This window comes from Grampus griseus (genome assembly GCF_964374135.1).
Source record: "Grampus griseus genome assembly, chromosome: 2".
NCBI lineage: Eukaryota > Metazoa > Chordata > Mammalia > Artiodactyla > Delphinidae > Grampus > Grampus griseus.
This window is the reverse complement of record NC_139018.1, coordinates 32,393,997-32,537,051: the sequence shown is the minus strand read 5'-3', so window position 1 is coordinate 32,537,051 and position 143,055 is coordinate 32,393,997. Positions and strand designations below refer to the sequence as shown.

Genomic DNA, 143,055 nt, shown 5'->3' with positions numbered 1-143,055 from the left:
ATGTCATCTTTGTCATTAAATAGAGACAGTATTAGGTACCTTTCAGGGTTGTTGTCAGAGCTGGAAAGACTATATGCGAAGTACCTAGACCAACACATTTCAGTAAACAGTGATAAAATTGTTACTATTTATTTTGATAAAACTCATCTAATAGGGGTGATCAGAATAAGGACACGTGTAGTGTCTGCAAGATTTTAAGGGAAAACCCCACAAATGTTCCATCCTTGATTAAGAAACGATTCTTCATCTGGGAGGGCCGTGGAAGCAGCGGCCATAGGAAGGGGGCCCTAAAATAGGACAGTGACCTAGCCAGCCAATTCAGCAAAACTGACTTGGCAGTCCATGGGGTGCCACTGGACAGTCAGATACCTCTCACCTCTCATCTCTGCGTGCCTTGGACATTTCAGGAGATGGGCTTCACACAGGTTAAGCATTGATTTCCTCCAGATCGGGAATCCCAGCCTGCCAAAGATCAAGGGTGTTAAATGCGACTTTATTAAAGCAGCCCAGTTTGGGAACACCCACCTGTCCCTTATGAGTGGGGTAGTGGACATGGTGCGTTTAAGAGTCAGACAGATTAATCATTCAAAATCTGGCTCAGCCAGGCTCTATGATTTGAGGCAAGTGTCTTAACCTCTCTGAGTCTCAGCTTCCTGAAAAGAAAGCACAATATGGACTGTTATTTTGTCTTGCAAAGACCCTTAGAGATAATAATTTATTAAGGACCCCGTTAGATCCTTTAATGTGATAGCTCACTGTCTTAGTCAGTTTGGGCTGCTATCACAAATTACCATAGACTGAGTGGTTTAAAAAACAAACATTTATTTCTCACAATTCTGGAGACTGGGAAGTTTAAGATACTGGCAGATCCGGTGTCTGGTAAGGACCCACTTCCTGGTTTCCAGATGACCATCTTGGTGTATCTTCACACGGTGGAGGGCAAGCTCTCTCCTGTCTTTTCCTATAAGGGCACTAATCCCATCATGAGGGCTCTGTCCTCATGACCTAATTACCTCCCACAGACCCCATCTCCAAACATCATCACATTGGGGGTTAGGGTTTCAACATATGAATTTGGCGGGGGGTGGGGGGGACACACTCTACATGGCACTCATCTAATTTGGACCAAAAAAATACAACATAGACATTATCTCCACTTAAATTCCTTTTTCTTAGTCTCCACCACCCACCTCAGCTCTGTGCGTTCATCCTCCTTCCCTTCAATGTAATCCCATTCACAGAGCAGAGATGATTCAATCTAAAGTTCTAAATCAGGAGTTGGTAAATGATGATCTGTGGGTCAAAACCACTGGGTATTTTTGTAAATCAAGCTTTATTGGAAGAAGCCAGGCTTATTTGTTGACTTGTTGTCTATGCTGTGTTTCATGCAACAATGACAGAATTGAACAGTTTTGACAGATCATATGACTCAGAAAGCTTAAAATATTTACTATCAGGCTCTTTATAGAAAAAGCTTGGCAACCCTTATTCTAATTACTGATAGCAGCTTGTGCCAGCTATGAATTTATTGCCTTATACCTCCAGATTCACCCATCAGTACTTGCTCTGGGATAACGGTCTATAAGCATTTTCTACTTGACAGCACAGTGCTAAGGTTTGCCAGCAGAGGGAGCTGCAGGGTCTTCGCCGGAGGAAGGAGGCTTCTCTTTTTGGTTCCTGTGTGCTGTGCTTTTTGCTTTTTCTTCCTCCTGCTCCAGAGTGAGTGGTGCAGGTATGTGGGACTACCCTGTGGCCCCCCCCTACTGCAGCTGCATACTCAGAGCAGTCCCTTGGCAACCTCGCAGCCCTAGCCCAGGCCTGCTAACCACTTTCCCATGCCTCCCTGAGGCGGACACCATGGGCTCTGAGCCTTGAGCCTGTACTGTCCCTCTACTCCCTGTCACCAGCCTCTGGACACCTGTGCCCATGACGATTGTTTCGTGTTCGCCCAACAACTGCAAAGCAGCTTTGCCCCAGACTTCTCTGCAACCCAGTGGGCTGTAACCACACCCTCTCCAATGAGGCAGGGGCTCCCCTTCCAAGTTGTCCTTCCTTGAGGACTCTCCCTCAGCCTTAGGGAACCTTTGAGCCTTCTCTTTATATCTTTTTATTTACTCCCTTTTCAGAGCTTAGTAACTTTTTATATTAAGCTTCCTCTGTTTACATTACTGCGTGGTTTCTGTCTCCTGATTAGACACAGGGTAATACACAGTGTAAAGTGTAACCGTTCCCAATGCTTGAGACTAAGGCCTTAAGAAGAAATTTATGAAACAAGCTAGCAGGTACAGGTAATATTTGTTAAACATAAAGTGCTCTCTTTCATACTTTATTGAAATAATATATGTTCATCAGAGTGGGAAATTAAAAAGTAAGAAGGAAAAAAATTACCTGTAGATAAATAATCACCCAAAGCCCACCAGCTCAGTTACACAGCTTGGTGTGTAGGTGGCAGGGACTTATAACTTATGGGAGGACAGGTCCATGTCTGTTGCTGCTCACAACTGCTTAGGGCCTGGTACATTGTGGGCCCTCCTGCTGAACGCATCAATGAGAGGGAACAGGGTCTAATTGGTGCTACTTTGCCCAGTGTATGTCCCGTGAAACTGGCCTTGTCAAGATATTTTGAGCTATTAGGCCACTTGGATGAATCTTTAGAGTTAAGTATCTTAAGCAGGTGATGTTCATGTTTGAGGACTGTCCTGTGGGACGGGAGACCCCAACCTGCACTAAACCATGGAGGTGCGTCAGCAAGGAAATCTAGAGGGAGTCTTACAATTAATCTAGTGGGGTTTTCTCTCACTTCTGGAAGGGCCATACTCATTCCATTTTGTGTGATACTGGAGAAGGGTCCTCATTCCTGAGTATGGCCAGGCCCTGGGGGCCCCCTGGGCATTTTGACTATGAAATGTTTATAGGTCTACTCAAAAGAGGGGCTACTGCTCAGGAGCCAGACTTGTCTTCAGTCTCTGCCTCTTTTGCTGGGTCATCTGTGTCTGGCATGAAGCCACCTGCCCGCACAGTGCTTTAGGCCCCCTTCTGTTTTCAGAGGCGCTACTCTGAAGGTATAACTCCTGTTTCCACAGGCCTTTCCCCCCACTATCTGGCAACACACACACACACACACACACACACACACACACACACTTCTTTTTTAAAAGACGGAAATTTTAACACCAAACATTGTGCATCACTGCCTTCCACAATGTCTTAGACAGTCATCCTGATGTTTGTATTTGGAGATTCAGAGACGAGTCATATTCCATTACTGGAAATGGTGGCCCCTTTTTTGCATGTTTCTCTTGAGGACCGGGAATCTTCCACCAGGCTCCTTGTTGCCCATCCAAATGTGGCAATCAATCACACAGAACAAAGAATGCATTGAAAAGTTATTGGTAAAAAGCACCAAGCTGAGCTAGGAAGTCTGGGAATACTGAGAAGGGTAAGACCGTCCTGGTCCTGGGTGCCAGTTGAAGTAACAGTACCCAAATATTCAAGAAGTTAAATAATACATGAGATCAGTCAGTTATAAGAGTTGGTAAACAACATAAAAGAGTGATCACAAGACAGAATGTGATTAACGGATTACTATTGAGTGTATTACTAATTAGTTATTACTACTTACCATCCAGTGTTGGCTAAGTCCTTCTACCTCTCTGAGAATGATTTCCTTTCTTGACTATATTAGTTTGCTTGGGCTGCTATACAAAATCCCACAGACTGGATGGCTTAAACAATAGAACTTTACTGTCTCACACTCTGGAGGCTAGAAGACCAAGATCAGGGTGTCAGCAGATTTGGTTTCTTCTGAGGTCTCTCTCCTTAGCTTGTAGACGACCGCCTTTTTGCCATGTCCTCACATGGTCATCCCTCTGTGTGTGTTTTCTGTGGACTAATATCTTCTTATGAGGACTCCAGTCATACTGGATTAGGGCCCACCCTAATGACCCCACTTTAACTTAATTACCTCTTTAAAGGTCCAATTTCCAGTCACATTCTGAAGTCCTGGGGGTTAGGACTGCAGTATATGAGTTTTAGGGGACACAATTCAGCCCGTAACATTGGTGAAATGGAAATAATGATTCCAGGCTATCTTCAGTCATTCAAATATTGGCTGAGTTCCCTACTGTGTGCCATGCACTGGGATTATAGTGGTGGAGCCCCATCGTCATGGAGTCTATAATGGGAGAGATGACTATAGATTGCTGGGAAGGAGAGAGACTGCTGGGAGAACATCAAATCAGGCAAGAGATGGCCCTGGCCTGGACTGAGGCAGCAGCAGTGAAGACAAAATAGAAAAATGTTAAAGATATTTATGAGCATCATAAATTGGAGAGTGATTAGGTGTGGGGTCGAAACTCTCAGGATGCTGGCTTAGGCAACTGGATGGGCAGAGGGTAGTGTCATTTGCTGGGATGGGGAATGCAGGAGGAAGAGGAAGAAGCTTGGGGCCAATATGATGAGTTCTTCTTTGGACCTGTTTAATGGCCATATCCCTCAGGCGTCTAACCCAGTGGTTGAGAGCGTGAGCTTCTGAGTCCACAAACCTGGGTTCAACTCCCAGCTTGTCTGTGTCCTGGCTGTGTGATCCTGGGAGAGTTAGTCAACCTCTCTGAACTGCCCTTTGTTCACTATAAAATAGGTATAGTAGTATCTCCCTTATAAGGTTGTTGCTGAGAATTAAATGAGAGGAAATACGTTCAGCGCATAGCACAGTGTACCCATGTCGCTGGCACATGGTAAACACTCCACAAATAGGGACTTCCCTGGTGGTCCAGTGGTTGGGACTCTGCTCTTCTAACGCAGGGGATGCGGGTTCAGTCCCTGGCTGGGAACTAAGATCCCACATGATGAGCGGTGCAGCCAAAAAAAATTTTTTTAATTAAAAAAATAAGTTTAAAGGCCAGAAAATCAGAAAATATTAAAGAAAACACTCCACAAATATAATATCACTATATGGCTACTAAATTTGGATGAAATGACAAGCAAATCCAAGCTTTCTTATGGCTAATTTCCTTTATGCCTCTAACTTGGATTTCAGGTCCTCGGCTCCATTTGGAAACATTGCCCTCTACTTATTTTGCCTTTTGTTCCTGGAGATCAGAGGATTTCCCTGATGCTTAGCTCTTTAATAGAGCTGATGGCAGGCAGGATTGTTTTTGTTTACTGAAGGCAAGTTTTGAGGAGGGAAGGCTCCACACTCTGGCCACCAGGTGGTGCCCCTCCTCTGTTCATCTGCTGGTGATTTTTTTTTTTGGGGGCTGTGTTGGGTCTTCGTTGCTGCGGGCGGGCTGTCTCTAGTTGTGGCGAGCGGGGGCTACTCTTGGTTGTGGTGCGCGGGCTTCTCAGTGCGGTACGGGCTCTAGGCGCGCGGGCTTCAGTAGTTGTGGCATACAGGCTCAGTAGTTGTGGCGCACGGGCTTAGTTGCTCCGTGGCATGTGGCATCTTCCCAGACCAGGAATCCAACCCGTGTCCCCTGCATTGGCAGGAGGATTCTTAACCACTGCGCCGCCAGGGAAGTCCCTGCTGGTGGTTCTGGTGCTGTTCTCTAAAGTGAGAAACCAGGACCAAAAACACCACACCAAACCCCTAAAACCCGAGGGGGTGTCAAATGCACTTGAGGGACAGTTCTACAAGGGAACTTGAAGAAAATGGCTTCCTCATTTTGGCCCTAGGAATCGACTGGTACCTACAATTCTCTCAGCAGGCCATGCCGTTTCATGCTTCGGCGTCTCTCTGCATGTGCCCTTTGCCAGCAATACTTGTTTCTTGCCCCTCCGCCTCACGAATTCCTTCTTGTCTAGCAAAACTCAGCTCAGATGTCTTCTCCTCGATGACACCTTCCCTGACTTGCCCTTCAGTCTGGGTTGGACAACCCTCTACCGGGCTTTCTCCACACCCTGAGCACTGCATTTGAATAGAGCTACAATATGTATTTTTAAACATTTTATTGTAGAGAACTTCAAGTATTTTAAAAATTAGAATGAGTGATCTAATGACATCAATTTTGCTAAAGTGTAATGTCTGATTTTTTATTCAGTTTACCCGCTAGATAATGACCTCTGTGAGGAGGAGGTCTGTATTTTATGATTTTGTCCCCAAACCCCTGTGCCTGACAGCGATCCTCAAAAGGTTTGAGGAATAAATGGACACGATGCATACTTGGTCTCATTTCTCTGTTCATACTCTGCCCCCTCTTTCCTCCTTTTTGGGGAGGCTCTCCCCATCATCGCCTTGGTCTTTGAGAGGCAAGCAGGGAGAGGCAGCCACGGGCAGTCCCAGCAGCACTTGGGGCTAAGGCTCACCATGACACCATACTCCACCGAGGCTTGCTATGGGCTTCAGGGCCACGCACACAACTGTCCAAATTTCAGATCTTTTTTTATGAACGTGACAAATTTTTGAACATCTCTGAGCCTCGGTTAAAACAGAAATTGTTTGCTTTGCAGAGCTGTTTTGAGAGTCAAGTAAGATACCCAATGGCTTGGGACATAGTAGGTGTGCAATGAATGCTAGTTTCCTTCCTGTGGGTTTTATGTTGATCGCAGGGAAATGACTTCATCCGTGGGAAGAGTGGCTGTTATTCATTATGCAGGTGGAGCAGTGACAACACGAATCTTTGGGAAACACTGGCTTCCCCTGCCCGGGCATAGGAAACAGAACGTCAACCTGCCTGCGTTCCCAAGCCCTCTGTATCTGACCAGGGAGGCCAGGCAGGCTGAAGCAAATGACCAGGGCAGCGGGGCCTCTGCAAGTGCCCTCCTGTTCTCTTTGTCCCTTCTTCCACTCGTTTACTCCTTCATCTGATACTCCATGCTCTTGAGTGCCTTCCGTGTGCAGGCACGGGGTGGGGTGCTGGGACTGGCAGTGAACAGGCAGAGGTGGCCACTGCCCTCACAGAGCTTACGGTATTCGTGGCTGGGGTGGAGGGAGAGACAGGTGCATACTGCAACAAGGGATAAGGGCTGTGAATAAAGAGTGTGGGCTATGAGAGGGAAGAGCAGGGGGATCTACCCTAGTCTGGAGGAAGGGAAGGCTTCCCTGAGAAAGTGACGTTGAAACAGAGACATAAAAGATGAATGGAATACTACTCAGCCATAAAACAGAACAAGATAATGCCATTTGCGGCAACATGGATGCAACTAGAGATTATCATACTAAGTGAAGTAAGTCAGAAAGAGACAAATACCATATGATATCACTTATATGTGGAATCTAAAATATGACACAAGTGAACCTATCTATGAAACAGAAACAAAATCAGGGACATGGAGAATAAACTGGTGGTTGCCAAGGGAGAGGAGGGTGGGAGAGGGCAGGAGTGGGAGTTTGGGATTAGCAGATGCAATCTGGTGTGTACAGAATGGATAAACAACATGGACCTACTGTATAGCACAGGGAACTAAATTCAATATCCTGTGATAAACTATAATGGAAAAGAATATAAAAAATATATATGTATAACTGAGTCACTTTGCTGTATAGCAGTAATTAACACAACATTGTAATTCAACTATACTTCAATAAAAAATAAATTTAAAAAAATTAAAAAAAAAAAGATGAATGGGAGTGAGCCAGGCCCAAGTGTGTAGGGAGAAGAGAACTTTTCCATCCTTCCACCCCTAGCTCATCCACTCTCCCCATCCGCTTGTGGGGCACTCCAGGTGGATCCCCCCCACCCTGAGCTCCCTGTCACACAGCCCTACTTGAGCCTCACCTCCCAAACCTCCTGGCTCAGCCCCTGTAGCCCTCTTCTCAAGTGGCTGCAGGAACTAGTCTCCTTCTCCCCAAGGAAGACTCCTAAGATGACAGCTGAGAACATGATGACAGCTGATGCCTCCCTAAGATGACAGCTGAGAACATGTCCACTCAAGGAGCACTTGCCGTCTACTCAAGGAGGCATACAGAGGAACTGTTTTTAAAGAACAGCTTCCAAATACTGAACATCTCAGGCACTTTCTGCCCAGTGTTTTGGGAAATCATAAGTGGCTTCCCTCCTCTCTCTCCTTCTCTCCATCACTGCACCCCTTAGCTTCCCCCCCACCCCCCACGCCCCAGAGCAACCCAGCAACCCCCGGAGCCTGTCTTCCTTGCTTTGGTACAGCCAGAGGCCAGAGCCCTGAGCAGCCCAGGGGATCAGACTAGGACACGCAGGTGTTCTGTTGCCAGGCAACACGACCTGGCCCAGCCCAGGGCAAAAAGTGAACTTGACATCAGCCCTGGGTGAGGTCAGCCAACAAATGGGCTGTGAGCCTCAAAAGGAAAAGAAGGATCACCAAGAACAGAACCAGGGTGCTTTCATTTCCTTTTCTTGACTAAGTTGGCAGATCAGGGCAACACTGGCAATCAAAGGCAAGGTCCTGGACACCCTTTGTGGATGGGATGGGGAAGCGTGTTCCCGGTCAGACTCCAGCCTTCTGCTGTCACCTCTAGTGGCAGTGCCCTCCCGAATGCTGTTCAAGGGTTTTATCCACAACTTGGTTGTAGACGGGGTGATCAAAGATGACACTAATCTGGGCAGAGAAATAATAAAAGTAACTGTAACTAGATTTATATGCCAGGAACTTTTCACCCTGTCACATAATTTTTACTTTTTAGTTAATGGTCGTAGTCCTGGAGAAGTAGGGATTATTACAGTCCCCAGTAGACAGATGAGGAAGCAGTTTTAGAGGGGCTAAGCAAAATGCCCAAGGTCCCACAGCTAGCAAGTGGTGAGATGGGCTTGGAAAACCCTTTAAAGCTCACATCAGCACTGACAAACTGCAGTCATTCATTTGTTCATTCATCCATCCATCTATCCATGCAACATATATTTATCGAGGTCCTTCCACGTGCAGTACGTGAGGTAAAGCAGACAAGATCCTGCTCTCTTGGAGCTTACATCCTAGTGGAGAGAAGGGGCATAAAGAAGTAAACAAATTAAAAAGATGATTTCACGGAAGTGCTATAAAAAATAAAGTGGGATAAAAGGAGAGGGCCACTTCAGGTTGAATGGTCAGGGCAGGTGTCTCTGAGGAAGTGACATCTGTGCAAAAAGGAACCATGGTGGGGAGGACCTGGGGAAAGACCCCAAGGCAGAGTGGGTTTGGCACCTTTGAGAAACAGAGCACCAGACTTTACTGGGTACCAAGGGAGCTGTGATTCTGGACTGAGTTTCAAGAAATTGATTAGGATACACGTAGAGTCTTGTACCTGAACTCAGCACAGCAGTTGCCTAAGTCCAGGAGACTGCCTAAACTGGGCTGGCATGAGAGAGGCTGGAGTCTCAGCTGATCTGGTAGAGTCAATATAATCTGAAGTGGCTCTGAGGAAAGAGGGGTAGAGTCGGGGAATGGGCCCTCTGCTCTTGGCACTGGTCAGACCCTGCCTGGACCCTAACAGACAGACTAGATTGTCTTACCTCGATGATGGCCACACTGGGGCAGTGAGCGGGATGGGCCAGAAAAACCATTTATCCCAGGTGGAGATGTCTGGGGCAGCATAAGAGCTGTTTCCAGAAAAACCTGGGGTCTGTGGGAAGGACTTTTAAGGGAATCCGATTTCTTTTTCTCTTTTCTTTTCTGCTGATAAAATGAATCTGTGCAGACATTCCTTAAAGTAGAAGAAAAGTATAAAGAAGGAAAAAAACCACTTTTAATTCCATTATCCAGAGGTAATCATCGATAACATTTGTCATAACTCCTTGTAACACTTTTTCTAGGCTTTACAAGATGTAGTGAGAGCATACTGTGCAGACACACAATTTTGTTGATGTGCGCGTGTGTGTGTCTGTGTGTGCGTGTTTGTGTGTGTATACACGTCTAGAGAGCAGTGAAGGTCAGAGGGTCGACTCTGGGGCCCTCGGCCCGGGCTTGAATCCTGGCTCTGCCCCTCATCTGATGTCTGACCGTGAGCAAAGCACTCCACCTCTTATCCCTGTTACCTCATTTGTAAGATGAGGATAATATTAGTATTTACCACATAGGGTTGTTTGAGGTGTAAACTAGCTAATTACTTGTAAACACTAAAAAGAGTGCCAGCACATACCAAAGTTACATAATGTTTGATAAATAAACACCACCCTTCTTTTGTTTAACCTTATGTCATAAACACTATACACTGGCATCAGATGTTTTATGTGAACATCTACTGTCTGAATAAAATTCCATCACTTATTTTTGCCATCTTTTTTTTTTTTACATCTTTATTGGAGTATAATTGCTTTACAATGGTGTGTTAGTTTCTGCTTTATAACAAAGTGAATCAGTTATACATATACATATGTTCCCATATCTCTTCCCTCTTACGTCTCCCTCCCTCCCACCCTCCCTATCCCACCCCTCTAGGCGGTCACAAAGCACGGAGCTGATCTCCCTGTGCTATGCGGCTGCTTCCCACTAGCTATCTATTTTGTTTGGTAGTGTACATATGTCCATGCCACTCTCTCGCTTTGTCACAGTTTACCCTTCCCCCTCCCCATATCCTCAAGTCCATTCTCTAGTAGGTCTGTGTCTTTTTTCCTGTCTTACCCCTAGGTTCTTCATGACATTTTTTTTTCTTAAATTCCATATATATGTGTTAGCATATGGTATTTGTCTTTCTCTTTCTGACTTACTTCACTCTGTATGACAGACTCTAGGTCTATCCACCTCATTACAAATAGCTCAATTTCATTTCTTTTTATGGCTGAGTAATATTCCATTGTATATATGTGCCACATCTTCTTTATCCATTCATCCGATGATGGACACTTAGGTTGTTTCCATCTCCGGGCTATTGTAAATAGAGCTGCAATGAACATTTTGGTGCATGACTCTTTCTGAATTATGATTTTCTCAGGGTATATGCCCAGTAGTGGGATTGCTGGGTCATATGGTAGTTCTATTTGTAGTTTTTTAAGGAACCTCCATACTGTTCTCCATAGTGGCTGTATCAGTTTACATTCCCACCAACAGTGCAAGAGTGTTCCCTTTTCTCCACACCCTCTCCAGCATTTATTGTTTCTAGATTTTTTGATGATGGCCATTCTGACTGGTGTGAGGTGATATCTCATTGTAGTTTTGATTTGCATTTCTCTAATGATTAATGATGTTGAGCATTCTTTCATGTCTTTGTTGGCAGTCTGTATATCTTCTTTGGAGAAATGTCTATTTAGGTCTTCTGCCCATTTTTGGATTGGGTTGTTTGTTTTTTTGATATTGAGCTGCATGAGCTGCTTATAAATTTTGGAGATTAATCCTTTGTCAGTTGCTTCATTTGCAAATATTTTCTCCCATTCTGAGGGTTGTCTTTTGGTCTTGTTTATGGTTTCCTTTGCTGTGCAAAAGCTTTGAAGTTTCATTAGGTCCCATTTGTTTATTTTTGTTTTTATTTCCATTTCTCTAGGAGGTGGGTCAAAAAGGATCTTGCTGTGATTTATGTCATAGAGTGTTCTGCCTATGTTTTCCTCTAAGAGTTTGATAGTTTCTGGCCTTACATTTAGGTCTTTAATCTATTTTGAGTTTATTTTTGTGTATGGTGTTAGGGAGTGATCTAATCTCATACTTTTACATGTACCTGTTATCATCGTTTATTTAAATGCTCCCCTGTTAGACATCGTTTATCTCTAATGTTTCACTATTTATAAATGTGCCAGTGATTGTGCCAATCATTCGGTCTATATTTTCAATTAGTTCATTTGGATCGAGTTACAGAAGTGGAATTACTGGGATAAAGGATGTGGACTTTTTGGGTTTTTTTATTGTATTAAATATTTTATTTTTAGACAAGAAGATGTACAAGTGGTAGAAAAGAATTCAGACGGTATAAGAATATACAGTGAGAAGGAGGTCTACCTGAGACTCCTGTCTCCCAGTTTCCCACTCAGTGGCACCAAAATTGCTTTCTTGTGCCTGTTTCCAGAGATGATGAGTGTAACATCAGATATATGTCTATATAACCCACATTTTTTTAGAAAACTAAAATTGGTATACTACAAACACATCTTGCCCTTTTTACATAGTATAAATTAGAGATGTCTCCTATCATTACATAAAGAGCTTCCTCATTCATATTAATAGTTGCATAGTATTTCTTGTTAAGGATAGACAATAATTTAGCTAGGGATATGGGTGTTTTAAAGATGTTTGATGCATATCAATTAATCAGCAGAAGTGAGCTCTGGTTTACAAGAGAGAAGTCCCTAACCCCGGCTAATTAGTGGAACCAGGATTAAAATCCAGATCAGCTCAAAGCCATGCTATCTCTGCAAAGATGTTCAAAGACTAACAGTCCTGGAGAGGGAACCAGTTGTGGGAGAATACCTTCCTCATGCCTCCCAGAGAAGATCTGACTGAAAATGACTCATGAGGTGTAAGGCTTTCCGTTTTTAAAAGAAAAAAGATCGGATACCATCCAGATAATTGAATCCTTAGAGGAGGAGCTTGCAGTGCAGAGCGGAGGGCCCCTGGCTGTGTGAGAACAGGCTTGCTCTACCTAAAGGCACTCACGTTCAAACACATGTATAGACTATGTTGAGCAACGTCAGCTTGAGACCTTCAAGATGGCAAAGAGATCAAACTGTGCAAAGCAGCAAAAACAGCAAGCTCTGTGTGGGCATGTGGCTGGCTGTCTAGGTAGGTGGACACGACCTCCATCAGAACCCTGAGTATCTTTTCTGAGGTCTGAGTCTTCTTGCAAATCCTCTCAGGTGTAGAATGGAGAGGAAGCAATGCTGGTGAATGCCTTCCCCAAGTGGCAGGGAGAGTGGCCTACAGAGGACATTCCTGGGGGGCACAGAGCCTATCTCGGTCCCATCCAGGGCCAGCTTCCTGGGCATGAGGCCTGTGCAGTCTCCCAGGGTCCCACATTTAGTATAACTCTGCCCTTAGTTTAATGGTTTACTGTTTTCAACTTGAAATTCTTAATTTTTTTTTTTTTTTTTTTTGTGGTACGTGGGCCTCTCACTGTTGTGGCCTCTCCCGTTGCAGAGCACAGGCTCCAGACACGCAGGCTCAGCGGCCATGGCCCACGTGCCCAGCCGCTCCGTGGCATGTGGAATCTTCCCGGACTGGAGCACGAATCTGTGTCCCCTGCATCGGCAGGCGGACTCTCAACCACTGTGCCACCAGGGAAGCCCCTGAAATTCTTAATTTTTGACCAAGGGCCCCAGATTTTTATCTTTGCTCTGGGCCCTGCAAATTATGTAGCCAATCCTGTTCCTCTCATTTATAGGAGAGTGGTGACACAGTTTTTGGCTGCCTTAACCCTACAAAGGCAAGACCCTGGATCTGCCTGGAAGGCTCCTAGGCCTCCTGTCTTAGAGCAGAGTTGTGAGCGCAAGAGTGCTTTGCCTGGAGATAAAGGGGGAAGAGGGCGGGAGGAGGTGGACAAGAGCCCTGGAAAGGTTTTGTGCCCTGCCTGCCCTGAAATCTCACCCACTTTCTTCACCTCACCACAAAGGTGAGGTACCCAGGGGAAAAATGTGGCCAGCAGCCAGCACACACCGATGCACTTAGGGTCTGAGCCTGGCTGTGTTCTGGTCTGATCCAAAACCTGAAGGGAAAGAGCTTGGGTGCCTGCTCTGGGCTGGACTCTGGGGTAAGCGCGTTATATTGAAACAGGTACTGTCCAGATAGTATTACATCTCTTTTACCAAGGATGAAACTGAGGCTCCATGGGGTTAAATAATTGGCACAAAATCTCAACAGTATAAAAGTATAACAAACAAGGAACGGGAATCACTTCTAATCCCATGATTCAGAGGCAACCACTGATAATATTTGGTAATTTCTAAATTAGGAGCTATCTCTGGAAAGATACACAAAAGTCACTGCAATTGTCTGCGAAGAAGTGGTGGGAGACCGGTTTTACTTCTCAACTTGGTACCTTTTGAATTTTGTACCATGTGCATAAAAAATGTATTATTTTATATAAATAATAGTAAAGAGTAGGCTCTTTGAACTTTATAAGAAATAAATTAGAAGTCTTGTCATTTGGACTGTTTGGAGTATATAACATGTGGTTTCTTTTTAAATTGAGCTCATCCACGGTGCGCTTAAAATGTGTTTATAAATCTTCACTTTAAATATAACCTCCCCGAAGCAGACCTCAATCTAAGCAGGCACTCCTGTGTCGTTTCATCATGGCTCCGGGCATCATCATAAAAAGTCAGCTTCCCATAGGCCTCTTTTCCCTATGTGCTCACCTTAGAGTTAGAAAACCCATATTCCAGTTTTGGCTATCGCACTTACAGCTGTGTGACCTTGAGTGAGTTACTTAACTTCTCTAAGAAAGAAGAGCCTTGCTCTTTCCCTAAGTAAAATAAGGATACAGAGCCACCATTCCTCATTCATAGCTGCAAAATCCCAGAAATTCTAAAAATTGAATTTTCCCCTAAGTTTGGCTGTAAAAACTGGTTAGGTGATGAAACCTGACCTGGGCTGATGTGAGGCCATTTATAGTTTTATTTATCACCCTTAATGTGACTCAAACATTTCACTATGGAAAAGTTACTGTGTGGGCTACCTAGTGCTGTGCCAGACCCCCAGTGGGGGTATTATATGACACGCAGTATGAGCTCCATATCACCTTTATAAAACCCAAGGAATTCTGACTTCCGAAACACATCTAGCCCAACAGTGACGAGAAAGATAAGGTATAAAAATAGCAGGGCAGGTATTGCTAATTGCTTACCCGATATCCATTCTTATCATCTTGCTTAATATAGAACCCGGATTGATTTTATTAAGAATAGAAATGTGCCCAGCTAAAGTACTGCTGTCCAGTCTTCCTTGCAAATAAAAGTGGGCAATGAGATGTAATTGGAAGTGGTTGGGTGGGGCTTCCAGGAAAACAGCTCTTTTCTTCTGGCCCGCCTTATTTATTTATTTATTGAAGAATAGTTGATTTACAATGTTGTGTTAGTTTCTCGTGTACAGCAAAGTGATTCAATTATGCATATATGTATCTATTCTTTTTCATATTCTTTTCCATTATGGTTTATTACAGGGTTCATTGTTCCCAGTGTTATACAGTAGGACCTTGTTTATTTTATATATAGTAGTTTGTATCTGCTAATCCCAAACTCCTAATTTATCCCTCCCCTACCTCTTTCCCCTTTGGTAACCATAAGTGTGTTTTTCATGTCTGTGGGTCTGTTTCTGTTTCATAAATAAGTTCATTTGTGTCATTTTTTTAGATTCCACATATATAAGTGATACCATATGGTATTTGTCTTTCTCTTTCTGACTTACTTAATATGATAATCTCTGTGTCCAACCATGTTGCTGCAAATGGCATTATTTCATTCTTTTTTATTGCTGAGTAATATTCCACTGTGTATATGTACCACATCTTCTTTATCCATTCATCTGTTGATGGACACTTAGGTTGCTTCCATGTCTTGGGTATTGTAAAAAGTGCTGCTATGAACACTGAGGTGCATTTATCTTTTCAAATTATAGTTTTCTCTAGGTATGTGTCCTAGCCCATCTTCTTACTGCCTGAATATGGATGGGATGGCTGGAGCTACAGCAGCCATCTTGAGTGTGTTTAAGCCACAGTTTGATATCTTTTAAAGGTAATACTAACTGAAGCAATGGCCTAATAAAAAGTCTGAAGGCTTATAAGTGTCAAGAAAGTCCATAAGAGCACAAAAGAAGAGATGTGGTACCCATGGAGATGTTCTGATGATGTTAAGGACAGCCCAAAAGGAAGGAGTGAGCTGGTATCCTCTCAGCTTCCATTTGAGCCTGAGTTCCTGCCATGGGAAAGAAGCACTCAGGAATCTTATTGGTGTTCAGTTTTCCAACCAATGATGCTAGCTTCAGGGAGAGAGGGATGAGGCCTCTAGGGTGGGAGTATAAGAGCCCAGGAGGGGCCCTTGGTCCCCTGGAGGACTTGCAGAAAATGATCAGTCAGTGGTGGTGGGCTTTCATCTAATCCTGTTCCTGAACCCAGCAAGTCCTGAGAGGGTCAGTCTTATGAGGGTTAGGGTGGGGTGAGGGTTGGGGGTTGCGAGAGCCTTGGCTCTGAGTGGTTCTGGGGAGGACTGCACGTCTGGAAGGCTAGAGTCAGAGGGTGGAGCCTGAGGCACGCTGCAGGACTGCCATGGTCGGGGGAAGCCTAAGACATGGTTCACGAAGTGAACACTCATTGCTTCCACAAGGGCTACCGAGGGGCCGACTGGGAAAGGACAGGAGGGCTCTTGGTGCTGGGACCGGGTAGAGGGGTCTAGAGGACCTTCTGCAGGACTCTGAGACCAGAGAGACCATGGGGATGTTGGGACCCTGCGTTAGTTAATTGTTTGAGGTCATTGGATTGTTCATGATGTGGTTTTCTCTGCAAAATTCCTGTGACTTCTGTCCAATTACTTCTTGTTTTTGAGTATCTATGTCGTCGCTTGTCACAAAAGCCTTGTCCTCTTCCAAGCCATATTACAGAGGAATACTTTAGAATAATCTGTGAAGCTGGGGAACCCAGAGAGCAGTACTGTAGACAGAGTGTCTTTGTTAATATGATTACAAGATATTGAAATGTCCCATAACTGGATGAAAAAATGCATTCATAGATGCTTAACTCTGAAAGATAAAACCGTGCATCCTTCTTAACTCCAAGTTCCACGATATACTGCTAGAACTGACAACGTTTATGCCTGAAGGTAAGTATCAAAGTTGAATTGTGAAAGTGTAAGTCACATCTGTTGACTCCTCGGGGTTGTACAGAGCCTGCAGGTGCTGGGTGGAAGGTCCTGAGCAAGTGTGTGCAGGCCTTCCTGCCTTCTTGTCTCTGGCCTCCTTCCTCCATCCCCAGCCCTTCCCAGCTCCATGGAGATCAGAGCTGCTCCCTCCACCATACAAAGCCATTGCTGGAAAAGCCACAGCAATGCAGCAGCCCTTTGATGACTGGGGCTGGGAGTGGTGCCAGGCCAGAGATTTCGGAAGGGCAACCTTCCAAAGGCTGGATTAAGCCCCTGGAGCAGATGTTGCCTGTGGATCGCCAGCATTCAGAGAGCTGAGCGGGAGGTAGGCGTGGATGGGAATTTGGCTGGCTCACAAAACTGTTGAGCAAAGCCCTGGAGACACTGTTCCGATGGACAGGCCGAGGGAGGGTCAGCTGTCAGGGTCCCCAGGAGAGCCCCTCTCATTGCCTCAAGAGACTGGAGTTGCAGTGACTCATTTCAGACAGAAAGAAAGGGCACAGAACAGGCGTTCCTATGAGCACCTCCCCGATACCATGACCACACGGTACTCCATGCATATTCCTCCTTCTTTCAGCTTTACACTCAGCCTCCTCGTTTGGAAAATGGGAACAACTTAATGCCTGAATTTTGCTTTCAGCAAAGGAGTCAGGCTTTAAGAAACAGTAGGAATAACATAGGCATCATATCCATAAACCATGTGTTTTGTACACGGAGCCCAGAGCCTCAGACAAAGCTGATCTTGCCCTTTGGCATAAGTGCATGAGGGACCAGAGAGGTATGCCGACCGGAGGACATCCCTCTCCATGGGCATGTTATCATGCTTGAAATTCTACCACTGCCAGTCGGAAGAAGTGGGTGGCTGAGTCAGGTCAACGACGACCCAAAAGGTGAGGCCAGGAGGCCTAAAAAGATGTGGTGAAAGATACACTTTGCTGACTGTGCTAATCTGCTTAAGGACAGCTTTGGGACAAAGACGTATTATTCAACAGTGTGCCTTGGACTTGGAGTCAGGTAGACCATAGTTTGAATCCTGCTTCTGACAATTACTGGCTGGGTGACTTTGAACTTGTTACTTGACTTCTCTGATTCCCCATTTCCCATTGCTAAGGCAGGGTATTGATTTCTGCCTCACAGGCTTGTGATTGTGAACACGCTCTCTTACTGAGACCTTGAGCACATGTGTAATTTATTAGCAGTGGCAGCCCCGAAGTGTCACTGGCATTGCCGGCACCGGGACGTTCTGTTAGCCGAGGAGATTCTCTCTGCTGTGATTGTTCTTCTCAGCCCAAGGCCCCTACTTGTTCTGGGGTGGTTACTACAGAAGCTGTGGTGACATTCCCCGCAAGCTGTTGAGAGGCTGGCAGCTTGGATTTCACCGAAGCCTTAAAAGGTATTTACATTTTGAGGCTGGTTTCCCTTTGTCATATTTTTTCCATTTATTTTCAGCCTTAGGGAAAAGGTTTTCATCTTTCTGAAATTAATCTTTCTCTGGAAGTATTTCTTACCGCCAAGGAAGATCTAGGCCTGCCCCCAGGCACATTTGCAAAGGAGAGCAGGACAGAGAAGGAAGCGCTGGAGAAAAGTTGGAGTGAAGTCGGGAAAAGGAATGGTGTGAGAGCAGCAAATAGAGAAAGTACAGGAAGTCAGAGGGCAGAGGAAGGGGGCCTTGAACCTGGAGGGTCTCTCCCTGAGTAACTGTGGGAACCAGCAGTCCCCATGGACATACTTTCTCCCAGGGACTCCTGTCCGCACCAGAGCAGCCTGCTTCCATGGAGCTGTGCAGGGGATGCTTATGTGTAGATTCTAAAATCAACATCTCAGGACTTCCCTGGTGGCACAGTGGTTAAGAATCCGCCTGCCAGTGCACAGGACACGGGTTCGAGTCCTGGTCCGGGAAGATCCCACACGCTGAGGAGCAACTAAGCCCATGTGCCACAACTACTGAGCCTGCGCTCTAGAGCCTGCCAGCCACAACTACCGAGCCCATGTGCCACAACTTCTGAAGCCCGCGCGCCTAGAGCCCGTGCTCCACAAGAGAAGCCACCACAATGAGAAGCCCGCGCACCACAACGAAGAGTAGCCCCTGCTCACGGCAACTAGAGAAAGCCTGCATACAGCAATGAAGACCCAACTAAGCCAAAAATAAAATAAATTAAAAAGACACAAAACAAAACATCTCATTTGCCCTCAGAGTCTTCTAGCTCTCCTTTCCATATGTCCTCCTGCTGCCTCGGAGAGGCCCATGGATTCTGCTGGTGACTGCTCTCACTAAGCCCCCTTTCATTCACTACCTATCGCTACCCTTTGTGGGGTAGGCTTCCTGGGTGTGCTACCTGTGTGGTTATACCAGGTCCTATGCTCCAAAAGAGCATTAAATCTGCCTTGGTTTTTTGTTTTTTGGCCATGCCATGCAGCTTGCAGGATCTCAGTTCCCCAGCCAGGGACTGAACGTAGGCCCCAGTAGTGAAAGCCTGGAATCCTAACCACTAGGCCACCAGGGAACTCCCCAAATCTGCCTTGGTTAATGCTCTTCTTCTGTCTCCATCTTGAAATTCTTAATAATTTATCCTTTGAAATAGATAAGTGTTTTGTAAGTGAAATCCAGTGGATCAATGGAGCACACATGAGGCAAGACAACAGATTGGGTAGGCAACAGGAACACAGAACAATGGGCTTAGTGGCCCCACGTGCACATGCATGCCTGGCACAGTCTGGGGCACCACCGGGCTCCAACGTCGCTGGGCCAGACCTGGGCCCAGATTGGTGGCAGTGACAGTGGTGGCAGCAGCAACCACAGGAGCGGGGAGGGGCTCTACAGGAAGGCAGCACTAGATACCCCACTGGGAGGCCTACTTGTGTCCCTGGAGCCCATCCTTGCAGTGTCCGTACAAAAATGAACTCTTGGATCTGAGCTCCCAGACAGGAATTCCTGGCCTTCAGGCAGTAGACTTTGTCAGTAAATTATTACAAAATAAAAACATATATCTAGACGTTGTAATAGAGCATATCAGGGAATTATTAGAATTCTTCAAGGAGTTTAGAATCTTTAAAGACTACTGAAAAATTGCAAAGCAAGTATTCACAGGCTTAGAAAGAAGGATTAGATTGAAATCGAATTGTCTCATTCAATGAAAACGAACACTGTATTCATATGAAGCTTGGATTAAACCAATCATTAACAAGCAAGACAATTTCAAAATTAATGTTTCTTGTAATTGAAGATACAATGAAAGAATGAAGAAATAGGTGTTTTAAATTATATACGAAAGATGAAACCACTTTCAGTTTCTTATATGACCTCAACATACAGGAAACGTCAGAAGAAACATTAAAAGGCCATTGTGTAGTTTACATTTAAAATCAAATTCAGACTTGCATGAAACTGATTTGTATGAAGAATTAAATCTGCCTGGAAAAATTTTTCCATGAGAATCTTTAGCTCTAAATGTACTAAAATTTATATTTTGAAATAATTTATCAGAAATGTATTCACAGCCCATAAAATACTCTTAACAGCTTCAGTAACAGTTGCATCGGCAGAAAGCTCCTTCTCAAAATAAAAAACTTATTGAAAATATTGCAATCTGGGCTTCCCTGGTGGCGCAGTGGTTGAGGGTCCGCCTGCAGATGCAGGGGACGCAGGTTCATGCCCTGGTCCGGGAAGATCCCACGTGCCACGGAGCGGCTGGGCCCGTGAGCCATGGCCGCTGAGCCTGCGCGTCCGGAGCCTGTGCTCCGCAACGGGAGAGGCCGCAACAGTGAGAGGCCCGCGTACCGCAAAAAAAAAAAAAAAAAAATTGCAATCTTACATTTGCCAAGAGCAACTAACATCACTCTCCATTATACTGATTGAAAATAAAGTTGCTAAAATTATACATTTTTATGACCTAATAAATGAATTTGCAGAAAATCAAGCCAGAAAATTTTTATAATCAATCAAGATCTAACACTAATGAAGTATTATTATATACTGAATTATGTAAAACAAGTTACCAAAAATACATTTTTACAATTTGTGAGTTTATGTTGTTACTCATGTACCTCTATTACCCCTCGTAGATTCTACAAGTAATAAAAATATTTCAAAGGCAAAACCTTTATATTCTAGTACCTTTAGTGGCACATTTTTCCTGCTCTTTGAACAGGGGCTCCCACATTTTAATTTTGTACCGGACCCACAGATTATGCAGTCTGCCCTGCTCGGTACCTTGAAGGCTCTCTAAATTCCAGCAAAGCCCATACACATATAAACTCTTACAATTTTTTTTTTTTTTTTTTTTTGCGGTACGCGGGCCCCTCACTGTTGTGGCCTCTCCCGTTGCGGAGCACAGGCTCCGGACGCGCAGGCTCCGCGGCCATGGCTCACGGGCCCCGCCGCTCCGCGGCATGTGGGATCTTCCCAGACCGGGGCACGAACCCGTGTCCCCTGCATCGGCAGGCGGACTCTCAACCACTGCGCCACCAGGGAAGCCCAACTCTTACGTTTTAAGAGTTTCTCCAGACTCCAGAGCAGTGGTTCTCAACCAAGGGCGATTTTGTCCCTCACGCAGGGGACATGTGGCAGTATCTGCAGACATTGTTTTTCGTCACAACTAGGGGGCTGGTACTGGCATCTAGTGGGTGGAGGCCAGCGGTGCTGCTCAACGTACAGGACAGGCCCACAACAAGGAGTTACCGGCCCACAATATCAATAGTGGGGCTGTTGAGAAACCCCGATCCAGTCTCCAAGTGTGATTCTGGACCAGCAGAACAGCATCCCTGGTGGGTTGTTTGAAAGGCAAACTCTCAGGCTCCACCTCAGACCTGCTGAATCAGAATCTGCATTTTCACAAGCTCCCCCAGGTGATTGGTGTGCACAGAAAAGTTTGAGAAGCGCCGAGCTAGGGGATGTGAATCTCTAACGGTGTATTTTAGACATGTGGGAGGAGCTGTCTCTGACCCTTCAGTCATGCCAGGTCAGGCCAGCCCTGCAGAGACCCTAAGGACCACACTGTTCCTGCCACTTTCTTCATGCTTCTTGTTCGTCTCCCATGCCCCGACCCCAGACGTGTGATGGGTAGGCCCAGGTGCAAGGACACCGTGAGCAGTGTCTGGCAGCACCTCAGCCCAGGCACTCACTCGGATTTTGACCTCGTACCTCTGTCAAACAAGTACGCAGAGAAAGACAGCAGGCTAGTCTCAGACCTCGGAACTTCCAAGTGCTGGCCTGACTCCAGCTGGTCCCAGGCTTCCCTCTGCAGCAGTGGGCCCGAGGGCTCTGCCACATGCCTCCATGTCTTAGCGACTGGTCTGCAGGCATGCCCCTGCTTTCAGAGCACCGTTTCCTCCTCCAGTGACAGGTCCTTTCCCTCTTTATTTGCCTCCCGCTGAGGGTTCAAGGCTCACTCACTTGCTCATCCTGGAGGCTTTCTGTTTTCCTCAGGGTCCCCATAGCTACCAGCAGACAGATCTGTGACAGTGGCCCCAAGCTCCAGGGTCTTCAAGACAGGGAAGGTAAATGAGGGCCAGCTGGAGACGGTGGTATACGCAGAGCCCACGACCAGACAAACAAATGCAGGCCCAGCATGTACAAAGCTTTGGATTTTGAAAGAGAAGCAGGAAGTCTTGCTTTTTGTGTGAAATCTTCTCCTTTTCAAATACTGGTAACTAAATAAAAAATTAAAACAAACTGAAGGCTGACCACGCCCCTCTACAGGAGGCTAGAATCTCCGATAGACAATTTGCTGGTCTATGTAAACACTTACTATCTTGCGTTGTCATTATTTGTGGACATCTTGGTCTTCCCACTCAACCTGGTGGCAGCCTGAGGGTGGGACCTGGAAGAAAGTAGTCCTTAACACATATTTGGTGAGTGAATGAATGAATGAATGGATCAGTGGGTGCTGCTGCTACTTCTTGTGCTACTTCTTGTGAGCCCTGGTCATCCAGTGGGTTTAAAGCCATGGTTCATTATGGGCAGTGTCACCTCCTAGGGGTTGTTTAGACACCTGTGAGGGTATTTTTGGTTGTTATGATGATTAACAGCACCACTGGCATTTAATGGGTGGGAGTGGTCAGAAGGACAAAAATAATATTTAAACACTTACTTTGTGCTCATTGTGTGCCAGGCTCTCTTCCAAGCACTTTATTGAAAAGAACTTATTTAGTCTTTACAACAGTCTTACAAGCTAGATACTGCCATCATACCCATTTCACAGACGGCAGGGTGGGTGAGGGGTGCCAGTAGGTCTGCAATGGACAGGACAGCCCTGCACGTCAAAGAACCACCCTGTGTTCCACAGCTTCTTGTATGCCCTGCTGGATGTTTATGCAGGAAAAAAAAGCTCCTTTGTATAACAATCAGAAATACAACAATCACAACAATTGCAGGAAGAGTGTGCTTTATTTTTCAGCACTTTACCAAGAGCTCACCATTTCAGAAAAATCATGCGACAGGCAGCAACAACGCTGAAGGCATTTGAGTCACTAAAACTACATACGTACATCCATCTGTGTTTATAGTTACCAAAGTCATGGTAATTCTAGGTGCAAGCATTGGATTGATTGATGTTTTAGGGTTTTTTAAGTAAATTTTTTATTAACTAACTACATACTTCAAAGAAGTGAACAAATCATAAGAATATACCTTATGAACTTTTGCAAAACGAGCACTTGTGTAACCAGGACTCAGGTCAAGAAACAGAACGTTCTCAGCACCCCGGAAGTCCCCTCATACTCCCTTCTACTCACAATGCCCCCCTAAAGGTAACATCCTGACTTCTAACACCTTACATTCATTTTGCCTATTTATCTTTGAACTTTATGTAAATGGAATCATGTAGTGTATACTTCTTTTGTGTCTGGCTTCTTTCAGTCAAGATCATGTTCGTGAGATTCAACCACATGTTCTGTGACTTGGAAGTTTGTTCATTCTTGTCACTGCATAGTATTTCATTGTATGAATATACCACACGTGTTTATGCCTTCTGCTGTAGTTGGACTTTTGGGTTGTTCCAGTTTTCGGCTATTGCAAATAACGGTTCTGTTAATATTCTTTTTTTTTTTAACATCTTTATTGGCGTATAATTGCTTTACAATGGTGTGTTAGTTTCTGCTTTATAACAAAGTGAATCAGCTATACATATATCCCCATATCTCTTCCCTCTTGCATCTGCCTCCCTCCCACCCTCCCTATCCCGCCCCTCTAGCTGGTCACAAAGCACCGAGCTGATCTCCCTGTGCTATGCGGCAGCTTCCCACTAGCTATCTATTTTACATTTGGTAGTGTATATATGCACATGCCACTCTCTCACTTCGTCCCAGCTTACCCTTCCCTCCCGTGTCCTCAAGTCCATTCTCTACTAGGTCTGCATCTTTATTCCCATCCTGCTCCAGGTTCTTCATGACCATTGTTTCTTTGTTTTTAGATTCCATATACATGTGTTAGCATACGGTATTTGTTTTTCTCTTTCTGACTTACTTCACTCTGTATGACAGACTCTAGGTCCATCCACCTCACTACAAATAACTCAATTTCGTTTCTTTTTATGGCTGAGTAATATTCCATTGTATATATGTGCCACATCTTCTTTATCCATTCATCTGTCGATGGGCATTTAGGTTCCTTCCATGTCCTGGCTATTGTAAATAGAGCTGCAATGAACATTGTGGTACATAACTCTCTTTGAATTGTGGTTTTCTCAGGGTATATGCCCAGTAGTGGGACTGCTGGGTTGTATGGTAGTTCTATTATTAGTTTTTTAAGGAACCTCCATACTGTTCTCCATAGTGGCTGTATCAATTTACATTCCCACCAACAGTGGAAGAGGGTTCCCTTCTCTCCACACCCTCTCCAGCATTTATTGTTTGTAGATTTTTTGATGATGGCCATTCTGACTGGTGTGAGGTGATACCTCATTGTAGTTTTGATTTGCATTTCTCTAATGATTAGTGATGTTGAGCATTCTTTCATGTATTTGTTGGCAATCTGTATATCTTCATTGGAGAAATGTCTATTTAGGTCTTTTGCCCATTTTTGGATTGGGTTATTTATTCTTTTGACACTGAGCTGCCTGAGCTGCTTGTATATTTTGGAGATTAATCCGTTGTCAGTTGCTTCGTTGCAAATATTTTCTCCCATTCTGAGGGTTGTCTTTTTGTCTTGTTTATGGTTTCCTTTGCTGTATAAAAGCTTTTAAGTTTCATTAGGTCCCATTTTTAAATTTTTTTTTAATTTTTTAATTTTTTTTTCTGCGGTACACGGGCCTCTCACTGTTGTGGCCTCTCCCGCTGCTGAGCACAGGCTCCAGACGCGCAGGCTCAGCGGCCATGGCTCACGGGCCCAGCCTCTCCGTGGCATGTGGGATCTTCCCAGACCGGGACATGAACCCGTGTCCCCTGCATCGGCAGGCGGACTCTCAACCACTGCGCCACCAGGGAAGCCCCCCATTTGTTTATTTTTGTTTTTATTTCCATTTCTCTAGGAGGTGGGTCAAAAAGGATCTTGCTGTGATTTATGTCATAGAGTGTTCTTCCTATGTTTTCTTCTGAGAGTTTTATAGTGTCCAGTCTTACATTTAGGTCTTTAATCTATTTTGAGTTTATTTTTGTGCATGGTGTTAGGGAGTGTTCTTATTTCATTCTTTTACATGTAGCTGTCCAGTTTTCCCAGCACCACTTATTGAAGAGGCAATCTTTTCTCCATTGTATATTATTGCTTCCTTTTTCAAAGATACGGTGACCATATGTGTGTCGGTTTATCTCTGGGCTTTCTATCCTGTTCCATTGATCTATATTTCTGTTTTTGTGCCAGTACCATACTGTCTTGATTACTATAGCTTTGTAGTATAGTCTGAAGTCAGGCAGCCTGATTCCTCCAGCTCTGTTTTTCTTTCTCAGGATTGCTTTGACTATTCAGTGTCTTTTTTGTTTCCATACAAATTGTGAAATTTTTTGTTCTAGTTCTGTGAAAAATGCCGTTGATAGTTTGATAGGGATTGCATTGAATCTGTAGATTGCTTTGGGTAGTATAGTCATTTTCACAGTGTTGATTCTTCCAATCCGCGAACATGGTATATCTCTCCATCTGTTTGTATCATCTTTAATTTCTTTCATCAGTGTCTTATAATTTTGTGCATACATGTCTTTTGTCTCCTTAGGTAGGTTTATTCCTAGGTATTTTATTCTTTTTGTTGCAATGGTAAATGGGAGTGTTTCCTTAATTTCTCTTTCAGATTTTTCATCATTAGTGTATAAGAATGCAAGAGATTTCTGTGCATTAATTTTGTATCCTGCAACTTTACCAAATTCACGGATTAGCTCTAGTAGTTTTCTAGTAGCATCTTTAGGATTCTCTGTGTATAGCATCATGTCATCTGCAAACAGTGACAGTTTTACTTCTTCTTTTCCAATTTGAATTCCTTTTATTTCTTTTTCTTCTCTGACTGCTGTGGCTAAAACTTCCGAAACTATGTTGAATAATAGTGGTGAGAGTGGGCAACCTTGTCTTGTTCCTGATCTTAGTGGAAATGGTTTCAGTTTTTCACCATTGAGAATGATGTTGGCTGTGGGTTTGTCATATATGGCCTTTATTATGTTGAGGTAAGTTCCCTCTATGCCTACTTTCTGGAGGGTTTTTATCATAAATGGGTGTTGAATTTTGTCGAAAGCTTTCTCTACATCTATTGAGATGATCATATGGTTTTTCTCCTTCAGTTTGTTAATATGGTTTATTACATTGATTGATTTGTGTATATTGAAGAATCCTTGCATTCCTGGGATAAACCCCACTTGATCATGGTGTATGATCCTTTTAATGTACTATTGGATTCTGTTTGCTAGTATTTTGTTAAGGATTTTTGCATCTATGTTCATCAGTGATATTGGCCTGTAGTTTTCTTTTTTTGTGACATTTTTGTCTGCTTTTTGGTATCAGGGTGATGGTGGCCTTGTAGAATGAGTTTGGGAGTGTTTCTCCCTCTATATTTTGGAAGAGTTTAAGAAGGTTAGGTGTTAGCTCTTCTCTAAATGTTTGATAGAATTCGCCTGTGAAGCCATCTGGTCTTGGGCTTTTGTTTGTTGGAAGATTTTTCTTTAAAATTAATTAATTAATTAATTAATTTTTGGCTGCATTGGGTTTTTGTTGCTGCGTGCGGGCTTTCTTTATTTGCAGCAAGTGGGGGCTACTCTTCATTGCGGTGGCTTCTTTTGTTGTAGAGCATGGGCTCTAGACATGCGGGCTTCAGTAGTTGTGGCACGTGGGCTCAGTAGTTGTGGTTTGCGGGCTCTAGAGCACAGGCTCAGTAGTTGTGGCACACGGGCTTAGTTGCTGCGTGGCATGTGGGATATTCCCGGACCAGGGCTCGAACCTGTGTCTCCTTCATTGGCAGGTGGTTTCTTAACCACTGCGCCACCAGGGAAGTCCCTGTTGGAAGATTTTTAATCACAGTTTCAATTTCAGTGCTTGTGATTGGTCTGTTTATATTTTCTGTTTTTTCCTCATTCAGTTTCAGAAGGTTGTGCTTTTCTAAGAATTTGTCCATTTCTTCCAGGTTGTCCATTTTACTGGCATAGTTTTGCTTGTAGTAGTCTCTCATGATTCTTTGTGTTTCTTCAGTATCAGTTGTTACTTCTCCTTTTCCTTTTCTAATTCTACTGATTTGGGTCTTCTCCCTTTTTTTCCTGATGAGTCTGGCTAATTGTTTATCAATTTCATTTATCTTCTCAAAGAACCATCTATTAGTTTTATTGATCTTTGCTATCATTTATTTCATTTCTTTTTCATTTCTTTTTGATCTGATCTTTATGATTTCTTTCCTTCTGCTAAGTTTGGGATTTTTTTGTTCTTCTTTCTCTTACTGCTTTAGGTGTAGGGCTGGGTTGTTTATTTGAGATGTTTCTTGTTTCTTGAGGTAGGATTGTATTGCTATTAACTTCCTTCTTAGAACTGCTTTTGCTGCATCCCATGGGTTTTGGGTCATTGTGTTTTCATTGTTATTTGTTTCTAGGTACTTTTTGATTTCCTCTTTGATTTCTTCAGTGATCTCTTCGTTATTTAGTAGTGTATTGTTTAGCCTCCGTGTGTTTGTATTTTTTACAGATTTTTTCCTGTAATTGATATCTTGTCTCATAGCATTGTGGTAGGAAAACATACTTGATACGATTTCAATTTTCTTAAATTTACCAAGACTTGATTTGTGACCCAAGATATGATCTATCCTGGAGAATGTTCCATGAGCACTTGAGAAGAAAGTGTATTCTGTTTTTTTGGATGGAATGTGGTATAAATATCAATTAAGCCCATCTTGTTTAATGTATCATTTAAAGCTTGTGTTTCCTTATTTATTTTCATTTTGGATGATCTGTCCATTGGTGAAAGTGGGGTATTAAAGTCCCCTACTATTATTGTGTTAGTTTCTATTACCAGAGGAAATTAAAAGAAATATTCATAGTACACCTCAGGGGAGGTGATGGAACTGACATACTTTGGGGGCATCAAATCTTTCTCACACACATTCCCTGGTAAATGGAGAATCTCTAGGGTCTGGCTGTCTCTTAGGGGTACCCCACATATTCTCTGCCCTCATTCACCTACTGGCTTTACTGTTGAGTGTATCTAACCCTAGGCCACCTATGCTGGGTTCACTGTTCCTACATGGCAGCTTCTGCAGGCACACGTGCTGGTAAATGTTTAACAACTTGTTCTGGGAGTGAGGGTTGATTTGTAGGGTTTGCTAATTTCTGTGGTGTAAGTACTTCTACCATGTCTAATTTCAAGGTTTTAATGAGATGTTGTTGAACCTGGAATTGGGAAGAGATTCTAAGTAATATAATATTATACAGTATTTCCACCATACGTACATAATGGATGTAAATAGACTTGAAAGCATAGATAAAAGCACAATGTAGTACAACTAGGAACTGATAAGTTGGGGTATTTATTACTTTAATGGTTCTTGAGAGACAGCATGAGCAGGCTCCAGCACAACACTGCAGGTAACTGGCTCTGGTTTCCCTTTAAAAAAATCACATTTGGGGGACTTCCCTGGCAGTCCAGTGGTTCAGACTCTGTGCTCCCAATGCAGGGAGCACGGGTTAGATCCCTGGTCAGGGAACTAAGATCCCGCACGACCAGGCCAAAAAAACTACCCCCACCAAAAAAAAAAAAAAAAAAAAATCACATTTGTTTTTTGCAGTGCAAGTTGCAGTTGCATTCCGTAAGAGGTAAGCAGGCCTGGCCCTGCTACTTAAGTGTAGCCTTGGCCTTATCTTTAACCTCTCAGTACCTCAGTTTCCTTCCACAAAATGCGGATAACAGTATTAATACTAACTTCACAGGTTACTGCAGGGATTAAATGAGATCATGTAGGTAAAACCATTAGCACGGTGCCTGGCAGACAGTATGGGGTACTTAGTAAATCGGCAGTGGCCCCAGAGCTTCACAGCCCTGCCTCTGCCTCCCAGGCCCATCTGAAGGGAGGGGGCCACTCCATCCTCATCCACTTGCTGTCAGAGGTAGCAGAGCCAATCACACCATCTGCCTTCCCACCATTAAATCACTTGAAAATGAATGGTCAGGACAGACTTGAGAAAGAAAGGGAATGGGTGTCAAGTGACCAGGAGCAGCAAGGGCGGAGGGCCACTTGTGTCTGGAAGGAGCTCAGGACACCGCTGCCCCCAGGGCCTTCCTCCTTCCCTGCTGGCAGCCCCCCAGAGCCACTGCCCAGCCCTCGGGCCAAGGCCAGGGAGAAGAAGCAGGAAATGAGGCTGGCTGGCACCTGTGCAGGCGGCATCTGGGCAGTTCCCGTCTGAAGACACAGCAGGTAGATGCTCTCTTTGCTGCCTTGGCTTATCTTGAGTGTAAAACGGGGCTGATACTTTTACCCTGCTTACCTGGTCTGTGTCAGAGATACAGATGTCATCAAAGACTTGTCAGTGCTTCAGAACAACAGGAGGGGTTGGCTCATCCCCTTACACACACCTGCTGACCGAGCAGCCTCAGGTATACTTTTTCCAGGGCTGGGCTCAGGGTTGGGGTGAGCAGGGAATCACAGTTGCTGCTCTGGGAAGCCCCGCTCTGACCTCTGACCTCTGCAAAGCCCCTGGAGATCGGTGGCCAACAGGGACTGGGCCACCAAGCCTGACTCTCGCAGTTTCCTGACACACTTGGGGAGAGGCGCCACGGTTGACGCACAACCACCTGAGCTCAGGGTCTTCCTCCCCCGCAGTGGGAACTGCTCTTCAACTCTGCGTGCCCAGCCTTGCCTAGCCCACCCACCTTGGATTCTGACTTGCTGTGGGGAAGGTGGCTTGAATACCTCCACCTCCCCTGGGGTCAGATGGGTTTACTTGTTTACTTTGAAGGCTGCCCAAGGAATCTTTAATCAAAACAAGAAACCCCATGCTAATTCCTGCCTCAGGTTAGGCAAGCCAGAAGTCTGCTGGATGCCTCAACTTCCTTACAGGTAAAACTGGAGGATAATAATGTCTCACTTTATGGGGAGGATGTGTAGATAAAATGAGCTGGTGTGCAAGAAAGTCCTTTCAAAAAGATCAAGAAATATGTAAAGACCATTTGGGTCATTATTTGCTCTTTTTAAAAATTGGGGACAGGAGAAGGCATATGATTTATTTGAAAAAGTGTGACTTTTTCTTTTAAACCCTGGACATAGTAGTATCTGCCCAACAGGTTAACAAATTAGGGCTTCACATTTCTTTTTTCTTATGAGTTCTTGCTATTTTTTTTTTCTTTTACTATTTATTTATTTAGGCTGCGCCGGGTCTTAGTTGTGGCACGCAGGATCTTCGCTGCAGCATGCAGGATCTTTAGTTGCGGCATGCGGACTCCTTAGTTGCAGCATGCAAACTCTTAGTTGCGACATGCGGGATCTAGTTCCCTGACCAGGTATCAAACCTGGGCCCCCTGCATTGGGAGCGCAAAGTCTTACCCACTGGACCACCAGGGAAGTCCCGAAAAAGTGTAACTTTTGGAACAGACAAGAGTGGATTCTGGTTTTGCAATGCTAGGTAGTTTCTGATGTCACAGAAATCTCTCAGAGACTGTTTCCTCACGTGTAAAGTGGTGTTGACAATATTTAACTTGGGGGTGTTGTCAAAATTAGTGGTTACATGTATAAAGTCCCTACCAAGTATCTGGTACACAGTAAGTGCACAATAAATAGTAGCTGTCATTCCTGCTGTTATACGTCATAGTGATAACAACAGAGATACCGAGTACAGTTGACCCTCGAACAACACGGGTTTGCACTGCTTGGGCCCACTTACATGCGGATTTTTTCCAGTAAATATTACAGTACTATATGATCCCCATTGGTTGAACACTGGGATGTCAAACCGTGGATACAGAGGAACTGCATAAAGGTGGATTGACTGTAAATTACAAGCGGATTTCTGACTGCAGAGAGGTTGGTTCCCCTAACCCCACCCTGTTCAAGGGTCAAGGTACAAATTCTGAACCTTTTCTCGCTTTCGCTCTCAGGGAGCCACGCTCCTCTTTCCTGCCCTCTAAGTGGTAGAGGCACAAGCTTCTAGATTCCTGGGAGAGGGAGAAGGCATACCATGCCCTCTGACTCATTCCATGGGAGTGACCGATTCTTCCTGGTTTGCCCAGGACTGTACTAGTTTTAGCACTGGAAGTCCATGTCCCTGGAACGCCCTTTGCCCCAGGCAAACTGCATGATTGATCACTCTACTCACCATCAACCTGGGTCTAGCCACCAAGCCATTTTCCAGTACCTAGATTTAGAGTATAAAGATTTGTACTGGAAATCTGGATGGACCTAGGAATATTAGCTTGAAGAGCCATCTTAAGCCCTTTTAGTACAAGGCAGGGGCTATATAAATAAGTGAAAATTAAAAAATTAGCTCTGGCCTTAAAATTTATTATGCTAGGTGTAAGATACAAAAAAATCAATTATGAAGACCACATCTTGTAGGATTCCATATACAAAATGTCCAGTATAAGCCAATCTATGGAAACAGGAAGTAGATTATTGGTTGCCTAGGGCAGGGGTTGGAGTGGGAGGAAATGGGGAGTGATTGCTAATGAGTATACAGTTCCTTTTGGGGATCATGAAAATGTGCTGAAATTGATTGTGGTAATGGTTGTACAGCTCTGTAAATATACTGAAAACCATTGAGTCGTACATTTCAAATATACAATTATATATTTAAACTGTGAGTAGTATGGTATGTGAATTGTATCTCAGTAAAACTGTTAAATTTTCAAAAATATTTACAAATTTTAAAACAATTTTTTAAATTAAAAAAAAATCAACTGTTCCTCCCACTTGAGAATCTCTAAATTTAAATTATTCTTAACTCTCATCTTGGGAATTATCTCTTTAATGGCCTAAAATTATTTAACCTCTGCCAGGGCGTACCATCTCCATTTTGCAGATGAGACGAGTAAGGCCCACAGGCAGAATGTAACAGGGGCTTTTGCTCAGCTCTATAGAGGAGGCCACTGGAACCTGGCAGGAGGGGAAGTGGTGGGAGAGGAGAGGCTGGGGAGCCAGCATTTACAAAGGGAGAAAAGAGATTCACCCCTGATCCTGGCAATATAAAGCAGAAGGAAATATGTGCTAAACTGAGGATCATCCAAAATGCCACAGAAGAGCAGAAGGGAAGCTCTAGAAAGGTTGCGAAGGGTGACTGGGGAGGGCATTCCAGGCAGAGGAAACAGTGTGGGCATGGGCTCTGAAGTGTGAAAGTAGGTGGCTTGTTAGAGGCGTGCAGGTGGTGTGGGGAGGCTGGAGCGTGGGATGTGTGGAGGGATGGAGAGGATCTGGGCCAGACTGTAGGGTGCACAAGACACAGTCCAAGACATGCTCCAAGTTTGATTTTGTTCTGTGGACACTGGGATGTCCAGGATAAGATTTTTAGATAGTAACAGATTTGCATAGGGTCTCAGAAGCCATTTTACAATGTGAGGTAGAGGGTCTTGCATGAAGTCACCCATCAGTTAGTGGCCAAACTGACTGCAGTGCAAAACTAGGGGCTCCAATGCCTGGCTTAACCCATCTTCCATCACGCCAAGCTGCCTTCTAGGATGATTTGCCCGCTTTTCTTTTCTTCTTCTCTCTTCTGTCTTCTCTGACTCCTCCCTAGCCCTTCCTTTGCTTCCAACCCCCTTGTTGCTTTCCTGGCCCTTGGGTCCGCCTGGGGTGTTCCTGCAGCCGACAGCAGGTTGCTGAACTCTGTTGCAGATCCAGGCAGATCTAATGTTTGCTTTCAACCCCCTTAGTGGTCTGGGCAGTGAGGCCCCAGTAGAGGAGGAAATGAGTAGGAAGGGAAGGTGTCCATCAACTGCAGTGAGTCTGGACCTAGGAGATGTTAGAAAACAAAATTCAACCAAGTAAATTTGAAGATCTAATTGTCTTTATTCAATGATTCAGGAATCAGGGAGCATCCCATCTAGCAACTAGAAGGGTGCTCAGAGGAGTTGTACAAAATGGAAGGATTTTATAGGAAGAAGGCTGGGGCAAGGGAGCTATTATTAAAAGAAAAGAAACGATAATTTTTAGGCCTGAAGGTCTTCTTTTTTTTTTGGTGGGAGGGAAGAGAACTGCCAAGGGTTCTATTATGCAGATTGCCTCTTCTTCCTCTGGGGAATGGAGAGGGTCCATGTGACAGATTACTATGTGACAGCACCTCATTGGTGCTGACCAGAAGATTCCAAACTGGTTGATTACATTTATGGTGAAGGTCAAAACTGCAATTAGGTTAGGTATTAAATCTAGGTTTGGTATCACGGGCTTTAGCACAAGTGATGCCATTTTGGGCCTGTGGGTTTTCTCTTTAACAGAACTCAAGGAGGAAAGAAGGCAGAACAAAGACAGGCTTATGGAAGAGGAAGCAGCAGCCATACGTTCTGTGGGGCCCAGAATGGGATGGGTGTGTGTGCATGGTGGTGGGGTCGGGCGGGACTGGGGTCGGCATGACACCCTGCTTGCTTTGTTTGAGCTACCTCAAAAATTCAACCAAAAATTCAATTCAATTCACAGCACTCTTCCAGAGAACCTGTTAGAACTAGGCTAGGTGAGAGGCCCTGAGAGGGTGTCCAAAGGGCATCAGAAAGGAGAGCCTGCCTTACCCAATCTGCAGCAGAGGCTTAAGTCTCTGGGTCCGAGCGCAGACTCTGGCACTGTTTCTCAAGTAGGAACGCCTCAACATTAATTGAGCTCCTCTGAGACAGGCACTGTTCAAGGCCCTGGGCCACAAAGTCAAAACTGTTGTCATTAAGGGGTCACAAGCCCTGTAAATACAGAGGACGTATCTCCTAGGGCCGCAGTGGGATCACTTATAGATGCTGTAGCTATAAAGTCCACAAACTAGCATATGTTGGAAAATAGCCCCAGGAGGCAAGGCTCAGGATGGGAAATAAAGTTAGGTGGTGGCGGGGTTCTAGCCCGGACTCTGCCAGTCCGCACTCTGAACTTCAGTTTTCTGAACCTTGAGATCCGTCGCGTGCTTTTAGTGTGCTGAGGAATCCCTTAGGAATGCTTTTTAAGATAGATTCCAGAGTCCAATCGTAGCTTTTTCGAATCAGAATGATGGGACGTTGGACCCTAAATCTGCATTTTTACACCTGCACCCCTGGGACAATTTTGAGGTTGGTAGGCTTTGCAACATAGTTTGAGGAGTACCGCTTAATAGGGAGAAGTACCGCTTAGCGACAGGCCTGGCGAGGGATTCCTGAGCTAAGAAGGCAACAGGAATGAAAGCGCCTTGTCGACCGGAGAGTAAACCAATTCTTTGCAAATAATAGTAATCCAAATAATATCCGAATAATCCAAAAAGTAATACAATAATAATAGTAAAAGAACTGGAGAGTGCAGCGCAAAGGCATCTCAGTCTGAATCTGTACCACCGCCCGGTCCACTCTAGCAGCGCTGGCGTGACGGTGCCTTTAAGAACACCCCCCGCCCACCCAGTCTCGCCTACCGCGGGGCTTGCGGGCCGACCGGCGGCGCTTGCGTGCTGCCAACCGTCGACCGGCGGGGCTTCCCAGCGGGGCGGTCGCGGCAGCGCGACGCCGGCGCTGGTTGCGTGCGCGCCTGGCCCCGCCCCTCGCCCGCCCCTTCCCCTCCCCCTCCGCGGGCCTCCCCCGCCCGCGCGGTACAGCTGGGCCGGTGACGTGCGTACTGCTGCCGTTGCCTCTGCTACGGCCGCCGCGTTCCATTCTCCTAAGCCGGCGACATCCTCGTCCCCTGCCTCCCGCCTCCTCCTCCCGCAGCGCCGGCCAGCGCCAGCCAGACAAGGGCCCACGGGGTCTCGCCTAGACCCAAGAGGGCTGCGGGCGCGCGCAGGCGGCGGAGCGGATCCCGGCGCCGCGGAAGCTGCGAGCGTCCGCCTCCCGGAGGTCGCCGCGCCGTTCCCCGGGTGAGTTGTCACCGCGGCCGGGGGGCGACGGGGCCGGGCATTGTGTCACTGGCGCCCTCGGCCGGCTGTCAGGGGCGCAGGACCGGCGCACCGCCCGGGAGGGACGTTGGGGAGCCCGGACGGCCGCCCCGCGTCGGCTGCTCTCCGCGCTTCCTGCGCCGGCCCGGCTGTCACCACGACGCCCGGCGGCGAGCCCGGTGCCGGCTTGGGCGGAAGGGCGGCGGGGGGGAGCTGTGCCGAGGCCGGGAGGAAGACCGGCCGGCCGGCTTGCGGCCGGGAGCTTGGTGGCCGGGATCGGGGCGCTCCGCCGGGGCCTCGTCGGGCGTGCGGGGTCGCGCTCCGGCTCGGAATTCACGGTGGAGATCACATTTTGCAGGTCGCTGGGAGGTAGTCACAGGCTGGCTGTCTTTATTACTGTTAATGTTTTTTCGTCAAGCCAGCTAAAGTTGCGGGTCCTGCGCTGGGGCAGGGTTGGCTTAGCGATGGTGGACTTCCGAGGGTACCTTGGAGCCCGGGTGTGCGAGCACCGGAGCTTTCTGGAGCCCCCGCACCTCCTCTGGTCTTTAATCTCAAAAACTTTTTTTAGCATCCGGGCTGAGACGCACCGAAACCACTTCCTGTTTATGTATGTAGACTTTCTTTTTTCACTTCTGGTTTTTAGAGACAAATACTGGTGTCGGTCTGACCCTCCCACAGGGTTGTGACTGTGGGGCTGCTGAAGTGGGAAAAGTTACCTGTAAGGAGGTCAGGAGGGGGAGGTGGTTTTGGGGACCGAAAGACCCAGGAGAAAAGAGGCGTCGAGAACAAATCTCCAGCTGGTTCGAGGGAAGTTCAACAGTGAGGCCTGATGCTGCTGTTCCCATAGAATGTCCCCTGGTGGCAGGCAGCTCGCTGGGCTTTACTGCTCTTGCTAACTGGGCTTGTGTGTGCTCTGTACAGAGGTGCAGTGAAACTACCCAGTTCAATTAAACCGTAGGTATTTTACACCCTTTCTAGGTCTGCAGAGGTGACAAGAGTGTCTTTCCATCCTTTACACTGGTTAATTCACTTCTGTTATTTTCATTGCTCTGATTTTAAAAATATGTATGAATGGGGTGAATGCATACATACACCTTTTCTGTTTTGGGAATTCCACACCCAAATTGTCACCATGTAGTGAGGCTAGTAGAGACATGTACTTGGCATTGAGTTTTGAATTTTCTGGGCTTTCCATTTTTAGCTAGATGCATATTCAACCAGAAATGAAAATTTTCAGAGTTTGGGGCATGGGGAGTACATCTACCTTCCCCTCAGTAGAGGAGATATTTAATAATGAAAAAATAATAGCAATAACAGAGGAAAGTTCTTGAGGACTTAATGTGAACTGAGTTTTGTGCCAAGAACTTTACTTTTTTGATCTCATTTAATAAATAGCAAACTTTTGTGGTAGATTTTGTCATTATCCTCATTCTTTCAGATGAGAGCAAAGCCAAACAAATAACTTGCCCAAGGTCACAAAGGTATCTCATAGTAGAGCCCTCACCCTGAACTACTAGATTATACTGTTAATTTCTAGTTTGCTTACCATTTGGTAAAATTGAAACTGGAGTCTTTCTAGACTCTGTCCAAAGCACTACTTCCTCAGGCTTTCTCAGATCATGCGCATCCTTATTTCTTTCTCCAAGGTGCACATTTATGGTATGTTTGCACAACATTCGTGGGTTCATTCATTCTTGTTTTTAATTTAGTACTCACAAGTATTTGTGATACAGAATATATGCCGGGCACTGTGCTAGGTATTGGGGTTACTGCAGTGAATGGCAGTGCAGAACCCTGCCATTTCTTACAGAGTTCATGGTTTTTAAGTCAATTTATTTTGGCTTATGTTGTTAATTTTCATTGGTGGCCATTTGCTGCTTAAGGAAGTCCTGAGCAGTGCATTAAATAGAGAACAATACTGATACCAGTCCTGATAAATAGAACTTCCTGTCCACAGGGTGGTCTTTTGGGTACTGTAGTAGAAATGGCATATGAAACCAAACCTTACGTACAGCTAGACGGGGACAGGTCCCTGACTGCTCAGAGTAGGACCTGCCTCTCTGCCCTGCAGTGCTTAAACCCGGAGAGCAAACCCATTGTCAAATGGCAGTTCAACTTATTTACTGAGGCTTGCCTTCTCAAAGCCCAGAATGTGGGCAGATAGAAAGAAGAGGAAGAAAGTTAGAATGAGGTGTTAACAGATGCAGGCTGGCAGATGAAGAGACCTCAGCACTTTGTCTGGTTTCCTGGCAGGTCTCCATTATGTGGTGACTGAACTTGTGCTCTTACATAATGGTGCATCTCCTGGCAGGGGGTTTCCTCCTTGCCGTTCCCAGGGCAGCAATTCCTCTAGCTACCCTCCCCCTCGATACACACACATATGCACCGTCCAAAGGGAATAATTTATCTGGCTTCTTAAAAGTAAGAACTTATTTCAACTTTATTGCTACTCAGCGTTGTTTTACTTCCTCTATGCTTTTACATTCTCCAGAAAAAAACTTGCCTTATGTTTTAAATCTTTCCTAGTACTCTCTTTCCGCATTCTTAGCTCTTCTGATAGCCAGGTAACTACTGGTATCTGTCTGTGGGCTCAGAGAATTACAGTATTTTTTTAAAAGTTAGTGAGCCACGTAATCTTCCTCGTTTCCGTACCAAAACAAGTGAACTGGGGAGAATGTCTTTAGCAGAGCCTCTTGCAGGCAGAGAAGGAAGGCCAGAGAGCACATGTGCTTGTCTTCCCCTCTAGTTTCCCATTTACTCAGGGACGATTCACCGAGAGGCAGCAGCAGGGATGTGATTTCTGTTTACAGGCCTGAAATGCCTACTTGGAGGCCTGAATGTCTGCAGACCCACTAGACCCGGTTGTGTAATTGCCATGCATGAAGTGTTTTACTGAGCTCCTAAATTTGACATGCGATCTCCTAGTGAAAGCTGCCGAGCAGGATTCATTTTCCCTCTTTCATCCACCTAGACAGTAGGGAAGTCTTGTGTAGAGTGCATTCCCTCAAGCAGTAGGAGAAAGATGGGAAGGAACAAGGAGAGGAAGAAGCCCAGTGCCTTTTTTTTTTTTTTTTTTAACTTTGAAAGCAAATATTGCTGTGGTGCAGACTTGAGTGTTGAGGATTAGGACACCTGCTTGTATGATAATAGAGACTCTTTCCCCTGGTTTCTCCTCAAGATGGCTTCAGTCTAGGGGCCACCCACATATCCCACCGTGGTGAGGCTTCACTTAATGGGAATGGTTGTTAAAAAATTAGTATTTTTAAGTTATGTTGCCGCATTGCAGGAAACTAGAGCAATGAGAAATGATACCTGTAATGTGGTAGGGCTGTTTCCCCATTGGCGGGAATGAAGGATGCAGCTCAGGGTTGGGGCTGGGGTGTGTGTGTGTGATGAGTATTTGAAGGTGCTAACAGCTGTGGATCTGAGACTAATGACAGTTTCAGGACAGCATGGGGGTGACCGTCCTTGAGTATCAAGATGTGTTCACTCCTGCCCCGGCTAGGATTCAAGGCAGCAGCTGTTGTTCCCTTAGATGGCTGTAAGTTCCAGTGTATCCGTGTGAAACCTTTATCTGAAATAGTAGAGGTACTGCGGAAAGAGGCACCTCTTACAAGGGTTAGGTTTTAGTGGCAGAGCCTGTCAGGCACCTGTGGATGTTTCCTTTTTCTTGTGCTCACCTGTGTCTGTGATGCTGTCCTTTTTCTTTCCCTTTTAGTTCTTTGGCCTAGAAACCAGCAGGATTCCTCTATTTGCTCTCTCATCCTCTGGTTCTTACCTGAGTGTGGAAGTCTCCACTCTGTTGGTAGGCCTCTCGGTGGTCCCAAGTTGGGTCACTTCAGCTGTGAAAGGCCACCTGTGCTGCTGTCAGGACTAGGGGACAGTTGAGTCTCCGTGAGAGACTCATGGAGCAGAAAATGCAGCGACTGTGGTGAGAACTGAACGGGTTTCACAGACTCTCGTGTTGCCTGTGATGTATTCTCCCTCCCTGGCTCTTATATCTCAAAAAAGGAAAATAGCCACGCTTGAAGCATCTGAAGCCGCGTGCCAAGAATTCATGCAGTACTCCAGAGACAGGATATTATTGAAGCATTTTTCTCAAGCAGAAACAGATGTAGCTCCCTGTTACTGTCGCCAGTGTTGGTGGATCCTTAAAATTACCTGATAGCAGTGTGCCCTTAAATGTATTCTCCCCTCCCACACACACGTACCATTATTATTATTATTTTTTGGCAGAGCCCCATTGCTTGATTTGGGGACAGGTAGCCTGGGATTCCTGATGATAGTAAGAGGTTCTCAGTGGGTTTGCAGACGGCAGAGGTGGTGACTGACAATTATTTACTACTCAGAAGAGGATCTTCTGTGGTGAAAGATTAAATGACTCAGGATTCTTTCCTCCTGTAGTTGGAGATTGGACACAAAACCTCAGAGGACAGACACAAATAGGGGCTTTTCCCCAGCTTCCCCTTTCTTTCTATCATTTTTTAAGGAGGGAGAAAGTCTGATCTTTCCAAATCCAGCCTCCTGCCAGCAGTGACTTGCCTTCGCCCACAGAAGTTTAAGAACAGAACATGAGTTGCCCTGTGTGTAGACTCTCCTTGCTGAAATTTTGGCTAGACTTGGCTTTGGTTTCTGACAAAGCCAGGAAAATGAAACTAGCTTCTGGGAATAGGAGAGGAGGAGTGTTTATCCCATTCTTCCTTCTTTGGGTTCTCAGTTGATCTCAATAAACTAAGTGGATGGAAGTTTAAAAAAGGGAACTTGAAAAAGAGAACAAAGTGGTTTTGCTTATTTTGCATTTGAAGTTGTAGTCAAGGCAAACTGAGGGAAGACTGAGGGGTTTTTTTTGTTTTGTTTTTAATCATCAATACGCTGGGACAAGATTACCGAAAGCTTGGAAAATAGAGGGGGGGAACCACTATGATTCTACCAACCTAACACAAACATCATTTCCATGTATTCTACTTTTTCTTTTAGTTGGTAGTCCTTGTAACATTCAATTTTGTATTTCGTTTTTTTTTTTTCATTTAATGTTATAGCATAAACATTTTCCTATAATAACACATAGCCTCTATAATTATTTTTAGTGGCTTTATAAAATTCCATCAAATAGATCAGCTGTGATTTAAATACCCTCTCTCATACATCTAGATTATTTCTGTTTTCTCAAGGAGATATTTTTTTTTGGAGGGGTGATTTTATTTTGTCATATGACATTTTTTAAAAACAGCTTTAAGACGTAATTTATATATCATAAAGGTCATCCATTTAAAGTGTACAAGCAGTGAATTTTAGTATATTTACAGAGTTGTCCAACAATCACCATAATCTTACCTAATCTAATCTTAGAACATTTTCATCACCCCCAAAAGAAACTCCATTAGTAGTCAGTCGCTATTCCTCTATAATCCTCCTAGCCCAGGGGCACCACTCATCCGCTCTATAGTTTACCTGTTTGGACATTTCGTTTGAATAGAATCATACAATATGCGGTCTTTAATGATTGGCTTCTTTAACTTAGCATGATGTTGCTGAGGTTTATCCATGTTGCAGCATATATCGCTACTTCATTCTGCTTTATTGCTGGATAATCTGTTGTTTAGATATACTACTGTATTTTGTTTATCCATTCATCAGCTGATGGTCATTTGGGTTTTTTGTGTTTTTTGGTTATTATGGATAATGCTGCCATGAACCCATGGGTTTCATGTAGACATATGTTCTCATTTCTCAGGGAGATATTTTAAAAGCTGCATCCATATTTCTACTTTGGAGTTAACGTTCTACTTGGTTATGTAGTTTGTTTGGGCAAGAACAGTATAGCGAAATCTCTTGGTCCTGTGGTGTTGAGGGTGTTGCCCTGAATTAAGAAAAGGTGCTACATACACATATACATATATATACCTATATTATATATATGTGTGTATACATATGTATATATATATACACGTGTGTGTGTATGTATATATGTGTGTGTGTATATATATGTGTGTGTGTGTGTGTGTATATATATATATATATATATATGTATAGTGTTTAAGAGGGTTGAACTCTCCAGTAGCATTGTTTCCAAATCTTTGGTGCGGAACTTTAAACATTAGTGAGTTGACAGATGCGTTAGTGCCTCGATTCAGTGCACATGTACTGCTGCTTTAAAAAAGGGGGGGGCGTGGTTTCAGCATGAAGCCTCAGTTGTAAATTGCATCATTGTGTCTTTTGGAGAGAGTGTTGCCATGAACCCCACAGAGCCTTCCTTATCAATGTAATTTATAGTTCTCAGAAGTTTTCCCTTTCCTTATGAAAAATTCCACGCGAGGGTTCTGTGCACCTGCTTGGAGGCTGCTGCTAGACTGGGGAGTGGCATGCTTGCTGAATAGAGAGCCAGCCCGTGAGCGGGGGAGGGAGAGGGGCTGTGAGTGTGGTTTAAACGCAGGCCTGAGAGAGAATGTTCTTTAGAACGGCTCTTATGGGTTCTTACTGGTGGACCTTAGTTGCACCCGAGGTTTAAAATATAGATCAGGCCAGACACAAAGAGGAACAGATGGTGCTGCTGGGAGTGTCATTTCCTCTACAGATTAATCTACCCCTGGGTGGTTTTACATCATAGCAGCCTCAGTACTGAAATAGTGCAGTGCCTCCTTTCACTCTTGTTCTAATTGGAATTCCTAGCATTCGCGACCAATAGCTGGTCTTGCTTTTCCTGCTCCTAGATCCCTCCCAGAAGCTCTTGAAATTGTGCATGTGTAGGCCACCTAAGGGTCAGAGAGTCAAGATGGTTCTACCTCAGAAACACATGGGACACAGGGCACATGCCCTTTGTGCAACAAGCCAGACAAAAACTAGGAAGTTGAATCATCTTCCCCTGTACCTGTTTCAGGTTCCTTCACCTGGAGCCAAGTCCAAGGACCAGTTTTTCCAGAAAGTTCCCTCGTGTGTGTGTGTAAATGTGTATGAATACAGCCATAACTTCCCTGCCACTGTTCACTGCCAAAAGTTTTAGATTTGGAGTGGCTCTACCTGGTAATACAAATTCTGTTCCCAAGTACTAGGAGTCTCAAAAGGCTGAGTAAGGAGACAGGACTCTTATCTGAAGATTTGAATGCTTGACTGTAGTATCCAGATGTTACCAAAACTTCTTGCACAACAAGCCGAGCATGTGACCAGAGAGAGCTCATGAAATGCTCGAGTTGGGAGGATGGGACTCCGAGGATGGTCTCATTTTACAGCCTCACTTTATAGAATAGAAAAATGGGAAATGGTTGCTCAGAGCTCATTTTCCTTAGTGATGACAGGGCCAGGGGAGAAGCCAGGGCTGCAGATTCCTAGTCTGGTACTTTTTCTATCCCAGTGTGATCAACTTCTCTTCTCTGGGTCTGTTCCAGGAAAGGGGATTGGAGCCCAGAAGGGTATGTGGTTGATATCGTTAGGAACAAACTCCTATCCCTTCTGTGATTGTGGTTTTGAGTCTAATAGTGAAATTACAAAAGGGAATGAGTCTTTAAATTCAGTTCTTAAGAAGAACTGTTCTTAAAATGGGAGTTGTGCTTAGGCTGGGCCTGCTTAACTCTTTTATCTCTGTACTGTGCTTCCTTACAATTTAGAAAACACCACCTGACTCCAGGCCAATGGGATGTGGTTCCTGAGTCATTTTCCCCTTTGGGTCTTGGTCACCCAGGTGGGACAGTGGCAGGTAGGTGCTGGTGGCAGCCTAGATGTAGTAGGACTGCCCAGTATTTGAAAACATGCTGTCTAGGACGGCTGATGGCCCCTCCCTCCTAGCAGACTGAAACCCTTCACAACTGTGGTTCTGATATCCTCAGGTTTATTTCATGTGGGTCAGCCACCCGTCCAAATGCAGTGTGAACACACGTCTCTAACTGTGTCTCTAACCAGCCAGGAAGGAAATAGACTTCTTGGGTTGAGGTGTCATATATGCTAGCTTTCTCCATCCCAGAAAACCAGTGAGCAGTTTGGTGTTCAGTGGGTGTTGTTCTTTCAGTTGTCATGCTCAGAACATTTTTAGAGAATTAACAAATGGTATGTTGGCTGGTGCGCACTTTTATCAATCCTTGATTCTCATCCACTCCCAGGTAGACACTCTGCCATGGGAAGGCCATCTACCGCCTCGTTTCAGTCCTGTGGGAATTTTGCTTGTTACACAGCGGATGGCAAGAAAAACAGGCTCTGGGTTGCATAAGATTTCATTGGTCCATCTTATTTTCCCCTTTACATGCACCTTCAAGTTCTCATAATTTGTGAGCTGAAAATCTGGTTGGGCTGTGATGTCAGGCTGGTGGGAGGTGGCTAGAGGGTTGCTGCAGAAACCAAGAGGAAGGAAGGAAGTCAAGTCATTTGTGTGGCCGGTATTCAGTGAGTGCCCGTGGTGGTTAAGTGCTAGGTATGCAGTTGTGAACAAGAACAAAATGCACACAGCACTTGCCCTCATGAAGTTAACAGTCTGGGGGAATACCCACGCTTTATTTAGTCTGACAGTAGCGTTGGAGGAATCTGTTGTGTAAAGCAGACTTTCAGCTTGGCTGCTCTGAAGGAGTGGCTCTGGCTTTTTCAGGGACATTTGTGCTCCAAACCAGCAACCACCCTGGAAGGGAGGAGGACTTGAAAAATACCCTTGAAGAATTCCTCCTGGCCTCTCTAGCAAGAGAGCAATTGCCTTTCTCTGTAGAGCAAGCTCGGTCTAGGAGTTTGGTGTGAGGATTCCGTTTTTCCAGCTTTACTTAACTAACCAGTTTTTAATGTGGGAATGTTTTCTGACCCTGACGTGGTTTTTTTTTTGTTTTTTTTTTTAGTTTAGAGAGAAAAACGGGTGTGAATTCAACAGTGCGAAACTGGGAGAAGGGAAATAGGTAGGATCAGTGGTGTGAATTCCTTAGGGAATCTTTTTTTTTCTCCATTTCCTTCAAGCCTCAATTTTAGATATGTTAATTTGTGTCTCTTCCTGATATATCTGGTTTATAACTTGCTGGAGGCAGTAAAGGACCTAGAACACTACTGGCACAAATAAGGGTCCCAATAAAAGCACATCCCCGTATGTTTTACCTCTGTGGGTAAGCCATCTCCGTGTAGGCTCAGGTTCTAGGCTGAGACTGGAAGTTCCCTGAGGTCAGTGACTGTCTTGTCCACTTCTTTATACTCAGCTGGTTGAGAAGGATTGACCAGGTATAGAGGATTAAAGTAAAAAGGGTGAGAGGGCAAGGTGACCTTGAGTCCATAAGCCTTGATGACAAGGAATGTAAGAGTGGTATTATTGATGAAATTCCGAAAAAGAAACATTTGGAGGGAGGCTTGGTTTGAGTGAAAACCAAATAGAAACAAGGTGATAAAAAGCTGTTAACATTTACCAAGTTTACTCTGACTGGTGGCAGGAAAAGAAGACAGCTCGGGAACCATGGAGGTGGGAGGAGGAGAAGCAAAGAGAGGGTATTGGCTGTTGTCCAAAATGTTTTAGCAAGGCCAGTCAAAAACAATCTATAGGAACCCTTAGGAATTTTGATCCGAGACCAGAGAGTCACCCCTTCTAATTTTCAAATGCAGGTCTTTGTTTCTGGAAAACTCTGTCATTCTTTTAAAAGCCTCAGGAGGCATCAGTCATACCCTAAAGCAAATTTACATGTGTGCGTCTACTGGTTTGGCCTTTTTTACATATATATATGTTATCCACTGTGAATCTGGTTGCAGGCAAGGAAGTAGTTAACACAGGATGGCTTGTTTCTGTTTGTTCTCCAGAACTGAGCTCTTCTGGGGGCGGTTCTTTTGCTCCTGGAATTACAGAATATAATTGTGTGGGTCATCTCATTTGAAGGTCTGTGAATGCTTTTGAAAAATCACATCTTTGAAAGAAGGGCTGCTCTCTGCAAACGCTGATGGTTTTTCTTGGGATGTGTGTGTGAGTGACAGTGAATGAACAGATTCCAGAGCCTTTGGTGTTGGTACAACTTTCTGTGGATGGTGACAAGTAGATGTTTGTTAAGCAGTGCATCTGAACTCATTTATTAATTGAACAAGTATTGGATGCTCTTTCCCATATAATCATCTCCCCACAGGGATTCTTTGCAGCACAGTATAAGCAAGGTTTTGAATTGTTCTCCAGTGTTTTGGTTAATCTTTTCCCCTCATAGATGTCAAACCCCTTGAGGAGGGAAGGGGTGGTTTAAGTTTCCTCTTCATTTACTTATGTAGGTGGGGCATTCATATTAATAGCAATAAAGATATATTTATTTTACAAAGTGCTTTCACATAAGAAATCAGATAATTACTGTGAGGAAGGTTTCAGTCCCGTTTTACAAATGGGAAAGCCAAGGCCTTTGGTAACCAGTGGACATTTAGCATCCACTGTGCTTGTAAATAGGGATGCTGAGTCAGCCAGGGCTGAGGCTGAATCAAACACTGGTATGCTGCTGGGGAATAGGAAAGCTCTTGGAATTGCAGACTTGATAAATTTTAACTTCTGTGTGGAAAGCAATGTAACAACCCCTTTCCTCGTCCCTACCCCCATCTCAGCATAGGTACTCTAAAGGTCGGTATGTTTTTGTGTACTGATGGGACAGAGATGTGAAAGTGTGTGTAATTAGAAAGGGCAAATTTCATCTCCTAACTAAGGAAAAAGCATTGCCATATAGTCTGAGAAGGTTTTTACTTTTATTTTTTGGAGGAGCAGGGAGGCCACAGGGGCAAAGCCCTGGTATCTAGAATCCTGTGCAGTTTTCAGGTTATTAGAGGTCCATTTGGGGGTGAGCCAGAGCGGAAATTCTAAGTTCCTTGGGTCTCAGGGCCCTGTGATGGGGGTTTTGAGGGCTCTGCAGTCTGTATCAGCATTGCTGCAGTCTTGTTCTGTTTTTCTGCAGGTGTGTTCTGACTCTAGGCACCAACTGTGGGTCCGGGCCTTCCTGAGATGCCCCCCGCAGCTGTTTCCAAAGGTGGACTGTCTTCGCTTCAGTACTCCTAAGAGCTCCCTGAAGAGTGTCCTTTTTTGCTGACAGGGGGATCCAAGGTCTCCTGTAGGCCTGGCTTGACCTCCTCTTCCCCATTGTCCTGGCTTTACTTTCAGAGGCAGAAGATGAGCCTGCCTGGGCAGTGAGGAGGTTGGAGGTGAAGGTCCTGCCTCATCCAGGACAGCTTAGATTTGAAAAACATAAAGCAGTGCCAATGTTCCTGGGGCAGGGTGTGCTCGGACAGCCTGTCTGCTTTTTCCATTTGGTTGGGAAAGTGGAGAAGTGAGACTGGCTGTGGGCCAGGCAGAGCTTCCCCCTTTCCTATGGTGAATGAAAATGGACGATTGTTTCGAGGAGTGGGTACTGAGTGGGAGGCAGTGGAGGAGAGCGGCCTTGGGATCAGTCTCGCCCTGCTTCCCGTCTCAGCTCAGCCACTTCCCAGCTGTATGGCCTTGAGCAAATTTAACCTCTCAGATGCTCAGTTTTATCACTTGTAAAATGGAGGTGATAATGTTAACCACTACCTGTCTGTAGAGGGGTAGCTACCAGAATATTAACGATTACCTGGGGTGGGAATTCTGGGGTGATAAAGGGTAACAGGAAACTATAGCTTCTTAAACTTTCTTTTTGTTTCATTTGAATTTTCACTATTGGCATGTATAACTTAAATAATTAAAATTATGTTGAAAAGTAACCCCTCATGGGATTGTTATGAAAACCAAATAAAATGGGATAGTTAAAACACTAGGTTCAGTGTCTGTCAAGTAAAAGATACTCACGGCAGTTTATTTGGGGAAGAAGTGGTATTAATTAGTATTTGACCCTTGCTTTTTGTAGTGTTAGATTTTCTGCCTGGCTTGTGTACTTCGGATAAGTTTCTTTGTTAAGCCCCAGTTCTTAAACTGAAAATGGGGGTTAATATCAGTATCTACTACATAGGGGTGTTTGGAGGAGACATGGAAAGCAGCTAGCCTGGTACCTGGCCCATAGTAAGTGCTCAGTAAATATTATCTGTTACTGGCTATTACTGTCTCAGTTACCCTGGAAGTGAGGTGGGAGTGACGCCCACTTTAAAGTTACAGAATGTGAGGCACAGAGTAGTTTAGGACAAGTGTCCTGTCTTAAGGCCAAGGGCTGAGTTAGCAGCAGAAATGGTGATGCTGGTGTGGCCTGTTGGCCCAAGTAGCAAACCAGGGAGGTCTCACCGATGGGCAGACACGAAGCACTGGCCAGGTGCCGGATGTGAAACATGCTGCTGGTCTGGACAGCGGAGATTATTGAGGGTCAGTTTGTCCGAGAAGGGGAGAGGCCAGTTTAGGGCCACATCCTTCCTCTACTTTCTAAGGCAGATGGACCGCATCCAGATTGACAAAAGGGAGGAGATTGTTTCCTCTTGCTTTTCTTTCACATCCTCCTGGCTTGTCAGGTGGTGGACTCCTGACCACTGCCTTTGTTGTGGGTTCAGTTTTCTCAGCTCCTCCAGTCTGGCCTTCTCTGTTAACTGCCCTGCTGCTGGAGTCCACGCCGACAGCCTCCCAGCCCTCCTCCTTCTGTCCTGGAAGGCCAGCACGAGGACGCTCAGCTTCTCTGGGGTAGGCCTGTTTCCACACCACTTTGGTACTGCTGGTGGCTTCCTACCTACTCCTCAGCTAGCTGCCTGTCTGTGCGGCTGAATGGGTGAGTTGAAGCCACACTTGGTGGGAAATCAGTTTTGAGCTTCTTTGTGGGCTCCTGTTCTGTGTATACACATTTTGAGAGGAAAAAAACGCTGAGTGATTTCTGCCCAGCATTGTTTTCAGAGAGTGAGAGATTCTCATCCCCAAACCCAGTTGTGAGGCCAGAGCTGATTATGCCCCAGTTTCTCACCTTCGGTTTGTACTGCATGCTTCTCACCCTTGCCTTCTCAGTTCTCTCTTTACCACATTTGCCTTGCTCCATCTTCACAAGGGTCATGAAACACCAAAAATTGGTGAACAATACAGGCAATACAGTGTTTAAAGCTTTACCACCCCAGGTTTGCTTAGTGGACTAGAAGAAGGAGTGTGCCTATTTGAATATTTATTTATTTGGCTGCATCGGGTCTTAGTTGTGGCACGCAGGATCTTTGTTGTGGCATGTGAGATCTTTTGTTGCAGCGTGTGGGCTTCTCTCTAGTTGTGGTGCACAGACTCCAGAGTGCGCAGGCTCAGTAGTTGCAGCACGCGGGCTCTCTAGTTGTGGCGTGTGGGCTCCAGAGTGCATGGGCTCAGTAGTTGCAGCAGGCGGGCTTAGTTGCCCCACGGCATGTAGGATCTTAGTTCCCTGACCAGGGATCGAATCCGCGTCCCCTGCGTTGGAAGACGGATTGTTAACCACTGGACCACCAGGGAAGTCCCAGGGGTGTGCATGTTTGTACAGGCTCTTGCACATGATAGTTTTTATCCTGTTTTCGTGTGTTTCAAATACACCTTTTTCCATTTGTGTTTAGTGGTGGCTGGTGAACCCTGTAGTCCATTTTTCTTTGGGGTATACCCTTGCTGTAGGTGTTGGGTTCACATTTTATGCTTAATTCCCCGTCAGGATCTGAAGAATAGGCCTGCTGTTGAGGCATCACAAACCAAGTCATTGCACCTTGAGACAAGTCTGCTCTGACTCCCAGGCTGCTTTCTTTCCCTTATCTATGGTGGCCTGAAGACCTCCATGAAGTGCATCAAAGTGTTTCCTGTTGGCTTGGCAAAAGGAAGGTACTTGGAGGAGCTTAAAGACCTCGTGGAGGGGACCCTCTTACTCTTAGCTAATTGAAAAATAAGACTCTTCAGTGGAGAAGCTGCCCTCCCACCTGGTTTATGAAAGCCCCTCTGAAACACAAGTTGTTCCTGCTGTTTGTCATGTTTCTGTAGTATTTATCGGGTTTTGAAGAGACTTGCTTAAATTAATTCTGGATATAAGGGTGATGCTTGGAAGTTTTGGAGGAGGTACTTACAAAAGAGTCAAGCTCCGGGCTTATTTCAAGTCTAATCATGAACTAGCAGTAGCAGCCTTCGGGCCCCAGGGAGGGAGGGGTGGCACACTGCCTTGGAGCTGTCGTGGAGGATGCCACCTTTTGGGAACCAAACTGTAGGCAGTTCCTGGCCTGTGCGAAGTTGTGCCTGGGGCTTATCAGAAATGAACCAGATGGTGTTTCTAGCAAAACTGGCAGATGTTCTTGCTGTCAGAAGTGATTTAAAAATTTTACATGTAAATGTGGAATTATGGGAATTTTCCTTTTGGGGTTTTTAGTTGCATGTGGAAATGCTACCCTTACCTTACAGAGGCCTTTATTTATCTCCTGCTTCTGCCACAAGTGACTCTCAACTCCGTGTCCTCCCATCCCCTCTGGTTACTTTTCTCATTAAATGGGTCATTTGTGGTGGGGAGATAGAAGGTGACCAGTCCTCTCTTTAGTGTAATTTGAAGGTTGCTGATGGGACCATGTGCCCAGAATGTGCCTGCTACACAGATAACATTGGGGACTAAAATGTTCCTCATTTGAGTCACTCCTTTGAGTTGAGACCTTTGGATGTAGCAGGTGTGATACCTAGAAAGAGTGACTGTATCAGGGTCACAGAGCCCAGGAAAGAAGGAAGAAAAATCCCGTGGGACAAGGAGCGGGACAAGGCAGGAAGTATTGAGTGCACGCTCTGTGCCAGGTCCTGTGCTAGGTGTTGTACCTAGGAGGGCCTGTCTCCACTTCATGGATCAGAAAACCAAGCTCTGAAAAGTTAAGTACTGTAAGTAACTGTGTGCAGCCCGAACCAAGGTTGGGAGGATTCCGAAGCCTGTGTTGTTTTCATGGCAGATAAAATACATGTGCATTAGGAAGTTGTTGGCGTGGAGGATGAGGTGGTGAGGGAGGCAGAAAACAAATGCCTGGAGAGCAGAGGACAGGGTCAGGTGGGGAGCTGCTGGGGGGCCGCTGGGGAGTGAGTGGTGCTGGGTGCAGGATGCGGAAAGGGGAGGTTGCTTAGCAAAGTGATCTGAAGTGGAAAAAGAGAAGAAGAAAAAGGGTTACGGTATCACCCTGAGGGGGTGCACCATCGGGTGATGGCAGCTCTTCCCTGAAGGAAGTGCCGCGAAGTTTGTTTGGGGTCTGGAGGGCCAGGTAGACTCTGTCTTTAGGCCGGTGGCAGTCGGGCCCCACAGTAAGCCTTTTAATCCCTGGTGTTTATAGACTGGCCTGTACTCTACTCAAAAGCAACTCCCATCTCAGTTAGTGAAGGCAGCATTATTCGCCTTTGAAACACCGCATTTATGGATCCCCGTTTGGCCCGGCAGGAGGGGCTGGGTAACGCCGTGTTATATTTTCCTGATTCCCTGCTGCCTCCGAGGTTGTGCAGGGACAGTTCTGCTATTTCCCTCTAAGTGACCTCTGGCTGCTCCCTCTCCTGCAGCTGCTCCTTTTCCTCTCGGGGATGAGGTGGGAGTCAGGACTAGGAAATTAGCCCTCTTGTCTCTGTGTTCAGGGTAGCCAGGGATTCCCTAGAACAGGGACTCTGATTTGTTCCCCCGCTCCCTGCCTTAAGGCTGGGGTTGCTCTGTTTATAGCACGGCTAGCCCTTGCTGTAAACCTTCAGTGCAGTTCAGCCTTGATTTACTGACGCCTGCTGGCATGTGTGTGGGGAGTGGTATCCAAAGATGATGGAGATGGGTCTCTGACCCAGTGACTGGGACTAATGAGCAAACAGCTCATGAGGAGCAGACCAGGCCAGTTCCTTTTCCTTATAGCAGGAAGCATCCATAAACTTTAAGTCCTGTCTCACTTAAACGGTTATTGTGAGGGCTGATTGTAGTAATAATGCATTGAGACTGCTTCAAAAATATAAAACTCTAGATTCATGCAAAACTTTCTTAGCACTGCAAGGTGGAGTCATAATAAAAGAGAACACGTGTTGAGTGCTCTCTGTGTGCCAGGCATTGTTCCAAGTGATTTATATATATGAGTTTGTTTAATCTTCGCAGCAACTTCAGGGTAGGTTGCTTATATTATACCCATTTTACAGTTGTGAGAATTGATGCCAAAAGAGGATAAAAAACACTTTCTAGGATGGCACAGCTGGTATGTAGCAGTAGAAGCAGACAATCTGAAGTCTTGGCTGGACTGTGTGGCCTCTGTGAAGACCCTGCGGAAATCAGAGAATAGAGGGGGTCCCACCTCAAGGGGAGGCAGCAGCCAGGACTTACCCTCAGAGACCAGAAAGGATCAGGGAAAGATCACTGGTGCCCAAGAAGGCACTAGCATTTCTGTACAACTTAATCAAATTACCAAAACCGTGTCCGAACTTGGAGCCATCTTTCTTGGATAGTAATGCAATTGACATAGAGATAATTTAAGCCAAAGAGGAAGGACAGAATCGGTGAGCTCACACATGTGGATGGACACTTACTAACTCTGACTAAAACACAGAGAGGCAAAACCTTAAAGCGAGAGTGCATCTTTATTCAATTTACAAATGAGTGCAAAGACCTAGGCAACAAGCTTTGTGTTGGGACTTCGAAAAATCACACATTAAAAAAAAAATAACTCTTCCCCACTCAGCCTTTTGGTGTTGAAGTTTCTATTAAGGATATCTGAATTTGGTCATTAATATGCAATGTTAACTGCTTCTTTGGCTGTTCTTTTTCAGAGGAATCAATCTCATTTTGGGGGGCAGCTTCTAGCCAGGTTATTTCAGATGTGGAAGATTAGGGGCACATGGCTTCCTCAGATGATGCAGGTCTGTAAAGAGAGCTTTGGGAATTGAAGTCTCTGAATTCCTGCTTCCCTCCACTCCATTCTGTCAACAGCTTTCTTCACATGCGGTGCCTATGACTGAAAGTGATTATCTGTCTCATTAGCGGTTCGGGGGAATTAGCCATCAACATCTAATGACCTAGTTCTCAAATCCTGCAGTGGCTTCAGAAGTTTGCTAGAGGGGCTTCCCTGGTGGTGCAGCGGTTTAAGAATACACCTGCTAATGCAGGGGACACGGGTTCACGCCCTGGTCCGGAGAGATTCCCACGTGCCGCAGAGCAACTAAGCCCATGTGCCACAACTACTGAGCCTGTGCTCTAGAGCCCGTGAGCCACAACTGCTGAAGCCCATGTGCCACAACTACTGAAGCCTGTGCGCCTAGAGCCCGTGCTCTGCAACAAGGGAAGCCATCACAATGAGAAGCCTGCGCACCACAATGAAGAGTAGCCCCCGCTCACCACAGGTAGAGAAAGCCCACGCGTAGCAACGAAGACCCAACGCAGCCAAAAAAATAAATAAATCAATTAAAAAAAAAAAGTTTCCTAGAATACCCCAAAGCAGTGTTTCTCAATGTGTGCTTTAGAATCACCGGATCCACCCTATACCTGAGGACTCCTTCCCTTGTTGGGGCCCTGGAGTTGGTCTGCATGTTAAAAGACTTCCCTCTGCTTAGGTTCTGAAGTAGAGCTGGGAAGCCAAGTCCAAGCCCACTCAAGAGGGTGTAGAGCTGCAAGCAGCAGTATGAACAATCTTCAAAGCTTCCTGTTTTCTTTTTATAGTGAATGGAAGTTTTGCCTCTTATTCCATAGTATATCCAAGATAATTCTAATACTTAAAATGAATTACATTATCTAACATGGAATTGATTTGAACCTCTAGCAAGATTATATGCTTTGGGGTCAGCCTGCTTAGTTTGTAACCTTGCTGTCTCTGTGACTTTGGACAAGTTATTTAACCACTGTCCAGAAATGGAGATAGTAGTAGTACCTACCTTTTAAGGTTCTTGTGAAGATTAAATCAGATATTAGATGGAAAATGCTTAGATTCCTGTGCAGTGATTAGACAGTCAGGCTCCAGGTAATAATAACAATGTTGTTATTATTGTTGTTATTTTTATTATCCTGAGGTTTCATGTTACTGGGAGTATGACCACCCCAGTTACAGAGTAGAGTCCTGCAGGGTAACAAAACATCCCTCTCCCACTGACACAGCCAAGCCACCGGCTTATGAAAGGCCTTTTGCCAACCATAGGAAGCCTAAACCAAGCACTGGGAAAAAGCTTTGTGATAACATATCCTCAGCATCCCAGTTTTAGTCCTCCGAGCCCCTGTGTGAAGGGTGTGGGTGACTGTTCTCAGGCACTCAGGATATGTCACAGGTGGGAGGGAAGCACTTGTTTAGAAAATGTCAGAGAATCCACCAAGTTGTTTTAACCAATAACTGTTCTTCATTCAGTCTGCACTCTTTTTTTCCTCTTCTTCTTGTTTAATGGTTAGGAAAGAGGGCTAAGTTGCACTTTCCCTTTGTAATGATACACATGTCAAATTCATTTCCGCCATCAACTTACTTGTTTTCAAAACATTTAAGAAACCACAAGTTCTACTTGTTTCTTGAAGAAAGGGTAGGAAAAACAGGTCACTTGCAATCATGGAGGGAGAAACTCAGCCGTGACTTTTCCTTCCACAGGTCACCACCGTTCTCCTGTTATTGTGCTGCTTTGGTCTAGGATGATCAGGGATGGCGGTGGCTGGCAGGGTGTCAGGGTTCTGAGGAGGGGCCACCTTTTTGGGAGCCAGGCTGGCCTTCCTGTGGCTCAGAGCCTTGCACTGGGCAGCTCTACTTCGGGATGAGCGCTTGGCCAGTCCTCAAGCGTCGTCTCCCCTGGAGAGCAGTTACTGTGGAAGGCCAGCTGCTTGTTTCCGTTGATTCTGTGTACTCCGAGTGTTTGGGGCCTGCTTCGCGCTGATTCTGCCGTCCTGATCGTGTGCTCATTTTTCACGTAGCCAGGTGGGGTGGGATCTTGGGCCTCTTTTCTCTGTAGGAACTGGTCCTGGCTCTCAAGGTTGATACTTTTCCATCTCTTGCCTCTGCCTTGCTAAATGTCGCTGGGGAGGCTCTGCCTGGGAGGAAAACTCACTGGGTAAGGAGAACACTGCCTCAAGGCTTTTAAAATGTAACGCTTCCTCCCCCTTTTCTCCTCTTCACAGAATACGAGCTGCCAGTAAAACTTTAGGGCAGGACTATTGAGATGTATTTATTACTGTTGTGATGGACAACGGAATTGTCAACTCCTCATTGATCTCCTTTACCCCCTTGCAGATGGGAATTACAGGAAATCACAACTAGCATAAAGAACTGTGTGTGGATGGGAAGGATGGAGTGTGTAACCCTCATTCCCAGAAATGGGCAGAATGGTGGAGCCGACTGACCTTAGCATTAGGCGGTCAGTGGGCCAAAGCATGGGCTGAAGGTATGTCACCATCTGGGAACTGAAATCCGAGTCGTCCTGCTCTCTGACTTTGTGTCATCGTGACTCCCCTCTTACGAGCGCCTCCTGTCTAGTCAGTAACCAGCTCCTGCCATTTCTTTCTTCTGTGGGTTTCTGTCACCACCACTCTGGCCCAGACCTTATCATCTGTCTGGCCTCCCAGGCTACTTTAGTCTCTCTTGCCAGGTTCATGTCCGGTTAACATTGTTCTTATCTCAAGTGAGACTAGGTAAGAGAATGCAGCCCTATGTGTGTGGGCGGTCACATTACCATCCCTTCCCATGGTGGCGGTGCTCCTTGAGGGCGAGGACTGAGTATTCTGGCGCCTCTCACATAGTAGGCCTTTAGTAAATGCCCGTTGAATTGGATTAGGTCATGTTTCCTGCTCGAGAACATTCATTGGCTCCCCGCTACCTACTGATCCAAAGCTGAATTTCTCTGCCTGTTTTTCATAGCTGTACAATCCGGCCTTATTTTAAGTATTCGGTTGAATACTTAATACTTTGTGGAATAACCAGAGTCTGCTATGTGATAGATACCAGGAAAACCGTAAGAATTGTCCCTTGCCCTGAACGATCTCAGATGGATTTTTTTTTTCTGTTCTTCCCTGATTCTTGACTTCTTTCCCCACCTCTACCTTCCTAATTTATCATGCGTACTTAAGCCTTCCAGCCCCAGAAATTCTCTCTTTCTATCTCCATACTTACTCAACACTCAGGGCTTTCAGGTCAGATCTCCCTTCCTTCCTTTTTACGGCCCTCTTTAATTATCTTGGTTCAGATCCATTTCTGTATCTTTTTTTCTTTCCATTATTCTGTCCATAACTCTCAAGTCGTTGCTGTTCTTCCTTATTTTCTAAAATTCATACCTCACGATTTAGTGGTTGTGTTTTTTTTTGGCCGCACCGCGCAGCATGTGGGATGATCTTAGTTCCCAGACCAGGGATCGAACCCATGCCCCCTACAGTGCAAGTGTGGAGTCTTAACCACTGGGCCACCAGGAAAGTCCCGACTCAGTGTTTTATTGCACCCACATGGACTACTGAAGTAGATACTCTTCCTTATTGTGTGCCTTGACTGTTTGCTGTCAGGGTAGGCAGCTTCTCCAGCTCCACTGAAAGTTCCTGGTGGGCCGGGCCTGTGCTTTTTGTACATTTTGCAAGCTTTATATAGAGGACCGTCAGGAAACGATGATTCACATAGTGGACAAAGGTGAAAGGTGATCTGACAGTGCTTGGGAGTGGGGTGCCTAGCAGGATTTTGGATGGCCTGGAGCAGAGCATGGGCTGGAGGCTGGAAGACCATCAAGGAATTTTAGGGCTCTGGAAACCCAAGACCTGAGAGCAAATGGAAATGTCAGAAAGAGTCAGGCTTGTCCCCCAGGAGCTGGTCTCACTCTGAGATTCTCCTGAAAACCCAGTTCACATGGAAATTTTGTTCATCCTAGAAGTTGGCCAGTGTTTCTTGGGGAATTGTAGTGAGGCCAGATGCACGTGTGACGCATCCTCTCAGAAGTAGGATGTGAAAGGTACGTGGCCACAGGGAAGCTTGTAGCTTCAGGGAACAGACCATTAGGGGCAACGGTGATTTATTTGTATTAATGGCATTTGTATTGATTCCTCTGGGAAGTTTAGGGATTTAAATATATTCCGTAAATATGTTTTTTTCTTTGCTTTGTCACTGATGGGGCTTATGGCTTATGTTGCATTTTTCCTTCTAATAATAGACTCTTGCATGAAATTAAAAGCAGTGTCTTCCTCTTCTGACTTGGGCAGAATTATAAGTGTAGCACTGACTCCCTGCCCTCCTTCCCCCACCCCCCTTTATTTCTCAGATCCAACTAGGGCTGTGAAAACAGGTTGGTAACATTTATGGGCTGGGACCAGTTTCAGCCAGCTAAATTCCCTGTAATCCAGTCTAAATCTGAGGGGCACACCTAAACTTCCTGGAATTCTAGGTAGGAAGTGTGGTTACGGAGGCAAAGCCATTTAATTGTAGCTTGTATGAAAATAAAACCAGCTTGAATACTCTTCTCACAAACTTTCTCTGAAACACTTCTTTAGATCTTTTATTTTTGGCAAATGGGTTTTGGGGTGGCAGCCTCATTACTTGTGATGGAGCGGTATAATGAGCCAGTGGGTGATTTCCCAGAATCCTGAGCCTTTGAAAACTGCTGTTCCTTTTGGGAAGTAAGAAGTGCAGAAGCCAGGCTGTGCGTCTCAGATTTATACCCTCTCCCCATTCTCTCTCCACTAGTAACTACTGTGGCTTCAGTCTGCCTAAAAACATAATGGCTTAAATTTGTTTAAATGTTCGTAGCAGTTTGGTAATGAAGTTTAGCCCTTTAATGATTATGATGATGGTGATAAAAATAGACAGTAGCAGGCAGACTGAGTTGTGAACTGCTTCTTTTAAGGTTCCCAGGAAGAAAATCACTACCTCACTTTACATGTCAAGGTCTTAGTGTTGAGTAGAGGAGGCAGCATAGTGGAGTGTAGGGAAATCATCTGCCCAAAGGTTACCCTTTAGACAAGTACTTTGAAGGAAGTTGTGTTTTTCTGTTTGGAATGGGCTGTGTTGCTTCTTCTGAGAAGCCTTTTTACAGTAGTATAATTGTTCCTCTGGAACTCCTAGCAGGGTTCTTTGTCTGCCCTCTCCTGTGTTTACAGCTGCTTTTTCTCCCTAGGGGAGCAGTCGTCTGTTTTAAAAAGTGAAGAGAGAAGACCAGAAGTTCTCTCAAACAGTGAGGTTTGAAAGTCAGAACTGCATTTGCCTTTCAGGAGGGCAGGTTCTAAAGGGGTGTGGTTTGGGCGGAAGTAAAGGAAGTAGTGTCCCCATTCCCTACCCTTACTGCACACCCCACGCTCTACCCAGAGCTTCCTTGTGGCGGCTGTGAAGGAGTTTGGGGTACAAGGTGCCCATTATGGCCCTTTGTTGTACTGGACCAAACATTGCTTTTCAGCTCCTGAGTAAGTCAGTTTTTCAGGCAGGCTACTTTCTGGCCCTGAATATCCATGTCCAGGGTCCTGGGCTGGTGTTGGCCCTAAAGGCCAGGACGAGCCTATGGTGATAGCACTGGAGTGTAGGGTCAGAAGCAGCATCTGAGGGCGTTTAGGGCAGGAAAGATTTCTGATCATTAGGATGCTTTCATTATACCAGTGCTTCAGGGCCTTGAAGCTGGCGTTTGCCAGGCATCTAGATGAGGTTAGTAAATCAGCTTAACCTCAATGCCCCTTAGCCTCTTTCTACCCAGTTTTTACCAGATAGCTGGTTGTGGACGTGCATCTTTGTTTTATAAGAAGAGGAATCCTGCTTTGCAGTTGCATAACTGTGCCTTCTATTTAGGTTCTGTAGAGGGTTACATTTGAAAAGCTAATGAGTGTTTTCTTCAACTGTGCGCGCACACTGATCCGGAGTGGGCTGGAGGCTGGGGGACCTTTATGGAGCAAATGCTGTTGAAGGTGGATACTGAGGTGACAGTAAGGGCAGCTGGTGTGCCGAAGCTCCAGTGGCCTGGCTCCCTGGCTGATGGCCCATCCCCCAGGGCTAGGTCAACAGAGAGGGCTTCGGCTTCCCTGAAATGACTGCTTCTTACAGCTAGGTTAGTGTGACCAGCCAGGGGAGAGGGTGGGTTTCCTGGGGAAGAGGGTGGGAGGGTCTTAATTAAGCCAGTCTGGTTTGGCAGTAACTCAGACTCGCCTCCGTTTCTGTGTTGGCTGATAATTCCCTTCAGCTCTCAGAACAGCCCTTTTTCGTTTCCAAACACACACACAGACTCACACTCTCACACACACACTCTCTCTCACACACACACACTCACACACTCACACACACACACACAGTTCTTGGAGACTAATGCTGCTGGGCTTCCTAATCTGGCAGAATTACGAATGGGCGGCAGCCATTCCTTGGGGGCTCAGAATGGACAGAGCACAGTGAACAGTGCTGGGGCTGGCACTCTGAGGGGGCTTAGTGGTTAGACTCTGATTGGGAGATATTTGGGGAACCTTGTTTATTAGTGAGAGTTGGGAGAACTTAGTTTTGGTTCAGCCACTAACAAGCCCTGTGTCCCCAGGGCAAGTCATAATACCGCTCCAGGCCTCAGTTTTTCCCTCTTAACACGGATAGGTTGGACTTCGGGCTGTACTGTGTTCGGATCCCAAGACAGACCCATGAGTCTGCTCCTGGTAAAGAAGGTGACCAGAGGCAGCAAAGGTGGGTGCAGGAGAACCTTGGATAATGCTAGAGTTGTTTTTGAGGCTCATCCCACTGTGGCAGAGCATTGGGTGACGTTGCTACCCCACCCCCAGGATGCGCTTTCCAGAGGATGCGTCCACCTGGGTTTGGGCCTGGACCTTGCCCTGCTCCGCCCCATCTTCAGCCGTGGGGGAGGGGCGGGCAGGCACGTGCAGATGGCTGTCTCTGCCAGCTGCCTGGGGCTGGGCCATCTGCTGCTTATACCAGCGGGTGGGGTGAGGGGCGAGAAGCAGCCTAATCTCCTCCACTACACTGACTTCTCAGCAGAGTCCAGCCCCCCTGCCCCCCACATTCTGTGCTCTGTTCCAGCGCTCTGTTGTGCTACCCTTCAGCATGGTCTTGCTTTGTTCCAGCTGCCCCCACCCCCAGGAGAACCCTTGCTGCGTTTTTGTTTACTCTGTGTGTGTGCTTTGCCCTTTAGCCCGTGCCCCAAGAATCTTTCTGTAAGGTAAGACAGCAGCAGCAGCAAAAAAAAACAAAACAAAAACAAAACTTTAGAAATGAAACTTTGGACCCCTGTTGGTCTCTGTTCAGATGCAAATGATGAATCTCTTCCCATCAGAGTTTGTACCTTTGGGTTCACCTTCCCTTTTTCCATCCCACCTCCTGGGGAATCTTTGAACAGCAGGGGTGGGCTGAATCACTCTCAGAAAAGCTCTAATTTGGCCTGTGCTTCAAGCCTAGCTTCTTTCTCCCCTTGTGTGGATGTAGGAAAGAGGCAAGGAGAAAGGAACCTGTCCCCATGACTCTTGTGACCCTGGATTTGGAAGTTCTGAACTGGTGTGTGTGTGTGTGTGCGTGCGCGCGCGTGTGTACATGTGCACAGGGTGTGCAAGGAGGTGGGGTTAGGGTAGAATGTGGACAGAGTCTTGAAAGTCATCTTTACAAGCGAGGAGATGACAAAGCAGAGAATAATAGAAGGGCAGCATACCCTAAACCAGGACTTCTCAAACTTTATTTATTTTTCAGTTTGTTTTAATTTTATTTTTTATTTATTTATTTTTTACATCTTTATTGGAGTATAATTGCTTTACAATGGTGTGTTAGTTTCTGCTGTATAACAAAGTGAATCAGTTATACATATACATATGTTCCCATATCTCTTCCCTCTTGCGTCTCCCTCCCTCCCACCCTCCCTATCCCACCCCTCAAGGTGGTCACAAAGCACCAAGCTGATCTCCCTGTGCTATGCGGCTGCTTCCCACTAGCTATCTACCTTACGTTTGGTAGTGTATATATGTCCATGCCTCTCTCTCGCTTTGTCAAACTTTAGCATAGGAGTCACCTGGGGAATCTTATTAAAATGCAGATTCTAATTCAGTAGATCAGGGATGAAGGCTGAGATTCAGCGTCTCTAATAAGCTCCCAGGTGATGCTGGTGCTACTCTTCAGTGGCCCTAGCCTCCCGCTTCTCCTCCAAACACTGGTGAAAAGGTTGACACGGGAAAGGCAGGAGGGAGGCTAGTAAGGACTTTCATATTTTAAACCTGAGGGCCTGGGCTGGACTTGCAGCCAGTGTTTGCAGAGCCCTTTCTGGGTCGCTCATACCTGAGCTCCAGGCTTCTCTGGACCTCCCCTTGGCCGGGTTCGGTTTCCACAGCAGAAGAACCTCTGTCCTTCAGAGGGTGGATGTGCATACTCACGACTAAGCTGGATCCTTCCCCTTTCTCTTTGGCTCATGGTAAGGCCAAAGCTAGCATTTCAGATAGAGCTGGAAGAACGCTCAAGTCATCTTTTCCAACCTCTCTATTTTACAGAGGAGGAAATGGGCCCAGAATAGTTTTGTGACATGTCCAGCCAGTATCAAACAGCTAGTGGTAGAGATGGGGTGAAAACCCAGAAGTCTGAAACCTTAAGCTCCTCTCTCGAGGGCCTGTAAGCCTGCGTTAGGGACAGCGGATCAGGGGACAGGTGGTAGGACAGGAGGCTTTCCAGTGGTGTGAGGGAATTTGCAAGACATGCACATCTACTGGCATCTGCTGCAGCTCAGTGCTCATCCACTCAGGCCAGGGTTCTCACCTGCAGCACAGTTGACATTCGGGGCCAAATTCTTTGTTCTGGGGACTGTCCTGTGCATTGTGGGATATTTAGTGGCATCCCTCACCTCTACCCTCTAGATGCCAATAGCACTCCCCAAGTTATGACCATCAAAATGCCTCCAAATGTTGCCAGAAACCCTGGGACTGGGGTGGAGTGTAGAAGTGTCCCCAGTTGAAAACCTCTAGTTCAGGCAGTAAAGTATTTTGGGAAGGAGGGTCCCTCTTGGACACCTATACTGGGTTTTTTTTTGAGAGTGTGGTGGTCTCAGAGTTACAAAGAAAGCATAAAAAACAGATGGGGCCCCAGCTTTCCCAGGACCTTATAGTTTAGTGGGCCCAGAACAGATAAATTGCCATTTTAATGGTCCCTCCAGGGTAAGGCCCCAGGCTGGACTCTGAAGAATGGGGTGCCAGCCCCGGTGCTTAATGAGGAGGAGACTGTGCTACCCTGGGCTGGATCGCATAGCTAAGAATCGAGTAACTCTCATTCAGCTCTTGAGTTACTCTTACCTATTTCTCAAGGAGCATTCTTCCATTCTGAAAAAAACCTTTTATCTGAATCTGTAAAGGCCAGTCAGACACATTAACCAATAGAAGTGTACACTTGAGGAGAGGGAGGCCTCGTCAGGCCTGATGCTGGTGAGGCTAACTCATTCCTTCATGAGATTTACTTTTTATTTTTTGATTTTCTTCTGCTATGGGATGAATCCTCTGATAGACCTTTCTTGTCTTTTCCAGTGTGTTAAGGAACATGACTACATAAGAGCTATAGTCTGTAATGTTCTGAGTCCATAGGTATAAAATATGGGTAAAACATGGCTCTGTATGAACCTGAGAGTTTTCACCCCTTTTTACTCTTCATAGGATGCTGCACTTGCAAATGTTTATAAGGCCACTGGGCTTCCATCTTGTGTTCAGCACAGGCCTCCGTGAAAAATATTACTGCAGAGCACAAAAAGCACTTGTGATGGGAACTTCTTAGTTCTTGTCACCTTTTCCTTCACCAGTGTCAGACTGATTTTTTCCCAGTGCTTTGAACATGATGCTCCATTGCCTCCTGGGCTGTTTTGTTTATAACAATAGACTTGCTGTAATTCTTTGTTCCTCTGCATTGTCTCTCCTCCTAACCCCTCATGGCTGCTTTTAATTATGTTCTCTTTAATGCTAATTTTCATCATTTTGATTACAATGTACCTTGTGTTTTCTTTTTGTGCTGCTGCTTGGGATTTGATGAGCTTCTTGAATCTGTGGGTTTATAGTTTTCATCAAATTGAGAAAAATTTCAGCCATTGTTAAAAAAAAAAGTTTGTGCCTACCCATATGCCCTCCCCGTGCCCCAATTATGTATATGTTAGGCTGCTTGATAGTGTCAACGCTTCTGACTGATGTTCTGTGTATGTCACTTTGGACAGTTTCTATTGCTGTGCTTTCAAGTTCATTAATTTTTTTCTTCTTCAGTGTCTAATCTGTTAATCCCATCCTGTGTATTTTTCATTTTAGATATTTGTATTTTTCCCTCTAGAAGTTCAATTTGAGTCTTCATTTTGTCTTCCATTTCTTTCCTCATCATGCTCACGCCTTCCTTTTTTCTCTTGAACATACAGAGTATATTTGTAATAGAGATTTGAATATCCTTGTCCACTAACTCTGTCATCTGTGTCATTTCCTTGTCCATTTCTATTGTTTGATTATTCTCCTCATGTGACCATATGTCATGGTTTTAATTTCCTGCCTCTTTGCATGCCTGTTAATTTTTTTAAAAATAAATTTATTTATTTTTGGCTGCATTGGGTTTGTTGCTGTGCGTGGGCTTTCTCTAGTTGCGGCAAGCGGGGGCTACTTTGTTGCGGTGCGCGGGCTTCTCATTGTGGTGGCTTCTCATTGTGGAGCACGGGCTCTAGGCACGCGGGCTTCAGTAGTTGTGGCATGTGGGCTTCAGTAGTTGTGGCTCGCGGGCTCTAGAGCGCAGGCTCAGTAGTTGTGGCGCACGGGCTTAGTTGCTCCGCGGCATGTGATATCTTCCCAGACCCGGGCTCGAACCTGTGTCCCCTGCATTGGCAGGCGGATTCTCAACCACTGTGCCACTAGGGAAGCCCTGCCTGTTAATTTTTGCTTTGAAGCTAGACATAGTTGGCGCAGACATAGTTGTGTGTTGGTGGGTGCTGGAACTTTTTGCATTCCTTTAAAAACTCTTCAGCTTTGTTTTCAGAAGCAATTCAGTTAGTACTTACAATTGGTTTGATCCTTTCGAGGCTTACTTTTCAGTTTATTAGGGTGGGTCCAGAACAGCCTTTAGTCTAGGGCTAGGATGGTCCCACTGCTGCGGCCAAACCCTTCTGAAGATTCCTTCCAATGCCCAGTGGGTTAGGAGATTTTTTCCATCTTGGCCGGTGGGAACATGTAAATTTCTGGCTCTGTGTGAGTGCCGGGGGTTATGCTGCCTGTTTCTTTCCTTTGGTTCTTTCCTCAGCCTTGCTAGTTTCCTCAAACACCTGCACAGATCAGTATACTTAGCCTCTGCAGATCTCTGCACTTTTTTCTCTTTGCAGCTCCCTCCTTTCAGTTACTTTGCCCTGCACATTCTAGCCACCTTGGCATCCCCAAATTCCCAACTCTGTCTCTTCAACTCATTGAAATTGTTGAACACTTTCAGGTTTTTTTCTCCCTACTCTGTGACCTGAAGACTCCTTTAGGGGTTTGGCTGGGGCACTAGTAGGACTCACTGCATTTCTTCCCCTTTTTTCAAGGGTCACTGCCCTATGCTGCCTATTGTTGAATGTCTGCTACCCCACTTTCATATATAAGGAAACAAGAGGCTCACAGCAGGTAAAACGGTACACCTAGTACCCCTAAGAAGCAAGAGGCAGAATCAGGATTTGAACTCCCTTTTGTATGACACTGAAACTCACATTGTGATTGATTCTGTAATTAACCGTTTCATTTCCCTCTTCTGGCTCCAGCTTACTTCCCTGTTTTGTCCTTGACACTTTGGCTGTATATCTCCAACGCGTTTTCACTTTTTACCTCATTATAGTTATTTGTGTATGTATCTTATCTCCCCCAGTAGACTATAAACTCTTTAATGGTATGAGCTTTCCCCCATCTTTGTACCTTTCGTGTGAATCTAGGGTAAGTAGGTGCTCGTTATATGTGTTGAACAAAGTCAGTAAGCTTCTTAAGAAACATGTGTGTTGGGAATGAGGGAGATATCAGATTCCCTTATTAAGTTATGCTGTTTCTTTTCTTTTTTATTTTTTAACATCTTTATTGGAGTATAATTGCTTTACAGTGTTGTGTTAGTTTCTGCTGTATAACAAAGTGAATCAGCTATATGCATATATATATCCCCATATCCCCTCCCTCTTGCATCTCCCTCCCACCCTCCTTATCCCACCCCTCTAGGTAGACACAAAGCACTGAGCTGATCTCCCTGTGCTATGCGGCTGCTTCCCACTAGCTATCTGTTTTACATTTGGTAGTGTATATATGTCAGTGCTACTCTCTCACTTCATCCCAGCTTACCCTTCCCCCTCCCTGTGTCCTCAAGTCCATTCTCTGCATCTGTGTCTTTATTCCTGTCCTGCCCCTAGGTTCTTCAGAGCCATTTTTTTCTAGATTCCATATATATGTGTTACGGTATTTGTTTTTTTTTTTCTGACTTACTTCACTCTGTATGACAGACTCTAGGTCCATCCACCTCACTACAAATAACTCAATTTCGTTTCTTTTTATGGCTGACTAATATTCCATTGTATATATGTACCACATCTTCTTTATCCATTCATCTGTCGCTGGACACTTAGGTTGCTTCCATGTCCTGGCCATTGTAAATAGTGCTGCAGTGAACATTGTGGTACATGACTCTTTTTGAATTATGGTTTTCTCAGGGTATATGCCCAATAGTGGGATTGCTGGGTTGTATGGTAGTTCTATTTTTAGTTTTTTAGGGAACCTCCGTACTGCTCTCCATAGTGGCTGCATCAATTTACATTCCCACCAACAGTGGAAGAGGGTTCCCTTCTCTCCACACCCTCTCCAGCATTTATTGTTTGTAGATTTTTTGATGATGGCCATTCTGACTGGTGCAAGGTGATACCTCATTGTAGTTTTGATTTGCATTTCTCTAATGATTAATGATGTTGAGCATTCTTTCATGTGTTTGTTGGCAATGTGTATATCTTCTTTGGACAAATGTCTATTTAGCTCTTCTGCCCAGTTTTGGATTGGGTTGTCTGTTTTTTTGATATTGAGCTGCATGAGCTGCTTGTATATTTTGGAGATTAATCCTTTGTCAGTTGTAAATATTTTCTCCCATTCTGAGGGTTGTCTTTTGGTCTTGTTTTATGGTTTCCTTTGCTGTGCAAAAGCTTTTAAGTTTCATTAGTTCCCATTTGTTTATTTTTGTTTTTATTTCCATTTCTCTAGGAGGTGGGTTAAAAAGGATCTTGCTGTGATTTATGTCACAGAGCATTCTTCCTGTTTTCCTCTAAGAGTTTTATAGTATCTGGCCTTACCTTTAGGCCTTTAATCTATTTTGAGTTTATTTTTGTGTATGGTGCTAGGAAGTGTTCTAATTTCATTCTTTTACATGTAGCTGTCCAGTTTTCCCATCACCACTTATTTAAGAGGTTGTCTTTTCTCCACTGTATACTCTTGCCTCCTTTATCAAAGATAAGATGACCATATGTGTGTGGGTTTATCTCTGGGCTTTCTATCCTGTTCCATTGATCTATATTTCTGTTTTTGTACTAGTACCATACTGTCTTGATTACTGTAGGTTTGTAGTATAGTCTGCTGTTTCTTTCTTATCTGCTGTGTTTATCACAATCTCTTAACGTCTTCTAAGATGATACCTGGACTTTATGAAGTTCTTCATTTGATACCTCTGCCTGAACTTTGACTAATTTGAGATAACTTTCGAGTCTGTATTTGGAGATTTAAGGGAATATTCCTTCTTGTGAGTTAACCAGATTCCTTTCTTCTCCGGTCCTGACTTAGAACCCCACGTGGAGAGAACTGGAGGTATGGTTGGAGCTAGACCTAGAGCATGCAGGCATTGGTGGAGGGGCTCTGTAGAATGAGAGGGTCATGTAAGGGCAGAGGTGGTGCTGGGGCGTGGCACTAATCAAAGGGGAAGGAACAGTAGGCAAGTTCCTGCTTCTCGTTTTTGCTTGGGGCCTTTCAGTCCAACCTTGACAACTTACAGGAAGTTTGGGTAATTTGTGAGGAGGAGGATGGGAAGAGTCATGGTTTGGTTATAAATTAGGAGGCTTCTTGGAACTTATACAAGATGGAGAACAGTTTGGAGCCAGAGGCAGTGTCTTGTTTGTTCTAAATGTGTGCCTCACTGGGGCTGTTGAGCTTCAGTAGATGGAGGTGAAGAACATGCTTCTGGAGTCCTGAACCTTAGGGGAAATACTCGGCTGACATTTGAGTAGAAAGGAGGGAAATGGCAGAAATCGAGACCATATTTATGGAGCACCTTAAGGCCTGAGAGACACTAAGTCCACTTCTCTGGCCCTGCCATTAGGTTGACTGTTTCTTCTCACTCATGAATCCTACAGAAGAGGTAGTAGTTTTGGAAAAAGGGTGATGGGCTGGAGAGGCTTTTGTTGTTGTTGAACATTAAGGAAGCAGGCAGGTCTTAAATATTCATCCCCAGCGTCTCCACAGCTTTGGCAACCATAGTGTGTGTGTCTGGGTGCTCATTCGGAGGAACTCTTGATTGGGTTTGGGGGGAGGGTGTCTCGGAGCTATCTGGGCAGTTCCAGAAGCTTTAACTGAAATCCTTGGGTTAACTGAGAAAGTACAACTCATAATATATTTGGAGCCAGAAGCCATCATCCAGTGTTTCTTCTCCCTTCTTTTCCAGTTCCAGCCACCCCCAATTGTTTTGCCCTTATTGTGTCTGTTTTCTCACTTTGAATTCATGTTAAAGTCAACATGATCTGCCCTCACCACTCTAATGAATGTGCTCTTGAGGAGGTCACTAGTGATATCCTAGTGGCCAGATCCAGTGGGTATTTTTTAGTTTTTATTTACTGGACCTTTGCTGCATCTGCCACTGTGCCCCCTCACATCCTCCTTGAATCACTCTGTCCCTACCTTGACAGCTGTGATGCACAGGCTTCCGGTTTCCTTGTGCTTTTTGGAGTGTCTTTCATGGTCTCTCCTTCCTTGATAGGCCTCTTTAAAAAGTTAGTGTTCTCCCCAGGATTCTGGCTTGACTCTCTGCTCACTCATCTCTCTCACCTAGGTGAGCTCATCGTCTATTTTGCATGGTTTCAGCCATCACTTTCAGGCCAATCACTCCAGGGCAGTACCCCAAGTTCGGAGCACTTTGCAGACTTTCATACTCATTTCTAACTTGCCTGCTAGACTTTTCTACCTGGATATCCTTCAAGTACCTACAATTCAACCCACCCAAAAATAACCTGAACTACATTCATCATATTCTTCACCAAAACCTGCTTGTCTGCCTGTGTTCTCTCCCTCCTGTGGTAGCTTCTACCATTCACACAGTCACAAGCCAAAAACCTAGGTGTCATCCTTTATCTTACTCATCCCATCCTATTAGTTTCTGGCATCTTCTACAGCCTTTGGCACATTATGGACACAGAATGAATAAAAGAAAACGCTTATTAATTTCATCTGAAATTAACTACAGTTTAGCACTTTGGTTTTGATAAATCCAAACATCTCTGATTACACTCGTAACTTTCGGGGAAGGGCATTTGATTTTTGACCACATTCAAATTATATTAAGGAGAAGGCACTTTTTTGTTTAAAACAGGAATACTTTGTGGGGGGGATTAGTTATTATTAGAAATGGGTGGATTAGCCACATGCTGTCTTTTCAGGCTCCCTAAGGAGCTGCTCACAGTTAAAGATAAGGTGGATGAAGTCGGATTGTGCTGGCCCAGGAGGGTGCTGTCCTTCATGAACATGGGAGTAGAGGCAGCAGTTGTGGGTGAACTTGCCATGTGCTGTGGCTTTCATGTGAGTCATAGATAGACTTTTCCCTTGGGGAGGGTAACACGCCCCCTTCAAGCTCATTGATGGATTTCCTTAATTGTATTCTGGTGTTTCTAACATAAACATTGAGGATGTGTCAGTAACTGTCATGCTTCTCCAAGTTGATCTCCCTTCCTTTCCATCTAACCCCCCCCCAAAAAAAATAGAAAAGAAAATAAAGAAAAAAAAAAAAGAAAAGGAGAAAGTGACTTAAAGACTCATAGGATTTTGGAGCCAGAGAATTTCTTCAAGTACTGGTCATCTAGCTCAGCCCTTCCGTTTTCAGATGATGATGACAGTAAAGATAGGTGGTGATATAACTATAACACCATTTTTGATGACTTACTGAGTGCCAGACACTATACTAAGTGCTTTATATATATTTCCCATATGATACTTACAATAGCCCTATGAGGTAGCTGTTATTAGTGCTATTTTATAGATAAGGAAACTGAGGTCCAGAAAGATTGGAGAACTGTATTGGGGTTAAGAGGATGCTGAAGCAGCTGTTGTGCAGAGAGATGAAGCATCTTGCTTTTTCAAGGTCCGGTTTTCCACTTAGAGGCAGAACATTAGTAGAATCCAAATCCCCTGACCTTGAACTCAGTAAGCCTATATTTCTGTTTTCACCTGAGAATTCATTCTCTGTGGTCATTTTTGTCTCGTCTCTCGCTCAGCCCCTTTTAATTACAGTGAAATTGAATGAAGTAGAGGAAAAAGTAGAGTTGGGGTTTTTGGTGAGTTTTTAGTTTATTTTTAAATAGGCAGCATTCCCAGACTGACTGGGAATGTAGCAGAAGGCCTGAGAACCAGGAAGTGACACAGACCTGTTTATACCCTTCCACTTGGGAGCCTTTGGAAAGGGATCCACAGAGACAGTAAAAAGTAAACACAACTGCTTCAACCAGTTCTCTTGGGTTTGCTATTTTTGACCTGGAGGAGGTGTTTCCTACACAGCTATGAGTACATACTTTGAAAACCAAAATCTAGCACTGAAACATCCCCTTGAGTGAAGGTATATAGACAGATATTTATTTCCTGTTACCAGACAGCAGCATTCAGTGACTCCTGGCAGACAAAATTATCACTTTATTTTTCCTCTCTCCCTCTGCCATCCTTTTTTTTTTTTTTCTCTCTCTCTCTCTTTATAATTAGCGCTGTGCATGCAAAACTGCCCCGGGGGCTTCCCTGGTGGCGCAGTGGTTGAGAGTCCGCCTGCCGATGCAGGGGACACGGGTTCGTGCCCCGGTCTGGGAAGATCCCACATGCCGCGGAGCAGCTGGGCCCGTGAGCCGTGGCCGCTGGGCCTGTGCGTCCGGAGCCTGTACTCTGCAACGGGAGAGGCCACAACAGTGAGAGGCCCGCGTACCGCAAAAACAAAAAAACAAAAAAACTGCCCCGGGAGCGCACTGAATCCGTGTGTGATCTTCAAGGTCCAGCTCAAAGCTTTCTCTGTCACCTCCCCCTACTCCCAACCAGAAGCCTTTGTTCTTATCTCCTCTGTGTTCTCATAGCACTTTTTAACATTAAAAAACAAAACAAAAACACAAACCCTTGTAACAGTTTCACAGTGTGATGTAGATAAACATGTAATTCCTCTCACACAGATTGAGAATTCCTTGAGAGTAAGAACTATGCCCCACTTCATCTCTGTGATCACCCAAGTCTTGCACTGAAGACAGCCAGTAAATATTTGCTGAATTGCAGTAGAGTCACTGCAAACACTGAGCCCTAAGAAATCAGATTTAGCAGATCAGCTTCCCAGACTTTATTTGCCAAGTGGGTATTGAAGCCTGCTCCACTCAGCTCTGATAGGAACCAAGAAGAGGGGTGTGATGACACATAGATGTATCTCTGGGTCTAGGAACCAATTATAGCCACTTCGGCCAAACATCTGTTTTGCTACCTGGCAAAACTTCAGGATTTATATACCCTTTTCCCCTCCTGTTTTATATCTGCTGCTACTTTGCCATCTTGTATTTCCTATACAAATTATGGGTTTGGGGTTTATCTTTTTTTCCCCTTCCTGAACAAATAAATGTTGAGCAGTTTGGGGCACAGAAAGAGGCGGGAGTTGGTGCTCTGCAGGAATTTACTACCTGCAGTAAATGTAGCATACAGCAGTTAAGTAACTGTGAGTGGGCCTTGGGGGGAGGATATGACTGGTTCTCCCAGTCTTCCAGGCAGTGATGCTATGGGTTCAGAAGAGCCTTCCATGCCTGTGGGCTCAATTGAAGAGTTTTCCCAGAGGAGATGCAAATAAGCTTGACCTTGTATTTGGAAAAAAGAACAGGGAGTCCTTTGCAGTAGGAAAGCAAGAGGAGGAAAGACCTCTAGGCCCCTTTGATTCCATTTATCTGTAAAATAGGCATAATGGCACCTATATAATGAGGTAATGAGAGAGAGAGAGTGTGTGTGTGTGTGTGTGTGTGTGTGTGTGTGTGTGTGTGTGTGTGTGTGTGTGTGTGTGTGTGTGTGTGTGTGTGTGTGTGTGTGTGTAGGCTGGGGTTTTTGGTCAGATGTTTGTTATTTTTGGAAAGCACTTTAGGAACACTGTGTACGGATGGCCTATACAAATGTGCTGATGGATTGATTAAGCTCTAAATGGAAAAGTTGGAGTCTCCTGAGTTTGCTGCAGTGCAGAGGGAGATAGATTCTAGGGTAGGTCTGGGGAGATGCAGGGGGAAAGGACTGCTCTGCGGAAAAAAAGAGGATGGATTTAACATTTCTTCCTTCTAGTCAGAACTTTTGTTGACTCACGTTTTCAGGAGAAATACTTCTGGGCTTCTCCTTTTCCCTAGAAGACATTCCAGATTCCTTAGAACTCAGAGGGCATTTGGGGATCATCCAGACCTACCCCGTGAGGACCAGGAAGAATGATTGACTTGCCTGAGGCCAATCTGCTGTTGGTTGGTGGAGCTGGGACTTAAGGGCTGTCTGCTGCACTCAGATCCAGGCTGCAGTCATCCTGTTGCTAGGTTCTAGAAAAGAGATGCTGGAGACTATTGAGGAGAAGGTTTAGTGTGTCTGCTGGTGTCCCTGCTGTCTGAAGCCTGAGCAGTAGTGTAGGGGAAAAGTGGGACAACAAGAGGATGTAGTGAGCAGTTCTGGGGAGTGAGACGAGAATACAAGGAATATTAAAGCAATTCAAAAAAGCCTCAAACACCTACCCTACCCTGGCTTCAGTGGTTTCTGAGAAAAGCTGAGGGTTATTTTTGTGATTTGTAGGAGGTAAATTTTTTTTTAGGAATTTTATTTATTTACTTATTTATTTAATTTGCTTGCACCAGGTCTTAGTTGCGGCAGGCTCCTTAGTTGTGGCTCATGGGCTCCTTAGTTGCCGCATGCATGTGAGATCTAGTTCCCTGACCAGGGATCAAGCCCAGGTGCCCTGCATTGGGAGCGTGGAGTCTTAACCACTGTGCCACCAGGGAAGTCCCTGTAGGAGACAAATTTTGACAAGAGTTTGATGTTTGTGTACTTTGGGCTTTGGAGCTGGAGATGAAAAGGAAATGGATAAAGGAACTTATGGCTGTCAAGGATCTCAAAGTCCGATAGACAACTTCGTGCCTATTGAAGGTACTCAGCTGCTGGTGGCACAAAAGAAAGGGGAAGATACAGAGGTTAGGAAGATTGGAAGGAGCCATTTATCCCCAGGGAGGAAAAAAGTAAACTGAAGACATCTAGAAGTAATACAGTTTTGTCATTTTGTGGGGAGGAGTGGGAGGCACTAAGGTCTGATACACATTGAGATGCCTTTTGCTGCTGTGGCCTAGGCATTTCAGGGCGAGTGGGAGTGAAGGGGGGGACACTGCAGGCAGAAAGGGAGAGGTAAGGGGGGGCCTCCCAGCACGTTATTCCCTTCTCTCGTCACACCCTCTGGGGAACTTTGGACTCCAGAGTTAGCACTTCTTATCTTTACAGTCTAAAATGTAATGGTTAAGTTCTGTTCCAACTTCATGAACTGTTCTTTGTCTCCCCCCATCACATGGTAGTATTAATCAAAGGAACAGACTCTTATTCTAGATTCTCCCACCACCACCATCCCCTTTCCAGACTAGTCTGAGGCAAGAAGAGGATTTATGTTGGTTGTACCTGTCCAGTTCTCTCTTGTAACTAATGGAGAGATGGCCATGGTATAGGAAATAATCTGTCCTGAGGATTACATGTAAACGGAGGCTGAGCTCACAGAGATGTAGAGAAACTCACCTAGCCCCTGGGCGCCAAGCGTCGCTGAGTCAGGACCCTTTGCCTTCACAGAGGAGCGCTCAGTAGAGTGTGACATGACTGCGCCTCAGCAGGACTGTGACATTCTCCACCCGCAGGGATAGGCCCCAGGGCAACCCAGACGCATGAGCTGCGGAGATCTGGGCCCTGCCCTGCGTGTCTAGGGGACTGGGTGCCCTGGCTGTTCCATGGCTCCCCACTCCCAGCCCCTCCCCCAGCTGCTGCTGCCTCCCTAAGCTATGAGCCATTTTTCAAGGTGACTCTAAGGATACATTTCACCTTAGGCAGGCTTTTTGGTTAATCTGGAAGCATCTGTGGCAACAAGAAGTAAGCAAATTGCGTGAACTTGGAGCTCGTGTTACAGGTTCTCCTCGGCACCAGAAGCCTGCCATGCTTATCATCATCTTTTTTGCGAGCGGTTCCTCAGGTCACCCTCTGCTGTCTTGGCTTATAGGCTAAGACTGTAAATAGGAGGACCTGAGTCTTCTTACTAGTTTACAGAGCAAGCAGTCTTTGATATTTTGTCCCTTTTAAACCTCACTATAGACTGGTGAGATATTCACTGGTGAGATAGTCAAAGCAAGCAACACCTCCATTTTACAGATGAGGAAACAGAGGCAGAGATGTGGGATGGTTCTTCCCCAAGTTCAGAGCTGTGGCTTAAGGGCAGTGTCCTTCCTCTTGGAGGGTCACTCTGGACAGGAGACGAGGGTTCGTGACATCACATTCAGCAGAGCAGTCACTCAGCTTTTGATGTTTTGGGTTCACAGAGGTGGGGAAAGGCCAGATCCTGACCTTAAGGGGCTGGCAGTCTAGCTCATGGGGGTCTCCCCTTGCTACAGGCTGTTGAGGCGGCAGTGTTGGTCCCGAGAAGGAAAGTCAGAAGGGTGAATGCAGACTTCCCATGACCCTGCCCCACCCCGTGTTTTGGAAGAGCTGGAGGAAGAGGTAGGTTATACGAAGAGAAGCGTGGATGCCCTGGAGAATTCTGTGATTGAGAGAGACCCTTGAGCTGTTTTCAGGTATGAAGACGGAAGCCAGAGAAGAGTGGTGTGAAGTACGTTCATGGTGTTGAGCAGCCATCACCACCATCCGTCTGCGTAACTCTTTTCATCTGGCAAAACTGAAACTCTATACGCATTAAACAATAACTCCCCATTCCCCCCTCCCCTTAGCCCCTGACATCCACCATTTTACTTTATCTCTAAATTATAATTTTTTTAAATCGGGAAGTGGTCACTAACACACCCAGCGGAATACTGAAGCGAAATGAATTCTTTTTTTTTTTTTTTAACTACGTTTTCGTCTATGTGTTTCTCTAAGGGTAATAATGAATACTTAGTCTTAATTTGTTCTAAGTGTTCTTCTTTTCACTTGGTCTAAAGCCATGATTCAAGGGCAGGCTTTATTTTGTTTTTTAAAATTCTGTGTTCTAAGTGGATTCTTTCTGAAAATGATTAGATGTCGTGTGACCCTTTCTTCATAGTAGCTGGGTTTTCCCATTTGGGGTGATATCCTGGGGCTGTGGGGATTCACTTTTCTCTGTATTATTGTATTATTTCTGAAGCACTGACCCTTGGCTCAGCCTAGCATATAAACATTCCTTGACTCTCCTCTGTTCATCTTTTCTCTTCTCTTTGCAGAGCCCCTTTTTCCATCACCCCATTTGTTTTGCACTTGATCAGGTCTTAGGCTTCATGGTGGAATCGGTCCCTTGGCCCAGGTAACTGCTTAAACAGTAAGGGAGGAACCGGCTGTTTCTAGAAAACAAAACAGAACATGGGCTCATTTGTGTGCATCTTCTCTCCAGTCCCATACTGGCTCCTCCCCCACAGTGTTCATGAGTTAGGCAGACATTTGCTGCCTGCCTGTCAGGTGCCAGGCCCTGTGCTGGCTTATGAAGATTCCAAGTTGAGTAATTCACAGTCCCTGCCTTCAAGGAACTTTGAGCCTAGTGAGGTGAGACAGATAAACAGATATAATAACTTGATAGAGGTACAGTCAGAGTAGGGTGCTCAGGGCACTTTGGGAGTAAGGAGGGGGTTAGTTCTACTGGAGGTGGGCGTGACATGTCAGAAGAGTTCCTCCAGGAGATGACGCTTGTGCTGAGCCCTGAAACTTGACTGTATTCCTGGCAGAGAGAGCAATCAGGTTTATTGGAATGTCAGTCAGTTCGTTGAGGGAGGAGACAGGTGGCTTACAGGAATGCCTTGCTACATTAATTTTATTCTGTATTTTATCTATCTGAATAGGTAATGCATACACAAAGTACAACACTCAAGAAGATGAAAAGGGGATACATACAGTGAAAAATGAGCTTCCTTCTCTGTTAACCACTAGCTGACAGCACTTGGTAGCTACCAGTTTCTTGCGTGTCAATTCCAGAGAGAGACTTCCAGTGCATACAGGGGTGTGTGTGTGTATGTGTGTGTGTCCTTTAAAAATACATGCATACACACACATAGTTTTCTTCACATACTAATTTTGGAAGTCATTCCATATTAGTACAGACTGAACTGCCCAGTTCTTTTTAAACCACTGTGTGGTATTCTATTATGTGGGTGTATGACAACTTATTTAACTAGTAACCCTTCAGTCTTGTGCCAGTAAAAATAATGCACTGAATATCCTGCATATATATCATTGCACACGTGATTTCTCAGGACAGATGATAGAAGTAGAATTGATAGGTCAGAGAATGTGTGCATTTTGGGGACATATATTGTCACACAGTTCTCCAAAGAGCTCTATATTAATTATAAAATACAAAACGTAAGATTCTTTACCACTTGGTAAGCCCCCCACCACGCCAGTCCTCTAAAATCCTTGCCAGAGTGATCTTCCTAAATGAATTTGGTGTTGTAGCTTCCCTGTTTATAATCCTCGTAAGCTTTACGTGGTCTTCAGGATAAAGTTTAAACTTAGCCCAGCCCCTGCCTCTAGCATCTGCCGGGAGTGCTGGGTTCCATTGCTCTGAGCCACTTGGACTTGGTGTCTCTGTTTCCTTTTCCAGTAGACACATCCTTTAGCAATCTGTTTAGCATCCCCTCCTGTGGGTAATCTTTCCTCATTCCTCCAGGCGGGCACGGAACACTACGCCTCACCCTGATCCAGCCTCATCCATTCACTGCAGAAGTATTTGTTGTGCACGTGCTGTGATGTGGCACGGGCAGGTGTCATCCTTGATGATCCATTGGTTCTCGCCTTGAGGGGATGATGACTGCCTGGTAGGGTTACCTGCTGTGGCTGCATGTACAAGGGCAGCACCAAGGACCCATTGCTGACTGGCTGGTGGCCCAGGGCATATCCTTTAACTTTTTGGACCTTGGTTTTGGCATCTGTCAAAAGAGGAGGTGAAGCCTGATGACCTCCAAGGTCCTCGACGCTCAGATCTTATTAATAATTACGATAGCAACAGCCGCTGGTGTTTACTGAGGACTTGCTAAGTGCCAGGCACTGTGTTGAGCACTTTGATCCTACTCCTTACATCAACCCTGTGAAGATGATGGTATCGTTACTGTCTCCATTTTACAGATGAGAAAACTGAGGCTAAGAGAGTAATTTGGCCACAAGGTCATAATAAAGGAAATAGATTTGAATTCTGGCATTCTGACTGTACCATTCTTAGCCACAAAACTGTTTACACATTCCACACATTTACACATGGTGTTGTGTACTGTTTTGGGTCAGTCACAGACTCCACCCCTGGACCTCTCCATGAACCATCCCTGTTCTACAGCCATAAAGGCTCAAGTTGGAATCTGGGTAAAAGCTGGGGACAGAAGACTGCTAACTACTTGGGGGTAGTGGATAAAGAGCCGGTGGCTAGCTCCGTTCTTGAGCCCCTGGCTCATTCTCATTGAAGACCCTCATAGCTGCTTTTCCTTTGGCCTGAGACAATTCATACTGCTGTTTGAAGTAACTCTCTTCAGAAGGGGTGCATAGGCTTGAGTCAAGGCTTCATACATGGATTAAAGTCAGGCCTGGGTGTTATCCCTCAGCGGCATCCTTTATTAGGGTTGTAGATGGCAGGCTTCTTTATCTATTTACATAAAGCCTTGTTGGAGAAGGAGGTGTATATGGAATTTAAAAAGGAAGTGTAACATTATTTGGAATACCTGTTATAAACTAGGATAAATGAAATCCCATGGGTTAACTAAAATATAATAGGCCTATATCATAATGTATCATCAACCCTTCTGCTTCCCTGAAGGCAAGTAGAAAAAAATCCTGAAAAGTCTTAATCCCTGATTTTATTATTATTTTTTTAAGATACCGGTTCCTATTCTTCTTACATCTTTGAGCTAGAGTGGATGGTGGGGTAATTAAGAGTTACAGCCCGTTCTCCGCTCAATCATTGTCAAGTGTAGCCAACAAATGTGGGCTCTGGGGTCACAGGTGTGTTGGGTGAGCCTTGATTAATTAGTCCGTTTTTGAGATTCGTGGCTGTGGAGTCAGAGCCAGGTCCTCAGGGGCTCATCCAGCCAAGCCCCAGGCCCTTGGCTCCCGCTGCTGCATTCCTTCTCTCTAGGCGGTGTATTTCTCCCTTTAAGACATGTGTTCTGTATTTTTTTTTTCTTTTCTTTTCTTTTTTCTTTTCGGTTAGTTGAACTTGCTCTGAGTCCGGTGGCAAAGGCAAAGCCAGACTCTGGTGTAGCAGCTCTGAGTCAACAGCCATCTATCTCCTCCTCTTTGCTCGAGCCTCCAAGGCAGGCAGCAGGGCAGAGCCACAGCAGTTTCTGAAAGCTCTGCCGAGCCTGACAGATCTCCAGGTGAGCCGGCGCTTGTCTCCTTGTCCCGTCGCAAGGATCTGGCGCCCGGATGCTGACGCCAATGGCAGCTTGCTTCGGGCCTTGGCATTTCCCCAGGGAGGAGTTGGAAAGCCGCTTATGTGCTTGTCTCTTCTCCTGGCAGTAGGGATTCAGTTGCTAGAATTCTTTCAACTTTGTATGTGATTATGGCTTCCTTACCGTAAAGTGCCTATTGTAACTAACTTATGGCTAAAGTTTTCACTTATGTCCTTGTTTTTGGTTTGTTTTTTGTAGGTGAATCTACCCAGGGCTGACTTCAGTGTTCTTACTTCTGGCTTTTAAATTTTTTCTTTTTAAAATAACTTGGACGGATGAAAGATGTGCCATGGCAGGATAGCACCAAAGAGCACCTCATTGTTTGCCGCGGCCTCCGCGGGACATGGCGTGTTCCTTCTGCTGGTGATTCTTAGCACCCTCCTTGGAGACGGACTTGCCTCAGGTGAGCCCCAGCCTGCCTCCTGTGTGTGGGAGGGAGAAGACTCAATACCATTGTTTCTCCTGAAGGCTGGGAGAAGGGATTCTCTGTGGAGCCGTTAGCAGGGGAGCAGAGAGTGGGGGCTTCTGTTCTGTTGGTACAGCAGGGAGCCAGTTGAGGGCGTGGGACTGGTGGCTGAGGTGCCTAGTGAGCCGGCGGGGGGCGGGGGTGTAGGAGCCTGCGGGGATGACGTGACCACTCCCCTCCCCCGGCTGTAGTCACGGGTGGGACGGAGGTGTAGGGTTCAGGGTGCAATGTGCAGGTACGGGTGCCGGCTTTGGAATCCACTGCCTGTTTTCAGAGCCCAGTCCTGCTACTTGCTGGCTCTGTGACCGAGAGCGAGTCTCTACTTCTGTAAGCCTCAGTTCCCTCACCTGTGCCAGATGGCAGAGTTGAGTAATTGTGACAGACCATGTGGCCCCCAAAGCCTAAAATATGTACGCTTTAAAATGTTTGACCCTTTATAGCAGAGGTTTGCCACCTTACCCCCAGCCCAGAACAGACGGTGCTCAGTAAGAATGCCTGTGAATGGAGTGGCTATCAGAGTAGGAAGGAAGGAAGGACTGACTGGGCAGAGCTAGGATGGACCTCAGAGGCTGTGCGCTGGCCCAGGGCCTTAGGGCAGCTCACGGCAGTGCCTGGACCAGAACCTTGCCTAGTGCCTGGTGCGCTACCACCATCATCCTCTTCTAGGGCTCTGCTGGGGAAGCAGTCCTGGTATGTTACATGGCAGTATGAGGGCAGAGCATCTGCCTTCAGTGTCTGATGCCTTCCGCCTCTTTAGCTCCATTAAGCCATCCCCTGTACACCGCCACTCTCTCTTTTATGGGCTTCCCCCCTTCCTCCTCCCATTCCCCACCCCATTTTCCAGCTACCCACACCTTCCCAATTTTCCATTCAAGGTCTGAAATCAATTATCAGGGATCGATGCTTCCAGACTGGCTGAATAAAGGGATGATTATTTTCCAGTACGGAAAAATATATCTGTAGTGTGGGCTCAGACCAGGATGGGAAAGTTGGCTCTGTTTTTTTCTTTCCCTCCCCCATCTGCAAAGAATCCTTCCTCCCCTGCCACCCCACTCCCTCTGCCCAGTCTTTTTTACTCTCCATAAAACAAACGTACTGGCACAGAGCAGAGTGCAGGCAGGGGAAGGGGTTTCATCATTACTTCGATCCAGTGCACCAAGTTACGATGTTTTTCCCTCTCTCTGGAGTGGCTTCTGGGGGAAGGAGGTACCCACACCTTGGCCTGAGACCCAGAGCACACCTGTACGGCTGTGCCTGCCCTGAGCAGCGTGCCAAGCAAGCTTGCCAAGAAACCAAGGCTCTCAGATACTCTGAAGTCGAGGAAAGGCAATTCAGGTCAGGCAAGGTCTCCTCTTCCTTTTCCTGCATTTCTTACCTGCTCCTGTAGCTTCCCCTGAATACCCATTCCAGAGGCCTTTTTAAATGAGGCGCTCGTTACCCAGTGAGCTCTAGTAGATATGCTCGTGTGTCTCAGCACATTCGCGACGGTGAGAATCCCACGGGACAGAGGTTGGTGGGCACCCTCGGTGAGGCGTTGGCCTGCACAGTCTCTGGTCATAAGTCCCACAGGCGCCTCTAGTCTTGGCCATAATTGCTCAGGTTTAGAAAAAAGAATCACGTCTGAAGAGGCACCTGAGAGTTCTGGGGTAAAGTTCTGGGAAAAGTTACATATGTCATGTTCAAAGTTCAGTTTTCCATCCTGGTTCCTCTTATCTGCAGCTGGAGATTTGGAGTTATAACAGAGAAGTGGTTACGGAGGCATTGGGCTCAGCTTGCCCCTTGGTCATGCCTGTAGCAGAGATGGAGAGAGTTACTGATAAAGTTCCCTTTTTCAGGGTGGCAAAAGGAAGCATATCTTACTCTTCACACCTGGTCACAGCCTGCAGGGGAAGACCAGATTTAAAAATAAGATCTGTGCTCGCGCTACCCAGCTTGCTTTTCTTGGACTAGGGAGGAATTAGGATCCCAACTGTGTAGCAGCCTCTCCCAGATCTCTCTCCTTAAGAGATCTTAAGGTCACAGATCTCTTTACCTGTAACCTTAAGAAAGTTGCTGTGTGTGTGGCCTGAGGTGAATCACTTGCCCTCTCTGTGTGCCCTGTAAAACAGAAGCAAGATGCTTAAGGATGTTAGGTTGGTGTTGTGTAATAAAAATGATTGGAAGGCCCTTGACACAAAAATGCTCAGCGTAATTCCTAAATAACAGCAGCAGAGACGGTGTTTGACCTCCTGTGGAGTCATGTTGGGCAAGAGACTTCCTGTGGATGACGTCCTCTGCTGTCTTTAAAAAACGAAACTGGAGATGCAGAGTCACTTTTTGGGTTGGGGATGAGGGGTTGGGAGGAGGTGTCAAACTTGACCAGTTGAGGAAGGATTGATTACTTCCGGAATCCCTTTTGCCTTCCATGTTTGCATAGTTTGATGGTCTCAACCTAGCTCACGTAAAAAGCTTTTAATTTCCATTCTCTCCCTGTTCTGAGCATATTTATTGAAAAAAAACTTAGTATTTTACTTGTTTCTGATTTTTTTTTTTCCTTTAAGATGTTGCCACACACTCAGCGGCCATGTTAAACATCACACAAGCACCTAAGCAGGGAAGGCAGCCATTTGCATTTCCGTGTGGCAGAGGGAGAAAGCCAGGCACTTAGTGCTCACTGAAGATGGAAGATGTGGAGAGCTAGGCTCTCAGGGGATGATACGGCTTCAGCCGTTAGCACTGCGGTGGCAGAGAGAGATGTTGGCAGGTGGCCTGGCTCACCTCACGGTCTCTGAAGGGACCTGGAGTCAGAGGTAACATACACTGAACTGGGAAAAGCGAACAGGTAGGGAAACGATGCCTGTGAGCATCACTTGTGTGTCGGGCTCTGTGTTGTCACGTGTGAAGTTCTCAGAGTGCCTGTGAGCTACATGGTCATGTAACTGTTTGACAAGTGAGCAAACGAGGCAGAGTGAAGTTAGGTAACTTGGTCAGAGACACTGAGTTGTAGGTGGGGAAGCGGGCTTGGATTTGCGTGCAGTATGTCTGACTGTGTTGCTCGTGCTCTGCTGAGAACTGTACTACCTGTGCTGAGTGGCAGGCTTCTCTGAGACCTGTTTCTTGTGTTGCTCTGTTGGAGCACTCAGATCACCCTTCAGAGGGTAACTTTGACAGAGGAAGAGAGGCACCATCTGTTTTCTTCCCTGGATATAGGATGCAGGAGTCATCTCTGGGTTACCATATTTACCTCTGTGGTTGTTTCTGTTCTTATCTACAGTGGCCCTTGGTGGTTTGGGTCCTAGTTTAGGCACAAGGTTTGCCAAGGCAGTTCTATTCTTGGAAAGGAACAATAGGGACCACAGCGAATTGTTTGCTAAATGCGGCTGTAGTTCCCAAAACATCCGCAGAGCATCTTCCTGTCAGCTGCTGGCGTCGTGATGTAATCTCTCCATGGTGTAATTACCTGTGACTATAAAAAGACTGGGGATTGTGGTAGGAGGCTGGATGGGTCATTACAGAGCTTGCTGAACCCTGGCGTCATGAAAAGACATTGAGAAATTACCCTCTGCAGGCTGATTGTTGTGCCATGTTTAGACCATTGCCAACGCATGGTACGAGCTTTGCACTGTAACTTTCGAACAAAAGAAGACAGGAGTCCACCAGACCAAACACCTCAGTGGCTCTCATCTGGGTGAAAGCCCTCATTAGACACAGATTCCACCTACCAAACAGAGGTGCCCCACTACCCTATCCTTAACTGCAAGCTTAGAGGTTATCCTTACCTGCCCAACTCTTTCCACAAAAGGGGGTCACAGGGTGCTTAAAAAGAACAAAAGTAAAGGGCTTCCCTGGTGGCGCAGTGGTTGAGAGTCCGCCTGCCGATGCAGGGGACACGGGTTCGTGCCCCGGTCCCGGGAAGATCCCACATGCCGCAGAGCGGCTGGGCCCGTGAGCCATGGCCGCTGAGCCTGCGCGTCCGGAGCCTGTGCTCCGCAACGGGAGAGGCCACAACAGTGAGAGGCCTGCGTACCGCAAAAAAAAAACAAAACAAAAAAAACCAACTAGGGTTAGTGCTCAGAGTCTTTAATTATTCTAGGTATGTTTTCAGATGAATTCTTTGACCACCTCTTACCCACTGGAGGTTCCTTTCTTCTGCGTCACCCCAGCAGCATGAGCCTGCGAGGATGTGAGCAGCCCTCCCATCCCAGGTGGCTGGTACTGGTGTAGCTGGCTGCCTGGACTGGGGCCAGATCAGGAGTGACCTTGGCCCGCCTCGTGTTTAGCTCTGGGGCCCGGAGGGACAGCAGTGTTTAGAGACAACTTTGCCATGGTGTGGTGTGACTGAGGGGGGCGCTGGCCGCTGGTTTCTCCCAGCCCTGTTCACCCAGTGCACCTTCAGCCAACCTGAAGCGTGAACTCTGAATTCACTGGAAGATGAGGGTGAACACTGCCTCTACGCCTAGCTGCCTGTATTACCTTGGATAATCTTCCAGACATCATTGTCGATGTTCCCTAGAACAGGGAAGACACTAGATAATCTTACTTATTAATACACTGTTGTGAGGATTAAATAAGATAGTATATATAAAGCACTTAGGACATTGACTGGCATACAAAGAAGTAATTCCTAGGTTTGAAGACCAGATTCTAGCACCAGTTGATACCAGTCTACACTTACGACACCAAAGCTGATTAGCTCGGGTTGGAAGGAGCTCCTTGTTTCTTCCGTGTGTCTTGGATTCTCTTGGATTCAGTTCAGTACATCCTGAGCAGAGTTAGACACGTACTGCATGAGTTCTTCATAGTTCACAGGTTCCTAATTCTCAAATGCCACATGTTGGCATCTCACGCATGAAGCCATGCAGAAAAGAGGGGCCGTGGCCCTTTGCGCTATTTGTGCTGAGGGGTCAGCTAGGCCATCTCACAGCCAACCCTTCCCTTCCGTGAGGCTGTCTTGTTGGCATCTCAGAGCTGGGATTTCTCGAAGCTACTATTTGTTAGGAACTTTCAGAGTTTTTTTGAAATCTTAAAAATTTGAGGATGCCAAGGGTCTGTTCTTTTAAAGAGGTATTTCATTTCATCAGCACGGTGATGTATGATGGAAGGATTACATTTTAAAGAATTCCTAAACACATCCGTGAGAATACAACATTAGAATTGAAAATTAAGAGCTCTCTTCTTGTCTCTCCATTTTGGTAGTCCTTTTGCCTCCTCCTACTTAGCTATATTTGACAGCATTTCTTCTTGTTAGAAGCCTTTTCCTTCCTAGATTCACTTGCTTCCCCAGAGACAAGGTTTTCCCCTTGCTTAACTTCTTTAACTTGTTAGCTTTGCCAGTAGCCAAATCTTTTAAAAGTACAACTGTTTAATCATTCAAAATTCTGGGAAGTAGTGCAGGGAACACAAACAGATCCTCATCAAGGTTTATTCTTTGCAAAGCGTTTTTTCTTTTCAAATTCACAAAAGTATTTTAGGTGTTTCGACCAAGGAGGGGAAATGTGTTTCAGGAAGTTATGGCCAAGTACTCCCTCAGGATTATAAAATAATTCTGCTCTAGCCTTTGTTATTCTGAGTAACTAGTGACACTTTATGAAATACAATGGGCCCGACGATCAGTTCTTCACGTGCAGTAGACACATGTCTCCCTGGGAGAGGGCGGGACCTGTGTGTTTATTGTCACTGGCTGAAGTACTGACAGCTCAGCCTTGTTGACTCTGGCAATGGTGGGAGGCACAAGAGAATGTCGCTGGGATTGTCACACACCAGACAAGGACTGAGTGGGCGTGGGGAGTCACCTGTCAGTATTTGCCGAGCACTGATCTTGGCACAGCAAGGTACGGGGGCCGACCGGAGAGAAGCCTTGGATGTTTCTGCTTCCCGGTTGGTCTCATTACTTTGGAGGCCAGATTGCAGAGGACCCAGTGGTGTCTTGAGTCAGTGCAGCCCCACTCGGGCTCCTGAAAACCATGCACGGTCGCCCCGAATTGCTAATTAATGGTCCAGGAAGTTAGGTGGTGACATCAGTAGGTTGTGTGGCCCTCTGCTTTCTACCTGTCACACAGTAGACCCCGTCAGTCTCTGACCTTTGAGTCTTCTGTACACGAGCCACTTGATCTTAGTTCGTGTTCTTTGTTCTTGGTTTTTTAAGTGTTTGCATATAAGCTCGTTGAGGGCAGAGCCAGTCCTTTGTACTTTGTTATAACCAGGCCAGTGATCATCCCAGAGGGGGGTCACTCCTGGCAGGACTGTGCAGGATCATGGCCTGTCCTGTGCGTGAGGATAAGCAGGACGAGTCCGCGGCCCTGCGAGCGGCAGCAGCCTGATCTGTGGTTCCCCGTGAGATTCTGTCCACAGCCTTCTTGGGAGTGGAGGAGGATGTGAAAGTGTCTTCATGCCTCAGGGGATGCAGGTGGTGGGGCTCTTCTGAGAGGAAGGGAGTGGGACTGGGCCGGCTGCCCAGAAGAGTTTATCACAGAGTGCGCCAACTTTCAGCCCGAGTGAGGATCTTTGAACCCAGCGTGGGTCCCTTTAGGTGATGAAGAGGGAGGAAAGGAAGGCTTTCATTACCTACGGGGAATGAAGTCATGTGGAGGAATGCATGTGAGAACTGTGCTGGCTCTAAAAATATACTGGCATTGGAGGGGGGGAAAGGCAGCTTGCATGGGTGTGGCTTCCCTTCCCCACCCACAGCTCCCTCTACCTCTGTCCCTAAAGTCAAGGCTAAGGGGACTCCTCATTCCCCTTCCCTGAACACTAGCACAGTCAAGCCTATCCTCACGCTGTTCTTTGAGTGGCTAGATTCCTGTGGCTGGAATCCCAGCCTCCCCTCCCTCCTGTACTTCACTTCATCCTTTAAGATCAAATTCAAAGTTACCTTCTCTGAGACACCACCCATCCCCTTACCACTAGAATTAATAGGGTCTGCAGGAAGGAGAGTAGGCTATGTGTGTATTTGCTGAATGGAATTCTCAGGAGCTCTTTGGTCTCAGTCCTTTCTCTTGGGAGGATGTCAGAGAGTTTTTCCTATGAACGGGATTCCAACTCCTAGAATCTTAACTGTCTTTGATTATTTGAAGGGATTGGGCAGCTCGTTAAGACTTAGCTTTGGGGAACCTGAACTCTTAGTTCTGCAGATCATGACACACAAGCCCTATATGGACTTGTTCCAAACCCTAATGACCAGGGTTGCTCTGGGACAGATTGGGTTTGGTGTTTTCATAAGCGGCATCAGCTCGTTTAGCAAATGTGTGTTGATACAAGGCGGGCAGGGAGGACAGCAGGAGATGGGTAATGCCGTGAAGGGCTTCCTGGGGCCAAGTACTGGACTGGCTCTTGTTGGAAGTTATCACATCTAGTTGGTCCTCACAGTCAGCCTGTGCGAGGTGGGCGGTTGCAGCCAGGAACAGTACTTTATACCAGGAGGGATGCAGACGGGATGGTTCAGACTCTGATTTATCCACAGTTATTTGCTGAGCACCTGCTGAGTGCTGCGACTGTGCCAGCTCCAGTCTGTGAGATACTTGCTGTGATCAGGGAAGTCATTGCTGCACTGGGATACACATGGGCAGGGCTCCTGATTCAGATAGGGGTGGTCGTAGAAGGCCTCTCTGAGGGAGAGGAGTGTACACCGAGACCTGGAGGCAAGTAGGGGGACAAGATGACATAGTAAGGTTAAGAATGCAGTCTTGGGGCTTCCCTGGTGGCGCAGTGGTTGAGAGTCCGCCTGCCGATGCAGGGGACACGGGTTCGTGCCCGGGTCTGGGAAGATCCCACATGCCGCGGAGCGGCTGGGCCCATGAGCCATGGCCACTGAGCCTGTGTGTCCGGAGCCTGTGCTCCGCAACGGGAGAGGCCACAGCAGTGAGAGGCCCGCGTACTACCAAAAAAAAAAAAAAAAACATGCAGTCTCTTGGACCAAGCAGGCTGGTTTGAATCCTAATTCTGCCACTAACATGTTGTCTAATTTTGAGCAAGTTTCTCAGTGTCCCTCAGTTTTCATAGGTGTGAGATTGGGATAACATACTTAACGTATAGGGTTGTGGTGTTACTGTCGTTATGTTACTCTGTGTCACCTCAGCCAGCACGTTGGGGGCAGTCTGGAGGGAGGAGAGGGAGAGAGTTAGCTTCGCGTCTGCTGTGCTCACCTTGGCTCTTCCTTCCTTTGGAACTTGCAGTGTCACTTCTGTTGAAACTTTGGAAGTCCAATATGCTCTGTTCTCTAAACTGGTTTTCCTCTTACCCTGCTGGATAAATGAGTGGTCTCTTCTACTTTGGTGGAGTATGTTTTTTTGTTGTTGTTGTTTTTTAATTTATTAATTTATTTATTTTCGGCTGCATTGGGTCTTCGTGGCTGCACGCGGGCTTTCTCTAGTTCCAGCGAGCGGGGACTACTCCATACGGTGCACGGGCTCTAGGCACGCGGGCTTCAGTAGTTGTGGCTCGCGGGCTCTCGAGTGCAGGCTCAGTAGTTGTGGTGCACAGGCTTAGTTGCTCTGCCGCATGTGGGATCTTCCGGGTCCAGGGCTCAAAGCTGTGTCCCCTGCATTGGCGGGCAGATTCTTAACCACTGTGCCACCAGCGATGTCCCTGGTGGAGTATGTTTGGAAGCTGGGGTTTCAGAAAAGAAAAATGAAGTCTGTCCTTAGCCTCAGAGTTCAGAGATGGGGCTGAACATCACCAGAAGCCCAGTTTGGGGGAAGCTCCCAGGGGGTAAGATGCTGGTGGAGGCAGGTAGGTGCCCTTCCTAGCTGGCTTTCAGAGCTGTGGAGGGGTAGGGGGCGTGGAGGAGGAACAAGCTTGATGTGAAAGATCAAAGGGTTAAAGAAAAAAGCAAACACCAGTTAATGGATTAAGGGTTGAATGAGTCTAAACAGGGAAATAAGGAGGGCTGGCAGAAGGTGTTGATTTTGGTACAAGTTGTGGAGAAGATGGGGATGAGAAGAATGGGCTCCTGTTTGCCTGTGGGAACAGGAAGTGACTGGCTCAGTGAGGCTGCCCCTCCAGGGCGTCACTCAGGACAGGCCCTTCATCCTCTTACCTCAGCCCAGCCAACCCGTGGGGGGCGTGCCTGACAAGGATGGCTTATTGCAGCCAGTCTGATGCACTGCACAGGGTCCCCATGTGGACCTCTGCGTCAGGAATTCCATGGGGAAGTTCCTAATGCTCAGGAAGGGAGGAGAGAGGAGCAGCTGGCCACGGGCATGCGCGTGTATCCAGGACCCCTCAGCTGGGGTCAGGCCGCAGTGACTGGAGCTGTTGCGGTGAGGACTCTCTGTGATTTGATGTGTTCAGGGTGCAGAGAACCACTGTGCCTTCCGGCAGAGATGTGTCTCCAGTTTGGCCACGTGGCATGTGGGGATCTTAGTTCCTCCACCAGAGATCAAAACTGTGTCCCCTGCAGGGGAAGCGTGGAGTCTTAACCACTGGACCGCCAGGGAGTCCCAGTGTCTCGAGTTTCTTGAGAGAGGCTTTCAGCAGAGGAACCCGTTCTCCACGCTGTGGTTCTTAGCTTTGCAGTCCGTCTCAGTGACAATTTGTCAGGCACTTGAGAAACTTGGCAGTCGGTTTCAGTAACAGAAATTCTGTTAACCAGTAATGGCAGACCCTGGCCCTGCAGGAATAATTAAGAGTGTGAACGATAGGATTAGGTGAGATAATATATGTAAAAGTTCTGGGTAAATAATAAAAGTCTATTCCAATGGAAAGGATTATTATAGTGCTCTTTTTTTTTTTTTTTTTTTAAAGAGAGTATCTCTTTTCTGAATTGCTCAATACTAACCAGTTGATCCTTCATCCATCCCTGGGCAGGAGGCTGGCATATAATAGCCCCCTTTGTGCAGGAGATCAAACTAAAGTTTCCAAGAGAGCCCCAAATCTTGAGTCTGAAGCTCAAATCTATGGAGTCTAAAGCTTGGACCTCCAGATGTGAGAATGCCTCACTCCTGAGAATAGAGAAAGTGAGCGGAGAAATGGAGGGATCTTTAAAAAAGTCTTTTTTTCCACAGACATGGTCATGTCAGACAAGGTTGTTGTAGTCAGGAATTTTAGAGGCCTAGAAATCTGACGTCCATTTTCCTCTGGGGGCTTCCCCTCTAGCCCAGAGTCCCTACGAGGAATGAGGGCCTGGTATAAGCTAGAGAAGCAGAAGGCTAATTACGGCAGGTTTGGACACGGGTCCTGTTCTATTTAGGCTGTGGTTGGCGATACCTGAGGCACCAGATTCTGCACCACGGTACCTGCTCCCTGACACATACCAGCGGAAACCCACTCACCACCCCAATGTGACCCAGTGTGTCAGGGCACCCACAACAGGTGCCCATTGTATTCTGCAGGCCCCATGGTAAAGCCCCACGGAGGCAGGATCAGGCAACTCCCTGAGTGTCTGACCCAGGCCAGTTTTCCCGCAGAACAAGTACTGCAGCCTCCGTGGGGCAGGATGGCATCTGGGCAGATCAGAGTCATGTCAACTCTCCAGTCAGGAAGAGGCCTGGGCCCTTCGGTCCACCGTCGTCCCTTCTGAAGTCTGGTCTCAGCAGTGTAGAGCTGGCGAAGGGAGGTTCCGTTTTGTTCACATTACTAGGTCAGGCCCTTCAGGGTCCTCGAGACCTTTCTCCCCAAGTCTGTGCTTTCCAGCCTCTGGTCACAGCTTCAAGGACAGGTTGTGTACTTTCTTGTACAAGGCCTTGAACCTTGGAAACGGGGGAAGAGGATGCTGAGTTGGGAAGCTCCTCCTGCCTCCAGTGGCAGCTCCGTGGGCTCTTGGGCTTGAAGTTCAGGTCATTCAGCTGTGCCAGTTAAGTCACCTACTTGTGAGAGAAGCAACAGGCTGAATGAAGCATGTACGTTATCAGCACCATTAGGTGTCAAGTTTGAGTGTGCGTTAGAATCCCCTGGAGGGCCCAGATTGCTGGGCCCTACCTCCACCTCCAGTTTGCATCAGTATTTCTACTGAGTTCTTACAGGCTACTGCTGATGGTCTGGGGACCACACTTTGGGAATCACCAGTTTACAGTGGGGCTGAACAAGCCCACTTAACCCTTCCAGAGCAAATTTGACAAGGTGGAGACAGAGGGCTGGAGAGGTCGTGAACCTCTGGGGAGAGAGGAAGTTCAGAAATAGAATGCTGCAGGTGGACGAGCCTAACTTGAAAACTGAGAAAAGGTTAAATGATTAAGGGAGGTGCTGGCAGGCCTCTTGTTACCTTCACCAGCTGGTTCTGGTCCTTGCTGACTATCCAGCAGAGAGGGAGGAACCAGGCCTGGTGCAGCCCTGGAGGCATCACCTTGGGCATCTCCTCCCTCCACTTCTTCTTCTGCCCTCTCAGGCAGCGGTGAGCTCCGAAAGTCTGCATTTTAGAAAGTCTTGCCCCAGCTTGGGATCTGTGGTATGAAGAGCAGGGCCCTGAGCTGGGGTCCCGGGCCTCAGCCCCTGTACTGCCTCTAATGAGCAGTAACTGAAGGCCCCTCACTTTGCTCAGTGGTGAGGTAAGGGTTGGACCAGCGCTCCAGGGCCCTTTGAGCTTAGATACCGCATATTCTTTAATGCCTTCTCTGACAGCTTCCTCTGCAGGGTCAGGAACTTCTGCTTGCTTGTTACATGTTTTTTTTTTTTTTTTTTTTTTGTGGTACGCGGGCCTCTCAACTGTTGTGGCCTCTCCCGTTGTGGAGCACAGGCTCCGGACGCACAGGCTCAGCGGCCATGGCTCACGGGCGCAGCCACTCTGCGGCATGTGGGATCTTCCTGGACCGGGGCATGAACCCATGTCCCCTGCATCGGCAGGCGGACTTTCAACCACTGCGCCACCAAGGAAGCCCTGTTTTTTAGTTTTTAATGTGTGTGAAAACTTCCATTGACACGCAGTACTGAACCAGAATCCCATCTGGAAAGTGAAACTAGAGAAGTTTGGAAATTGGAGTAACTTTTCTTTTTAGAGAGCCTCTGGGCTCTACAGTTATGCTGCTTCCATAAAACTGTCCACAGAGGAATGACTTAGCATCCTTGTTGGGTGCTGATCCCTTTACTCCAGATCATCACACTTGTCGACTGCAGTGTTTCCCAGGCTGTCTGATCAGTTCTCATTTCCAGGTGCTCCTGCATTCCGCGCTGCCTGGCACAGTGCTCATGGTAGGCCTGTGAAAATCTTTGCTGGTGGATGGAATAGAGGGGTGTGTATCCATGTGCCTCTTTTCCTTTCCTTTGATTTCTCCCGGCTTAACTTCGTGTGATAGTCCTTTTGCCCTCCTCTCTCTTCCTCCTCTGTGCTCATTTTAACTACTCTGCTCTGACAGAGCTAGCCGTTGATGTTTGTACGTTGTGTGTGTAGGGGTTGGGGTGTGCCTGGGGAGGTCACAAAGGCCCTACGTACGCCATCTGTGTGAGGGGCACATCCAGAGCTCCCCAGTCTTCTTGCCTTCTCTCTTTTGCCCGCTTGGTCTGGGGTAGCTGTGACTTACGGAATGTTTTTGCCATCCTAGGGGAGTTTGCTGTTCTTCAGATTGAATTTGACCCCGTTTACAGCCTTTATTTCCTGCTGTTTGTATTGGCAGGCTAAAGGACTCCTGGCCTGGAGAAAACTAGCACATCCTGCCTCAGAACCATTGTGTGACCCTGTCTCTCCAGCCTCTTTCTGAAGGGGCAAATGAGAGATTTCCCAGCCTTGGCTGATCGTCACTTAGCCCCTCTGATCCTGCGTGGGTGGCTTTCAGGCAGCTCAAACACTGAGTAGCCTGAGGTCTGCTTTGAAACAGGGAAAGACTGAGGTTGATTTAATTCATTTTAAGTGAAATCACCAGCCTTTTGATGATTCCATTAATTTCCTCCCTTTTGAATACCCTCATGTTAGCAGTAATTGGAAATCCTGACTGTGTTTCTCATTTCCCCCCACTCCCCTGCTTTAATCTGAGGCAGCTGGATACTGCACGCTGCTTTTTCATTTACTGGAAGAGCAGTTTGAGGATGATTTTAACGACCGGCTTTGACAGTACTTCCAGAAGCTGAGACTGTCGCTGTTCTTCAGTTTACACCCACTCGGGGGCCTAAGGCTCACTCACCTTGCTCCTATAAAACTCTACTTAGTTCTTGGTGTGCAGGTGGGAAGGGGTCACTGTGAGAATGCTCTCTTGTCCCAAGTTCTGTATGCAGGCTTTTCATCACTCAACATTTACAGACCTCCTGGGTGTGCCAGGCACGGTCTAGTTACTGAGTGTTTCCCTGCCCCTCCTCCCTGCCCTGGTGGAAGTACAGAGGCCTGAGTAGCTGAGGTTCCAGCAGGCAGACCGTGGGAATTGTCTCTAAGGCTTTCTCTGTGTGTTTTTATGGTAGGAATGCCTGTTTCAGTGTTTTTCCTTTCTTGGCTCTAAAGAGGAATAAATAATATGAACCACCTCCTGAGATCAGAGAAACAATGGGTAGCAATAGCTGTAACAGCGTACTACTGTTGGCAATTGACAGAAGGTAAAGCACTTTCTTGTATATCATGTCATACTGGTGTCTTCACGGTAACTTATCACAGCCAGTAAAGGGTAAAGCTGGATTTGAACCCAGGTCCTCCCTTTGCAAATGAAATAAATGCTTTTTGTACTACATTGTGTGTGTGTGTTTCACACTGACTTTCCCATGCCATTGTCTTTAGGATTATTTCAACCACTGAAGTGTTAAGAAGCTATTATGTATGCACTGGGCCCTCTGCCAGAAACTGAGGTCCTCATAGTCTAATTGGGGAGAAAGATAAGACAGAATACATCTTGAGTGGTTCAGGTACTGAGTGCTATTAGAAAGAAGAGAATTAACCCTGACGTCATCCAGGAAGGCTTCCGGAGAGCTGAGACTTAACGCTGGGCCTGGTGGGAAGGCAGGATCCAAACCAAGGGAGAGCTGGAAAGGGGAGTTTGGTATTTGGCCACCTAGGACTCTGGGATACAGAAAAGGTGGTGAGGTTTGAGTCCTTTATCAGACTAGAGAACTAACATCCTCTGGGGTGATGCTTTTCGGACTTTACTGTGCTTTTAAAATCAGATTCGCATACCCCATGCCCACAAAGAACCATTCAGTCAGTCTGGAGTGCAGCCCAGCAATATGCATTCTTTAAAAGTTTTAAAATAATATCAGTCTCCCAGCCCTTCAGTTGTCTTTCCTGAACAGAAGAAAGCAAGGGTGCAGGTTTCATTTGTTCCCTTCCAGAGGCAGAAGCTATTTAACACACTGTTGGACGTCGTGAGAGTGGCCTACCCTCTGAGAAACACTGTATTCCAAGGAAATGCCCTCCATGTTGCAGGAAGCATGAGGGGCTGGGGATCTGGGTTTTGACACCATAGAGAGCCCACTCCTGAGGACTAAGTGTTTAGGATAAACTAAGGAGGAAAGGGAGGAGTGGTATTAAATGATGTAAGTGAAGTTGACTCTGACAGTGGCTGGGTCCGTCTGGCTGCTGTCTTGAATTGAAGGCAGGTGGTGGGGCCATTGAGGCTGAGGACCTTCAAAACAGTACATGCTCAGTTACTGCATGTGCCTCTGACTTTTAAGAAAAGCATTTTTACAGATGCTGTTTGGTATCTTAGCTTTCAGATGAGTTTTGGGGGTGGGAGCAGTCAAGGGTCAGTCAGTGGGTAGGTGGAGGAAACTTCTTTGGGATTGAGGGTCATATACATTGAGAGCCCTGAAAGAGGTAATCCAGTGTCTTCCATAGGAGTGGGCAGTCTTGGTGAATCTTAAGATTTCTGTCTGTATTTGGGGACCAAATGGGACCTAGGGTGGTTGTGAAGAATCAGAAAACTTACCAAGTTACTAAATACCCCGTTAAGAAGTGACATGCCTGGGCTTCCCTGGTGGCGCAGTGGTTGAGAGTCTGCCTGCCGATGCAGGGGACGCGGGTTCGTGCCCCAGTCCGGGAGGATCCCACGTGCCGCGGAGCGGCTGGGCCCGTGAGCCATGGCTGCTGGGCCTGCGCGTCTGGAGCCTGTGCTCCGCAGCGAGAGAGGCCGCAGCGGTGAGAAGCCCGTGTACCGCAAAAAAAAAAAAAAAGAGAGAAATGACGTGCCTGAGTTTTGGGGTGTTGTGAAATACCTATAGTAAATGTGCAATATGTTTCAGGTGGTAACCACTTTCAATCTATTATCCCTTTCTTAGTTTTTCAATGAAAATTTTCAGACATTAAAAAAATACAGAGACTAACAAAGCTGGGTACTTACCACCCAGATTTAATATTTTGCCATGTTTGCTTCAGATCTTTTTCTCCAGAGATATAGCCAGTATGCTAAATCAGTGTGTATCCTTCCAACCGTGCCTCTGTTTTTACATACTTACACATGTATTTACATGCATTTTTTTTAAGGGCCCTCAGTCTGTGGAGGTTGAGTTTTAGTGGGGTGTGTGGGGTTTTTTTTGTATTTTTTATATGACGTGTACAAGTTTTACATATTTATACATGCATCCCTAAGCGATATAGGATATCATTTTATTTATTTATTTATTTTTACATCTTTATTGGAGTATAATTGCTTTACAGTGGTGTGTTATTTTCTGCTTTATAACAAAGTGAATCAGTTATACATATACATATGTTCCCATATCTCTTCCCTCTTGCGTCTCCCTCCCTCCCACCCTCCCTATCCCACCCCTCTAGGTGGTCACAGAGCACCCAGCTGATCTCCCTGTGCTATGCGGCTGCTTCCCACTAGCTATCTATTTTACGTTTGGTAGTGTAAATATGTCCATGCCACTCTCTCACTTTGTCACAGCTTACCCTTCCCCCTCCCCATGTCCTCAAGTCCATTCTCTAGTAGGTCTGTGTCTTTATTCCTGTCCTACCCCTAGATTCTTCATGACATTTTTTTTTTCTTAAATTCCATATATATGTGTTAGCATACGGTATTTGTCTTTCTCTTTCTGACTTACTTCACTCTGTATGACAGACTCTAGGTCCATCCACCTCATTACAAATAACTCAATTTCGTTTCTTTTTATAGCTGAGTAATATTCCATTGTGTATATGTGCCACATCTTCTTTATCCATTCATCCGATGATGGACACTTAGGTTGTTTCCATCTCCTGACTATTGTATCATTTTATGTTTTAAAATGCATGTTATCTTCTGTAGCCTCCTTTTTTCGTTCAACATTGTTTTTTGTTTTGTTTTTGTTTTTTTTTTTGCGGTATGCGGGCCTCTCACCGCCGCGGCCTCTCCCGTTGCGGAGCACAGGCTCCAGACGCGCAGGCTCAGCGGCCACGGCCCACGGGCCCAGCCGCTCCGCGGCACGCGGGATCCTCCCGGACCGGGGCACGAACCCGCGTCCCCTGCATCGGCAGGCGGACTCCCAACCACTGCGCCACCAGGGAAGCCCCAACATTGTTTTTGAAATTTAGCCACGTTGATACATTTGTTTTACCTACAGTATAGCGTTATTCCATTGTGTTAATATGCCAGAATATTTGTAACCATTCTCTCATTAATGGACATACAGGTGACTTCAGTTTTTCATCGTTAGGAACGTACTGCAAGGAACATCCTTGTACATGTGTACTAAATATGTATACAAGATTTCTCTGGCATATACATGTGGCAGTGGAGTTGCTGGATTATTAGAAGTGTACAGCTTCAGCTTTCTATATATTGCCAAGTAGCTCTCCAGAGTAGTTGTATGAGTTTTCACCACTAGTGATACATACGAAAATTCTTAGTTCTCCACATGCTTTGCAACAGCTGGTATTGTTAGATGTTAATTTCTGCCAATCTGATGGATATAAAATGGAATCTCTCCGTGGCTTGAATTTTGTATTTTTCTTGACTGTCTTCTCCCAGTTTGCAGATTATTTTAACTTTCTCTATGGCAGTGGTTCTCAAGGGTCGTTGGGGTCTTTTCAGGAGGCTGACAAGGTTGAAACTATTTTCATATTAATACTAAGATGCTATTTGCCTTTTTGCACTCATTCTTTCGCAGGTGTGTCGTGGAGTTCCAGAGGCTACATGACATGTGTTGACACAATCACTCTGATGTTTATTATTGTTTTTATTTACTTTTAAAATTTTATTTATTTGTTTATGGCTGTGTTGGGTCTTCGTTGCTGTGCGCGGGCTTTTTCTAGTTGCGGTGAGTGGGGGCTACTCTTCGTTGTGGTGCATGGGCTTCTCATTGCAGTGGTTTCTCTTGCTGTGGAGCACGGGCTTTAGGCGCACGGGCTTTAGTAGTTGTGGCACACGGGCTCAGTAGTTGTGGCTCGCGGCCTCTAGAGCACAGGCTCAGTAGTTGTGGCGCACAGGCTTAGTTGCTCTGCGGCATGTGTGATCTTCCCGGACCCGGGCTCGAACCTGTGTCCCCTGCATTGGCAGGTGGATTCTTAATCACTGCACCGCCAGGGGTGCCCTATTATTATTTTTAAATGAATTCATAAATAGTAAAAATTAGGTTTATTTTCAACTGTGGTATGTATTGATAGCTGTAACACACAGACAACTTTGGGGGTCCTCAGTAATTTTCGATAGTATAAGGGGGGCTTGCGAACAAGGGGTCTGAGAACCACTGCTACTTTATTCATATTTTTTTTCTTCCTGGAATATGCTTTCTTTTTTGAAATTAATTTTTATTAGAGTATAGTTGATTTACAACGTTGTGTTAGTTTCAGATGTACAGCAAAGTGAATCAGTTATACAAACACACATACCCACTCTTTTTTAGATTCTATTCCCATATAGGTCATTACAGAGTATTGAGTAGAGTTCCCTGTGCTATACAGTAGGTCCTTATTAGTTATCTATTTTATATATAGTAGTGTGTATGTGTGAAATGTTTCCTTTGACTTGCTTAAGAAATTCTGTCCAAATTTCATGAAGATGGGCTCATATTTTCTTCTAGAAGTTTAGGAATGTACTTTTGTGGGTGCTGTCTGCCATTTCCCAGGCCTGTCAGCTGCTTAATTTTGCACCTTCTCAAAACATTTGTATAGCCTGAATAGAACGTTTTCCACATCTACCTTTATAGTAGAATTCTTTTTGGCGGGGGGCGGGGGGGGATTGTGGGGGGCATGGGAAGGGATGGAAGGACAGGCAGGGATTTAGTCACTTTTTCCAGACCCCTTTGTTCAAGATAGTCGCCAAGCATTTTGCAGAATCCAGCAGTCTCTCCTTGAGATGCTGTACATGCTCATTTTGGATCCTTGTGTTCATCATTAGTTCATTGCCAACTTGCTGTCCAGAGGACCAGAGTTCACTAGTGACAGGGATTCTGGAAGTGCGTCCCCTCTCTAAAGCCCCGGACATTTGAGTTCCTGTCAGAGAAGCACTAGCTTTCTTCTTCCTGGTTGTGTCTGGGCTGGGCTGGGGGGTGAGGGCAGTGGGCGGGCAGGCAGCCACCAGGTTAACTACAGTGAGGGGTATGGTGGTGGCCCCTCCAAGAAAAAAATAACACTACTGACATCCCAGGCCTCATCACCTCTCACCAGACTCTTACTGACTCCTCTGTTTGCAGTGTATTCCCCACCTCCCTCCCCTCAAGTCTGTCTTCCGCCTTGCTGCCAGAATAACTTAAAATCTCAGACTTAGCGTGATACTTCTCCCCTTAAAACAAACGAAAACAAATCCAGGTCTTGCTCTAAGGCTGCTCTTAAGGTCTGTACTCCCTAGCAACGTAACCCTCACCTGTGCTTTCTCTCTAGCTGCTGCCCTAGCCTGTGCTCCGTCCTGGAACATCACCAGGCATTTTATCATTCCCATAATACACCATCGAATGTGCCCCCAGTGCCTCACTTATGCCGTTCCCTCCATCTCACATGTTGCTCCCCGTCTGAGAGCTTGTTTGACTCTCAGTCCCCACAAAACGCAAATATAAATTCTGAGAAGATGATCCCTTTTCATCTTTGTCTCCCCACCAACTCAGCGTTTCCGATTAAAATGAAGACTTGGAGTTAGTTTCTTTTAGTCTTTGTTTCGCTTGGGGGACAGCTGCTACATCTCCATCCCTTCCCCGCAAGTTCCTTCCCTGTAAATTGTGTTTACCTGGTTGACTCCTGTTGTTATTTTGCATCCCAATTCTTTAGTAGGAGGAGGGGATTTCTTTTTTGTGGTTAAGGAGCTGATGTAGACATCCTAATAGATCTTCTTCCGGCATATCTTGCCTGCAGGGAGGGAATGTGCTGAACAGCCGAATGAAAGCACCTAGTCCCTCGCTTTCCCTACCAACAATTTAGTTACTGCGTATTTTGAAAAATAATAAATTGACGTTTATTTTAAATTGACTGGCATATTGTAAAAGCGATGCGTGAGTTGTACGTATGCATTAATGCTGCCAGCGGAAAGGCCCTGCTCAGGGAAGGGATTCTAGATGTTGCTGTTTTTCCCGCTCAGCCCCACCCAGCCTCCTGCCTCCCCTTCAGCGGCTTAAAAAATAAAATTTCACAAACCCTCGAAATCTGTTAGAGATGCAGATTAGGTAGATTACCTTTTATTTTCTGAAAGAGCTTTGTAGCAGGAATCCACGTGAGTACGGAGAAAGGGGGCCCCTGCTGGAAAGACTGCAGGCCTGCGTGCCTGCTGTAAGAGGTTGGGGTGGGCACCTGAGAAGGATTCAAGTCCAAGACTGTAAGCTTGCAGGAGCCTTCTTCATATCGTTATGGTGTCTGAAAGAGTTGACTTTCTTTGGCAGCTTGTTTATGGCCCTTCCGTTGGTTCTTGAGAACGGTCGCTAGGTAGGTTGGGAAAGTAAGACAGCAGAAGGGGAAGAGTTGTTCCTTGGCTCGTGTTGCTGATGAGGGCAAAGCTAGGATTTGACGTGTTGCACACTGCCTTCTGGTCCATGTAAACAGTCCAGGTGGACGTGAACTCTCAGGTTCAGGGAGAAGGGGCTTATGCCAGAGAAGTGAGGTCTGAACACACAGATGCTGGTTGCTAGGTATGGAAACGTTAGGTCTTTATATGGATATGGACCTGAGAGGTTTCCTTGGTGGGTGATGCTTTTCTTTCTTCTTATTTGAAGAGTACTGCTAATGTTGCTGTACTGTTTGATTAGTAGTAGTTATAAAGATGAAATATGAGGAGAAGTTAGTTAAGCCTTGAAGATCAAGCACAATGATAGGAATTTTCTCCTTCTGTCCCAGTTTGCTCATGCCCCCTCCCCTGAAACGCAGACACTCTGCAATATGTGAGAAAACAATCCTAATAATCAAACCTAACGTATGAATTACAAAATCGACACCCCCATTAAAAAAAAAAAGTGTGGTTATTTTTTTTTTAATATTTATTTTATTTATTTATTTTTGGCTGTGGTGGGTCTTCGTTGCCGTGCGCGGGCTTTCTCTAGTAGCGGCGAACGGGGGCTACTCTTTGTTGCGGTGTGTGGGCTTCTCATTGCGGTGGCTTCTCTTGTTACGGAGCATGGGCTCTAGGCGCGCGGGCTTCAGTAGTTGTGGCACTCGGGCCGAGTAGTTGTGGCGCACAGGCTTAGTTGCTCCGCGGCATGCGGGAGCTTCCCAGACCAGGGCTCGAATCCGTGTCCCCCACATTGGCAGGCTGATTCTTAACCACTGCGCCACCAGGGAAGTCCAAGAGTGTGGTTACTGCAAAAGGATTTTACCATCCACCAGAGGAGTCACTGTGCAGTTGTTTTGCATCATATGGCTTGCGGGATCTTAGTTCCCCCACCAGGAATTGAACCTGAGCCCTGGCAGTGAAAGCACCGAGTCCTAACCACTGGAACACCAGAGAATTCCCTGTGCAGTTGTTTTTAAGTAGAAGTGTTCCTGGCCTATGTGAAATACTGCATTAGCACCCAACTTCATAGGGTCACGTCTGTTGTTTAAGGTGTGTAAGAGGAAGAGAAGATTGTGGAGCTCCCAGTGGCACCTTGGACAGTGTGAAATGAGGTGTTAGGTTGGGCCTCCAACTCTGAAAACTGCTGTGTTCTACATCTGGCCGTAAGGATTTGCCTCCTCCTTCCCCTGTGGCTTGTCTCCCCTGTTCCCGCACAGCAGGCTTCTTTGCCAAGGACGAGGAGCCTGGATGTCAAATCCTTTCTCTCTGCCCTGGCAAGGGAAGCTGTTCTATTTGTTTTCCAAGAAGCCTTCTGCACTTGGGGAATTTTTTCTTTTCTCTTATGGGAAGTTGCTTCATCATTTCCCAAAAATATACTGCACCTCTTGTTTAAACAGGGTGCCCTTGAAGAGCTTTGGAGCCTGAAGCGGAGCGGGGGCATTGTGAAATCCTTTGTTTGACGCTTTGATGCAAGCTGGAATGCTGGCTGTCTGCAGGCAGAAGTCTCCGAGTCTGCCAGGACTGGGTCCAGGAGTGGGGTGTGGGGAGGAGAGATTCCCTGAGAAGCAAGAGCTGGGGACTTTTTAAGCATTTAATCAGTCCACGTTGTAAGAGGTGTCAGCCCTTCTGGACACAAGCTCCATCAGGTATTTGTTCAGGGCCTTCAATGTGCCCAGGCTGGTGAAGGTGGGTTCTCTGTTCTTTTGAGCTGCTCACGGTACCCTGGAGAGGTAAGACCGACTCCCACGTAGCAATGGCGAACAAAATGGTATGTAACTGTGGGCTAGGTTGTGTAGTCTTGGGCACTTTAGTTCAGAGAAAGGAAATTCCTGTAGAAGAAAGCACTAAGACCAGGCCTTGCACTATGGGAGGGGTTTGAGTTGATGGAGGGAAAGGAAGGATATTGAGAGGAGGGGAAGAAGGAGCTGAGAAGAGCCAGAAGGCCCATCTGAGGCCATGAGTGTGGGTGAATAAGGCCAGTATGGGTAGCCTAGTGGGACTTGACGTTGGAGAAATGGGACAGACCGAATTGTGGAGAGCCTGGCGTATCCAGGAGAAACACAGACTTATATAGAAAGAAATTGGCAGACTTTCAAAGATTCTGAGAAGAGAGCATCATTAGGAAAAATATGGTTTGGGGGAATACTAGCTCATCAGGGTGAGTTAGAATATGCCTCCAGGTGGGCAGTAGGAGAACCCCAGCTCCATCCACAGTTCTTGGAAGGAAGTTGTACTTGGGTCCTAGGAGGGAGGGGTGGCCTGGTAGAAGGGTTCTGTCTTGAGTGAGCACGGTCCCACAGTGCCTGTGGCCTCTGGCCTCCTGCAGCTCTCCCTGGCAGGGCACAGCAACTCAGGCCATGAGGTTAGTGCTGGCTGAGTAGGACCAGCCACTAGGTGCCAGCTCGAGTTGAGCTTTGACCAGGCCCACCGTGGAGCTGTGATGTGCCCTGGTGGGCCCAGTGGAGCCAGGCACAAGGTGCAGTGAGTTCCATCCCTCCAGCTGGTCATTTTAGGATGTGATTGACCAGGGACGATTGCTCAGATCCAGGTGACACAAGTCACCTCATGCCTAATCAGGAGTTGAAAGAGTGCTGTTTCTAATATCCTTGCCAGTGCTGAGTACTATTACCGTCCCCTGTGCCTTGCACTCCCTTAACAACTTTAAATAAGGAATTTGGGTAACTTTGGTCAAAGAGTATCAGTCAGAAAGTGCTCTTTTTTAAAAAAAATTATTTATTTATTTTTGGCTGCGCTGGGTCTTCATTGCTGCGCGTGGACCTTCTCTAGTTGTGGCGAGCGGGGGCTACTCTTCGTTGCGGTGCGCGGACTTCTCATTGTGGTGGCTTCTCTTGTTGCGGAGCACAGGCTCTAGGCACACGGGCTTTGGTAGTTGTGGCACACGGGCTCAGTAGTTGTGGCTCGCGGGCTCTAGAGCGCAGGCTCAGTAGTTGTGGCGCATGGGCTTAGTTGCTCCGCGGCATGTGGGATCTTCCCGGACCAGGGCTTGAACCTGTGTCTCTTGCATTGGTGGGCGGATTCTTAGCCACTGCGCCACCAGGGAAGCCCAGAAAGTGCTCTTCTTAATCGACTGTCTAGTAGCTGCTCTTTGAGAAAAATGGAAATTGAGAAAATAAATTTTTGTTGACAGAGTTTGTATCGGTGGGGACAAACAAGCATAAACACGTTTTGCATATCACAAGATCTATTAATTTCCAGTAGAAAGAGGGAAAAGTAAATGATTGCCAAGGGAGGTACTGCCCAGTTCGCCTAAGTCAGAAAAGGAATCACAGTTTCCGTACCAGCTGCTGGGCCTGGGCCTGGCCTGCCACTCCCAGCTGACCCACCCCAAGCTCCCCAGCACGGACGCACAGCATGGCCAGGGCTGATGTCAAGTTTGCAGCCCTGGGAAGTGAGCATTTCCTCTTTGGGGATCATCCCAGCCTGTCACCAGGCCAGGGTGTAGGCCAGGCAGAGGCCCCGCTGCCAGCCTTGGCGCTCTCCACGGAGGGCTTTGGGGCCCTGGTGCAGGGGAGGTGCCGGGGCTTAGCCTAGAGCCTTGAAACTTCAGCTTTTACCTCACGTAAAAGGACCAGTGCTTTCTTCCCCTTTTTGGGAAAACTAAGGCCCCAGATACTCTGTTTGGATTGCTGGTTAGATAAACTGCTGAAACCCTTCTGAGTAATCACTTTGTTACAGTTGAGTAACAGGGTGGTCCCTAAAGCGAGGTTTGACTTTAGTGGCCCGGCCCACATTTGCAGAAGGCCCAGCTGTCTTTGCGTTTGTTTTTCTCCGTCCCTCTGAGAGGTGAGGCTAGCTGGGAAAATTGAGGGGATTGTTGGGGAGAAAGGAGGAGGCCCAGAGTTCAGAATCAGTTGCTCTGCAACTTCTGTGCTGTCTTGGGGTGTATGGTTTCATTTGGTTTTGTACAAGGGCTGCGAGTACAAATGGCCTAGCCCCAAAGGACTGCCCACCCATTTGTGTGGAGTCTTTGAAGCACCTGGATTCTGTCTCCCATAGGCCAGGTTGCTCCCGGCAGTGGGGAAGGAACTATTGTTCTGCTAACGTTATTTCACTGCAAGGTCTGGCTGGAGGCATCTGGGATCCCTGATTGCGCGTGTGACAAGACCTTTTCCATCAACAAGGCAAAGAGGCTGTGTGACAAGACCTTTTCCATCAACAAGGCAAAGAGGCTGCGGAAACCCAGGATGAGCTGTCATCCTGAGTAACAGGCCTGTGGCAGGTGCTGACTAGCTTGACTTCCCTTGGCGCTGTGCAAACCTCTGCACCCTGGCTGCAGTCCTGGCTTCTTTGTGAAGTGCAGGTGTGTGTGTTGCTGAGTGCCCGTGATCCTTGGACACATTCCTCATTTGTATCTGGGCCTACCTAAGAATGTATTTTCTTCAGGTTCACCAAAATGATTCCGGGCCTTGGGGGCTGGGGGAGCGAGGGGCGAGCGGTCCACATTGGATGCCTCGTGAGGTACTTCTGAAGCAGTGCTGAGCAGTCAGCTTGTAAACATTTGTCTTAGGAACAACCTGTACTTTGGCGCATTGTAAGTCGACACCCCACTCACCTTTGGGTAATGAGTCTGGACTTTGGTGCAGCAGCTGAGAAGGAACCTCTGGGTGGTGGGTCTGCGGTGTGGCTGCCTGCCGGTCTGCAGCACACGCTGAGCAGCCTCGCTGACTCCACCTGTGCAGCCGTGTGCGCTGTAGCAGTAACTTGAAGTTTTGGACATTTATGCTCTAAGGGTGGTTGAAAGTGGGAAAATGACATCACTGATGGTAGTTAGAAGAAGGGTGGGACTTCTAAAGTTGATACAGTAGAGGAAACGATTCTGAAACTCAGTGAGCATGCCAGAAGTAGGGAATCATTAGTGTCAGTTGAACGCTTGCTGACTCTTAAGTCAACAGCCCTGCTCAGTTATGAAGAGGAAAAAAACACAGTTAAAGAATAGTGTAAAAAAATGCCCAAATTATGTTGTCCAAGAGTGTAAAAGGCAGAGTATTTTACCATCTTGTTTGGCTTTCTGAGAACACAACTTCCTTATAATATGTAAAGCTGTTATTTAACTTTGGTGGGGGGGGGGTCTTTTCAGGGAAATGGGGGGGGACTATCTAAAACCAGGTTCTGCAGTGACCAAGAATTGTGCAAAAACAAAACCCTTTTTTTAAACTAAAAAATATATATATTTAATTTGTTTTGGCTGCACTGGGTCTTAGTTGTGGCACGCAGAATCTTTAGTTGAGGCATGCATGAGGGATCTAGTTTCCCGACCAGGGGTTGAATCCAGGCCCCCTGCATTGGGAGTGTGGAGTCTTAGCCACTGGACCACCAGGGAAGTCCCACAAAACCCTTTCTGTAAATGTGCAGGGCCCTTCTGGGACTGAGTGTCCTTTGGAACACAGGCCATATTGATCTGCTCTCTTGGTGCACCGAGGCCCTTCCCCTTGCATTGTACTCATGTATATGCTAGTTTCTGTCATCTTTTTTTCTATTTAGATACTTTTAACCTATGATTTTTAAGCTGTCAGATGGGCTTTATTTATTTAAAAGGATAAGCTGCTCAAACATTGCTAGCCTTCTCTAACTGGGAAAGCCCCACGTTTGGGGAGGTAAGAGAAAACCAACCACCAAAAATAAACCAGCTCCTAGACTGTGAACTTTTTTATATTCTCCAGTCTCAGTCCCCGACTTTGTGGGTATAGAGTTTTATTATGTGTGTACTTTAAACAACTAAGTTTTTAAGAAACAATAACCGACCTCCCACACCAGGGTACCAGTATAATGGAAAGAGAAAAATCCCTTTAATTGCAGCAGTGCTGCGGGCTTCTCCCATGCCTGGCTGGCCACGGCATGGAGTTGATAAGCATACAGTGTCTCTCGTACTTGCCATTACAACATGTTAATTACGAGAATTCAGCTGTGGCACCAGCTGGGGATGTCTGGCTTTGTGGAAGATTGCAATTAGATGCTTTATTTTCTATTTTCTTTTTCCCCTTTCAACTTTGGTGGAATGCCTTTGAGTAGGGGCTTTTAGTCTCAGCAGTATAAATACTTTAATGTGCCTAATTATGTAATCATACACTTACACTCCTCTGTGTACACACACATCATTTTATGGATTCTTATCCCCCTTTCCAGTACATGGAACATCCAGCCCGCTTTTTGGTTGGTATGGTGGAGTCAGACTCCTCCGTGCATTGGGCAGGAAGAAGGGGAGGGCCAGAGGCAGTTAGGGGTTTTCCTCTGATTATGTCCCTCTGCTCCCTCTCGCCTTGACCCTCTCACTGATGAGTCCTTTATCTCTCAAATAATTAATGTCTCAGTAGTTTCCTAGCAAAGTCAAGGTAATTTAAAGGAAATTGGACTTTATAATACTGTATCTTTCCATTAATTTGCAAGTGCAGTCTTTCAAAGTGTGTAGTGTTATTTTTCCCAGTCCTCTGCTCCAGGCAGGCATAGGGCAGGAGCCTGGACACGAGAGTTCATGCGTGCAGGCACAATGGAACCCATTGATTTCCGGCATTCAGCTTGTGCAGAGAGGTCCTGTGACCCCAGCTGTTAGACCAGGACCTGGGAGCAGCTGCTTTCTGAGATCCAGTCCTTCAGGGATAGGCCATCTGCTGCCATGCGAGAGAACCCTGGGAAAGAAATTGACCTCAAGATGTCTTTGTACTCCTTTTCTCCATTCTAGTCCCTCCAGTTTTTTCTGGCCCCCTTCACCTCGGCAAACTTAAGAAGCATGATGCATCTGCACTGGGAAACTCACGTGGTTTCCCCTTCTGTTCTTCTCCTGTGCCCACTCCACCGCACCAGCACGGCCAGCTCCACTGAAAAATGGTTGCCAGGGTAGGCAGGGAGACGGAGACGGCTGGCTTCTTCAGCTGGATTAGTACCGTAGAGCAGGCTTTCTTTTTATTAGTAGTAACATGACTTTGCATTTTGGGACTGGAAAGGTCCTTAAAATCTCATTTTATGGAAGAGGAACCCAAGACTTTTTCATTCCTTAGCTATGTAGTCAGGGCCCTCCCTGTTCTGGCGCCAGCCTGATTTTCTCAATTTCCAGCCATCTCCTGCTAAACCTGCTGCTTTCCACAGACACACACACACACACACACACACACACACACACACACACGGCCTCTTCTTGCTCCTCTGCCTTTGCTGCTCATGCCCTTATCTTCCCCCTTGCGTGTTCTTCCCCCTTCCTTTAGCCCAGTCACAATCCTATAGTCACAGTCTTTTATCCCGTGGTCACAATCCTGCTTCCCCCTAGAATTGGAGTTCTGTTATCATTTCTTTCTTCCTTTCTCATCTCTTCCTCATTGAATTAATCTTTCTTTAGAACCTCTTATTTTAGCCCATAGTGATTTCTAACATGTGTCTATTGTGATTATTTATTAGACAGTAAGCTCCCAGAGGGTAGGACCTATATCTTTGCCATCTTCCCAACCCTCCTTCTCCCATTGCCGGCTACAGTGCTTTGGTGCTTAGTAAAAACTTGTTGAAAAGGGCTTCTCTGGTGGCGCAGTAGTTGAGAGTCCGCCTGCTGATGCAGGGGACGCGGGTTCTTGCCCTGGTCCGGGAAGATCCCACATGCCGCGGAGTGGCTGGGCCTGTGAGCCATGGCTGCTGAGCCTGCGCGTCCAGAGGCTGTGCTCCACAATGGGAGAGGCCACAACAGTGAGAGGCCCGCGTACCGCAAAAAAACCCAAAAAAACAAAAAAACAACTTGTTGAAAGAATGAATGGATACATGTAATCCCTACGTGAACTCTGGGGGATAAACAGCGTAGATGTTACTATTATTATAAGGTACTTGGGCTCCTCATCTATCTCCCCAAAGAGTCTGAAGTCTCCTCAGGGACAGAACTGTGTATTATTTGCTCTTCAATTTCTAGCACCAACCTGGCACATTGGTAGGTGCTCATAGATATTTATTTGTTACATTGAGGAAGGCATTCCTATTAGGAGAGTGAAATGCAGAGAGAATAAGAATCAATGCTTGCAAATGTTTTTTACCTCTCTTCTGGGTGAAAGGCATTCTTTGGAATACAAAAGATTATCTCCTGAGGCACAGAATGGGTGAGGCTGCAGCAGGCAACAGTCTTCTGACCAGGAATCTCGATTGGTCAGTCAAAAGTGGCTTGCCAGGGTCAGGGGTCCAAAGACCGAGAGAGGCCAGGGGAGGTAACAGGAGCGTGGGCCTCAGTGTGACAAATAAAAGCATGGTTGAGACTCTGTCTCCAAAGCTTCCGTAATCTCTTTTGGGGTCGCTCTGTTTAACGATCAAGGAGTCTTGACAGTATGTCAGAGTCAGGCTAATAAATACTCAGGCTAAAATCAAAGGGGAGGCCAGTCCCAGATGTGTGAGAAAGCACCTTGGGGGCCAGGGGCCCTGCTTTGGACCTGACAGCGGGTTTGAGTGGATTCACAGGAGGTGAGAGGCTCTCCTGTCTTCCTTGCTGCCTGGGGAGAGGAAAGGGATCTGCTAGGAGTACCCTGACTCCATCTGGTCCAGAAATTTAGAAAGATCCACAAGTTGAAAGTAGGGAAGAACAAACAAACCTCTGGGCGGATTTGACTCCTCACCGCCTTTGGTCAGCTAATGATAGCGCAGGCTGATAAGTTCCCCTTCTAGGAGATGCAGAGGAAACCAAGAAGGCCTGACAAGCTCCTTTTCCTGTGCTGGTTATGTGAGACGGGGTGGTTTAAACAGATGAAGTGTTTAAAGAAGACAATCCCATCCCCCACAGGACGGAGAAGACTCTCCAGATGAGTGGACTCTGTAACTTTTGACTGTATCTTCCCATGGTCCATTTGTCACAGTGTTCCTTATACTTGTTGGTTCAGAGGTGATAAAGACAAGACCCCTAGACCTAGCTTCATTCCCCATGCCACCCACCCCCCTCCAAAAGAACAGCTTTTCCCTTTTGTTATTTCCTTTAGTCTCGTGGTAGGGTCAGCCTGACACAAGCCCCTACAGAATATACAGGGCTCACTTCGTGGCCTGCCTGAGACTCGTAGTCTGTTATTTGCACCTTGTCTGTCACAGGGAGACCCAGTCACATCTGTTTTTTCAGGAAAGATTATTCAGGCCTTTACCCCTCAATTACTGGTGAGTGTTTTTCAAAGAAGTGTGGTGCTTGCTGGTTTTAGGCCATCCCCCTAGCTGATTTCTGCCACCTCAGCTGATTTTTGCCACCGTCCGTGGGTAGAGTTTATCGATTGTTTCCTTTCATTCTTTGCAGTTGTGTGGGCCTCGGTAAGTAGCAGTGGCTTGTTGAGCACCCAGCATAAGCAAGACGCTGCCTGACTCACTGTTTGGAGATACACGGCAGAGGAGGCTGTTTATTTTGGGCTTTGGCAGAGCTGCCCCAGGGATCCTGTGTATTCTGGGCAGCTGGCAGAAGGGCAGCCCTCTATCTACTCTAGCTCGCATCCCTGTTCTGCATTTAGTCAGGCATCCCTCTTGGAAGGCTTGTGTTCCCAGCTGAAAATGCCCCCATACCCTCTCCCACTTGCAGCTTTGGGATCTGTACTCCTTAAAGCGCTCCATTGTTTGTAATGCTCAGAGCTTAGTGAAGGACACTGTCTTGCCTTCCCCCCACCACTTCTCTGGGAAAATGGGGCCCCACTTGAGATACGAGCTGAGTCCTCTGGGCACAGGCAAACTCACCAGTCCACATTCTTCTCCAAACGAATTACTATAACATTTGTCAGATGGACCCCACCCCCATGCTATACTTCTGTAGGTCTTGGGGTAAGTTTTTCTGGTGGCATCTGTAGACCGGGAGCTTCCCTATAATGGGGGGAAAGGCAAGCCAGAGTTGGAATCCAGACTCTACTACTGGGTGGCTGTGTACCCTCAGGCCACTACTAAATTCAGAGCCTCACTTTCCTTCCTCACAGGATGGGAGAATTAATTAGGATGGCGACTTTAAAGTGCCTAGTGTAGCACCTGGTGGTAAACGTTAATTCTCTTAGTCACTTCCACCCTGTTGGGCAACAGAGATCTCTAAATTTATTTTAAATTTGAATTGGTGTTTCTTGAAGGCCTGCTGTGTGTGCCTGGCACCAGACTTGGCATGAAGCATTTCCATTAGATGGCAGAATTGGAAATGAAACCACAACTCTGAGCTTTGTACCCAAGAGTGCAACCCTGTTGTAAACTCCAAGCCCGACTCCTAAGTTAATTATCACTTGCTCATCAGTTATCCTTCTGAGGTTGGACAGTGCCTTAAGCAGCTGACTGGGGCCTTCCTCCGGAGGACCAGCCTACCTCCTCCTGGAGGTGAGGAATTCTGAGGGCGAGAGCCGACTCGTGTGCAACTTCCTTAGATGATAGGATGAAGGAGATGAGACCAGGAAGTAGCAATTGCTGATGAGGAAAAAAATAAACATCTGCTTTCTCTTAACCCTTTAACTACCACTCTCAAGGGAACACAGTATCATTTTGTTAATGCCTGTGGAATGGCCTGGCTCCCTAGCTCTGCTTGTGTCCCAACATCCTGGGGGCGGGGGCGGCAGACAATTGTGGGCGCTGCTCTGTAGGTCACTGCATTGGGTGGGGGGCTTTGGATGCTGTACAGCCCAGGCCTGGAGCAGCAGGAGAAGGCGAGTGGTCCTCCTGCCTGCCCGTTTTATAGCAGTCATACAGTTTAGGGGTGGGGTAGGGCGTGCAGTCCCAGCTGACAGCATGTCCCCCAAGTCCCTGAGCTGTGAGAAGGGGTAACAGGCCATATGGAGGCCACTTGTCAGCCAAGAGCAGCCCAGTCTCTGCTGAGAAGTGGGGAAGGGGCTGGCATATTACTGAGCTGGAGGAGGAGGTAGCAAAGCAAGCCCCTCCAAAGTATTCATCCTTCTCTGCTCTCTGCCTGTCCTCTCTCCAGATATCCAGAAATTTCTGAAGCAGTCCTTTTTCTTTTCTTTGCCAGAGTCTTTGCCCTGCCCCATTCCAAAAACCAGAGGTGGGAATTGGGTTTACAATGTGAAAATAAATGTGAAGAATTTATCAGTGCCTGCTGTGTGCCAGGCGCGATGCAAGACAGTTTCAGGTGCACAGTTTCATCTGTCCCCTCAAACCCTTTACGGAGGTGGGTATTGGCTGTCAAGGAGCAAGGCTCAGAAGAGCTCAGGCAGTTGACAGGGTTGCAGGGCAGGCCCCTAGGTCAAACCCAGGTTCATCCATCAGACGGTGCTCTGACTCTTTGTGGCCCTGATCCTGGTTGGCTGGGAGAATATTTTCACTGGTAGATGCCAACTTAGAGAACATGAGATGTACTATGCAGAGGGAGTCTCTGCTGTAAAACCGTGCAGCTCAGATTGGGACTTGAACCCATGTGCCAGGACTCGAACCCAGCCTAAAGCGAGATTGGGACTTGAACTCACCGTCTTTTAACTGAGATCACACACCTGGTTTCAGGACTTAACGAAGCTCAGGTTCTTGATGTCTCGTTGCAGAAAGAATTCAGTGAGAGACAAAGTGATGGGTAAGAAGTGGATTTATTTAGAGAGAAACACACTCCACAGACAGAGAGTGGGCCATCTCAGAAGGCGAGAGGCTCTGGAAATATGGGGTGGTTAGTTTTTATGGGTGGGGTAATTTCATAGGCTAATGAGTGGGAGGATTATTCCAACTATTTCTGGGGGAAGGGGTGGGGATTTCCAGGAATTGGGCCACCGCCCACTTTTTGACCTATTATGGTTGGCCTCAGGACTGTCATGGCGCTAGTGGGTGTTACCATTTAGCTAATGCATTACAATGAGTGTATAATGGGGCTCAAGGTCCACTGGAAGTGGCATCGTGGATCTGGTTAGTTCTAACCAGTTTTGTCTTGTCCTGTGGCTGTGTCATTCTTTTAAAGGTTGTGCCCTGCCCCCTTCCCTCCTGTTTCAGCTGTTACCTGCTCCTGACTTATCTCAAATCGGAAACCATGTGACCCTTTGCATTTACAAACAAGGTAGTGCCTTGAAATGTGGGCAAAATTTTCCAAGTCAAGTCAGTTTTCTACTAAGCGTCTACTCTCTGCCAGATTCTGTGCCGAGTTCTGGGAATACAAGAATCAGAACAGGAAGGAGAACAGATGCTTGCCCTACAGCTTGGGTAGGTGGGTGGGTTCATGGAGAGGTGGGGGAAGGACTGACCTGTGAGAAAATAATTGCAGAGACGGCAATACAGTGATGTTTATAGAGAGGTGTGAAGATGCTAGGGGAAAACAGAGGAGGAGTGATAAGCTGCTGTTTATTGAGCACTTGGAGTGTGACAGGCCCTTCACCGGGTACCTTACCTGCATGATTGTGATGAATCTGCACAGCGCCCCTGTGAGGTACATACCTTTAGTGTCCCCATCTTACAAATGAGGGAACTGGCGCGTGGGAAGATCCCCCTGAGCCCACGTGGTGGGAGACTGTCAGAGCGGTACACACCCCGGGTGCTCTCACTGTAGGCGCAGGCTGGTAATCTCTACCCTGTGCTGCTGAGTTCTCTTTGGGACAGTGTCCTGGAGCAGGCGACCTTGGAACTGAGTCTTGAAAGATGGGCTGGGTTTCAGTTGACCCCGTTGTAGTTTCAGGTCAGGGTTTCCAGGCAGAGGATTAGCACTTCTTCTTTCAGAATGACTAGGGACTTTGATGGCTACTTCCAGGTGACAAGAGTTTTTATGTTTGGGGCAGGGTTCAATAAAGAAAATGTTCTTCCTTCTTGTGGGCTCTGACCTGCTGGCTGGCATGTCCCCTCTCCTGTGAGGTCGGGGGAGTGAGGGACTCAGGCCTAAGACAAGAGGGACAGGCTCTGAAGCCGGACCCACTTGTGAGCTGCCGGGCCCCCGGAGCAGGGCTTGGGCTGGGCCCCTCTCAGGCAGGTGGTGCTAGGGGCCTGCGAGGAGCTGTGGGGACAGCCTAAGCCGTGGTGGCTTCTGCCACTGAGCCTCCACCCCGGCCCCAGGGCCACACCCTGGGAAGGGCTTGAGCACCCTGCAGCTGGCCCTCCTCCCGGCCTGTGGAAAGTTCTCATGAGAAAAGGGATCCTGGCAGGACAATGGGCTTCCTGTCTGACTGCTAGGAAGGTTTGTCTTAGAGGAGAGGAAGGTTGCAAATGGCATGAGAAATCCTCTCTTCCCTCTCGCTGCAGCCTGTTTTAGACTTTTGACTATTTGAGTGGGGTCAGGAAGGCAGAAAGCCAGGGAAAGCCATGGACAGAAGCAGCCCTTGGTTCTCTCTTGAGTTAACTGACCTCCGCCTGCCTGGTTCTCTGACCTCACCACGTGCCCAGGGTAGGAATCTGCCCTGATGCTGGCTGCAGGAGCCTCTGCACAGACAGGATGGTTTTCCTGGAGCCTCTCACACCCTGTGCTCAGTTCAAAACTGCGGTGGCTGTAGGACTTTTATGAAGGAATCTTGGGAGGTGGTGAGGCTGGCCGTCCACCCAGCTTACACAGATTTGCCAGTGGCAGGCTCGGAGGCCATCTGGTTCAGTGCCTGTGTGTACTGAAACTGAGTCCCAGAGAGACCAGTGTCCACGGGCAGCACTCAGATTTGTCTTTGTCACTGGGCTCCTCTCTCTGTGGCTCCCCTTCCAAGATGCGGGTGTGGGAGGAGAAGCTGGGCTCAGCACCCTTGCTGCTGCCCAGGGAGTGCCGTGGAGTGGGCCCCACCCCTCCTGGCTTCAAATCCTGACTCTGCCTCTTACCTGCTGGGTGACCTTGAGCAAGTTTCTTAACCTCTCTCACTCAATTTGCTTCCCTGTATAATGTTATAATAATGTTCCTTACAGGGTTTCTGTGAAGTTGAAATGAGGTAAACATGTAAAGTGCCTAGACTGGTACTGGGCATATAGTCGATGGTCAGTGACTAGGAGCTGTAATTACTGAGATTTCTAAGGGAGACCTCAGAAGGAACCTTTAGACTGTAGTCAGATGTGATACCCCATCCCCCCTTGCATTTGTCTGGAATGCCCAGTACCGACTTTCTGGGGAGGTTTTCTTGAGGAGAATCATCTCCCCTTTGAACTAGCAAGCTCACACCTTTCACAGAGTAGCTAGATGTTCCAAAGGCCCTAGGCCTAGTCCATCGGGGGATGAGCCGCAGAATGAAGCCTGGTGTCCTGCCCTCCTCTGCAGGCCCACCTTGGCTTCGTGGTCAGGCCTGCAGCTCAGGAGCCAGAGCGCCTGTTGAGTCATCTAGAGATGTGTGGCTTGGAGCATTGTTCTTACTATAAAATGGAGAAGATATAGCACCTGCTTCGTGTAAAGAGAGAGTTCAGAAGAGTGCCTGGCACATGTAATAATGCTGTTTGCAATAATTATTATTTTCCTTGTCTTACGTGCAAAAAGAAATCTGCACGTTTGAAATCTGCACTTTTTCTTTTCTTTTCTTTTCTTTGCTGTTTTTGCCTTGCTTTTTCTCTGGTTCTCTCTGTTCCTAGCAAACCATTGAGGGCTAGAAGTAGAAATTGGACCTTCATATATCAAGAAAGGGCTTTGAGAGCAAGCACATAGACAGTGCTCTAAAAAACAACCTGAAGGGACCCTCAGTGCTCCGTGGTGTCTTCATCTGCTGCTAGCCTCCTGTCTCACACTCAGTTGTGTGGTCTGAACCCTTCCCACTGTTCTCAGATCCCTAGCACCTGTGCCGTCCTGTACGATGGCCACTAGCCCCAGGTGGCTATTGAGAACTTGAAATGCGACTAGTGTGGCTTGAGATGTGCTGTAAGTGTTGACTTATTATGAAAAGAATATAAAATATCGCATTAATAAATTTCTATATTGATTATGCGTTGAGCGATCAAAAATGTATTTTGCATATATTGGTTAAATAAAATATATTATTAAAATGAATTTCACCAGTTGTACATGTTTAATGTGGCTACTAAGAAAATTTAAAATCACCTGGGTGGCCGCATCATATTTCTGTTGGACAGTATTGTGCTAGGTGTGTGCTTTCCATCCATTCCTTCCTCCCCTTTCTCCCGTTTCTCTTTGCCTGGGCTCTCACCTTCCTCTGGTCGCCAGCGGTTCTCAGATGAACAGAAAAGATGTCCCTACCCAGAAGGTCACCCCAGGCCAACAGAAGAGCTCACCTTTGAACACTTCCTTCTTTCCTTTACATCAGAGTTGGCTGTGCGTGTGTCCGTGTCCTGTAGACTGTAAACTTTCTGAGGGCATGGTCCTGTCTCCTTTACTTCTGTGGCCCTGCTAGAGCGTCTTGTGAGGAGAGGCTCGCTCTTAACTGTTTGATGGAGTTATAGCCACACAGGGACACGTCTGGTAATGCCTCAGCTGTGTCCCTGATGGCCACAGCTGCCGTGTTGGTGTGGTGAGTTTGGGGGAACCACTTCCTTCTCCCCTGAATTCCCAGGGAAGCTTTTCTCTGGCCATCCTTTGAACACCTTCACTGAGCACCTATTTCTCTGTGCTCAGTTGTGTTCTCAATGCCAGTGCACTGGTTTTGGTGTAAAACGACATTATTTCAAACCTGCAAGTGAACACCGACACAGTTTCTTAAGCCCTCAGGCGCTGTGTGTGGGAGTATAGCGTTTTCTTGATAAGTGACATCAGATGGACACCTCTTAGGTTGAGTCTTTTTAACTGTGCTAGGTGTTTACATGTCTGCTTCCTCTCCTCAAGCTGAGCTTCACACTCCCTACGCCCCCACACCTCGTTTTAAAGGGGCTCAGGTATTTGTTCGGTTTGTTAAACTGAACACTTTGACCCCAGGGCCATTCCTGGAGCTTGTTTTGATTCCCTTGCTACGGAATCTTATAAGACTTTGTTTTGTCTTTAATTTGTCTCTTCTTCCTAAAAGTCTGGTCCCCAAAACGGCAAAAGCAAAACACATTTAGATAAGTGCTGACTGGGGGTTCTTATTGGTTTCTGCTAATGGTTTTAGGCTGCGGGGACTCTGGGGTAGAAGTATCAGCCAGATCGCCTTGCGTCTCCTCCGTCTGCACCCTCACCAGCTGGTCACATGGTCTCTCGCTCAATGACTGCTGTGCTCCAGGCACTCTGCGGGGCCCCCTGGAGAATTACCTCGCTGCTTCCTGTGCTCACTGGAGGCCTAAGTGGGTGTAAGAGATAACAGAAAGCGGAGAAGGAAGCTAAGGAGAGCTAATTGATTTTTTTCTGTAAAATTTCCATCTTCTGGCTTTTCTCCCTCTCTTTTTGAAATTACGCAGCTTTGCCAAATCAGATGAGTTCATTGTCTTCTTGGGACTAGGAACAGAGCTTGAAACTCCCCCTGCGGACCTGGGTTGTCCTAGAGCACGCCTGATTAAGTCAGCCTCTTGCCCAGAACAGGGGCTTCCGGAAGCCACTGAATGATTTATTTGCTCTTCCTGATGTTCTTCCCGTTCCTGTGAACCCCAGGCGTCACTGAGAGGGTCTCTCCAGCACCTGCTCTTTGCCACGGCTCTCCCACTCTGCTCTTTGATTGGGCCATATTTTTTTCCTTATGTTCTTGGCGTCTTAAAACAATCTTGCCTTTTTCTGACTTTTCCTTCTAAGGCCTCCTTATTTCTTCCTCGGACCTGGGGCAGTCCCTTTGTGACGCTGAACCTAACGTAGTGTAGTTTGTTTCCTTTGTATGATCCTCATAGACAAACATAAAAGAACTTTTGTCCAGTGTATTTCACCATGCAGGGGTTGCTCTACAGCTGACCTACCCTAAAAGCTCTCTCAACTTCTGTCCATCTTATATCAAATTCAGCTCCTCTTGTAATTCTGCCCATTGAATATAGTATAAACACCTCCTGTTGCAGCCAACGCGTCTACAAGATGGTTTCATCACAGTATTATTATTACTACTACTACTGTTATCATGATATTTTATTGATTTATTCATTCGGCCAAGCTTTCTTACGCAGCCAAGCTAACCTAGGCTACTTGCTGCTCTCTGGGCTTCATCTACACGGTCCCACTTCGGCGCATTAGCTTCAAACCACCACCTCCTTTCCTGCTGAAATCAAGCCCCATTGGAAATGCCACTTCCTCCGCGAGCTGTTCCCAGCCGTTCCCCACACAACGCTGGTCTCTCCTGCTCTGAGTTCCCTCTCTTGTGACACTAATCCCTTTCTTTGATGTGTATCAGAATAAATCTGTGTGGAGTATCTTTGGAGAGAGGCACTGACTAGGAAAGGAGAAGGGCTTACTTTCCACATTCACCCTCTTCCTTTTTGGATTTTGTACCATGTATATGTTTCCTAAGTTTTTTTTTTTTCTATGAAGGTATTATCTGCATAACAAAGGACCCAGTCTATAAAACGTTAGAAGAAGATATTGGAGAGTATGTTTAGGAAAATGTCCTTAGCCAAGACACAAAACCCAGAAGCCGTGAAGAAAACAACTTTTAAAATATATGTGTTGGGACTTCCCTGGTGACGCAGTGGTTAAGACTCCAAGCTCCCAGTGCAGGGGGCCCGGGTTTGATCCCTGGTCAGGGAACTAGATCCCACATGCATGCCGCAACTAAGAGTTCGCATGCCACAACTAAGGAGCCAGCGAGCCGCAACTAAGGAGCCCACCTACCACAACTAAGACCTGCTGCAACCAACCTAATTAATTAATTAAAAAATATATGTGTGGACTTCCTTGTCATACCCCTATTTGGCTACAAGTACCTGAAGTGCTTATCTTTCTATCCTTTTTCAGAGCATAGCACAATGATCCCTACACAGTAATCAGTAAATATTAGTTGAATTGAAATAGAATTGTAAGTCGCCTCTCTGTAGACCTCATTTTTTGCACGTAAAAAATGGGTGCCAGGTGATGACCAGGGCCCCTTTCAGAGATTCCGTGAAGATGTGGGCTTTATGGGCAGAAGTACCCAGCAGAGCGGGAATGGTTTTAGAATGAGCAGCCCTTCCCCTGGGACTGTCTTCCCCAGCACACTGGACCTGTAAGTGGGTCCTGCCTGTTTTCGGGAAGTGCCCCCCCGGGTGCTCATCATTAATTACCCTGAGGAAATGAACCAATTAGACACAACCCAAGGAGAGCCGGGAGAATCTGTGGCAGGCTTGTTGCCCTGAACAAAAGAGGGTAAGTGTAAAGGGTAAAGCAGTTTGCTGAGGTTCCTTTGGAAATCCAGCTGGCCGGCTCTTTGAACTGCTTGGCCAGAGTTGAGAGAGGCGCCAGAAGGAATGTGATGCCTGTGTCTCCCTCCTGTTCAAGACCTTGGGCGAGGTGGGTGGTGTGGGAGGAGTCTAGAGGGGGAGGTGTGTGCTTAGAGGGGACTGAGGGGGCTTACTGGGCTCATCTGCCGGGTTCAGAGAGGCTGCCTAGACGTCTCTGGATCCCTGTGGACCTGCCCCAGGGTTTTAACAGCTTTAAATGTGGAGTCTTTTCTCCTTGTCTCAGTGATCAGCAGCCCAAGGGCAGGGAGCCACCACCTCTTTTTCGACTTAGTATCCACCCCACAGCCTGGCTGGCAGTCATCTTGCTTAATAGCAGGTTGAAGGGAAGTGGCATTTGGTGAGAGAGTCGTGGGTGGTCCCATGAAGGGAGAGCACCTTTTCTCAGACAGTCAGAGGCTCCAGGTCTGTTAGAGGAAGTGAAGAAAAGAAACCCAGCAGTTCTTATTCTCATACTGATGTCCTTGTGGTAGTCACGATGGGGACAGGGTATTTGTCAGCAAAATCAAATGTCCTTTAGAGACTTTGATCTTTCCTGCCTTGGTAGGTAAGGCTTGTGGTAAGTTGAAGTTTTGTCGGTGCCTGGCCACCTGCCAGCATGTCTTCTCCGCCAGCCCAGCCTTCTTAACAGTGATCCCATAGTGCCCCTCCTGTCCCCTCCTGTTTTTGCTAGGCATACCCCATGATCCATTGCCTGGGGACTTCAGTTCTGTAGTGTCTGTCCAGGCTCAGAAGGGGAGGCTGCCTTCTCCCTGGGCTGCTCAGGCCTTCCGGCTCCTCTGATGTATTACTGCAACTTACCTATACACCAGCGTTCCCACCACACTTAGGTACCACTTGCCATCTCCCTAACTGACCTGTTCATAGGGGAGGCAACCTTGACATATATGCACTCCTTAAAGGCCCGCTCACTCCTAGGGTGGAAGCAGTGTCTGCTGGTGGGAAGAGCACAGGTTTTACAATCGGAAGCCCTGGCTCTGCTCCCAGGTCTGCCTGACTTGGCTAAAAGTCATTTAACTTTTGTGGGCCAGTGTCCTCATCTTCAAAGGGAGGAATGATAACTACCTCACGGAGTTGTCAGAGGAATAAATAAGATAGGAGGTCAATGAAGGTGCTTTTAAAGCTAAACAGTCCTACCTGAATGAAAAATAATGGGCGTTACCATGGGATAGAGACGAGTGATGCCAGTGACCGCTCTAGTCAGGGAATGGGTGGTGCATGGGGGCCTGGGAAGCCTCCCAGGAAATGCATCAGAAATCCCCTCTGATGCCAAGAAGTCACATTTTTATCATGCGAAGGAATCCTTTCTGGTACTGATGTTGGAAACAAGGCTAATGTTTCCCCTGTGCAGGTTACCAGTGTTTTATCACCTGTCACTCTGATTCGTTGTGTATTTCAGTGAGTTTTATTGAAACCACATTGTGCGATGCATTATCTCATTCTTTTTTCTCGGCTGAGTAATACTCCATTGTACATATGTACCATGGGTGGCCCTGGAGATTATCATACTAAGTGAAGTAAGTCAGGGAAAGAGAAAGACAAATATATATCACTTTTATGTGGAATCTAAAAAAAAGATACAAATGAACTTATCTACAAAACAGAAACAGACTCACAGACTTAGAGAATGGACTTATGGTTACCAGGGGGGAAGGGTGGCAGGGGGAGGGATAGACTGAGAGTTAAAAAAAAAAGAATACACAATTTGTAATCATAAAAGAATAAAATGCTGAAAAAGCCCCACATGCGCTAGATCTCTGCGAGTTCAGCTTTGTCGAAGTCTACTGTTCAGTGATGGATGCAGTTGTCCTAAGGCGCAGTGCTGGGGAGGGAGGGCGAGGGGAAGTGCTGCAAGCAGCCAAGCTTCCCCTGTTGCCAGGGCGCCTCCCTCTGTCATTGGCAACCTGAACTTGCAGAGTTTGGCCGGCTGCCTTTCCAAGGGGCTGGCTCTTTGCTCCTGGTGTGTTTCCTGCTGAAGCCCTCAGAGCTGCCCCTCTTTGTCGCTGACGGCAGTCTCGCTGGAAAACCTCACCACTGTACCTCTGCTCTCTCTGTCTTTGCAGTGTGTTCCCTGCCCCCGGAGCCAGAGAATGGTGGCTACATCTGCCACCCCCGGCCCTGTAGAGACCCCCTGAACTCGGGCAGCGTCATCGAGTACCTGTGTGCTGAAGGCTACATGTTGAAGGGTGATTACAAGTACCTGACGTGTAAGAATGGCGAGTGGAAGCCCGCCATGGAGATCAGCTGTCATCTCAACGAGGGTCAGTTTGGCGGATGAGTGAGGGGTGCTGCTGGGCTCCTGCTTTCTTCTAACTCCCGGGAAGTGGTACCTGCTCCCTCTGGAGCACCCTGTGCTGTGGGGCAGCATATGGCCCTTCGGATGCCCTGCAGCCTCCTTTCCTTTGGGATTTCATGTCTCTGTGAAAGGCATTTGGATTGCTGGTGCGTGTCCCAGTGCATTTCAGCCGAGCTACCGAGGCATCTGCTGTGCTATGTAAAGTCCCTTTGATGCACTGGATCTCTTGTTTGCCTAGCCCAGTGCCGGTGACCTCCGACTGTGTTCTGCTAACCCATGAGCGCGGTGCGAGCACCTTCTGTAGTGTCTCTTTTATATTATTTTTCCTTGAATGGAAGTGGACTGTTTTGTCACGGAGCTGCAGTCCAGCTGGCCAGAAGACCTATCCCCCTCCGCCTCCTCCTGTCATGCATGACAGGAAATCCAGCTGCCTGCGGGAGAGTGTGTCATGCAGCCATCTTTGTGCTTTCACTCGAACTTCAAGACCGTGACACCCCAGAGAAGGGTGGGGACAGGCCTGAGGTTTACAACTGCAGCTGCAGGATCTTAGAACAGATTGTTATTACCGCCCTGTTCTTATAAATTTTCCTGCCACATGGGTGGGACTTCAGATGGTGGAATGATGTGTGCATTTGGATGGTTCATGTCTTCCAGCCTGCTCTTAAGGACAGGATCAGATGGGGTTTATAAAGGTAAGACCTCTAGGGAAGTGAAGTGAAGGGAATTTTAGATTCAGGAACAGAATAGGGAAATGTCCCCTTTCCCTGATGTAAAAGCCACTCTGCACCGTTACTCCAAAAGTGGCCCTGGCCGTACGGAGCATGTCTCAGCGTGGCACTGTGCAGGGGGCCCTTGACAAGGTCAGCCGTGGGGCTCACGTTCCGTGTGTCAGGGTACAAAACACGTCTGACGATGGCTTGTTCCCGTAGACAAAGACGCCCACACGTCACTCGGGGTCCCCACGCTGTCCATCGTGGCTTCCACTGCCAGCTCCGTGGCGCTCATTCTCCTCCTGGTGGTGCTGTTTGTGCTGCTGCAGCCAAAGCTGAAGTCTTTCCATCACAGCAGGTGAGCCAGTGGCAGCGGGCGGCGTGCGTCACGGTGGAGGCTGGCCTTTGGCTGGCAGAGGGGTGCTGGAGGGCCTGCTGGCCTCTGCTGGTCTGTGTGCACCCGGGGGAAGGGGAGGGCCCTGCCGTGTGTTAAGCTTCCAGATGTGCCTGGCACTGTGCTTTTGCTTTGCATACATTGTCTTCATCCTCACAGGATCGTTGCAGATTAGGAAACTGAGGCTCAGAGCGGTTAAGTCAGTTCACTCAGGGTCCTCCCTCTAGGTGACGACAGAGGTGAGATTTAAACCCCAGTCTGTCCAACTCGAGTGGCATGTTATTTCCCCTACGTCAGTGGTTCCCAAAGTGTGGTCCCAGCAGGCTCAGCATCACCTGGGAGCTTGTTAGGAATGCAGATTTTCAGGCCCCACCCCAGACCAACAGAATGAGAAACTCTGTGTTTCTCAGGCCCTCCAAGCGTTTCGGATGCAGGCTCATGGCTGTGAGCCACTGGCCTGTCTCCCTGTTCCCCTCTCCTGGATGCACATAGAGGCACCTGTGGGAAACTAAAAACAAACGCCAGCACCTGGGCCTCCATCCCCAGGCGTTCTGATTTCTTTAGGTTGGGATGGGTGCCTGGCATTAGTGGGTTAAAAAGCTCCCCAGGTGGTTCTGACGTGCAGCTGGGATTGGCAAGCACTGCACTATACCATACTAGAAACCGAGGAAGTGGTTTTCTTGCCTACCTTTGTCACTTTCCTTATTCCAGGTGAGTGCACCAGCCACAAATCATCCCAGACTGGATAGGTGAGGTTGGGGTGGGGATGGCCAATGGTGGGGACCTGGCCCCCGGTGGGTCCCTCATGGTGGACTCTCCCAGGCTGGCATGGCCCCCTTACCTGCTTGGGTTGCCCTGGCCCTTCCTCGTTCCCTCTGAAGAAAACAGTTTATGTCCATCCACAGCCCTTCCTCAGTGACTGTTGTCAGGCACAGGCACGAAGGAGCAGACTAAACTGCGTTAAATAAAATGCTCCTGGTTTGGAATGCACAGACAAGGACCAGGTTAATATCTGTGTGTACTGTGTGTGTGATTCTTCTTTCTTCTTGTTATTTTGTTTTGTTTGGGGCAGGGGGTAGCAGCTATTTTTAAAGGTAGTTAAACAATTAGTAGACTAGAGAAGATTTGGAAGGGACTGTTTATTTGAAAGAATTGGCTACAGCTGCCACGTAAAGTCAACTCGAGCTGTTCCTCATTTCTTCCAAATTAGGGATCATTTTCCCCTGGTAGTTAACTAGTCAGTGTTTTCAAAGTAACTGATTTTGCCTAAGAGGCAGGGAGATTTGGGTTTCATTATAGACCCTGTTTAAATTTTGTACATCTATTACTTTTTAAACAAAAAAAAATATGTTATTTTGAATAACGAAAGTTAAGCGCATGCCAGGATGCACTCTGCTTTCGGATGCCACCCTGCCATCAAAGTTTCCCTTCTTTCCAGAAATGTCTGAGCACTTTCATGAGTGCCACTTCTGTCATCCTCACTGTGTGTGTGCCATTTGAACTGGGTAGTACAGATTTTTATCTGTACTATGTACATCTATCTATGGTCCAGCCATAGACCTTACGTGTCTCCTGGTGTGACACACAGAAGAGGACATGACATCACAGACAGTGCTGTGGCGTGTAGTGTTCTAGGCCGAGATTGGCCTGTTCTAGATTAAAAGGGATGCAAGAGACAGGACAACTAAGTGCAATGCATGATCCATAATCGGATTGTGGATGAAAACAAACAAGACAGCAGCTGAAGCAGATATATTTTTGGGTAGTTGGGAACATTTGTATTACAGTATTATACCAATGTTATTTCCAGGATGTAAATATTGTTGTAGTTAACATAGCAAAAGGGGTTCTTGGGAGGTGTGTGCTAACTACTGTCTTAATTAGTAAGAAATAACTTATTTTCAGAATGGTTCAGGAATTCCCTGGTGGTCTAATGGTTAGGACTCTGCCCTTCCACTGCCGGGGGCCTGGGTTCAATCTGTGGCCTGGGAACTAAGATCCTGCAAGCCTCACAGTGGCCAAAAAAAAAAAAAAAAAAAAAAGCGCATGTATAAAAGTAATCCAGAAAAGAAGTATTTGCATGGATAAATCTCCCAAACGTAATGTTATAATGTTGAGTTAAATACAAAGCCAGACACACACACACACACACACACACACACACACACACACACATTTATTGTCTTTCCCATTCATATAAAGGTCAAAAATATGCAGAAATAACTGGTGTTGAAGGATTCATGTTTAGGCAGTAAAATTACTAAAATAAAAGTCAAAGGAACGATTTTCATGAGAGTCAGGATCGTGGTTGCTTTTGGTGGTGAGGCGATAGGAATGGACACGGCGTGGGTGGGGTAGGCAGTACCAGCAGTGTTGTTTCTTGACCCAGCTAGGGCTTGTACGCCATGTTACCTCTGGGATAAGTCAGCTGTACATTTTTCGATGTTTGTCTAATATTTGTGTTATAATTCACATTTTTTTTTAAGTTTACGAAGTTAAAGAAAATTAAATAAAAGGCAGCAAAGTGGCTGAGTCAAAAGAATAAAATTCTTCAGTTTTTGAGTCCAGTGTCCCATTTCCAGACCACGGTGCTGCTTTTCCTCCTCCTCTTTTTAAAAGGAGCTTGACGGAGATGTCATTTACATACCGTACAGTATACCCGCGTGAAGTGCGCAGGCAGGGGTATATTCACGGGTATTTGTAGCCATCATTCTCCCACTTTCCTGTCTTAGCTGTGCTGAGTGAATGGCTTTATTTCTGGGTCTCTAGCTTCCTCGTTTTTGCACAGAACCAGAGGGCTAGGTGCCTGTGTACCCAGAGGTTAAGAACACAGTCTTTGGAAGCAGGTGGAATGGATTCACATCCTAGCTTCCTTCCTTACCAGCTGTGCGACTGGGTAGGTTACTTAACTACTCTGAGCCTCATCTGCATTCTTGGTCAATCTACCTGAAAGGACTCAGGTGAGGACTCAGTGGGGCAACGTGTGTAAAGCCCTTAGTGCCATGCCGGGTACCATAGTAAGTGGTCAGAAACGGTTGGTGGTGTTGATATTGTGATATTTACCTGTGCGTGTATTCTGATTCTTCCTTTGTCCTTCCCTACGGATGCAGGCGTGACCAGGGGGTGTCCGGGGACCAGGTGTCCATCATGGTGGATGGAGTCCAGGTTGCGCTGCCGTCGTATGAGGAGGCTGTGTACGGCAGTTCCGGTCACTGTGTGCCGCCCGCTGACCCCAGAGTGCAGATTGTGCTGTCAGAAGGGTCTGGGCCCAGTGGGAGGAGCGGGCCAAGGGAGCAGCAGCTGCAGGACCAGGGGGCCTGCTCCTCCGCAGGTGGAGAGGAGGAGGCCCCAGGCCAGCCTGGACTGTGTGAAGCCCGGGGCTCTCGGGGCTCGGAGACTGTGATGGTGCATCAGGCAGCCCCCTCTTCCTGGGTGGCCAGCTCAGGGAACAGCCGAGTGGCACACAAAGAAGCCCCAGATTCAGAGAACAGCGACATACAAAGCCTCACGTCGGAGGACTACACAGATGGTAGGTGCTCGGTGCTGACCGTAAGTTATTATCTGCTCAGGGTCTTTGCTGGAGTGAGGAAGGAAGGCGAACCTTTCTGATGATTGGGGTATCTGGCGGCAAAGAAAGATAATACCTGGGGGATTATCCTACAGAATAGAATTTTACCCTCGGAGCCCCAGGTAGGCCTTTGGGCTCTGTATAGGGAGGCTTTTCACTGTTGTCTGTGAATTTTAATAGGTTTGGAGTCTCCGAAACTATTCATGGCCTCAGGGATATGCTAAATCAAAGGGTAGACAGCCAGTTGGAGGTGGAGTGGGGCCTGTCCTCTTGTCATAATTTTTATGTTCCTGAAAGAACAGGAATAACAAGGAGGTGTGGGGTCTTATGACAGAGGAAACTGAGCCTGCCTCTCCCGGAGCATTCCAGCTGCTTCATTTTAAATGGGAGCATGCCAGGTCCCGTGCTAGTTGGTTTTCTTGCTCTGTGTCAGTCAAACCTCACAGTGATCCTGAGAAGTGGGTATTATTACCAGCCCCATTTTACAGATAGGGATACTGAGGCTCAAAGAGGTTAAGTCATTTGCCCATTGGTAGGTGGCTGAGCTGGGATTTGAAGCCGATGGATCTGCTCCCAAACTTGCGTTATAGCCCCATGGTGCCATGCTGCCTCCCAGGTCACTCCAGGTCCTTTGTGGCAAACCAGCCAGAGAACAAAATTGCCCCCTCCTGACACCTCTGCCTTTACGGGAGCCTGGAGAGTCGAACATCGGGATTGACTCTGTCACTTTAAAAAACATCTTTACATAAAATCCCACTGTGGTTCAGGATGCAGACCGAATCTAGATGTTTCCCTTTAGAAAGTGAGGACTTCTATACTTACCAACCACCCCCCCCACCCCCCCACCCCCGGTAAAAGAGCCTTAGAGAAAACTCAGTTTCCTGGGAGTCCTGGGCACAGTTCATGTGTATGGTTTAGAATAGCTGAAAGCAAAGAAGTTGGAAGTTCTTAAGTGCAGATCAGGTGTAGGGTTTCCTGATTGTCAGCAGCATGCCTCCTTTTCTCTTGGTGGGATGTAGAGCTAGGAAGGGGCCACTAAATAGGTGGCCAGGGTTTAAAGGTGGAAGCCAGTGACCCCACGGGCAGCCAGCTTTGCATATTGTATGTCTGCACGTATTGACACAAGCCTCAGCCCTTATCCTTCCTGAGGAGCCAGGGTGGTGCCAGCTCTTCTCCCTTCTCCTCCTTTTGCTCCCTTGCTTTGTCCCAGGTATTGAACAAGCGTTTCTCAGAGCCCCTCTGTGCCGGGTGCTGGATTAGGTTTCAGGTGTGGTGGGAAGAGCTGTGAAACATGCTCTCTGCCCACATGGATTGTCAGTCAGTTGGGAAGATGAAGCCTATACTTGAGAAAAAATGGAACCAAGAGTGGTAGGGTCCATGTCAGAATGAGGAGTGCAAAAAGCAAGACACGTAGGTTATCGAGTTGGTTGCAGGCTAAGCCTGAGCTGTCTGGGGCTGACAGTACTGAAGGAAGCCAGGCCCTTAAGGTGTCAGTCTAAGCCCGGTGACAGATGAGTCAACCAAGACCCAGAGACGGGGAGTGATGTACTCAGTATCACACAGCTGGAGGATGGCTTGAAGGAGGAGGTGAGACTTAACCAGGGCTCAGGAGCCTCATAGGGCGAGAATAAGGATAGAAAGAGAAGCAACTAAACCAGCATAGTTAAAGCAGAGAAGAGGGTTCAAGGTGGTAGGACCAGAAGGGGTTTGAATACCCGACTGAATGTTCAGATTTTGTCACAGAGGCAGAGGGAGAGATGAGCAAGGAAGGAGTAGAAAAGGGTGAGGGATTTAGGCTACCTAGAAGCCTATGAACAGGGCATTTTATTTCTTTAAACATAGGATCCCTGCGACGGGGTCAGGTGTGCTGCAGAGTCACTCACACGGGCTAACCACTGTGCTCTCCGTCCTCCTCTGCCCGCAGATATCCCACTGTTGAAAGAAGCATGAGGGCTGCCGCTGGCTTCTCTCCTCTCTGCCCTCCCTCCCTCTCCCTGTGGGTTTGAGCACCGCGTACTCCAGCTGCCCTGCCCGGATACCTGAGCTGCCACCTGTGTATCTGTGTATCTCTGTATCTCTGAGGGCCTGCAGGCCCACCTTGGCTGGAAACTCAAGGAAGATTCTCACCATCTGCCTGCTGGACAGCTGGAGGAGCTGGCTTTTTGCCTGGCCCAGCCTTCCCGTCTGTGTCGGGGACATCGTTGAATGTGCTGGATTGAGCCCTTCCTTCCCCGAGCCCTCCGGGTCCGCTCCAGCGAGCGAGCGCTTGGGCGGCAGCCCCCGTGGGCCCGAGAGCGCTGCGTTTACTTGTGCCTTCCTCCCGCCCGTCCAGTGTCCCTGTCATGCTGGCTTGTTGCTGTCCTGCAAGCCTTGGTGGCGGCACTCTGCCACGCAGGAGGCCGGGCCTGGGTCTGGCCTGTCTCCTTTGGGGGCTGGCACTGCTGCCCTTAGCAGGAGCAGATCCGAGAGTGGCTCGAATTGAGGCAAGCTGTGGCTCCCTTGGCCTGAGCTGTCCCAGCGCCCAGCTCTGTAGCTCAGAGGTGCCAGCGCCTGGCCCTGTCGAGTTTCCAAGAAGCATCCAGAAGATCCCAAGGGAGGGGAGGACGGTGGCTGATAATGATCGATCGCCTTCCGCATATGCAAGTTCTCACTTCCTCCTTCCAGCATCTGGCCTTCCTGGCACCGGTCTTTTCTCTTTCCCTGGAGCATAGGGGGGAGTTGCATGCGGCCTCCTGGGTTTGATCCTGCGCAGCTCCGGCTTCCTTGCCGGCCGAGCCCTGAGGCGAGTCATCCACGGGTCGGGAGTGTTGCTGAGATGCCATGAGATGCCCATCTGGTCGCTGGCAGTTTGGGCCAGTTGCCCTGTTCTGGGGTCATGGTGAGGGAAGGGGGCCTGAGAGGCGCCGGCCGACCGTGTCCCCAGGCAGCTGCAGGCAGCTCCGCCCCGGTCCTGAGGGTCCTCCTCACCACAGTCACGTGCCTTAGTAACTGTGCCCAGGAAGCATCCTGCTGCTTGCCTCGCTGCTTTTTTTCCTCGTTCCACCCTCCCCTGCCACCCCTCCGCTCGTCACAGCTGGCAAACGACTCCCTGGTCTTCCCGGCACCGGGAGGGCCCAAGACACAGTCGGCACACACACCCCCACCCCCACCCCCCCAGCTTGTTGGTGGAGATGGTTTGGAAGCAGCCTGGCTCCGGGGCCCTGCTGGGGCCGCTCCCTTGGCCGAGGGTCCCACACTGACAGGGCTGCTGCCTCTTCAGGAGATGTGGCACTACGGAGCGCGTGTTACTGTTTTGTTTCTGAAGCACCGCGCCTCCGCTCCTTCCCCCAGCCTCTGTCTGGGGTGGTGAAAATAGTAGAGCCCGATGTGTTTTCAGTTCCTGACCTAACAGGGTAGCTCCGGGGTGGCTGCGGGTGGCCTCCAAGAGAAGAAGAACGAATGGCCCGCCCTCAGCCTCCCGCCTCCACTCTCACACGTGCACTTTACTCCGGGCTCTGCCGGGGGGCTCGCCGCCCCTGTAGTCTTCCCTCGGCTCAGGTGAGGGCAGCGCCTGCTTGCATCGGGCTCCTCCCCGCGGGAGCCCTCTCGTGCTGTGTGCCCTCAGCCCTGGCCCGAGAGCTGGAGGGAGGGAGATGGAACAGAGCAGGGCTGTCCTTGGCCTCAGAAGAGGCCGTTTTTGGAGACGTGCCTGCTGGCCGTTGCTGGCACGGGGCCCATCTGGAGGGCAGGGTCCCCGGCCCCGCCGCTTCACCCTGCACAGGTTCTGTTCCACCCACCGGCAGCCCTTGTCTTCCTCCAAAAGAGAGCAGGGACCAGTGGGGACCAGGGGGAGGCATCCAAAGTCTCATTGCTGAGCCTGCAGCTTCTGTTGCCCAATCTTCCAACACCTGAATTCTAGTCTAGGATCTTTCTTTAAATGGAAGCTCTTACCTTTTTCTATCCAGTTACTCTGGGTTTCTCACCCAAGAGATTGCACTTTTTGTTTGCGGTATATTCAGCCACAGAGGTGACCGGCTTGGCCCGCCTGCCCTCTGAACCCTTCTTCCACTTGGCCCGCCCGCCCTGGGGATCACAAGCCCAGACTTGCCACCCGGTAGGGAAGAGAGAAAAGTCAGGAACCTCCCTGCCACGTCCCCCACGTCACTGGCTTTGCTGGGGCCTCCCGGAGTCCCCCGGCCTGTGGGTGCAGAGCCAGCCTCATTGCTGCTGACACCCACGACGGCTTACCGCAGTGAGCTTTCTGCTCCCACATCAGCCATGCGCTGCCGTTTCTAGAGCTTCTGGCCTTTGTCCCTTGCGAAGGATCAGGGCCCCCCCACAGCTGCCTTGGAGTGGGGCCTGGCTGAGAGACAAGGTGGTGCTGGGGGCTGCCAGAGGGGCCTGGAGCAGGTGGGGAAAACTGCCCATGGTCTGGCTTCCCGGGCTCCCCTCCAGGGGAGTCCAGCAGAGGACTTGCCCAGGAGAACGGTTGGCACCAAAGGACTTTTAAAAAGGGGTGTTTTGTTTTGTTTGTTTGTTTTGCATACATGAGCTGACTCAGTGCAGGTTTTATATCCTGGCAACTTGCAGTCACATTCCAGTGACTTTCAAGGGCCAGTATGTGGTGAAAATTACTTAAAATTTCCATCCCTTTCAATGCCTTAGTTCAGCACGTAGGCTCTGTCTTTTGCCATTTTTGAGTTTTGTGTGCTATGCTCCCACTTCACTGGGTGTGAACCGTGAAATGGGCCGAGTCCTGGCCACTTTGTGAGTTCTTTTGGTTTTATAAGGTATTTCAGTGTACATCCTGCGAACACTCCATTTGCAAACAGAACTCACGTTGTCATCCCCATTCTTCCTGCCCTCCTCCTCTCCCCTTCCCCCAGCTTTAAAGCTCCGTGGAGAAGCTGGAGGGCAAGACAGACAAAGGTACACTTTTCCTGCTAAGTTAGTGGTGGCACAGGAATCCTAGCACTCGGCCTTTCCCCTCCCCATCCCAGAAGAGCTCAAACCACTTGCTTTCTACATAACAATGTCACTTCCATTCCCAGGGAACATCTTTACGTAGAGAATGGAAAATGCTGCAAATACTTCTAGATCCTTGCCTGTTCCCCTCCTCCCCCCCACCCCCCACCTTGAGAATAACGGGCCCAGGAGGGAAGGGACGCGGGCTTGACAGCTTAATTCCAGATGTGCTTTGCTGAGGATAGAGGCTGGGAGCGTTTCTCGTGGAGCCTGCTAGGGCTCCTGGCTCTCAGCATCGGGCCTGTCATTACTGGTGTCCGGTGAGGGGCTCCGAGAGGATTTTTTTCGACAGATGGGTGCACCGAGTGGTAGAGTAGCCAGTTCCCCGGAGAGGGAAAGGCAGGCTCAGCTTTCCTGGGAAGCGACTCCTCTTAACCGCCAGTTGAAAATCTGGTAGAATCTTGAATGAGAACCCCAAGGCTGAGCCCTCTGCTAGGAGCTGGGGAAGATGCAGGGGCAGAGCACTCAGATCGCCAAGCAGGGAGGAGAGAGGGGCGAGGAGGGTTGCCTGGCAGCCCACCACACCCTGCCCAGGCTTCTCATCACACCACTATGGAATCTCTGCAATGGTTTCACATGACACACGCATCATTGATTGTGCAGGATGTCAGTCAGTTTGGGTTTGCTTTATTTTATTTTATATATATATTTTTTGGTATCCTGTACATTGCAGTGGGTGTGAAGATAGTATTTTAATATTTGTACAAAGTTTAATTTAATTTTAATTGTTCTATGTATATAACTGCATTTCTAAATAATAATAATTAAAAAAAAGTTCTTATGAAGGCAGTTGTGAGAGATGTGATCCTTCCAGAAAGTTTTTGCAGCAACCCTCCTATGGGCAGGAGCTCGTGAAGGGATGAAGCGCTAGCTCTGGGGAGAGAGGTACCTGGTAAGAGGAGACAGGATGAAGGTACAGGGAAGGGAGACCACAAACGTAAGTGGAAATACATCACTTCTCTTGGTTTTTTAGTGCTCTTAGTGTGCCCCCCACTGTGCTCACGCTGGGATTCGGCAGTGAGCAACACCGTGAGTTTGGGGCCTGCATGGAATTCCTAACGTATCAGGAAAGCACACAGTCACAACACTATGCAGTGATGGCTGTGATCACCGAAGTTATGTTGGGGGACAGTCAGAAACACCTTTTGGATGAGATGCCACGTGAGCTGAGATGCGAAGGGCCAGAAGAGTGAGACTGCGGAGCAGGGCACGATGTGTGTGTGGGTGTGAAGGCAGCAGAAAAGCACATTTAGTTTGAGAAACTGAAAGGAGTCTAGGGCCGCCGCAGGCAGGGCTGAGGGCAGAGTGGCTCAGGACGGACTGAGCAGGGTAAGCAGAGGCCAGTGGTAGGAGGCCCTGGCCAGCCAAGCTGAGAAGTTTCACTTCATCCTAAGGGCAACAAGTGCCTTAATGGTTTTAAGTAATAGAATGACTTAGTAAGCTCTGGGGGTTTTTTTGTTTGTTTTTTTGGGAAGCTATCTACGTCTCTTAAGAAGAATGAATTTAGGGGGATATAACATAAGTACCTGGAGACCATGTAAGAAGTTGTTGGTCTTGTGGGAAATAAGGCAGTTTGAGCAGCTAGGTAAACAGCAACACCATTCTCTGAGATGGGGAAATGGAAGGCACAGTTTGGGGAGGGGAAATGATGGAGATCTAGAGATGAAAGGGCAGAGGACATAGAGGTGAAGAGGTCATCATTGCCAGGTAGGAGAGGCCGACAGTACTCGAGCAGTTGCAACAGGTAGTAAAGTCAAGGGTGTGAGTAGAGAGATGTACAGGGTATTTTGGCATTGAAAACCAGGCCACCCTTAAATTTGCCCTTGGGGTAATGGTCAGGATGTGTTTCTCTAACAGTGTCAGGTGGGAAAACATTCTAGGGGCATCTGTGCCAAACACCCAGTCTCAGCCTCAGAGCACCAGTCCTCAGAAGGGTCCGCACAGACATCACTGACATTAATTGCAAGGAGAGGAAGAGAAGAGTATTGTACCAATAGGAGTAATGGTGATAAAAGCTGATCGTTAAAAAGCACTTACTCTGTACCAGGCAGGCTTCTAAGTACTCCGTGTGTATAAACTCATGGAACCCACACAGCAGCTCTGCAAGGTGGGCACCATCCCTGCCCAGAGCCCCAGACGATATAGAATGAAAGTGAGGCCTCAAGAGGTGAACTAACTTGCCCAAAGCGGAGCCGGGATTGAATTCAAACCCAGATACCCCTGCCGGAGCGATCCCCTCCCTTGGCCCGTTCCTGCCCCATCACACCCTTGCCTGCCTCTCCAGGCCCTCACCCCCTTCCTTCTGCCTTTCAGAGTCTCTGTCTCACCAGTGAGCTTCAGGTAGAGGAAAAACACTTAATTTCGGGGCAGGGAAATGGCACACTGTTCACGAGGATAATAAACTACGCTCATCTCAAAGGATGGGACGTACCCATCGCCGTGTCGGGAGGAGGCATTTAAGCTATGCAGAAATGTGATAAGACGTAAATTCACAAAGCGGCGGGAGTTGTTGCTCTACAAGAAGAAACAGGAAAGATTGCTTGTTTCAGTGAGAGGTAAGTCGTCTCTGTTGTTGGGAAGTAGGTGCAGAAACACGTCCCATCAGGTAAGGTGTGCTGGGTAGTCTTGTCAAAACGGGGTCAACCACAGGCTTGCGGCCTTTCTCTTGATGACAGATGAGGGGGACAAAGGCAACAGCCCACGAAACCTGCAGAGCTGCTGGGGGAATGGCTGTCTTTGAAGTGGTTGCCTCAGGTTGGAAAGTGGGTGGGAGGAGAGCAGAAGAATTTTCTGCCCTGCTGCTGAACCCCTGCCTCCCAATTTGGAAAGTGGAGACCCCTAGACAAGAACAAAAGTAGTAACAGTCTCCAGGGCAGGGCTTTCTCAGACTACTTAAAATATCTTGCAGTACGCCAAAGTAACACATAGGCATTTGAGAAAATTTAGAAAGGTCATTACAATCACCCATAATTCCACCTCTTGCTGGCAATGTTGTTCTAATCTCATAAAATTTCGTTGACTTCATTTTTAATGGTTGTGTAGTTTTCTGTCGTATTGGTAATTTGGACTTTGAAGTTGCCAAATTTTTTTTTTAATTCTTACAACCAGTGGTTTGATAGTATTTTAAATTATTTCTCTGGCATAAACTACTGGAAATGAAACTGCTAGATGAGAAGAAACACACATTTTAGAGTCTTTTGATATATCTCAAATTGCCCACCAAGGAAGTTATTCCAAATTATGTTGTCATTGGCAGTGTTCATTTTCCTAAACAACCTCGCCAGCATGGGGAGTTATCATTTTTAAAAATATGCCAGTTGACAGAAAATGGTGCTTTGATTCACACTTGTTTCATTATTCCTGAAGTTGAATTTTAAAATATAATTTGCTTACTCTTTGTAACAAAGACATATATCGAAAACTATCCAAGTTTGACGTCCGAGACATCCATGTTTGAGATGAAAAATCAAAACCGCGATTCCTCTTCTAAATTAAATAATGCATTATATATGTAGAGAAAGATAGATGATAGATAGATAAATTCCTGAGGAAAGGAATTAATCTGAACCTGGGCAAGACGTGACACGTTCCCAATACAGGCCCGGGTTGCTGCTCTAAGCTCTGTGGTGGTAGAGGAGCATCACAGGGCTTGGGGACCATCCCGTCCCACGCCCAGAGGTGAACAGCTGTTTGGCATTTCAGATTTCCCATGATGCCCTATGGCCCCCAGAAAAGGAAATTTCACAACATAGGAATGTCCTGAGCAGCCCATCTGGGGCAGCTTGAACTGTCCCTGAGCCTGGGGTGGCAGACGATTCCCAACTTGGCAGAAAACTGAGGAGGTTTTGGCAAGCGTGGACTTCCCCACGGCAGAGCTTCCTGTGAGAGCAGGTAGTCCAGCCTCCAACAAAGGCAGCCTGCTTGCAGGTTCAGCCTGCTGGCTGGGGCTGAAAGGAAGGACTTCGGCTCCACACAAACACACCAAGCATGGGGGCTGCTCTGCCTTCTGGGGTGGCCTCTTGACGCCCTTCAACATCGGCTCCAAAGACTTTTTGAGACTCTGGTGCTGTAGCCTTTCTATGGGATGGCCATTCCCACTCCTGTTCTAATCATTTGTTCATTCATTCATTTGCTAATTCAGTCAACCAAAAAAAAAAAATTTTTTTTTTTTTAGGATTCACTTTACACAAAGTCTGATACTAGATTCCAGGGGCACAGCAGTGAATAAGACTCAGTCTTTGCCCTCTAAGAGTTTTCAGACTAACAGGGGAGAAAAGAGATTAAATAGCTGCCTGAAACTTAAGGCAGAGCTTAAAGAAATCTAATGGCATACCAGCCAAGTGCCTGGGGGGTGAAGAGGGAAGAGTTCTTTTCTTTCGGGGACGAGCAGAGAGACTCCCTAGGGAAGGTGCCATTTGCTTTGCATCGTGAAGGATGAATTGTGTTTTAACACTACGGGTAGAGGAGTAAGTCAACAAGGAGCTGTGGAAACAACAAGGTCCTCCTGTATAACACAGGGAACTATATTCAATGTCCCATGATAAACCATAATGGAAAAGAATATGAAAAAAAGAATGTATATATGTATAACTGAATCACTTTGCTGTATAGCAGAAATATAACATCGTAAATCAACTATAGTTCAATTTTTTTAAATATTAAAACTGAAAACAACAACGACCAAACAAAGAAAAAACCCAAGGAGCTGTGTGGTGGGAAGTATGAAGAAGAGGACTCTCCAGACTGTAGAGACCTGGGAGTGTAAATTGGTACATTCTCTGTACCAATTTGGTACAGAGAGCAATTTGGCGGCAACCATCAAGTTACAGTGCAGCTCCTCTTCCCTTCTCTTCTGAACAATTCAATTCTAATGCCATTAAGTGGGGGCAGAGTTACATATATCAGAATGGGAAACAGAACAAACACAATGAACCCTGCAGTGTCAGATTGGAATGGTAGGTTTTCATGGTTTCAATCTATATAAATAGATATAGAAATATAGATGTAATGCACATATGCATGTACACACACACACACACACCGATATTCCCTAGCTCCAGAGGGTTTGGGAGCAGTGACACTTCAATAGCAGCGAGCACATCTAGAGTTCAGATCTTGGCATTTAAATACTGTTTTCCACTAAAAGGAACCAGGGCTTCTTGGAGAAATGGCTGTTTCCAGAGCCCAGGCAGGAAGACTACTAGATGAGCCTGCAATAGTTTGTTGTGTCGAGCAAAAAAAGTGCTCAAGAAATGATGGGTACATGTCCAAAGGACTCCCACTTGAAGGGGCTTCTACTGACCAAATCAGGAGCAATATGAGCATCAAAGTAAAGTGATGATAATATAATAGATTATAATCCATTGAATAAGATAGGAGACCAGGAGTCCATACAGATAAACAGAAGCCTGGTAGACATTGCTTCATCTCGGGGGACAAGTCAAAATCATGCACTGCCTGATAGAATGCAGTGAGAGAACCCAGCATCCCTTCCATAACATGCCCTGAAATGCAACCTAAATCTAATCATGAAAATTGAGACAAACCCAAACTGAGCGATATTTTACAAAATCACTGGCCTGTAGTCCTCAAAATGCCAAGGTCGTACAAGTCAAGGAAACACTGAGGAATTGTTCCAGAGAAATGCAAGGCATGATTCTAAATTAGATGCTTTTGCCATAAAAGATGTTACTGGGACAACAGGCAAAACCTGAATGGAGTGTGAGGATTAGATGGTAGTAATGTATCCGTGTTCATTTCTTGTTCTGTTGGTTATATTGAGGTTATGCAGGGGCGTGTCCTTGTTCATAGGAAATACATGTTAAAGGGGATCCGACAACATACTCCCCACATGGTTCAGGAAACTTTCTGTAAATTTGTTTCTAAATAAAATTATTTACTTAAAGAATATTACAATACACTCTTTGACCTAGAAATTCTACTTGCAGGAATTTTTCTGAAAGATATCCTCGCATAATACATGGAAAATCAGAAGTATACAAGCTATTCATTGCAGTTGTCTAATAAAGCCAAAATTTGAAAATAACAAATAATCATCAACATAGGCTGGTTAAATACATATGATACATCTGAACATAAAATGAATACAGGAAAAAAAAAGAGAATAAAATAGCTCTGGACTAATCTACAGGATACACTGTTGTAAAAAAAAAAAAAAAACCAAAAAAAGCCAGGTGCAGAAGAGGGTGCTGGAACGCTATCATTTGTGTACAAAAAAGGATTTTTAAAATGTGTCAATGTACATCCTTTTCTGTGCACAGAGGATCATTCCAGATATGGTCAGCATTGGGTGCCTCTGGGGATGGAGCATGACTTGGGAGGAAGGGTCATTTTCTACACCTTTTGTACTTTTGAATTTTGCAGCAAGTGAATATATTACCTGCTCAAAATTAAATTATTTCTTAAAAAAACAAAATGCATGATACCTAGGTACAGAGAAAATATTCACAAAGAACTTTTGCAAATGTATCTGATCTTTTGTTACAAATTAGTAATTTGCCTTCTGGGAAGGGACACACAGCTCCCCAAAGAGCTTTGCTTAAGAACAATAAACAGTATTCATTGCCTGTTATTTCCACCTGCCTTCCTGGAGAAAATAAAAATTATGGCTTGGAATCTTTCATGTTATGAACTGAATTGTGTCCACCCCCATGAATGCATATGTTGAAGTCCTAACTCCCAGTACCTTGGAATGTGACTGAAATTGGAGATAGCATCTTTAAAGTGGTAATTAAGTTAAAATGAGGTCATTAGGGTGGGTCCTAATCCAATATGACTGATGTCCTCATAAGAAGAGGGAATTTGGACACAGATACAGAAGGAAGACGATGTGGAGACACAGGGATAGCCACCCACAAGCCAAGGAGAGCCTCCTGGGACAGGTCCTTCCCTCACGGCCCTTGGAAGGAACCAACCCTGCCGACACCTTGATCTCGGACTTCCAGCCTCCAGAACTGAGACAATGAACTTCTGTTGTTTGAGCCACCTGGTCTGTGGCACTTTGTTACAGCAACCCCAGCAAACTAATATAACATTCAATTTCCAAAGGGGGCTCTGACCAAAGCTCTCTCCCACAGTGACGTATCCAGGTGGCAGACAGCGTGGAGGAAGCTAGTGAGGGAAATAGCTAGAAAGATATGACAGCACCAGCTGGAGCAGGACTTTGACTGCTGTCTTAAGGATTTGGATGTGATTCCCTAGGCAAGTGGGAGCCAAAGAAGGATTTTGAAGAGCAGAAGGACAGGCTCTGAGTATATTAGAAAATAACTTGATGGACAATAAATTAGAGTGGAAACCTAACCAGGAGGCCACTGCAGGCATCCTGGTGAGAGAAGGAAGAGCAGCCCTCAGGTGATTAGACCAGAAGGTGGGCTTGAGTTAGTGTGGAAGAAATGAGACCGTTGCTCACATATTTGGGAAGATCGTTCAGGTTAAGAGGTCTGAGGTCTCTGTGGTTGACTCTACTGTATGGAAAGGAATAAAAAACAGGTCAAAAAGACTGTACTGGTCTTTTGAACAACATGGGTCTGAACTGTGCTGGTCCATTTATACATGGATTTCTTTCAATAGTAAATACCACGGTACTACGTGAGTTGAATCCACAGATGCAGAACCTTGGATATGGACATTGGACTGTAAAGTTATACTCAGATTTTCTACTACTGTGTGTGGGTACCCCTAACCCCTATGTTGTTCAAGGGTCAACCGTACATCTCTATGGTGGAGGAGAAAAAGAGGAAGAACAGAGAAATGCACAAGGGCTTTGATTGGAAAGAGGGAATATAGGGAGCTGTGCAAAGGGTCCTGGAGTATATGGGGCTGAGGAACCAGGACCCAGGGAAGGGTCCATCAGACTTGTCCAGGGGGAGAATCAAAGCCTGTTCTAGGGAATTGCTTCTGGGGTGAAAAAAGAAGTGGTTGGCCTCCCATAGGAACATGTAGGGGAACTCGAAGGACCAGAACACAGCCCACCTGGGAGGGCAAAACCCAGGGAAGGGTCTTCCCTGGTGGCGCAGTGGTTGAGAGTCCGCCTGCCGATGCAGGGGACACGGGTTCGTGCCCCGGTCCGGGAAGGTCCCACATGCCGTGGAGCGGCTGGGCCCGTGAGCCATGGCCGCTGAGCCTGCGTGTCCAGAGCCTGTGCTCCACAACGGAGAGGCCACAACTGTGAGAGGCCAGTGTACCGCAAACAAACAACAAAACAAAACAAAACAAAACAACCCCCAGGGAGGTGGGGAGGTGAGGGCAATAATTCGGCTCCTCTGATTTCTCCCCACAGCAGCTCAAACTCGGAGGCTGGGAAGGACAGTTTGCAGGTGAAAGCATCTGACTTCCTCCCTCTGATAGAACAAAAGCCAGCTCTTTGGGAAGCACTTAAAAAGTTGATGTCTGTTCCTTGTCTTGGCCTTGGGAGCTCAGCCCACAGTGAGGGAGCCGGGATGGCTCAGCCTGCTGGCGCCATCTAATGTCAGACTAGACACTAGTCCTCTGCCGGTCAGAGAAGGGAGGTTTAGGCCAGGCGGGTGGAATAAACTGGAAAGCTGAGATGCAGCCTGCAGCAGAGTTTTGGGCACCTGTGGCCTCCTGGGGCGGTGGAGAGGGAATGTAACCAGGAGTTCATGGGCAATGACCCTGGGACTCTGCATTAATTTACTAGCGCTGCAGGAACAAATCACCACGACCCAGATGGCTTAAAGCAACAAAAATTTATTCCCTCACAGCTCTGGGGGCTAGCAGTCCAAAATCAGGAGTCTGCAGGGCCTGTCTCCCTCCGAGAGCTCTAGGGGGAGAATCTTTCCTTGCCTCTCCCTAGCTTCTAGTGGCTGCCAGCAATCTTTGTCGCTTGTTGTTTTACAGATGCATCCCTCCTATCTCTGCCTCCATCTTCCCTGTGTCTGTGTCCAAATTTCCCTCTATTTCCGCCAGTCATCAGATTAGGATCTACCTGATCCAATACGACCTCATCTTAACCTGATGATATCTGCAAAGACCCTATTTCCAAGTGAGGTCACATTCACAGGTATTGGGGGTTAGGACTTGAACGTATCATTCTGGGAAATGCAGTTCAACCTACAACAGACTCCTTTCACCCAGCAGATTTTCCCTGAGCGTCTGCAAAGTGCCAGGCCTGTGCTGGGGGCTGGGCTTGTGGAGCTGAACGTGTGGACACTGCTGGGTCCTGGAGGTTTCGTGTGTGGCTCTTATAGTCTTGTCACTGATCTGTGGCCTCCTGGTACACCCTTGACTCCTCAGCGCCCAGCAGGGCAGGTCCAGAGACTCATTATTTCACTGAAGAAGGAAAGGAAGATGGAGGAAGGGCAGGAGAGAGGAAAGAAGGGCTGCAGGAAGGATGAGGAGGGAGACAGCACCGGGGAAAATAGGGGGGAGTAGTGCAGGACCACTGGCTAGAGCTTTGCAGAGCAGCTGACATTTAATCTGGGACTTGAGTTTGCTCAGCAGAAAGAAGGTGAGCAGGGGAGGGGCCTTCTGGACTGAGCTAAAATTGTGAGCCATGGCCTAGAAGCCTGAAAGAAGCTGTGATGTTGGGGAGCAGGGGGGCGTTTGGTGTGGCTGGAAGGGAGGGTGTGTGTGTGGGCATGTGCTGCCCAGTGGCATGGACCTGGAGACTGCTCTATGGTAAAGGGCTGGGAGGGACATTCTCATGACTTTAAATGCTACCCTGTAGGTGGAGGGGCACCCTAGGAGATTTTAAAGCATGCTCTAGGTGTCATCATTATCAGGGGTAGAGACTGAAGCAGGGAGAGACTCGTGAAAAAGGGGGAGGTCCAGAGGGCCTCCTAGATAAAAAGGGAAATTTCCAATCACAGAACTGCCTCCACTTTCTGACAGCCCCCAGGCCAGAATAAAACCATGTTGCCTTAAAACTTACCTCAAATACTTAACACAAGCTTCCAAAACAAGCCCCTGGTAGCATCTTCTTCCTGAGGTGTGCACGGCAGCAAATACCAAGAAACCCCTTCTGTGTGACTTTAGGGACATTCGCTCACAGGCTGGCTCTCATAGGCTAGCATAGCTAAGTGTCTTTTAATTCCTAGTTTGCTGTTAATAATGAACGAGTGTTTAATTTTATCAAATGCTTTTACTGATAGAAAAGATAAGATGTAATGTGTTTTTCTTTAATCTGTTAATGTAATGCATTATATTGAATAGTGATAGAATTGATTACTATTAAACCATCCTCATATCCTTGCTAAACCCAACTTGATTATGATAAGAGCATGTAGCCGTGTGTGCCTGTTTTAAAATACACTGCCGTTTTTGTTTAATTGGCATCTACTGCCAATTAAAAATTGTCACTCGTGTGCCTGTGTGTCTTAAAATACACCGCAGTTTTTGTTTAATTGGCATCTACTGCCGGTTAGAAATTGTCGCTCGCCATCTGTTTCTGCAAGACTGAACTCACTAGCCCCTGCCGTCACTGACCCGCAACACACCCTGAAAGGGGTTCGGGGTGGAGATCAGGAAGGAGGCCCTCTGTGCTCTGAGAAAAGCTGGCAGAACAGGCCTTCAGATACTTAGATATTTTCAGGAGATTTTATGAGCTCAATTTCTTGCATCTTCTCATATCTAGAAAAGGACTAAAATTGTCTACAGAGGCATCTGCTCCTCGTGACTAGCAGCGACCTTCGGCCGAAATGTGTGCTTGGCTGCACACACCCCCTTCACTAAAATCGTATATATACTGACGCTCTCCCCCTCCTCTTCAGAGCAGCTCCTCAGGGCTATCTGAGAGGCTGTCTCCCGAGCTGTAGTCCTTATCTGGCACCAAATAAAACGTAACTCACAACTCTCATGTGTTGTGCTTTTTTTTTTTTTTTTTTTCAGTTGACATATATTCGTAAGTGAAAACGGTCTGAAAATTTCTTTTCTTGTCCCTGTTTGCTACCAGAGCTGTACTAACCCCATGGAACAATATTTTCTTGACTTCCCTCTTTTGAATTTTCTGAAACTGTAGACTACAGAGTTTATTGGCTCTTAACAGTTGGATAAAACTGACCTATAAAACCATATGTGCAATTTCCTGAATGGTTATTGATTGAATTTGATTTTCCATTTCATTGAGATAATTTTGGTGATTTTTTTCTATAAAGTTATCTATTTAAATATATGTTTTCCAAATTTGTTTGCATTTAGTGTTTTAATTTTTTAAAATTTTACTATCTGTCATCATGTACCCTTTATTTTTTTTCTGTTTATTAAATTACTACAAGCATATTGTTTAAAACACAAAGAAGGCAAGTAATAATGGAAAAAGCCATCTGCCTTGCCTCCGCCTCCCCACACCCACTTCTGCTCCCCAGAGGCTCGGTATATAACCATTGCTGCTTTTGTATTCCTGGTGTTTACACCTCTCCCTCTCTCCCACCCCTCTAAATAGATCACTCATACTGACATTTTTTACTTACCTACTTTATTTTTATTTTTTTTGAATCTTATTTATTTTTTTATACAACAGGTTCTTATTACTTATCCATTTTATACATATTAGTGTATACATGTCAATCCCAATCTCCCAGTTCATCACACCATCACCGCCCCCCGACCCCGCCACTTCCCCCACTTGGTGTCCATACGTTTGTTCTCTACATCTGTATCTCTATTTCTGCCCTGCAAACCGGTTCATCTGTACCATTTTTCTAGGTTCCACATATATGTGTTAATATATGATATTTGTTTTTCTCTTTCTGACTTACTTCACTCTGTATGACAGTCTCTAGATCCATCCACGTCTCTACAAATGACTCAATTTCGTTCCTTTTCATGGCTGAGTAATATTCCATTCTATATATGTACCACATCTTCTTTATCCATTTGTCTGTCGATGGGCATTTAGGTTGCTTCCATGACCTGGCTATTGTAAATAGTGCTGCAGTGAACATTGGGGTGCATGTGTCTTTCTGAATTATGGTTTTCTCAGGGTATATGCCCACTAATGGGATTGCTGGGTCATATGGTAATTCTGTTTTTAGTTTTTTAAGGAATCTCCATACTGTTCCCCATAGTGGCTGTATCAATTTACACTCCCACCAACAGTGCAAGAGGGTTCCCTTTTCTCCACACCCTCTCCAGCATTTGTTGTTTGTAGATTTTCTGATGATGCCCATTCTAACTGGTGATACCTCACTGAGGTTTTGATTTGCATTTCTCTAATAATTAGTGATGTTGAGCAGCTTTTCGTGTGCTTCTTAGCCATCTGTATGTCTTCTTTGGAGAAATGCCTGTTTAGGTCTTCTACCCATTTTTGGATTGGGTTGTTTGTTTTTTTAATATTGAGCTGCATGAGCTGTTTATATATTTTGGAGATTAATCCTTTGTCCATTGATTCATTTGCAAATATTTCCTCCCATTCTGAGGGTTGTCTTTTCGTCTTGTTTGTAGTTTCCTTTGCTGTGCAAAAACTTTTAAGTTTCTTTAGGTTCCATTTGTTTATTTTTGGTTTTATTACCATTACTCTAGGAGGTGGATCAAAAAAGATCTTGCTGTGATTTATGTCAAAGAGTGTTCTTCCTATGTTTTCCTCTAAAAGTTTTATAGTGTCTGATCTTACATTTAGGTTTCTAATCCATTTTGGGTTTATTTTTGTGTATGGTGTTAGGCAGTGTTCTAATTTCATTCTTTTACATGTAGCTGTCCAGTTTTCCCAGCACCACTTATTGAAGAGAGTGTCTTTTCTCCATTGTATATCCTTGCCTCCTTTGTCATAGATTAGTTGACCATAGGTGTGTGGGTTTATCTCTGGGCTTTCTATCCTGTTCCATTGATCTATATTTCTGTTTTTGTGCCAGTACCATATTGTCTTGATTACTGTAGCTTTGTAGTGTAGTCTGAAGTCAGGGAGTCTGATTCCTTCAGCTCCAGTTTTTTCCCTCAAGACCACTTTTGCTATCCAGGGTCTTTTGTGTCTCCATGCAAATTTTAGGATTTTTTGTTCTAGTTCCGTAAAAAATGCCATTGGTAATTTGATAGGGATTGCATTGAATCTGTAGATTGCTTTGGGTAATATAGTCATTTTCACAATATTGATTCTTCCAATCCAGGAACATTGTATATCTCTCCATCTGTTGATATTGTCTTTAATTTCTTTCATCAGTGTCTTATAGTTTTCTGCATACAGGTCTTTTGTCTCCCTAGGTAGGTTTATTCCTAGGTATTTTATTCTTTTTGTTGCAATGGTAAATGGGAGTGTTTCCTTAATTTCTCTTTCAGGTTTTTCTTCATTAGTGTATAGGAATGCAAGAGATTTCTGTGCATTAATTTTGTATCCTGCAACTTTACCAAATTCATTGATTAGCTATAGTAGTTTTCTGGTGGCATCTTTAGGATTCTCTACGTATAGTATCATGTCATCTGCAAACAGTGACAGTTTAACTTCTTCTTTTCCAATTTGTATTCCTTTTATTTCTTTTTCTTCTCTGATTGCCATGGCTAGGACTTCCAAAACCATGTTGAATAATAGTGGTGAAGGTGGACATCCTTGTCTTGTTCCTGATCTTAGAGGAAATGCTTTCAGTTTTTCACCATTGAGAATGATGTTTGCTGTGGGTTTATGGCCTTTATTATATTGAGGTAGGTTCCCTCTATGCCCAGATTCTGGAGAGTTTTTTTTATCATAAATGGGTGTTGAAATTTGTCAAAAGCTTTTTCTGCATTTATTGAAATGATCATATGGTTTTTCTTCTTCAATTTGTTAATATGGTGTATCACATTGATTGATTAGCATATATTGAAGAATCCTTGCATCCCTGGGATAAAACCCACTTGATCATGGTGTATGATCCTTTTAATGTGTTGTTGGATTCTGTTTGCTAGTATTTTGTTGAGGATTTTTGCATCTATATTCATGAGTGATATTGGTCTGTAATTTTCTTTTTTTGTAGTATCTTTGTCTGGTTTTGGTATCAGGGTGATGGTGGCCTCCGAGAATGAGTTTGGGAGTGTTCCTTCCTCTGCAGTGTTTGGAACAGTTTGAGAAGGATGGGTGTTAGCTCTTCTCTAAATGTTTGATAGAATTCACCTGTGAAGCCATCGGGTCCTGGGCTTTTGTTTGCTGGAAGATTTTTAATCACAGTTAATTTCATTACTTGTGATTGGTCTGTTAATATTTTCTATTTCTTCCTGGTTCAGTCTTGGAAGTTTATACCTTTGTAAGAATTTGTCCATTTCTTCCAGGTTGTCCATTTTATTGGCATAGAGTTGCTTGTAGTAGTCTCTTAGGATGCTTTGTATTTCTGCAGAGTCTGTTGTAACTTCTCCTTTTTCATTTCTAATTTTGATTTGAGTCCTCTCCCTCTTTTTCTTTTTTTTTTTTTTTTGCGGTACGCGGGCCTCTCACTGCTGTGGCCTCTCCCGTTGCGGAGCACAGGCTCTGGACACGCAGGCTCAGCGGCCATGGCTCGCGGGCCCAGCCGCTCTGCGGCATGTGGGATCTTCCCAGACCAGGGCACGAACCCATGTCCCCTGCATCAGCAGGCGGACTCTCAACCACTGCGCCACCAGGGAAGCCCTCCCTCTTTTTCTTGATGAGTCTGGTTAAAGTTTTGTTAATTTTGTTTATCTTCTCAAAGAACCAGCTTTTAGTTTTATTGATTTTTGCTATTGTTTTCTTTGTTTCTATTTCATTTATTTGTGCTCTGATATTTATGATTTCTTTCCTTCTGTTAACTTTGTGTTTTGTTTGTTCTTCTCTCTCTAGTTCCTTTAGGTGTAAGGTTAGATTGTTTATTTGAGACGTTTGTTGTTTTTTGAGGTAGGATTGTATTGCTATAAACTTCCCTCTTAGAACTGCTTTTGCCGCATCCCATAGGTTTTGGATCGTTGTGTTTTCATTGTCATTTGTCTTTAAGTATTTTTTGATTTCCTCTTTGATTTCTTCAGTGATCTCTTGGTTATTTAGTAACGTATTGTTTAGCCTCTATGTGTTCGTGTTTTTTACGTTTTTTTCTCTGTGATTGATTTCTAATCTCATAGCATTGTGGTCAGAAAAGATGTTTGATATGATTTCAGTTTTCTTAAATTTACTGAGGCTTCATTTGTGACCCAAGATGTGATCTATCCTGGAGAGTGTTCCATGAGCATTTGAGGAGAAATTGTAATCTGCTGTTTTTGGATGGACTGTCCTATAAATATCAATTAAATCTATCTGTTCTATTGTGTCATTTAAAGCTTGTGTTTCCTTATTAATTTTCTGTTTGGATGATCTGTCCATTGCTGTAAGTGAGATGTTAAAATCCCCCACTATTATTATGTTACTGTCGATTTCCTCTTTTATAGCTTTTAGCAGTTGCCTTATGTATTGAGGTGCTCCTATGTTGGGTACATATATATTTATAATTGTTATATCTTTTTCTTGGATTGATCCCTTGATCATTATGTAGTGTCCTTCCTTGTCTCTTGCAACATTCTTTATTTTAAAGTCTATTTTATTTGATATGAGTATTGCTACTCCAGCTTTCTTTGGATTTCCATTTAGCATGGAATATCTTTTTCCATCCCCTCACTTTCAGTCTGTATGTGTCCCTAGGTCTGAAGTGGGTCTCTTGTAGACAGCATATATATGGGTCTTGGTTGTGTATCCATTCAGTGAGCCTGAGTCTTTTGCTTGGAGCATTTAATCCATTCACGTTTAAGGTAACTATCGATATGTATGTTCCTATTACCATTTTCTTAATTGTTTTGGGTTTGTTTTTGTAGGTCCTTTTCTTCTCTTGTGTTTCCCACTTTGAGAAGTTCCTTTAACATTTGTTGTAGAGCTGGTTTGGTGGTGCTGAATTCTTTTAGCTTTTGCTTGTCTGTATAGCTTTTGATTTCTCCATCGAATCTAAATGAGATCCTTGCCAGGTAGAGTACTCTTGGTTGTAGGTTCTTCCCTTTCATCACTTTAAATATGTCATGCCACTCCCTTCTGGCTTGTGGAGTTTCTGCTGAGAAATCAACTGTTAACCTTATGGGAGTTCCCTTGTATGTTATTTGTCGTTTTTCCCTTGCTCCTTTCAATAATTTTTCTTTTCCTTTAATTTTTGCCAATTTGATTACTGTGTGCCTCGGTGTGTTTCTCCTTGGGTTTATCCTGTATGGGACTCTCTGTGCTTCCTGGACTTGGGTGGCTATTTCC

The 143,055-nt window shown here is 46.5% G+C and overlaps 1 protein-coding gene across 2 annotated transcripts; it reads left to right on the top strand.

Moving 5' to 3' along the window:
- The first annotated feature begins 34,790 nt into the window (after window positions 1-34,790).
- On the top strand, window positions 34,791-127,642 carry SUSD6 (sushi domain containing 6). Of its 2 annotated transcripts, none has more exons than XM_082649038.1 (6): window positions 34,791-35,039; window positions 76,825-77,029; window positions 116,994-117,191; window positions 118,156-118,294; window positions 121,441-121,859; window positions 123,823-127,642. In XM_082649038.1, the coding sequence occupies exons 2-6, from the start codon at window positions 76,909-76,911 to the stop codon at window positions 123,846-123,848; spliced, it is 903 nt and encodes a 300-aa protein (XP_082505164.1). In that variant the 5' UTR covers window positions 34,791-35,039; window positions 76,825-76,908; the 3' UTR covers window positions 123,849-127,642. The 2 variants fall into 2 exon arrangements, with proteins under 2 accessions (XP_082505164.1, XP_082505165.1); XM_082649039.1 differs by lacking the exon at window positions 34,791-35,039 and adding an exon at window positions 76,446-76,551.
- Window positions 127,643-143,055: the final 15,413 nt, after the last annotated feature.

Excerpts from the sequence above, each read along its gene's own strand:
- SUSD6 (XM_082649038.1), top strand. The coding sequence starts at position 76,909 with ATGTGCCATGGCAGGATAGCACCAAAGAGCACCTCATTGTTTGCCGCG. Across the intron at positions 118,295-121,440 it reads AAGTCTTTCCATCACAGCAG|GCGTGACCAGGGGGTGTCCG; the intron begins GTGAGCCAGTGG and ends CTACGGATGCAG. Across the intron at positions 121,860-123,822 it reads GTCGGAGGACTACACAGATG|ATATCCCACTGTTGAAAGAA; the intron begins GTAGGTGCTCGG and ends CTCTGCCCGCAG.